This window comes from Vidua macroura, chromosome 1 (genome assembly GCF_024509145.1).
Source record: "Vidua macroura isolate BioBank_ID:100142 chromosome 1, ASM2450914v1, whole genome shotgun sequence".
Lineage (NCBI taxonomy): Eukaryota > Metazoa > Chordata > Aves > Passeriformes > Viduidae > Vidua > Vidua macroura.
Window position 1 is genome coordinate 38,275,176 of NC_071571.1, and position 129,738 is coordinate 38,404,913.

The window sequence follows — 129,738 nt, forward strand, 5'->3', positions numbered from 1 at the left end:
TTGATGATAGTCCATTTACTGCTTAGTCTAGTATAATCCCTCCACTATTCTGAGTTTCTTCAGAACCTGAGTACTGCTGCCAAGGAAAAGGGGTATGTAGAAATGGAAAGCTGATGATGATCAATAAAGTAACAGTTCCTGTAAACTGAAAAATAGGCCAAAACAGGAGGGAAAACATCTGAACTAGGGGAGCATGCACTGCCAGAACAGAAAAGTCAAAGAGTCTAGAATACGGCAATCCAGGGAACCCAGATGGGGCTTTGAGCAACCTGGTCTAGTGGAAGGTGTCCCTGCCCATATCAAGGGAGCTGAAACTAGGTGATCTTTAAGGTGCCTTCCAACTATACATTTTATGATTCCATGAAGAAAAGCAGAGCCAGATACTCCAAAGCCCAAAGGAAGCACAGAGACCACTGGAAGCACAGAGAGGCAGCATTCTGCAGAAAAGGAGATCAATTCATCAGGCACAAAAAAGGAAGTGACAAAAAAGTCTAATGAGTGGCTATGAGTGAAGTCTGAATGTGCACCTCTATTTATACTTTTAGTCTAATTCTAGATAAATATCATTCTCTTTTTTTTACAGGATGGAAAGTGAAGATCAGAAATATGGAGTCAATGCCAGAAACACAGACAAGGGAAGCACCACATATCTCAGTCTTGATTGCTAAGTAATAGCTATAGATTGGGCAAACTGAGAAAGCAGTGAATCATTGTATCTTCAAGGTAAAGCAATTCTAAGACTCAATCTTATCACCTGGAAGTGAGGCAGAATCCCCTGGAAATATATCTTGTGAAACTTCTTATGAGGCTGTGAAATTGAATTGATCTAAGCATCTCCAGTTTTTCAATTACCAAAACGAACCAGATCATATACCAGGAGATTCACAAAAGGAGCACAGTAGAGGCAGAAGATATGTGTAGTTATAGGCAGCTATACTTCTCTGCTTAAGGTTTTGGAATTAATTGCCAGCCAGTCTCTACATCTATAGGGATTCAGCCAGGACTTTAACACAGCAAAAACATGTTAACAGATCTCAGGTATTTCTGTTCACACTGAGAATTGCCCAGACAGGCCTTCAGGTCCCAGGACTAACCTCAAACAGAACCAAAACCAAGTAGTAAATAACAAGAGTCTGACAATGAGACCTAAACTTTTCTGTCACAACTAAGTCCTCTTTTGTACTGGAATAAAAGGAGAGGAAACAAGTCTTTTTCTGCTTGTGGACCCTCTCATTCTTCTGTAAGGAACTGCAAAAATATAATTCTAAGGACTAAGAGCTGTATTGTGTAAGAAAATTACAGCAAGGGAAGTTGGACAGCTTTATTAAGTTATGGCAAGATAGTTGTGAACAGGAAACCAATGGGTAAATTCACTATCTTATGTCACATACATAAGCCATTTGTATTTTCTCTGTTATGTTTTGTCTCATTTCAGTGAAGTTCCTTCCTCTTTTGGAAGAGTTTCTGTCTAGCTTTATTCAAATAGTTGTATCGTAAGTCCTGAGCTTATTGTAACTTTTCTTTGCCACCTCACTTTGTATCACAGGGTCACACAGAAAGGACAAAGTGTGTCATCACAGGACTGTGTGAGGTATCAGCATGTTTCTCACTTTGCCACTGTCACTTGCAAGCATGACATTACCACCAAGCTGATATTAGGAGAGCCAAAGAAATGATAATTTCTTTCTGCTCCCCACAAAAGGTCTGACGCAGAACTCACTGGAATTGCTGGAAATATAAGGTGCTTTGGCTCAGACCCAAACAGACCAGCCAGAAATAATGCTGAAAAGGTATTTGGAACTGAGATGGTACAAAAGGACTAATCTGAGTCACCTTCCCTTAGCAGAAGACTCAGAGCGATTTGAACTGGCTACCTTCTGTTGTGAATTAAGCTCAAAGCCCCAAAAGCAACTCGATTCCAGTCATCTATCTTTTCAGCCTCCTCCAAACTCAATCCAGAGGGAAAAGTGACTAATCCTATTCAGTTGCTGCACTGAACTAGTGCCATCGATTAAAAAAGCTTGGGGCATAGGGAAAATGAATAATCTGGGTCAGTTTTCCTCTGCAAATCCTTTGCACAACTTAGCCAAGAAAATAAAAACCAAAACAAAACAAAACTAAGGAAACAGGAAGAGGAAGCACTGATAAGAAGGAAAGCTCACCCAATAAAGTGCACACACTTTACAGGAAAGAAATAGAAGCAGATCAGTGGCATTTTGTCAAAATTCCCAAGGTGGAATGAGATTTATTGGAGGAGGTAGTTCTTCCATTTGGTGGGGAAAAAAAAACATGTCCTACACTCTCTTCCCTTTTTTCCGTGTCTGTGCAGAGCTGAGAGGCTAAGCATGGAAGAAGGGCAAGATGCAAAAACATTTCTGGGCATAGAAGTCGGCTTCTTGGCTCCCTCTTTCGCCAGTGCTCTGGGTATGGCATGGCTAACACAGGAGAACAGCCCATTGCTGATCCTAGCCATGACCTAGGAGGTGAGTCATAAAATGGGAGTTGCCACTGTAACAGCTGCTCAAGCGCTGACATTAGTAGGTGCTTTCAGCAAAAGCATTTTTTGTGTAGGCTTCAAAGTAAATAACCGCTGCTGCTGGTTATCATATTATTACTTTGAACAGGGTTACCAAGGATTGTGTGCTAAAGAAAAGGTTAAGCTACAGATAACCCCCCACCAAGATTTTTAACATAATATAGCAAAAGTGCCTGTGTGATTTTGTAGCAATATTTACATTTTCCTTGTCCCTTATTATAGAAATGGATGGCTTTCATTATTAATATCAGTTGTCTCACTTAACTTCACTGAAGGTTGCCTGTGACAACAGGAAAGGGCTGGAGTTTTTTGGAGGGGTTTTTGTTTGCTTTTTGTTTCTTGTTGTGGGTTGGGTTTGTTTTTTTTTTATTTTTGTGAAAATGAAGATATTCTGTTTTAAAAGAGCTATGCCATATAAGCAGTGAAATTTGTTAAGCCTGTTCACTTTGCTCTGTGTCCTCACATATTTTGCATTTGTCACCTGACACAGCACCATACTGCCAGCCCCATCCTCCACAGCCCCCTGGGTCTGTTAGGAAAATGCTGGCAGAGGAGCTCATCGCAGTTTTCTGACCCTGTTTGTTCAATGAGGAGCATGAAGTAGTCAGATTGTCCACCTTTATCTAAATGCCAGTTTTTATGACATTTGTTATATGTCTTCAGGGCCATGGTCAATGGTGGAGATGCCACAGCTCTACAGTTCCTAGAAGGTAGGATGACCACAGCTTCCCAGGCGTCATTCCCATAGGTCAAACTGGACAGGCTGTCTCTGCTAGCAAACTGGCTTTGGAAGAAAGTTCACTGAAGCTTAATACAAGGTACTACAGGTAATAAAGACTGAAGAGCATGGTTAGCAGAAAAAAAATCCCTAAAATTAAAACCCACACACAAAGACCATTTAAGCGTGATACTGCAGTGAAATTCCTTCTGTTGTCAGGGTGACACTCACAGTGTCACTGGGGTGTACATATCTAGCACACTCCATGGCTCAAACAGGAGACTAGGCAGCAAGTTTGAGGAGTGTAGGTAGATTAGGGATTGGCCCAGGGCAAATGAGGTGCTGATGAGATGTGTGCAGAAGAAAATGGGTGTGAGAGGAGAAAGAGAGAGGGTAAGGAGTGAAAAACAGCAGATGCAGAAGTCCAAGGAAGCAGAGGAGAGAGTGACAGAGGAACAGACTGTCCCTGCAAGAATGTTCTCTCTAGGGGTACCTCTGGATCAAAAATTACAGGATATAAATGGTGAAAGGTGAGTGCCATGAGCAGATCCTTGTGTTGAGTCACGAAGTGTGAAGCTGCTGTCCCATGGAGGAAGGGCTCAGCATGCCCAGGCCGCCTGGCTGACAGCTGATCCCAAAAGAAGCCACGGGCACCCGCTACCCGATCCCAGTCTGAAGGGTTTCATCCCCACTCAAGCCTCCGCCCTAGCTAAGGGGCAGGCTCTTTCCGGGGGGGAGCTTCTCACCACCGGTGCCACGGGCGGGCAGGCCGCCGGGTCCCACGGGAGGAGCAGCTGGGCACGGCCGCTCGCCGCGGGGAATGGAGCGCCGGACCCGCGCCCGCCGCTGGGGCCATGTTGGCAGCCCGGGAACGGGCAGCGCCTGGCAGCGTCAGACGGGAAGCCCGGGCTTCAGGAGGAGCCAGTTTCGGCTGCCCCCGCTCCCCCCCGCGGTCGCTGCGACGCGGAGATGCCCAGTCTTGGGATGTCCCCCCGCTCCCGTCCCCCGCCGCTTCTGCGGCTTCGGTTTTGTAATTGACCCCTCGGGACTCCCCAGGTGTCATGTTGTAACAGCGCCCTGTGGAGCCAGCAGTCCTGTGTGCCTGCGGATCACCTCGAGGTCCTCCCGTGGGAGAAAGGATGACATACAAACTCCGATCCATTATCGTGGTGCGTGGTGGAGACGGTCCAGTGTATTTTCGGCCACTGAAGACACCAAGTAACTCGATAGGCGATCCCTCGATAGGCTGTGGAAACTGGCGGCAGCGAGCCAAATGTGCCCCGGGTGAGGTCGGTGGGAATGCTGGTCCCCATTGTCCCTTCACGAGTGGGTCCGGCACCTCCAGAAAGAGCCGCAGCTGCCCATCGGGGCTGCTGCCCGCGCCTGGGCCGGGGGCAGTGGGTCGCTGCAGCCAAATCACTTTTCTCCGTTGGGTGGACAGGGAGCGAGAGATGGACAGCAGAGGTTTTGGAGAAATTAGTAAATCCCCTCGCAATTACAACACGCTAGCGAATACAACACGCCTTTTTCCGCAGACGGGCTCCCCATCAGGGGACTGGGGAAAAAAAAAATCCCTAATACTTTTACCTTTGGAAAATTGAAAGGTCTGTGTGTGTATCTGTGTGCGTCTGTGTGTTAGTGCTGTCGCTGCCAAGCCCAGAATTTTGTTTTCTCTCCCAGCATGCGTTGATGACATCACGAAGTGCCCCTTCTTTGTGTGTCAGTGATGTCACCAAATGCAGTGTGGGGGACAATGGAATCCTGAACTCCGGGCGAAGGCGAGTGGGAAGCGGCTGCTCCTGCTGCTGGTTCAGGGCTGAGCCGGGGGAGGGAAGGGAGGACACAGCTGCTGCTTTAGGGCTGAAACAGGTGAGAGATGGGAAAGCTGCCGGGGATTCCTTTTGCCTGGATTGGTGGGGGCGAGTGGGCTTTGGGCTAGGCTCTTTTTTTTTTTCTTTCTTTCTTTTTTTCCCCTTATTTCTTTCAAACTGAGACAGGTGAGAAGTTGCTGCTGCCGCCGGAGGGACAAAGCAGGTGAGGCAGGGGAGAAGCTTTGGGGTTGAAACAGTTGTGAGAATAGGAGGAAAGCAAGCAGCCCCCGCGCCGAGCCTAATACCCCCTCTGAGCCTTAAAAAAAGCAGCCCCGGGAACTGCCCCTCTCCCAGCCACCTGCTTCCACCGCGTCCCCGCGGGGCTCTCGCACGGAAGCAGCAGCGGAGCCGGGGGAGGTCGCCTGTCTCTCTGCCCCCCGGCACCCTGCAGGTTACTTTTTAGAGGGTCTCCATTAAAAACTCACGTCCCCCTCCGTGTGCCCCTTTCTTCCCTCCCCGGGGGAAAAGGAAAGGGAGGGGGCCGTGGCGGCCGGGATCCCCCTCCATCCCCGGAGCTGGGGCTCCGCCGCCCGCCCCCCGCTCCGCACCGGGTGGCGCCCCGGCTCCACCGCCCCCCAGCCCCGCTCGGCGGTGGGGGAGGCAGCCAGGGAAGCCATTGCCTGTTTAATAGTTGCTGTTGCAGCACTTCCGCTTCTCTCCCAGCGAGAGAGACACGAGTGGCCAGGCCCAGCCGCACCGAGGAGGAGCAGCCAGACACAAAGGGAGAGGTAGGGGGACGGGGCACCCCCCGCCGCCCTCCCCGGGGGCAGGGGCGAGGGGCAGGGCCGGCCGCAGCCCGGCGATGGGGCGGCAGCCGGCGGGGCAGGGGGGTCGCGCCCGGGGCTGTCAGGTACCGCTGTCCCCCGGCCCTGCGGGCCCGCGGCCGGGGCAGCTCGGCCGGGCCCCCTCCGGCTCTCGGCCGGCGGGGGCACGGGAGCTCCCCGGGGAGGGTGGCGGCTGTGTGTCGCCCCCCCCGCCCCCCACCCCCTCGGGGCCCGCGGCTGCACCCCGAGCCCTTCCCCCGAACTCTCCCGGGGTGCCCTGCCAGCCCCCCCCCATCCCTCCCGACGGCTTCTCGCCCCTCTTGGGTGCGGACCTGCCCTCGGTAGCCCGCCGTGCTCGCCCTCCTCCCCCGTGCCCCCGGGGTGCCCGCATAGACCCGGGCTGCCTCCCCCTGGCGCCCGCTGCCCCCCTCCCTGACACGGGCCTCCCCGAGCCCTCCACTCTCGCCCCTTGTAGGCCCTGGCTCTCCTTCCCCCCACGTCCCCCCCGGCGCAGACCCTCTGCTCCCTTCCCCCTCCGCTGGCATATGCCCATCGGTGCAGTGGGCCTCGGTGGGTGCCACCAGTGCACCCCACTCCCTGCTTAGCCCTTCCCTTTGGTTTGCTCTCTTCCTGCCCACCTTCCCTCACGGCTTCCAACACCCGATCCCACAGGCAGGGGTTTCCCCACCACAGGTCACACATCTGCCAGGGTCTTCCCTGTGTTGCCAGTGATGCCCCACTTCCATTTTAGAACTGGCGACGGGCACCCCCCTGGCCCATCCCTTCCTGCCTCCCCCACGTGCCTCCCGGGAACCCAAGGGACCGGAGCTGTTCCATTTTTATCTCCTACACCCCTAGGCTCGATAGTGGTGGGTGGTGATGGCTCCTCTTGTGTGTGCAGTTTGGGGGAGATTAGAAAGAATTGCTCTGAGCTTCCCTGATCCTCGCAGTTGTCCCCGTTTCAGTCTCCTCTCATTCCGCACTTGCTTTCTGAGAGGAAGCTTTTAAAGTCCCTTTCCCCCTGCTCCTCAGTGTTACTAATGCAGGGGAAGCTACTGCTCCTCCTGCTATGGTTGTAGGGCCTAGAGAGGAGAGGGAGACACGAGGATCCTTTAAAAGGAGCATGACCCGAACACAGAGCAAGATTGTTAGCAGCCTTTCTCTGTGTGTGTTTGTGTTCACTGTTTGTTCCCCACGCCCCATGGTGTCTCCTCTCCAGGTTGGGGTGTGTGGTGGGGGGGTCGCTATGTCGGATGACGATTCGAGGGCCAGCACCAGCTCCTCCTCATCTTCATCCTCCAACCAACAGACAGAGAAAGAGACAAGCACGCCTAAGAAGAAGGAAAGCAAAGTCAGCATGAGTAAAAACTCTAAACTGCTATCTACCAGTGCCAAGAGGTAAGGCTGCAGTCAGTTTTCTCACTGATTTGTTTCATCTTCTCTTCTTCCTCATTTTATTTTGCACTGTTCCCCACTCCTCCCATTCCTCATCTCTAGCCCTTGTGCTCAGCCTTTCTACGTGAAGCTGCTATTGTTTCACTTTTTTCAGTGTTGCTGCAGTGAGTGTCTGCCCAACTTCACTGCTTTCTGGTCCCTCTTCCTGCTTATTCCAAATATTTTCCTGGCTTTTCTTCTTCTGGGCTGTTATTCTGACCCTCAATTACTTCTGCTCTCTTTTCCTTTTTCCTTACTAGCATTTGTTATGGGAATGGTGTAGGATTGACATTTAGACCTTATTTTTTTCTCTGCTACTGGAAACTGTATGGTCCCAAGTAAGGCATTGCATTTCAACATCTGTTTCACTCTCTTGTGGGTTGGAGTCTAGAGTGTCTTTTTTTCTTTTTAGAACTGATTTGGAGATTAATTAATGTTTGTGAAGTTTTGAGTTTGCTTGCTTTGGCGGAGTGCACTGTTGTGCAAGGGGTGTAATATAGCCCCAGATCTTTACCAACAAATACATTACTGTTATTTTTGTCTGTTCATCACCTATATTGAATTTTCTGTGTATGGTTGGATGCTGACTGGAATAAATAATCCACAGCAGGCCCACTTGTGGACATTCTGCTCTAAAATAGTCTTTGCTCAAAGCACAGAGTGGGTTTGGGCTTTTTTTGAGAATAAAGTAATTTTTATTCCAGAATAATGTGTAGGGAGAGATACCTGCATAGAATAGGAATTCCAGAACAGCTATGTCAGTCAGTTTTCTTCACTTGGACAGACTTTTTGAGCTACTAATTAAAAAAAAAAGTTACCCTTTCTTATTTGTTCTGTGTGTCACCTGAATTCAGCACCATCCTGCTCCAGGGAGCTAAGCTGACAAATGGAGGTTTTCAAGCGAACTTGCAGTACTTCAGTAAGAGTAATAAACCATCTCACTGAACAGCTTTGCCAAGCAGCAGAGAGGTTGTATCAGTAGGTGTCTAAAGTGACTGGGGTTTTATGCAAATGATCTGTCGTAGCAACTAAGTTCTCTGTGGCTTTGTAGAATTTAGGCAGTTTGGTTATTCCAGATCTTCACTCAGCAGGTTTCCATGGCAAACTGACATAGATAGTGGCAAGCAGTGTTTACGTGTTGTGCCCTTCACTCTTTTAAGGAGAAGATTTTAAACTGCCTCCTGTGGAAAGGCTGTGGTTCTTGTGTGTGACAAGTGGCAGGAGATGCTGGCTGAGTTTAAAGGAGAAGGGAGGCAGGCTGAGTGCTGGGTGGGGAAATCTGGAAGGGAAGCCTGAGTGACAGTAATGGGACTCCAGGGAAGAGGATGATAGCTGGTTGGGCATTTTGTGGCAAAAGCAGCGTAAGCCCAGAATAGTCTGGGCTGAGAGGACAGGGTGTTGGCTGAACACAGTGGAGAGAGGGAGCGTCTGGAGTCCTAGGGAGGGGACCTGGGGGTGTTATGTGGCTCTTGAGGGTGAAGAGAAGGGAGAATTGAAGGTGGTAGGAAGTGCAGGAGTCTCGGAAATAGATATTCACCTTCCTTAAAGTGTCCTTGAGGATGGCGCAGTTATTGACTCCCTCAGGGCTGTGGATTTTTTTTCTCAGGATGGTGATGAGAAGCTGGGGGAGAGAAGAGGGAACCAATTTGGCAATGACTGCTTCTCTCAATCCCGTAAGACAAAATTCCTTTTCAGACTGCAGTTTCTTCTTGGTGCATCACATTTGCAGAGTTTTACCCTCATTTACAGGCTGTTTGGCAAAGAGGACAGTCTTTTCCACTATGTGATTGGCATCTTTGTGGGAGCACAGAGCGGTGCACCTGTCTGGGTTCAGTGCACGATGCCTGTCTGCCTTTCTGCCTGTCTCTTTAACAGGGCAAGGTGCCTGTCCTGCTTAGGGGGTTTGGACTGGTGGGAGGCCACAGCTGAGAGTGCCTCTCTTATGTACTGTGGCAAGCTCACAGTGACAGTATGTCTGCAAGGATAATGTGTTAACTGCTATCCCACACAGTGTCTTACCTTTGTTCCTTCTTGCTTTATTGCCACAGGATTCAGAAGGAATTGGCTGACATCACCTTAGATCCACCTCCCAACTGCAGGTTGGTGTCGATTCCTTACCTGAGGAGGGTGGGGGAAGGTGAGGGGCTGAAGAGGCTCTGGATGGAGCAGAGGAACAGCTGTTTCGGTGGTCAACAGTACTTTTGTGAATGCTTGCCTGACTTTAAATGGTTTCCAGGTGGGGATACCTCCAGAGATTGTATGTATTTTGACCAGTTTTCTGCTTGTTTTGGGGGTTGTTTTGTTTTTTTAACAATTGCATTTCAATATGTTATACTGTTTTGTGTGTGTATGTTTCAGAAACTGGTCTATAAAGAAGAGTGCGAAAACTTTCTCCTTGTTTGTTTTTGGTTTTGGTTTATAAATCTAATGCCTGACTGCACTAATCTTATATAAATAAGAGTCCTGCCAAGGAAGCAAAGAATGCTCTGAGGTTTTTAGCTCAGAGTTCTGTTGTGAACAGCAGCTGACAGTGGAAGTGCAAATTTGTCACTCAGTGGGTGCCCCACTGGAACATATATCTTACCTGATGAAACAGAAAGTAGGGATATTCTGTTGCCCTTTATAAAGCAGCTTGTTTTTAAGTATGTTTTAGAAACTTATATTTTTTTTTTTAAACATCTGGCAGGTTGATTTGTTTCATTGCATGATGTTGCTGAACATCTTTGCATTTGGAGAGGAGGCAGTAGTAGTGTAACATCTTTGGTTATACTTGCCTCATCCAAGAGGAAAGAGGCTTTCAGTCTGGTCTGTGTTTGCTATAGTTTCCAGTGCATAACTCTGTTCCCATCTTCTTGCTGTAGCTTAGGTTTGATGTCTTTTGATGTTGGTAATAGCACAAATCAGAGAAAATTATAAATAACTGTTTTAATTGGTCTTTTTTATATTGAGTTTCCACCCACAAATGTACATGAACCTTTTTATTGAAGATTTTTGCCACTGTTATTCTGTGGGGAGGCATTAGCACAAGAGTTAGCCTGCCAGGTCCAGAGCCACCCTTTCAGTACCAGTCCCTAGGATCATAATTAATTGAAGGAGAGATTGAATGTGATGTGTGACATCTAATCTGATACTAAGAAGATTTTTGTGCTGTTGGGATGATAACCAATAAGTTTTGAAATCTTTACTTGTGACAATATTGTTTTAGGGACAGTAATGACTTCCCTGAACATTACATTTCCAGTTCTTGAGCTGGAGATGTTCCGTGTGCATCCCAGCTCTGTGTCAGGATGAAGTCCACATGCTTTTCCCTCCTCCTCCCACTTTAACCTGATTTTCATGAGAAAGAAACACAGAAGCACATCTCAGGCACTATTGCTTGCTCTCTAGAAAACTGAGTGTGTTGGCTTTAGTTTGAAACTAGGCAGAAACACTAATTTCCTGGATGGTCAAGGTGCTGGGATTTCAGACTGAACTTTGCAAGTCTGTCCAAAAGCTGTGGTAGTATATGAGTACGTTAGATTGCGTGTTTCTTCTGAAGATTTGTGTAAATGATATTAGAACCCTGATTTGTCCTTGTTTCAATTGGATTCATTCACAGGTAAAGATGAACTAACAGACTGCTTCTCAAAATACAGTATAGTTTTGGTTTTTGTTTTTTAATTACATAGACCATATAAGATAATGTGCTTCAAGGCCCACATAGTAAGTTTGTGTTATTTCAACCTTTACAAATATTTCTAATGGTAAAAATTAGTTTGTAGTACAAATAGTGACGATTAATCTTCTTCCATAGTGGAGTTATAAGTATTCTGCATTCCTTTTGACTTTCAGATGAGTGACAGTGAAGGCTGGCAACTCTTGCAAGTAATGCATGAAACTGGTGTAGTTGATACTGCCTTTTAATATGTTGATAGGTAGGAAAACGTGAGTGGAGGGGTTTGTTGTATGTGTATGTGTGACCAAAGGAGTTTTGGTATTGCTCATCTTGGGGTGAAGTCATCCTACTTCTGTAGACACAATGCTGAGAGCCAAGAAGAGCATCTCTGCTTATGGCTAACAAGGCTCCAGTTGTGCAGTCAAGCACTGGGAGTTTGCCCCTGTAGTGGCTGGTTTGTAAAAAGGCAGGCAGGTGCCGATTGCCACAACAGTGAGATGAGTTTCAACTATTGCAGTTGTGGGGAAAGTTCAACTCTTGTGGGGAAAAAAAAAACAAAAAACCCAAAAACCCAGAAATAGTCAATTTATGACTGTGAGGAGATTAAGCAAATGAGAGACTCTGGTTGCTGCATGATATTTAAGGTTGCCAGAATTTGTTCTTGGGAAGCCTGCTAACAGTGTCACTGCTTTCCTTTATATTTTTCCTTTCATATGAATATTACTGCATGCTGTGAAGGAGGTATTAAATACATAGTTTGAGAACTTAGTTTCAATTTCCTGCCTTTATGACTTTGCTTATTCTGACCTTTCCACTGACCTCCTGCCCCTCATATCTCTGCTGCCTTTGTGCCTCTACAGACTTTCTTCAGGTGTCACTGGAGGAGAAGCCAGTCCTCTCCTTTTAGGCATCTTGCTCTTTCCTGCAAGTTTAATCTTAGAACTTATATATGCAGAGCATTATGCATGATGCAACATACTACCTGTTGTACTGTCAATTTTAGGGGTTGCCAAAGCCTCATTTGCCAAGTCACATTTGAAAATATTTGTCCAAAACTGTATCCTCTGTTATGTTGGAAACATCATAATCTTTTTTCTTTTTCTGGACATCTGTTCTTACATCCCCCACCACCGTGTTTGTATTTTCCCCTGTTCTATGTCTGGTGTTTGATTTAAGTTCATGGTTGGCTGTGTTTTAATTTTTGGCCTTACTGCAAAATACTTCTTTCAGTCTTATTGCAGTAATGGGAGTTAAAGATATTTAACACATCCCAGAGCAGCTCTGCATATTGAAAGATAAAGGTTCAGGTTGTGAATGATTTTTAGTAAGAACTGTTTTACCATATCTTACATGAGGTATTTTTCTTATAAAATATGACATACAAATGACAACCATTTGACATTTCAAACAAAATAGCTTAAAAATAAATGTTTCATTTTTATTTTTGTAGCTTTTAGTGTCTGTATTTTCATGTATGTAACCCACAGATCATCTGTTTGAAAAACAAAAACCAAAAAACCCAAACCCCAAGCACACTCAACACCCTGTGATTGAGCAGCTGTGTGGTTTTTACACATATGTGGGTAATATGAGGGAAAGCTTATTCCAAAACTTCCTCTTTCCTCAGCACTTTCCTTGCTTCTGGTTTTTCCATAGCTTGCCTTTGTCCCCCAGAAGTTTACCTGGGCTTGTGTGTCATTGGCTGGTTTATTTCTCATACTCCCTGTGCACTTGTGTCTCCTTCCTCAGGCTGTGATTTTGATTTTCACAGGCTAGTGTAGTTAGTTGTGCAGCGGTGCAGAATATGTGCATGGAGACAGTCTCTGTTTGACCTGCTTTCAAAATGTAGATTTTTGGACTTGAAAACATTTTCTAAAAAGATGCATTTAATACATGTTCCAAATTTGTGGGTTCCTGCTGGGAGCAATGCTGTCCTCATAAGTGTCCTACTGTAATGTATGTTTGGCAACTACATCTGAATGGATTTTAGTCCTCTTCATTATTTTCAGTAGGCCAGTGCTCTGGAGGTCTTTAATTTCTGCAAGGTGATTTGACTCCCAATATTAATACTGAGTTATGAAAGTTAAATATGACTTTCAAGTTCAAAAGGTGGTTAGTGGTTAATATGAATTGGTGAATGACTCTTTGGACCGAAAGTGTTTAAAATCTTTTGAGAGTGTATCTGATGATCTCCTACTTGGTTTTATAACAGAGAGTTTAACTCCTGTTCTAGAGCTCAAAGAAGGTAACTAGAAACTTCTTACTTTTGGTCTTTAGTATGTGCTGGTGACAGAGGAGGTGTCATGCCTTTGCTTTGAGTCTGCACATGTCAAAATATGCCTCCATCTTGCTATGTAGGCAGTCCTGACTTTTGTTTGCTGGTAACACTTACGAGTGTTGTGCAAAAGCTTTCCTTCTGTCTCTGTGATGAAATGTCCAAAGCTTTAAGAGAAATTAATTCAAACTTTAAGTACTCTTTATTCGCTTTGTGTAATTTATTCAACCTCTGTATCTAAGCATCTCCTGATGGTAGATCTGCTTATTGATGTGAGGTTATGGAACAAGTGGTTTTCCCCATTTTTTGGGGTGGGGAGTTACAGCACACAAAAAACAAATGACATGTCTAAGGTCATGCAGGAAGTCTCTGGCAAAGTGGAGAAATGAATGTAAATCTCTTTTGTTTCAAGCTAACTTGCAACTGAGTTGTTCTGCTGGAGCTGTGTGCATCAGTTGCATTATGAGCAGGGCTTTGAATTTATGCTTTATTGGGTGTCTGGTATTGACTGTATGTAAGCATGGTAATTTAATGTTATTTTTCCCATTTGTATAGAGGGACCAAAATGGATATTAACTAGAATTAATGTTTTTTAATCTATCTTAGCCAAACTGAAACAAGTTTGTCTCCACATGGCTCATTTAAGTCCATATAGGCAAGACCAGCTGTTATTTAAACAAAAATAATTTTCAAATCTTTGTTGAAGGAGGCATTTCCCTGCAGGGCTTTCCATTGCTTCAGAATAAAATGCTATCACAAATTCATTATTTAAATAATAATAAAATACAGTTGTGCTTTTTGGCACCTTCAGCCCAGTTTTTGTAAATTTGCAGAATAAGGACCAGATCTCCTTGAGAGTCTCATGAAAGTTAACTGTCAGCACTTAATAAATATATGTCTCAGTAAAGATGGTGGGGAGAAGTGCTCTCCGTTATAACATATGGAATATTAATAGTTTTCAAAACTTTGCAGTGTGGAATTAATATTTCTTGGCTTGAGAGAAGTCTGCATAAAATGTGTGGCTCAAAGGCAGTTTTGAACTCAACAGTTTCATATTATAATTAATATATTTTGTCTACATACCATGCAGGTCTGGCATTTGTCTTGCTTACTTTTGTTTTTTATGGTGCTTGTAATTTTTTGCAAATGTATTTTTTCAATACTTTCAACTCCAATAATGCTTTAAGTGCTTTTGCTTTTAAATCTAGCATATTATTTAAGGATGGATTGTCACTGTTAAACTCTAATATCAGTGTTGTTTTTGTTATTTTCATGTGTGAAATAGTACTTCCTGAGCACTCTCGTATTCTATAGCATAAACTTTCCGGTTTTCTAAGTAACAAGCTTAATTTCATTGACTTTTTTCCTTAGTATGCCCAGTCGAATTATTAGGTCAAGAATGACACAAATGCCAGCTTTTGCTTCCTTGTAGAAATAAAAAAATATTACCACCTTTAAGGAAGGTGAAATTATCAGCTTAGAAAAGTGGTTTTAGAAGTCTTTTTTTTTCTTTTTTCACCTCGTATTGTGTTGAAAATGTGTTTTCTGTGAGAAGTTTCCAGATGTAGGATAGGAAGGACCTACATAATTAGCGCTGTGTGTAGTTGAAAGATATCTTTTGTCTTATAAACTACCAGTGGTTCACCGTTCCCTCCTTGCTTTGTTTGGCACATGATCCCTGGAGAAATAACTCTTCCTTTTGAAATGGTGTATTAACTAATTTAGAGATCCTCTGCAGCTGTGTATGGTCTAGCTTGCAAACCATAAAAATAATACATTTCTACACTGGCTGAATTTAAGTATGTGGAGGTAGCAGCTCCTTCAGGCAAAGTCCTCTGCCCGATGTACTCAGACAAAGGCTGCACAGGAGCAGTTTCTTTGCTGAGGATTGATTAGTTAATATTACAGGAATTAACTTTTCTGAAGCCACTTCTGTTTTTATTTTAACTGTCAGAAATGTTTTGATGGCCAGGCTGTTCAGACACTGTGGCAGTAGCTGGCTGATGCTGTGGTAGATTTTGCTTTGCACGTCCTGGCTCGGTAATTCCCAAATGAACTGCATTCTGTGCTCTTGCATGCCAAACATGGAAACGATGAATCTTGAGAGCGGCTGTGAAATTGTATCATGGCTAAGAACAAAGAGGACTGAAATCCCTTCTGTGCACATTCCCTTGTATTCCACATAATTTTATTATTTGACTTTCAGTTTTGCTGCCCTTGGAGGGCACTGTGCAACTGTGTTTATGATGCTGCATGCATGTTTTATCTGACAAATTCTTATATTTCCTCTTGGTTACATAGTCTTGTTTGGCTTTTCAGTTGTATTCCAATGCTACTGGTCTAGATTTTTAGACTGGGTATGTGTATAGCACCAGTTTATATGTCTGGTTTTGTTTTACGAAACATACACTATATGTGTATGATATTTCATAGAGGTAAATGGGAAACAATATATGTGTGCTGTTTATACTTCAGGGCTTGAATCTATCTTGCCTTTTTATATGAGGACAAAATTACCCATGGGTAACTGGCTTGTCTAGGGGATCAAGGAGGATGGGTTTGTGTTTGAAGATTTCAACAAGAGCAGGTTGCCAGAGCCTTGTGGTTTCTGAAAAACGGGTTGGTTTTGAGAGCCGGTGTTATTGTGTCTGGCAGATGTTTGCTTTGGTCCTGCTGTTGGAGGGGGTTGTGTTGGGATGGAAACAGAGTTCACTGTGCCGGTACATGAGAGAATTAAGGTTATCAGTGAGTTTGTGCATAGTGAAACTTCTGCAGCCTCTGCCTGTGCACTTCTGTAATTGTATATGATAGACCAGCCTTCCATGCAGCACCTTTTCAGAAGCATTTATTGTACTAAAAAATAGGATACCATTTTATGTGAATGGGTTAAGAGATTGCACACCTGTGCAGACACACACCATTCTCAAAGTTAAGGGCTATGCTTTTTCCACAAAACAAAGTGCTTCAAACTAAGTTAAATGATGCAATTTAGTCATTACAAGTAAAATCTTGCCAATCTGTACATTTATTTGAATGAAATAAATTTATACTTATTTTTCCCTCTGAGGCTTAACAGTGGAGGTTTAAGTGCTCACTTCATTATATTACAAAACTGAGGAGAGAACATGTATTGTCAAGTACTATAAATAAACTACAACTGTCAAAATAAGCACTGTGCGCTCAAGAATTCAGAGGGGTTTTCTTATTTCTCTTGCTAATTTGCAAATTTCTGCAACATGCAATTAAAATTCCAAGGCATTTGGGGAAAGTGTAATGGTTGCAACCATGCATTTAATGCATATTTTCTGTGTGTAAGGGGCTAATTGACATTACAAGGAGATGTTGCAGAGCTGTATGCTTAACTTCAATATCCAATTTTCAGTGCTCTTTATTAACCTGGACTCTGGGGGAAGGAAGCTGGGGGAGAAAAGGAGAGTGGGGCATGCAGATTGTAGCTCAGGGCAGATGTGGTGTTTGAACCTCCTCACTCCCTCCAGTCTCTTCCATAGTTTCACAGCTGGAAATATGGGTCAGGTAAGATGAAATTGAGCTGTTTTGAGAACTGGGTCCAGGCCAAGTTTTGGCAGTTCATTTGTTTAAGAGAAAATACAAAGTAATTGGATTAAAGAGGCTGTACGATTAATGATATAGTGTCCTGTTAGATTTCTTTGCTTCTGTGTTTCTGTGAATCAGTGTAGAATTTAGGTCTCAATTCCTTCAGGAGCTTCAACTTTTAGAGTCAAAAGTGGACCTACTCAGATAAGCATGTTAGTAGATGTGTTTTGTACTTTGTATCAGTGTAAATGACTGTTTAAAAAGATTGCTCATCTCTCCCTCTGGAGCTGCTGGACTTGCTGGAAACACAGAGAATTTTGATCTGGTACTGAGAACTGTAAAGGCAAAATGGGGAGGAGCTTTCTGGAGCAGATGGCCTGCTAATATTTAATGTTTTTTCTGCTGTGGGTATCTGAGCAATATTTTAGTCAGCGTGCTAATCCCAGTGTTTTGCTGGGAGAAATCAGGAGAGGGGTCTTGGTGTGTTTTCTTTTGATGCCTAGGATCATACAGCAGTTGCACACAGGAGTGAAAAGGGCCCCAGACATTAAATTTAATTCTGAAATCAGAAGTGTCTTTTCACAATTGGTGAATTGATAAAAAAAAAAAACAAACTACTTCTGATACAGTCTAAGAACTTTGTCAGATTTGTTTAAGGCAGTGATTGTTCTACAAGCAAAACTGCCAGGGTAATTGTCTCAAAGGTTTTAGATGCAGCTTGAATATCTTCACTAACGTTTTAAGGTGCTAATTTAGGTTATGACTGTTACGGATTTCATATGTTTGCAGTTCTCAAGTGGACAACTTCTAGAAAGTTTCAGTGTTATATTTATATTATTTATATTTAATTCACTGTTATTTTATATTCTGAACAAGTGTAGCAGCTCTGAGAAGTGGCCTATAAATGGTGGAGAAAGTGCAATTTATTTCATTAAAGCAGTGTTTAGGTGCTGCAGAAGGTTTTGAAAGATGGCTAAAATGGACGCAGTTGTAATAATACCGGTATAAGGTAATTAGATCAATACTGTAGTATACCACAAAAGGTCATTTTATCAGAAGTTTCTGGTCAGTCAGATTGTTGTAATACTGTATTTGCACAGTGTTTTCTATATGTCTTTGTAACATTTTTAAAGGAAGTAAATTAGGTGATGCATACAATCCTTTGTAGTTAGTGTCCTCCTTGTCTTCCTTATAAGTTATTTATCAACGAGAATTGTCTTGCTTTCTTTCTGATGGGATAATTCTTAATTTGAGATTCCCATTGTATTTTGTAGTGCTTTGAGTTCTGGTAAAAGTATTTATGCCTCCTTACACTTGGGTGACTGTGGGAGAGAGAAAAGACTGAAGGCTTTAAATAGCTATGCTAAGTCTCAAAATATCATGAATCTCACTGAGTTCTCCATTGCATTAAAGTCGTGGCAATGCTTTCCTTCCTACTTTAAATTTAATTACAACAGCACCCTTGTAACCTAGGAAATCAGGCAGAAAGATGTACAGTAGTGACAAGAGTGACCTAGGAGATCTAAGTTTTGAATGTAACTAGTGCCAGGCTTTCAGCTGCCCTGCTGCTTGTCTTTCAGCTGCATCCCAGGGTTGAAATCTCTAGTGAAATCTTAATGTTTTCTTTTGAATAGCATCTTTCCAATTTTTCCATCTCCTCACTCCTCTTGTGAGGTTAATCAGATTGCAAGCATTGGTAAGACTGGGAGATGAATGAGTTGCAGATGAGGAACAGAAAAGAACATAAAACCATTCATGGCAACAAGATTGTTCAAGGCATTAATGGAGACTATAAGGGACAGCAGAGAGAGGTGGCCCATCAGGGTGACTGAGGTGATTTTGCACTGGTTGCTGGAATAGTTGCAGGAAAAAGGTGGAAGTAGAGACAAGACTGATACTTTTTCTGGTCCAGCAGTTTAGCTCCACTTTCTGCTCCTTGCACTGTAAGGAACAGAAGACACAGGGTGTCTTCCTCTTGGTGGATGGGGAGGACCATGCGTTGGCCACCCTCTTCTTGGGCATGAGTATTTTTGAAACAGTAAAGCATACAAGCTGCAACAATAGTTTTGCTATGGTGATTGTTTGGCACCCCCACTTGGGAGATAAAATATTAATTTAGTAATAAAGTGAATGCACTTATATGACCTTATCACGGGAACAACATACTATACTTTGAAGAATATATGTAATAGGTGCCCCAGTGTATCTTTGCAGACCTCCTTGAACTGCTGCTTGAGTCACTTGTGACTCTTCAGCCATGTCCTCCTACAAGCACATCAGTGAGGTGTGAGGAGTGGGGGGAAAAAAACTGGGGGAGTGATAGCAAGCAGAGGGAGTGAAAGGCAGGCAGAGAAATGGAGGAAGAGGGCAGAAAATGGAGAGAGAAACAAACGACTCAGTCAATCCCAATCAAATAGACTAGTATTAAAGACAGGAAGTTGCAAATTAATTTTGTTGAAGGCCCTGTGAATCTGAATCTCCCAAAGGAGCACACCTGGTTTTTTTAGCAACTGGAAGAGAAGTGTGGCAAAAGCTGTTATTCAGTAAATTCCATAATACAGGAAACACATATTCACAGAAACTGTTAAAAGGTCATTTTAGAACAGTTAAAGTCCTTCTACCCAGTAGGTAGTGAGGTTCTGGAAACGCTTCTGCAGGAGGTTGTGAAGCTAGATAGTATCAGCATGTTCAAATGTGGGTTGAACAAATTAATGAGCAACAAGTCCATAAACAGCAAAGAGAAAAGTCAGGCATGTACCCTTTAACACCCCTAATCCAGTGGCTGTGGATTCTGAGGGAGTACATAGGGAGTGGACTACAGAGAGTGTCCACTGTCACCTATTCTGAGGAGTAGGCTCTTACCACTGCCAGGAGTAGGGTGCCGAGTTAAATGATCCCAAATGGTCTTTTATGTTCTATGTGGAATACCCACAAAATTACCTCCTTCCCCCACCCCATTGTCCCTCATTCCAGTCCACTAACTTCAGGCTCTTTTCTATTTCCTTGTTCCAATTGACATAGTTTTTAGCCACAGAAAATGTTCAACTTCTGCCCTTCTTGCCTTTCTTCTTTTTATGTTTTGCCATTTAAAGCAAGCTCTTTTTTCCTCTCACTTAGCCACTTCTTCTTGCTTTTGTGAAGGATTAACCTTCATGCATTTGTGTTGCTGAATTTAGGCTGTAAACTTTTCAGAGTAAAGCACTTCCTTAATTTTTGTTGGTGTTGGCAACGTGGTATGTAAATTTCCATTTATGTTTAAATGTTCTTTATTAATGAAGTAGGTTTAGTCTTTGGGCTTGTAGGTGTCACCCTATCCTCTCTTCCCCAAAAAAGTTCTGCTTATATTGCAGAATTGCCTTTTTTTCCCTTATCTGATAGAGGTAAATAAGTGAGTTGTTTTATTCAACAGCTATTGTATTATCTTGAATATGTGATTTGATTATTTTCTGCTTTTATGCACACTAAGGTTATCACAGCTATTACTTCGTGATACTACTACTTTGTAATAGGATAGTGTATTTTGAGATATATTAGTGTTGGGGGCTTTTTTCTTCCTGGATAGTGGCAGAGAAATAATGAAGCTGTCCAACAGCTAATCTCTTTCTTTGGTGTCTTTGTGCTCCTACTTCACCTTCCACCTCGATATCTAGGAGGACTATAACTATTTGTTAGGGAAATATGAGTTAAAATGCATAGCTATTACATGTGTTGAGACATTCCAGTTTCAAGTACTTAGTATTCAGTGACTTAATGACTATAAATACTATGTTATGTACAAGGTTCTGTAATGCATTAGCTATGACTTATACATTGTTTTTCCCACAGAAAATGCAAATTTTCTAACCCCATAGACTGTGCAGTCTCTAGTTTCTGCATTGCATTTCAAGGATTTTGCCTTGTATTTCATAGAAGAGTCTTACTTATGAGGAAATGTAAAGTCCAGACAAATAATTTAGCATTGGGATTGTTCAGGTGCACATTTCACTGCATGCTGAGTAGCACAGAACTAGCCATTTAGGACGTGTTTATTAACTAGTACTGGATTTTGTCAGGAAAGACTGAAAAGTAGGGATTGGGTAGTAGAGACTTGTGTGGTAACACTTTGCAGTGGGGATACAAAAAGGTGGCAGGGTCCAGCTGTAAGTGGTAGCAGCAGAGTGAAGGTTTGTGGGTAAGTGGAGATGTGCCGTGACCTCTTTTGTGGCTGGCTGAATAGCTGTGTGAGATTTGTTAGTGATTCACTGCTTGATTTAGAGAGGTAAGGTTGGAGTGCTGATTTAGATTTGGATCTGGAAAGGAGAGCTATCTCTTGCCTACTGAAGTCTGTTCTGTTTGCAACAGTCTTCAATGATTCAGAGCAAATGAGAAAAAAAAGGATGGAGCTAGAGTTGATGGCTGAACTATAACATACTAGGAAAGAACGAAAATACAGGGTGAGATTAGATGTAACTTTTAAAATCAGGAAACCAGAGAAGAAAAGTGTATTACCAGATCCCTTTCCAGTAGTAAATCTTACCGTCTCTTGCAGAGACTCCGAGCAATCTCTATGCTTCTCTTCTAGGTTTTCCTTTCCTTCATCATAATCCAGTGTGTTACAAGTCACCAGTGTGGTGTAAGTTCTGGAAGACAGAGGCAGAGTGCCTGTTCTGGCCCCTGGAGTTGGGCCTCTTTCTGCAAGCCATCTCAGCCTTGTAAAGAACGATGCTAGTGTTTCCTGCCTCGTTATCCTTCTGAGCTGAGCATGTTCTGGTGCCTTCTCTTTCCTGATGGCTCACTGATCCTTCAGCACTAAGCCATTGCATCTGTCAGTCTGACGCCCATGCCTACAGAGAACTGAAGAGGCAAGGTTGTCCTGTTGACAGAAAGAAAATGTATATTAGGAATTAAAAAATAAGCAGACATAACCATTCCTGTTTTATTAATTTACTTGCAAGTGAAGTAGCAGTGATCAGCTAAACTACTGAATGTGTATATAGTTTGGTTGTTTTTTTAAAAATTGCTAAAGTATCTGGGTCATGAATCAGAGTAGCTTGATGGAAGGGAAAGTGTTTTCAAAGCACTTAAATGGGCAAATGGGATAATCCTGAGTGCAAGTTAACATAGAAATTGAAATTTGTTATCTTTCTTTATGTATTATTCCTTGGTCATTGGAGAAGTATTTTATTAGCTTGAAAGGTTTCTAGTCAAGAGGATACATCTAAACTTCACTTCGGAGCTATGAGGACATTTGACTGTGCAGTAGGTGAGCCTGCAACATAGACAACTATATGCCAGGCAAATGAAAGATTCTTTGCTCAGTATTTTTACTAACCCTCCTCTCATGTACACATTAAATGTTACACCTGGAAAGTCATTTTGTTGCTGTTTTAGCAAATTATTTATTTTCAGAGGGAGAATCTAATTTTTTTTTAGGTATTAAAGTAATGGAAATATAATATTTGCTTAGATTGGCTTTCCTGAAAGATAATGTGTCATATCCTAATGACACACAAGGTCCAGTGTTAAATTTCAGTACTTGCTGGAGATAGTGAATGAACTGTGTCCAGAAATAAGTGTGTTTGCATGTCCCTGCTTATGTTACTAGAATTCAAGGTCACTAAAACAGTTCTGTAAAGTTTAATGTACAATTTGTATTATTTACCCATTTTTTTCTTTAAAGTGCAAGACCGTTTACTGAACTGTGTGAGCACTTCACTGTTTTATATATAGGCAATGATTTTCTCAGCTGGTTATGCAAAGAGGGTAAGCATTTTTTGTCCTTATTTATTTATTAATTATGCTGAGACAACTGGATGGGAGAAAGCATTCTTGCTTTTGGCATTTGAAGGAAAGATCTCTATTTTTGTTTAGTGTGCTAAACAGGGTTGTTTTCTAGTAAGAGTTATATAATATGATTAAGAAGTTATCCTTTCTTCCAGAGGGTTCTAAGTGTGATCTCTGGTCAGTACAGAGAAACTCAAACTTTTGACCTTTCTGTCTCTTTGGACCCATTACTTGTTGGACATAATGGTCCTATTAAAATTGCTTAATTGTTCCAAAGAGATCATTTGTGCTTACTCCGTTATTGCTATTTGATGCTGCCTCTCTACACACTGCCAAAACTCCATGGTATATTACATTTTTATTGTTATGTAAAGCAGCTGTAAAACAAACTGTGGTTGTGTAAATGTATTTGAAATCTTTGCTATTGGCTACTTTATTTTTTCCCTTTATGTCTCTAACTCTAACATTTATAGTTTTGCCACCACAGAGAGCTAATGAAAAGCAAACATATAGATTATTAAAAAAAAAAAAAGGTGATGCTATGCACAGATTCACATTGCTTCCTTACTCATTTATTATTCTGTTTCTCAGTATAAGAAAAGATAGGAAGCACATGCGGTGCTAGGGTGTTTTTTGGTGGGAGGATTGGGGATTTTGTCTTTTCTTTGGATTGCTTTTAGTGTTAAAGTCCTCTGATTTTAGGAGACTTCAGGAGCTGTAGACCTAGTGGGCATACAGCAGACAAAGGAAGAAGATAAATTTATGTGCAGTTAGACATTGATCTGGATGAGGGAAGGTCTGTTTAACTCCTTTTCTTTAGTACTTGCATGCCTGTGGGCAGTCAGGCCCATGTGCATCCTTAGCACACTCACAGGGTTATGAAAGGTGATTTCTCTTATGTGTTCAGGTTTCTCTTTACAAGTAGTACTGAAGAAAACAAGGGGTTAAATTATCCTATATTTTTGATTCTTTCTGTATGTCTTTAAGTATGTAGTAGAACACTATGTCTCATAAAATTATGACATGGATACATTTAAGGGTCTGGCTTTGCACAAAAACTGTTTCCAGTAAGAGTATTCACTGGGATGGTGAGTCTGTTAATCATTCTTTGCCCTAGTGGGAAAAGTGTGTGAAACAGCACAACAGCCACTGGGCAACCTCTCTCACCATTTCTCATCCATGCTGGCCACAGCTGCTGAGACATTTTTAATAGGTAGACTTTTTCTTAGTTTAAGCTGGTTTTCTGCTTTAATTGGAGCTTGCACAGCTTAGATCTTGCTTTCTAGTCTTTTCAGAAATACACCTGAACTCAGTCGACACTGAACCAGAGCTGCCTTCCCTCTATAACCTGGCCTGGGGAGACATATCTACTTGGTGGGGGTCTGTTCTACATGGATTAAAGGAACAGAAACTATAAAGATTAGAAGATGCTCAGGAGGGGAACATGTACTTGGATTTTGCCAGCAGTTAAAAGTAAATCCCTTACAGTAAGGAAGACTCTAAATGCTGCCTCTCAATATGTGTTTTGCAGTAGTTGAATTGTTCAAGAAGACTGAACCACTACCAGACTTCAACTTTGAAATTATGAAGTAGATTTTAGCTTGATTTTTATTTTGCCTGCCATTTCATTTTGCAAATTATGAGGTAATTCATAGTAATTTGCACATTTTAAAACTGTTTGATGCTATCTGGGACAACAGCTCTAGGGAACATTGTTGAATCAGATCTGCTTTTTGTCAGCAGTGTATTTAAAGCATGTATGTGTGTGCGAACACATTTTTTCCGTTCACTTACCACAGTGCAGTGGAAGTTTTGAGAAAGTAAAGAGGTTTGGTTTTTTCTTTACTTTTTCCCTCCTAAATGTGCAGAAGTAGCTATGTGGAAAAGAATCACTATAAGATCAAGTTTCCTTTTCTTCAGCATTTAATTTGACTTGTAGAAGTTGACAGAGTATGTGTTCTCATAAAAACTGCAAACATTGCATCACCCAGGAGAAGAAGCACACATAGGAAAGTCTCTTAGGGGTGTGCAAAACAGACTCCAAGGGTAACACTGACTTGCCAGTTAATACCAGTGGTATAAAGGGTAAAGTCAAACTGTTTTTCATGACTGAGAGGGGATCAGTGCTGCCATAATGTATATTCTTGTTCTTATTTTGTAGCAAAAATGATAATATAATTCTAGATTCGCTGTAATGGCATACCCTGTGGGAGTGTGTGTGATCACGTCACTGAACAGTGTGAGTACAGCTATGGGGATGTAGAGGTTTTGTGTACTCCAATTTTATACATGAAATACTTGTCTGTATGATCAAAGCTAGATATAACAGGACTACTATCACACAAGTTTGTTAAAAGATGTATGACATTTTTAGAAAACTCAATCTGAATGTTGTTGCACTCAATCAGGGCACCTCATTTTGTGTATCACCCACTTGGGTTTCCTTTTTGTATCTGATCCTATCATCAAGTAACAACTAATTGTGCTCTTCTACCCTTGGCTAATCATAGCAGACTAGTGGCTTTCTTTTAGTATTTGCAGTGTTTTAACTTGGAACAATGAACTTCCTAACTGTATGGGAACACTTTATTTATTATCTGTTTCATTGTTGAAAATACACTTTTTTAAAAAAATCTGACCCGAATGATACATATTGTCAACAAGAGTTTCTCTGCTCCAGAAATTTGTTCTCAGGTCCTCAAAGCTGGGCAGTATAGGTGAGGCTTTTTCATGTGTATCAAATGTATGCTAATAAATCTAGTGTAAAGAACAAGGATCCCATCATCCTGAAGAAGGAAGCATCAAAGTGTGTATTTTTCCTTAATTGCCATGTTGTTTCCATTAAAATAAATGAGGAAAGTTGGAATTTGGTATAGTAAGACGCAGTGCAGGCTGGTAGTGGATCTAAGGGCAGGCAACCTTTGTATTTAGGGGTCAGTCCTATAGCTGAAGTAACATAAAAGCTCTGTCATTTCTCTGAATTGTCCTTTCCTGTCCTACAATAACTAAATGAGGCAAGGTTTCCACTGAAATTTTAACACCAACGTCATCAGTCTGCAATCTGGTATGTTCCCTCTGAAATCTACTTCCACTTGCTTTTACAAATTCCTTGCCTCTACATGGACATACCTATTTAATGAAGTGTTTTGGTTGAAGTCATGCTTTTGTTTGATGCAGCTTACACCCAGATAATGGTAGTTACATGCAAATACAGGTGTACACCTTTCCTGCAAGTGCCCAGAAATGTCATTGCAAAATGGTGGCATCGAACCCTTGTTAAGCTGCTCGTCCATGACCATGATGATGGCATCTGAGAACTTGTTTATGCTCACAGAGGAAGCTGCAACTGTTGACTAATTGCTTCTACAATGAGATTTAAAATAGCATGCTGAGTATGTGTGATACCAGAGGTTTGGGTGACATTACATATAAAGTTCTGCTCTTTTGCTTTTTTAATTGTCCTTCTCCCTCACTGGCATCGTCAGCCATACACACTGTATTTCATTTGGTTAGTCTGTGGTTCGTTGGGGTGGTTTGTTTGGTTTGTTTTTTTCCCAAATATAGACATACCAGCATTGAGTAGGGGAGCATTTTTAAAACTTTTGGTATTTGGTTTCTCATTTTCTGTCATAAACCTTAGGCCTAAAGTTCATAGGTTTGAATTTCTTTATTCCTTGCTCATCTTTCTCTGATTCTTCTAGCAGGTAGGTAAGTTTACTCTGGAAGAACAGACATTTACTCTGTCTGGAAGACCACAATCAGGATGAAATACTTCAGTCATTTAACTGCTAACTTCATGCTGCACTGAATTCTAGTGTAAGAAAAAATAAATTAGAAACATCTGTTTTCTTTTTCTCATAATAGAAGAACCAAGAGAGATGTTCTATTGAAATCAAAGATGGCAAATAGAAGAGCAATAAAAGGAAGGTATTATATGTGTATTTCACACATATAATTAGTCTCTGGAACGTACTGTCATAGGAGATTATTGAGGCCAAGAACATAACAGAATTTGAAATAGATTTGGGCAGGCATGTGGCAATCATCAATGTTCAAAGTCAGTGTTATTAATTATGGTGATTTGCGAGCAATATTAAACTCATGCTCCTAGGTTTAAGCAAGATACCTTGAGATATTGTACCAGAAGAGCATGGTGGAGGGGTTTTTGGGGCTGGAGGGGAGTTGGGGGGGAGTTGTTTGTTTCTTCCAATTAAACTTGCCTATAGACTAAAATCTGCTTTAATTCTGAGCATTACATTAAAATCTTTCTTCGTTCCCAGCTTGCACAAAGAGTGTTTTTCCCTCCTTCCACATACACATGTGCACACCTATCTTGTATCTCTTTGGGACCAGAAATCCTCCTCCCATACTGACTTTGTCCCTTTTCATATTAGGTCCTACTTTTCCACATCCCTTTCCATATCAGGTCATCCCGGAAATTGATTTTATGCATCATGTCTGATCAGGTTGCAAGGGAATGCCTACGGAAATGACCTACAAAGTGAGCAATAGAATCCAAAGACTTATAAATGATTAATACCTACACAGAGCAGATGCCAGAGTGTTGATTAAACTTGAGTGTGCTGTAATGAGTGAAATCACTATATTTCTGTAAAGGAAGTGATAATGGTAGCAAGCTCTTTACCATGGCTTGCCTTTTTAATAAGTGGCACTTCAGGTTACAGAATTAATTCCACAGAGTGTAAAAATATCAGGAGTGAAGGAGGAAATATGTTAAAAGGCTAGACTATTGTAGTTGACATTTATGCCTGCAAATCTCATTAGGACTTTAAACTACACAGTTACTACATACTACATGTTGGGGCTAGGGAGGAGAAATATCTTGATAGGCTAAAGACTTAAAAAAAAAAAACCTCAAAAAAAAAAAAAAAAAAACCAACCAAAAAAACAAACAAACCAAAACCAAAAAACAACACACCAAACCCACATAATAGAAAAACCCAACACAAACCCACATCTGTAGATTCAGAGAGAAAAGAAAAAGGTTGTTGAGCAAAAACTAATAGAAACAAAAATTAGAAATACCTAGGTTTTAGTCAAAATATTCCTGGCCTCCAAATTCTCATATTGGAAGTGTAGGAAAGGTAACTTGAATAAATCATGTGGCTTTAAACAAATGAACCTTAAAATTTCTCCTTTAGAGGAGTTCAGTTCTCTGTAAAGCTCTGTGCATTCCTTATAAGGTTCTGCTCTTCTGTAATTATCTATAAACTACTGTCAGTTTAATGACAGAAGCAAAGCTTGTTTCTTGTTTTGAAGATGCTCGGCAGCAGCATTGATTGATAACAAACTTTTAGACTTTACTCTTCCATAAAAAATACAGTATTTTGTCTTTTCATGGGATGCAGATGAAACAAGGATGCTTTCAAAAGTGTTCTTTGCTGACAGTAGGAATTAGGAATGCCATAATTACTGACTGGGCTAACTGTGATGAAGCAACCTCCCAGTCTAAGTGCTCTGCAGTGGTCTGCCTTTTGGAGTTGCTGCTGGTTTTGTTTGAGGGGTTTTGCTGGATTCCCAAGAGATTTCTGTGCCCTGCATTGCATATGAATTATTTCTGTTGAACTTGATGGAATTTTGTCATTGACTTCAACTAGTCCAGACTGATAGAGAAGTACTTGCTTTTAGAAGTATACAAATGTATGTTTACAGGATAGACCTTTAACAATGAGTGGTTTGCCACAAACTTTGAAGTAGGGAGAGAAACTTACTCTTTACTGCCCTTGTGCTCACTAGGGGCATTATCACCTATGGTGATAAGTTTTCCCATTTTAAAAGAAGGATCGTGTGAATAAGAAAAAGGCTTAATTCAAATACATACAAAGTAATGGCTCATCTATCAGCTTCTGTGGAATGCTGTCCACTTTATCTAAAAGAGTGTATTGGAGAAGTAAACAGATTTTGGAGAGGAGAGATGGAACTTATTTTAAAAAGGAGCTGGAGGACTTCTCATGTGAAGACACAGGGATTGTTTCCTTAAAAAAAAAAAAACCTGAAAAACCAAACCAGCAAATGTAGTATTTACAGAATCACAGAATATGCTGGTTTGGAGGGAACCTACAAGGATCATCAAGTCCAACTCCTGGCCCTCCAAAGCCCCATCCTCAGGGATTGACACCATGTGTCCAACAGTATTGTCCAAACACTTGAACTCTATCAGGCTTGGTGCTGTGACCCCTGCACTGGGGAGCCTGAGACTTTTCCTTAGTTTTTTAACTTCGAGAAAAAATAGAGAGGAAAGTTTTTTTCCTCTTCTAAGACAAGAACAAAGGCATATGGAATGAGATTAAAAGATACTGATATTTAATTTGTTCACTTTTTACAGAACAAAATGGGGTACAGGGGTTCCATGCTGTATTACATTAATGAAAGCAGGAATTAAGCAAGCCTCAAAAAGTCTTAGGCTTCTATGGAGGGCAAAATCAGACAGAATTACTGCAGCTGATTCATAATACTGATTTTAGAAGGAAAACATGGATGCCTGGTGTTGAGGCTCAAGCAGTTACCACTGAGGGTGTTGTTACGATAGAGGAAAACAGAAAACTTGGCAGAAACCTTCTGATGCCCATCTCTGACCCATCTGACACTGGAAGCCAGTGAGATACGAGGTGTTAAACTAGGTGGACTTCAGATCCAGCCTGGTAGATCTATATTTCATTTGATAAGCTAGTAGATAAAATTTGCACTTGACCTGTGATCAAAATCTTTGGAGTAATACTATCTCTAGTATACTAATGTGTGAACTGAACTTTATTTTAACATTGTTCTATAGGAGAAAAATACGTTTAGAAAAAAAATCTTTGTAAGTTATATTGTAAAAAGGTTTGTGCTGTGTGAAACACACTCATATATATATGTGTGTGTGTGTGTGTATGTGTATTTATACAACAAAATCACTATTAAGAGTGATTCCTAAAAGTATTTTCTGTTACATTTTTGTCAGATTAGTACGTCTCTTAGAGAATTGAGTCTTAAAGCACAAAACAAGGACTCACTTTGGTGTTTCTCTTCAGTACTTAAGGTTGACTTTACCTGATCAGATTTCAAGTTTGTAGTATCATTAACTCACGGCTTGAAAGTTGCATGTGTTTTGTGTATATTTATGTAGAGTGAATTAAAAAACCATATTAATATTGGTTAGTTTGCTAATCTGTTAATGATACTGTCATTGGGATGATTTTTTGCGAGTGATGTGTTCTACTCTTCTAACGCTTACAAACTCAGCAGAACAGTGTTAGTTTCAGCTATTTTACTTTAATTGGAAAAAAGTTGGCTCATCATAACCTGTAACTACCTTTGATTAAAAACCAAATATATATTTTTTTAATGATAGGTTAAGTCACTTTTAATGATGGGAATGTCAGCTGCCTTTGGAAATTGTCTATTCTTACTAAATTGTTAAGAAGGCTGTTTGTGTGTACTCTAAGAGTTTTATTTACTGGCCTTTCTGAACTGAGATCTTGACATAGAAACTTAAATAAAGAAATACTTGCTTATTATTTTATCTTGAAAGCTCAGGTGGGTTGTCTAGACTGGATGAGAAATTTTACAACATAGTGTAAATAGTGTAAATATATTTACATTGTAAAAATACTGCTGTTTGAAAATCTTTATTTCACTACAAGAAATACTTAAAATGCCTTTTAGTAAGAAAAATCAAAATGAATGAATCTGGAGTGACTGGAAACAAATCACTTTTCTTTGTGCTTAGAGAGATTTTTCCCTACATTCATATCTGAAAACCCTGTGATTTGTAGCTAGTGAGAGATTTATTTCTCTTATGTTGTTATGTATGGAAAATTGCATCAAGCATGGGTATTAAGGCTGGCAGTTCTTCCAGGTGTTTTGCCATACCACTGTGTGCTATTATGCTGTTTTCATATTTGTGGGTAATTAGAAGCAACATTTTCAATTTGTGTTCAGAAACTTAATAGTCTAATATTAGGTGCAAACTACTCATCTATCTCTATGTCAGTTCTGCAGTTTTCTCGGCATTTATGGAAATGGTTAGAGCATAACAAAAGCAAGGCTCAGCTCTCAAAACATACGCCTAATCCTGTCACTCTTGCTTCAAAGTATAACTTGTAGCAATGCTGAGGTTAAAAGGTTAGAAAATGTGTGCTGTTCTCTGTCTCTAAGACACGTATTTCTGTGAGGTGTGCTCTCCTCCTTCTACCTCTACAATAGAAAACCACTCACTAGAACTACTACCAATTCAAGTGTTACCACCGTCCAGTGAAGAAATGTGTATTTTAGACCCTTTTTTGTACATTTCTTAGATTGCACCAGAAGGTTGTGAGGAAAGTGTCTTTCTTTTTTAATGACTAGAAAAGCCTCCATGGCAACATACATGAGGTATTATTTAACGTGAGTGACTTCAGGTAATTAAAGTGTAAGTTTAGCATGATTTTTTTTTCTTCATGGCACCGAAAAGTTTAAATTTATTTTAAACTAAGGATATCAGTGATCAGCTGAAGAAGCAAATTCCTAAGACATGTGGGCCCAGGAGTGATATTGAGGAGGACGCCTGAATTTCTTGTGCTCCCTAGCAATTCCCTGTTCCCTGCCTGCCATTGTTCTTTGTCAGCAGAACTTAACTGCCGCACATGGGAAATGTCTTTCAGCTTATTAAATTGTTGCTAGGTCATCTCTCTTTGGTGGAAATCAGGGAGGAGAAGACACCAAGTGTTGGCTTGTGTCAATGTAAGATGTTTTTCATAAAAGGTGTAAGTGACATAATGCCCTTATTTGAAACTATAATTGCTTGTCACTTCATTACTTCATTGTCATTGATGTTTCCTTACATTTGGGACATTTGGACATTTCAAAATAATAGGGTCACAAAGTAAAGGTATTGGGAAGTTTGAAATTCATCTATGAGTTTTTCTGCATTGCACAGGGAAGTTGCTTAACATCAATTGCCAAGTAGGGTTCTGAGGAAAAAAAGATAATTTGTGAAGACTGTATGTGTTCTTCAAGTTAAGGCATGCAAGTTGGCCACAAAACTGTATACATTATTTAAGAGCACTGCTTAGTCCTCTTGTGGCTCCTGATGAGGATTAAATTTCATGTTCCTAATACTTTGAAAACAAAAAAATAAACAAAAGTTTGGAAAGTCACTGCAAGCACCTGCTTAGGCTATCCTTTATGCATATGAATCTGCTGTAGAAAAATCAAAGTTCTATTTTTCTTATTAAATCTCTTGATAGATTTTTGGGGTTGTTTTGAAGATTTTTCCCTCTAACCAGCTTAGAAATATTTGTATCTACTATAGTAAATGTTGTCTAGCTATTGTGACTGGCTCGTGTTATTAGTGGGAACAAGTTGCAGTGGTATATAAACAATTTTTAGTGACTGCTATGTAGTTGGCTGGCAGCCGTGCTGTATTACAGTGTAGGTAATCTTGTTTTACTTAAAGCAAACTTTTATCTTAGATTTCTGTTTCTAGTCTGTGCATGCCAGCGTTTCAAAACTCAAAGGCAGTGTTTTCAAATTACTTTACTTTTCTGCCAGGTAATTTTGATAATTTAGAACTGTGAAAATCAGAAAATATTTTCTCTCTGGGTAGTACAGCATAATTTAGAATATTTTGTTGTTGTTTTTAGAAGAGTAACCAAATTTTGAGCTGTTACTGGCTGGTTTGTGTAGTTTTGCTGTTAGCACCCACAGTGAAATAGGTTCATTCAAATGCAGTGATCTTCATTTATTTAGTGAGTGGCAAGGAAAGGAGGTTTAATGTAGGTAAAGGAGAAGGGGAAGACATCGAGATTAGACTCTTTTTCTTTCTATCTTTCATGTATCTTTAAGATATGTCCTTCAAGACATACTGTATTTTGTTCAGCAACATAATGTTATCAGTATCAGCATTGGCATGCTGATGGGAAGCAATATAAAGATGTGAAGCCAAGATAATGGAATGTTTCTCTGGTTAAGTGATGTTGACTCTACCTATCATACATCTAATGGGAAAGGGACTCTCTTTGTTGATTGGCTGATGGATTGTTCTAGTTTGTAACATATTTTTAAGGGCGAGTTGGTTGGTAGGTAGGTAGATGATGGGACAGGTAAATCAGTTTAGAAGCCTGTGGTACAGGAGCAGTTTTTTCCCCCTTGGGTTATGTTCTCTTGAAAATTTAGAAGTTGCATATAAACTAGTAATCTTAAAATACTATTTCATCTTTTCCTAGTACAGACTTTAAGCAGAATTCCTCCATTCAGTGCAAGAGAGATGGTAGTGTGGTTCTAGTCTGGAAATGTATTGACTCTTCTCTTTCAAATACCCCTTTTCCTCCCCATGGAAGTAAGAAAGTTAGCTCAAGGAGGTAGTTGGGTAAAGCCTCAAGAACCTTGTCCTCATTAGTGTGAGGAAGCTCGACAGTCTTGTTTGCTTTCAATTTTCAGCATAGCAGAGGTATCTTGGCAATTGTTACATAGCATTTTTAACTTTCTGGGTCTGTTTTTTTCAAGTTGGTTTGTAGCTGCTGGTGCCCTTTCGATTTAATTTATTTAGGGTATGTATTTCTTGATCTACAGAATTATAATGAAATCAATAGGATAAATGGATGATAAAGTCCAAAATAAACAGTCCACTATGTTACCTCAGTGCTGGATAGGTAGGCTTATGAAATAGGTGGGATTCTCTGGGTTTTTTTTGGGTTTGTTTTTTTTTTTGTTTTTTTTTTTTTTTTTTTTTGGTTGGTTTTTTTTTTTTTTTTTTTTTTTTTTTTTTTTGTTTGTTTGTTTTTTTGACAGGGCAAGCAACTTGTGAAGAGACAGAAGTGTCCAGATCATGTGGGTTCAAATTTATTACTTTTACAATTGATGTACTACAGGGTTCCTAAATATTTATGATGTACTGGGGAGTTTTATCTGCTTAGTAGGATCACCTTCCATATTCTCACACTGGTGAGAGCAGGACAGGAGATGGGCATGATAGACAGAAACACAGATGTAGGTTCCAGCTTGATTCTGGAATGGCAGGTAATTGTGGTAGATTTCTATTTTCCTTAATGGATAAAGCACAGTATTTAGGAAAGAGCCCTGTTATCATTCAGTGTAGCACCTCTAGAGCTTATGGAGGGGGAGGGGATATTATTGAACTGTTTAGTTAAGGGGTAGTTTCCTTTCATGTATGAAGAACCTACCATATCCCAGTAAGTTCCAGGAGGAAGTAGATTTGCTTTCTTTTCAGGAATACACCACATTTGAGATTAGTGAAACAAGAACTTTCATATTTATCGGTAGTATTGATTGTCTTTTATTTGTCTTTAATTATAAGTCTGTCAATTTGATTCTAGGCAACCAGTTTAGGGTATGCTTGCTTTATGCAACCATTAAAGTTACAGAAATAAATAGGTTCACTAGTTAAATTTCTACATCAATTTCCAAAAGCCTGTTGGAATATGAAGAGGCCCCCTAAAAATGGTGTAGTTGCAGAAATAGTGCATTTGTGAAACTGTCTGGTTTTGCTTACCAACTGTAAATTACACATCTGTGCTATAAATACATAAATAATTTGGACGTGAGGTCTGATGATGTGTAATAATTTCTGTCTCCATGTTGGTAGTTGATAGTCAGCAGACAAATGGCAGGAAGGAAACTGATATAAAAATAACATAAGGTTATGTTGGCAGACCTCAGACTCTACCATCACATCTTCTTGTCATTTAAAATGAGAAATTGCTTATTGTTAGGTGGGTCAGATTCTGTGCTACTCTTTCCCAATTTGTTTTATTGTTTCTTGTACAGAACATTATTTAATGGGACGTGTAAGGTCACATATAAGATGGGACATTTTAATTTATTTAATTTTTGTTTGCAGCCTCAAACTAAATATATGAGGAGAAAAGAAAAATATTTGCATACAATGAAAATAATTTCATTCATTAGTTAGTCTGGCATTTTCTGTATTTCTGTACTGTACATGCTAAAGTCTCAGACTCACAGAAACAGCCTTTCTGCAGTCATGTATGACACTGAAAATCTTCCTACATGTATGTAGCAGGACAAACTTCCGGTACTTTGCAGTAGAGAGGGCTACAAAGAAGCCACTGGAAAGAAAAACTGAAACCCTTGAGAACTGAGCAGGCTGGATTTATTTTCAATTTTGGAACCAATGCTAAATGGATTAATTTCTCTTGAACCTTTTTATAAGGACTTGGTCCTAAATTGGAGTGATTATTGTTAAACTAAATAGAGCTGCAGTACACTCCTGAGAATATCATAAGTCTCCTCCTGACCTCCCTGAGGTCAAAACTGAGATTTTATTTTGAATCTTTGAAGCCTGGTTTAAAAATCAGACTCTGCAATGGAATTGTGTAAGAGGGTTGGCCTTTTCACCAGGTAGCTTAGTAGTAACTTCACAGTTATATTTTATAGAGACTGAAGTATTTCATGTGAAAGTCCTAAATTTGCAAGCACCGCGTAGCATTTCTGTTCCTATTGTAATAGAAAAAAAAAAGAGACCTTGGCTGTGGTAACTCTTGGTTGTTGTGTGATCTTATTGCCAAGTATTCTTTATATAAATTGGAAAACATAGTCTTTTTTTTTCATTCCCACAAAGAAATCCCCCTAATCAGTTTTACTTGAAGTCCCATAAATCCCTGCATTACACCTTATCAGCTCCATTATCAGAGCTGTTTAGTTACTTAGTTCCTTTTTTAACCTAGTAAGAAAGTAATTCACTGCACCATTTATCCTCCAGTTTAAGCTTTGTGCAATTGTTCAAACCTTCCTAATTTTACATTAGGCTGATACTTAAGGGAAAAGCCTTCCCAGATGTTAAAACAGAAATTTTGTGCATGAAAATGCAGAGAAAAATGATATTATCTCTAACTCTGTTGGAAATGTGGTGGGATTTGTAAGGCACTTATGCTTGTGCAATAATATTGTGACTGCATTTTAAATTGAAGACAGAAAACACAACTTTCAATGACTTACAATAAAAATAATAATATTTATAGCTTTGTACTTCAGAATCGTATCCCTGAACATGAACTAAAGGGAGAATTAAGTTCTATTTTCAAAATTTTATGTTTGGGTTGCTGTTAGAGTATTAAGTTCCATCTTTGCTCACTTACCTCTCTACCTCCTTTGCTCCCTTCTTATGTTTTAAGTAAAGCTGGCTGCAACTTTTTCTCTTGCTGTCTTTTCCCTCTATCTCTCATTGAGCCTGCAGGAATGTCACCTGATATCAATCCATCATTTTTATGTTAACACAGAGGAGCAGTTTGGGTGTGTGTAATGACAGTGGGCAAAAATTGCCGCTGATTCACGTAGGCACGTGGTAATTCAGTATGTTACCTTTAATTTGCCACCGTTGCCCAGGAGTGGTTTTCTTGTGTTGTGATTATGTTTTTTTTTCCTTTATTTTCCTTTAATTTCCATTCTTTGACTTAAAAATGAGAGGCATCTCACTTTTAAACTACTTTGCCAAAAAAATGGCAATTAAATGGATGGCCCCGGGTGTCCTTTTAATTGCTTCTGTTTTGTCTATTTGGATTTCTTCCTAATAACTGTGTAATGTTTTAATGCTTATTTTATAATTGAAAAACCTTTGTAAATTGTGTACACAGGTCTTTGGATTGTATTGTAGCAGGCTTAGCATAGTGGGGTCCTGCCTGTGAATGAAGTGATAGCTGAAGCATTTGCAGAAGGTGACAATGTATTTCTAAAATTAGAACTGTGCATTAATATGAAAGTTTTGAAATAATGTTTGGGCCAAAGGACTAGCTGCATTTTGTTTTGTGGGTTTTCACTCTGTCGTTCAACAGTCCCATTTTAAGACAGCTTGCTTAAGGATCTGTAGAGCAAAATTTCTCTGAATGGGGGATTTGGTGTGTGTTTTCAGTGGCTAAGATGGACAAGCTGCCCTGCTTCTTTGTAAAGGTGGCACCTGCCTCCCTCAGTGATCCAGTATTTCTGGGATGCTTTGCCAATCTCTCCACCAGATTCAGCTTAACAACATAAGTGAGCAAGTTCAGGGGTGGACCCACCCGTTGGGCTATGAGAAAAGAAAGTGTAATTTACCCTGAGGTCAGGAGTGGCATGAGTTCGTCAGAAAAATGGAAGTGCAGCAGAACTTCATGTGAGAATGATACACTACCTACCTGCTTGGCAGCCAAAACTTCTAATGTGTTTTGAGCTTATATCTTTGGAGAAGAAAATAGGGAAAAAAAAAAAAAAAAAGAGGGGTGGGGAAAGAAAAGGGACCTTCTAACAGTCAGCTGTTTCCTAAAGCTGCCTAGTAAGTCCATAACTAAGATGCACTTCCATGTTCAGCGTTTAACTGTTTCTTACTAGAAAACAGAGCAACAGCAAAAAAAAAATTATGTTGCTGTCAGTTTTTAATGGTGAAGTTTTACTTTGGAGATCATTAGATTCTCTGCCACCTTGAAATTCCCATGTGGTGTTAGTATGTTGTTTGCTTTCTGATTTGAGCTATGTCTCTTGGAAAAGGTCATTTCTGCAGTGTTTTTAGAATTTATGTTTATTTTCCCCAAGTGTGCAACTTCAAAACAGCTTAGCTACTAGCATCAGACTCTTCATGTTTAGGGCAAAATAGCCTCAAAAATAGCACCTAGGGATATGGAGTAGCTGGTGTATGAGTTCATGGGTTTGTTACTTGCAATTTTAACTGAAATATATTGTAGGTTTTCATTAGGTGTTATTTCGTTCATCATATCATGGAATCACCCTTCTTCTCATCACGCTGAGAAGACAGCACAGATAGCAGTCTGTGGCACTTCTAAACTACTCTGCTAAATTAGTTAGCTTTTAAAAGGAATATGTGCTGCTTTGGTATATCAAGGTATTGACCTAATGTCTGTAGCATCAACTATTTTGATTTATCACTGCAGTGATCTGCTATTGTGTCTTCTGTATCTCAAAGAAGAGAAATTAAACTATTTGCTAGTCTGAATTTTCACAAAAGGGAGCACTTATATTATCATTTGGTCAACACCTAGAAAGGACCAGGTAGTTTCTAAATGAATAGCATGTTTACATAAACTATGGACTCTTACTGAGTCATTCTCCTGGAAAGTACCATCACTGTATTCCCAGGGATTTTCATGCACTAGTTATATGTGGTGAACACCAAAAAATCCTGCCTTCCCTTGTGGCATAGGCATATTTTGAGTGATTTGCCCAGGATGCCAGGGCAGAGGAAGAAGCTGAGTTTGTGTGTGCAAAATATCAGGGTGGTATCATGTATTGCAGACCTGTGGTGGAGGTTATATCTGGCAGGCTTAATAAAAAAAGCCACAGGCTGGGTGTTCTTGTAGATTGTCTGTCATTTCAGCTTTTTCCATTTGTGAAAGGGTGTGGTGGGAGGGGGGTGTGTGTGTGTGTCTTCTCCATGAGACAGAGTTTTGTGTTGACAGTTGCTCAGTACTGCAAGGCATCTGCAGCTAATTTGCCTAGGCATCGTTCTGCTCCCCAGCCTCTGCTCCAGGCATTTCTAATTTACCTGTTGGATTTTTAAGTTGGGAAAGAATATGGCTCCTGCCAGCAAAGAGAGGTAGAGCAAGATTAGGTTTTTCCAAAGCAGCACAACGCTGCTTAGGACTTGGCCTGTGCAGGACTTTGAGCTTGGTCTCACGTGTGCTGACACTTTCTCTCTGCCTTATGTTTACCAAGAGGTAATGCCTTGCATTTTCCTGCTTCTAGACCTGGAAAATTAGATACTTCTTGAACAATACCTTGGCTCTGGGAGATTTCCCAAGGAGTGTTTCTGTCATAACATCAGTCTGGGGGATAAGCTAGCATCATTGGGAACAATCAGGATCAGTTGTTACAGTGAGTGCAGTGCATCTTCACTAAATATATCACTGTTTTTCCAAGAGAGATCTCAGCTGCATTGCAGTGTAACACATGCTGCTTGATAGGATAATAATGGGTTGGGATCTTTTCCGTTTTCTTTTGGAGTCATTTTTCACTCTGAATTGCTGGTCTTTTATTCATTTCTTCCTTTGGAAGGGAAGAGGCTGTAGGCTGCTGAGTTAATACAGAAAGTTATTGCTCACATACTCTCTTCTTGGAGTAGGAGCAATTTCTATTTAATTGGTTAAAATTGTCTTTCTAGCGGTCATATGTTGGACAGCTTTGAAGTGTTGTATTAGTAGATCTAGACACTTAATTTGAGCAGTGGTGACACATATCAGGCAAGGTGACAGCTGTGCCAGTGAGCCTTGTGTCCATGCATCAGTGAATTTCTTTTCTAAGCAGATAATGGCAAGGGTTTTAAACAAACAATGTAGTCTTTAGCCTTTGACAGTTTCCATATCTCCACCAAAAGTTAATGCCACTGTTCTTACACTGTGGTCAAGTATTGTCACTTTTCTATTATGCACTAGGTCTTTGTGAGCTGTTTGGTATTACTAATCCTAAGTTGAATCTAAGCAGTATCGTACTTGAAGCTGACTTGCATCATCCCCATTCAGTCTTTCTTTTATAAGAAATCAATGTTAATGTGTAAAAGTTGGACGTGCACAGCTATTTTACTCTGTTAATTGAATTATGAAAAGCTTAAAAGGAAAGCTTAGCACGTCATTGTTAAAGCCTACTGATGTCTTACAAAGATGTTGCACTCTTAATATGGCAGTATATTACTGTGTGCAGTGATAGCTCTAATTGGAAACCTAATAGGATACAAGAGATTTCTAAGACTATTACTAATGATAATATATTTTTTTAGTCTGTGGGAGTTTTTTATTGACAGTTCCTTGGGCTGAAGCTGGAAATAAAATGCAAAATGTTGAAATATTTCTCACTGGCTCAGAGGGCTGTATTCAGTGCTAATCGCACATCACATTTCTTGAGTGCTGAAGTGCTCTCTGTTGGCAGTTCTGGTGATATAAATTCCAACAGTAAATCGGTGCTAACGAAGTTCAAGTACCTGTTCCCGTTCAGTAGCTCCACCTTTAGGGGAGGGAGGGAGGGGAGGATGATTGCCAGCACAACTTGCAGTAATGACAGTGTGTCAGTAGGTTGCTAATAGGTACGTAAAGAGGTGATTCCTTGGAGCGGTGGCTAAGGGTGCCCCAGAGAGTCCTTTTCAGTAAGTTTGCACAGTTAAGCTGGTGTCTTTCCAGAGCCAGAGCTTCCCTCAAAATACAACACTTTTCCAGTCTAAAGCACAAGTGGTAGCTGGAGAGTACTGAGTGCCCAAATAGATGGACCTGCATAGGACAGGGACAAGTCATTAAGGTGGAGTGGGATACCAGGAGTGTTTAGGATGGAATGGCTTTTACTTTAATTTAATACTGATCTTGAGCTGTGCAGGGTTTTGTGTTCTGGAGAGAAAAATCTTTCCCTTGTGGCTGGTGCATCATTTGCAGAGAATCTGTCTACTGATTTCTTAGATGCTTTCCTAGATGCTTTCCTTTCCCTAGAAGCATGCTTTTTGTCCTAACTTTACCATTGTTGAATTATCTAGCACCAACATATTGTGAAATTTGATTAGGTTAATCTGGAAAAAAATGGTAGCTTTGATAACAGAATTAATTCCCTTTGTCTCTCCTGATTCCCCCTGCTGTCAAGAACATGTTCACCAGTACTGAGAAGAGCAGGGGAAAAAAATGTCTCTGATCACTGTTTACAATTTATGTTCTTGCAATTGTATTTCTATTTGTAACATTGTTATTAACACTTAGTGATTACTCTGGTTCCCTGCATGTTAATCAAATGCACATTGTCATATGTATATTGAATTTATTGTATTGCCTTCCCTCTCAAGTGATACTACTCTGTGATTATTATAATATGAAAAGAGCCTGGTTTTTGCCTTCTGTCTTAGAGGAGCCTTGTTAAAAGAAGCAGGAAAGAATAGAAAGGCTAGTTTTCATTGTATTAGGAATGTTAAGATCCATCCACTTCAGAACAAGGGGAGAAGAGATTTCTGAAACATTTCTGAATCATGGTACATCCATTATTGAAAAAGCTGTGTCAGCACCTCCCATTATGCAAATATTTTTCCAGATCTGTCATCTTACAAGCAAAATGCTACCATAGCAGTACAGAAGGGAAGAGCCGGCAAAGGAGTCCTGCGCCATTAATGGCTTTATAGGTTGAGCTGTGCTTAGGAATACTCAGTGACATATGGCACACTACTGAGTACAAGTGTCTGAGGATATCAGTAGAACTAATTTTACCAAGCAGACATTTGATCTCTGCAACACCTTTAGTTTGTACTGCTTGTAGTGAGCTGCTGGCAGGTTAGGCAGAATCTCAAATAAGGAGAGCTAATTTGAGAAAGTGCTGTTTTAATTTGGCACAATGATTTTAATTCCCCCTAAAAAACACAGTTCCACAATGCAAGCAATATCAACAGGGTAAGATCATGTGGCCTCATCTTAGAAATCAGTGCAGTAGAATGATAAAAGTGTAGAAAATTTTGACATTTAAGAGCATCATCATTAATTTGGCTTCCTTCAATTATACTATGAGCCTTTGTTAAATAATAATACAGGATATATTTTAATTTTAAAGAACACGCAAGATTAATAAAATAAATTAATAAAATCCTTAATTTGTTTTGTATGGTCTTTAATGTGGTACAGTTTTATTAAGACTGAGATGGAAGAGCCATTTCTGAAATATAGTAGGAAATTGTTCTTTGAAACTTAGCTCTCGTATTGTATTCATAGTGTAGTATGTTTAGAAGTAGTTCTGGGCAATGCTGCTCTTGTAACTGTCAAGGGAGAGAAAATGGAAACCATACCCCACCTCTAGTTTCTCAGCTTTGCTAAACAATCTGGAGCACTGCTAAGTTCAGGTAAGATGTCTGAGTGTTTGAAAGCATTTAGTCTTCTTTTAATCCCTGTCTCTACTTCAGGTGATGTATGAATAGTAACACTGAAGTATTTCTTCCATATCATACTTGACGAATGTAAGAAGTCATATTTATTTGAGCTGTGGTAGTATTTCTAAATTATTTTGTTTTTTATCTCTTAGTGCTGGCCCCAAAGGTGATAATATCTATGAATGGAGATCAACCATTTTAGGACCTCCAGGTTCAGTCTATGAGGGAGGTGTTTTCTTCCTTGACATCACATTTACCCCAGAATATCCCTTCAAGCCTCCAAAGGTAAGAGACCTGTAGCTAACATCTTAAGTCATGAGTGCTAACCATGGATAGCATGCAGTGTTAATGGAGCACAGCCCATTTGAAGTCCACTCTTCTAAAGAAAAAACTTAAGCTCATTTTAGACATTACAGGACTTTCTAATAGCTAATGTTAACAGCTTTTCCAGTCCTCTTGATAATTATCCTAGAGCTTGTTTTCTTTCTTCCTGCTTCTGTTTATAAGAAGTCTTAAGCATTTAGTGCAAGCATTGGGACAGGACTGAGAAACTGAAACGTAAATAAACTTGAGAAGATGAGAAATGCTACAAATACTTATTTCTCAAGCAACTCGGGTACTGTAAGCATAAGTTACATGTGTTTTGGTCACGAAAGTAGTATTTAATTTTCCAGTTTTGTTGGACACTTGTGTTGTTCACCTATTTGTACAGTAATAAACTTTCTGTAGATGTGTTATATTTGTGAAGCTCTTACATTCCAGTGTTGTTGTGTTCCAGTGCTCTAAGGCAAATACCAGTGCAAGTGAACATTATCCAGTGGTTCCAATATGTGGCCACAGGAAAAGTGTTGGGTTACAAGAGGAGCTTGTGTATACACTTGGTGTTTGTCTTGTATCTGAAAGCATTTATGTGCATGTTTAACTTTCTACTTAAAAGTTGTTTGATTGTTGAGATAAATGCCAGTGACTGCGCCATCATTCAGACTTTGGTCTAGTCTGTAGCAGAAAGGACTTCTTCAGGCCACCAGTCCATCTCAACAGAGCAATGCTAATTGCTTACACAAGACAAACTAATACAAGCTTGCCAAATTAAGGAAACTGTTTGCCTGTTCTTGCTCACATAACTTCAGGGCTTCTGGTAGTACCAACAAGTCCTTAAATTCTACCTCTAAGATAGGGCTCCAATTCACAAACAGCATGATCTACCTTGGGACATCTCTAGTTCTTTTCTGCTGACATCTGTCCATCTCTTTTTGGATCTCTGGCAACACAGATGGTTCTTATGTCAGAATTTACTTCACTTTAGAGTAGTTTGTTTGTTTGTTGTTTTGTGGTTTTTTTTTTAATTTGCTGAATATTTTGTTGTCCAACCAACTGTATGCAATTTATTATGTTGTGAGCCAAGTAAGTATTTAAAGAGGGATCTTTTGCTTTTCCATGTGTGCTTTGTTACACCTTTGCTTTCTATGCTACAGGTCAGAAGCATTTATCAGCCCAGGCTTGTTCAGACTCATCATAGAATCCTGGAATGGTTTGGGTTGGAAGGGGCCTTAAAGATCATCTAGTTCCAACCTCCTTACTGTGGGAAGATATACCTTCCACTAGACTACGTTGCTGAAAGCTCTATCTAACATGGCCTTGAACATTTCCAGGGATCGAGCATTCACAACTCTTCTGAGCAACCTGTTCCACTGCCTCACCATTCTCACAATAAGGGATTTCCTTCTAATAGCTCATCTAAATTAACTCCTTTTTATTTTAAGGCCATGACTCCTTGTCCATTCCCTTGTAAAAAGTCCCTCTCTAGCTCTCCTGTGGGCCCCTTTAGGTATTGGAAGGCTGCTCTGAAGTCTCTCTAGAACCTTCTCTTCTCCAGGCTGAACAAGCCCAACTCTCTCAATCTCTCTTCATAGGAGAGGTGCTCCAGCCTTTTGATTATCTTGATGGCCCTCTTCTGACCTCACTCCAACAGGTCCATGTCTTTCTCATGTTGGGGGCCCCAGAGCTGGATTCTGTGCTTCAGGTGGGGTCTCACAAGTTCTTGTGATTGCCAGACACAGGTGCAAGGACCTTGCACATGGGCTCATTGAACTTCATGAGTTCACAGGCCCACCTCTCTCTATTCCTCCTAGGCTGCCTGTCCTTGATTCCACTTTCTGTACAGTTCCTTTGTGTTTGAGTTTGTCCAGGAGCTCCTTGTTCATCCATGCAAGCCTGTTCCCCTTCTCTGACAGATGGATCCTATCAGTGCCCAGCAGACCAGGTTTCCCAAAGCAAGTCCCATGGTCTAAGTAGCCAAACCCCTGTCTGTGGCACCAGTCCCATAACCATTTGTTGGTTTGCTAGGTTTGACTAGCCCTTTTGAACCCTTTCCCTTTGACCAGGAGGATTGATGAAAAAACTGCCCATGCTCCAGAGTTACTCCCAGAACTGCCTATTTGGCTTTAGCGTTTTTTCTGATAACAGTGGGTGTTTCCAGTCTCAGAGCAGCAAAGTGGTTCTGCGGGGACACCTCAGTCTTTGAGGGGAAATCTCTTCCTGCAGATCCTTGCCAATGGCAAGCTTCCATTCTTCTGCATTATTGGCCCCCTCCCTTCCATGTGTGCTGGTGGGAGTTTCTGGCTGTTTGGCCATAGGATGTGGGTCCAGTGCAGTTTAGAACCAGCTGTCTAACTCCTTCTCAGCAGCCCTGATGCCACACATGTTCTCACTGCCTCCTACAGCTCAGCCAGCTGCTGCAGGAGGTTTTCCATCTGGGCAACATCTTTTGAAGGCAGGCCTGCTGGCTGTCCTGCCCAGGAGAAAGATCTTTACACTGCCTGCAGTCTGAGATCCACTCTGCAGCCTCTCCCTTCAGCAGCTCCATCTGGGTAGAAGTATCTGCCACGGGCAGGGTAGATGGTGCAAATGCCCCAGCCAGAGTTGCAGCCTTTCCTCTTAGATGTGTTCCCACCATGCTGCTTCGAGGCTCAAGTAGGATGCCTTGCAAGACCATCCTGTAACTGCCAGAGCTACTGAGACAGCCCTGCATGCAGAAACAAATAAACAGTTATGTCATTCCAGCTCAGCCCTGCTTTCTGCTCGTTGCTTCTGACTGAGATCGCTTTGCCTGTATCTTTGCATCTAAACCCTTACCCAGATGAAAAGAAGGGTGGGATTAAAGCACCAAACAGATAAGCACCACTTACTGAGGCCTTAAACGATGAGTTTAGTGGCGATTCACTGTATTGGAGCAGTTTCATTTAAACGGAGTCTTTTATCTAGCAAAGTCCAAGTCGGTTTACAAACCACATGTAGGCATGGAAGTAAAATCCAGGTGACTTCAGTCTCATTGAGATGATATATAGGAGAAAGCATGGTGGTGCTATAATAGAACACACTTTTTCTACTTGGACACTTCAGGTTGAAATGAAGAACCACCCTTTGAGAACCAAAGCTGCTCCTGTATTAAAATCTAGTGTTAATCAGTGGTAATGTGGAAAATATGATTATAATATCGCTCCTGCTTTATTCCTGCTGTTTTGTTGATTTCAGACTGTCCAACTACTTGAAGTAGAGAGTAAATACTGTCTGTGGATCATGTTTAAGTGGTAGGCTAATGTAATTACAGTAGCCTTCCTGTAAGTGCCTTTTAGGGCAAGAAATAAAGAAACAGCTAGTTGAAACAAAATCCAACATATATCACTTTGATGATAAGCACTCAGAACAGTAGAGTCATTTTAAAATAGAGTAGAATGTAATTTTAAAAGCCTTGATTTCTGAAAAGATGAAGCTCTGTAAGGAAAAAGGACTAGCAATCCTTGAATAAGCCCAGTAAGACCAGTGGAAGAAAACCTCTGTGAGTCTTTGGTAACTCCTGTGAGGACAGTTCCTGCCGTGGTGGGCTGCCCAATATGAAGTGCCTGTAGCTGAACACATTTCATAACCTGAAACTGAAATTTCATTAAAGGATTTACTTTCTTAAATAAAATTAGGTGAAAATGGTCATCCTGGCAAGCTTCCAAGCCCTAAGAAATATGTGTGAGAGAAGGTGTTGAGGCATAAACACTGACAAATGCTGTGTGATTGATGAGCATCTTAGAGATGTGTGATGAAGGATATATAGGTGTAGCCTTTGAGGACTGGGTCTAGCTCCAGCTGAGGGCTTGATTCAGTATGTTGAAGCAGATGTTTTTGGAGAGGATGTTCCTGTAGGAGAGCCAAAAGATTGTGCTAGAAGTGATATTTAGCTTCCTGTGAGGGTAATAAGAGGGACTGTGCTTGGAGAAATGAAAGATCTTAAAATTTGACTTGGAAATGCATTGCATGGTACAAGGAACTTCAGTGGGAGAAATCTGATACAGGGACAGATACTCTCTTTCATGTCCTAAATATGTATAGTGGAGTTATTTTGCATTTAATTGAGCATTCTATACAACACCTTGAAAATGTTAGTGTTAATCTGTTCTACTTTTTATGTTTTCTCATTTTGTGTTGTATTCTGGTTTTGTCTGTGTTTCAGAGAGCAAATGAGTCAGGAACGTGCTGGGTGTGCCTGGATTTAGGAGAATCCAGTAAACAAGTATAATTAGAATTTAAGAGTTCAGTATTTGTACCATTACAATGCACATTTTCCCAAGAGTCACATTATAGTTGGGTTAGATTTCATTTACTGAGGTGAAAACAGTAACTTGTGTTGACCTGGTGTGTGTGCTTTGATCATTTGTATTAATAACCTCTAACCACTTCCTTCCACCCACTCCTATTCTGCTGCTTGTGTAAATTAACCTCTGCTATCACTTCAGGGTAAGGTTGAGATTAGATTCTTTTATGTCTTTTCAAAAGCTGTGCTTTACTCCATGTAGTTACTGCATTAATGTAATCTCAGGTGGGACATTTCCAAAGGATTGTTCAGTTGCACTATATTTTTCTGCTATTCCACATGCTGTTCTCTTCACTACCTTCCAAGTAACTCAGTTTCTTTTGATTTTGGTCTGAATGTACTAGGTTGATGTGAGATTTTTTTCCTCTTTAGGGTGTAATAGCATTTACTTTAAATATTTTTGTTTGTTTTCAAGTGGGCTTCCAGTTTCTCCCTCTTCCAGCTCCATTTGGTTTCCCTGCGCTGCTGGCTTTTGTACCATCAGTTAAAATCATAAATGGCAAACAGCTGGACTGTTAAGTGTCTGACACCATCCTAGTTCTGAGTTGCTGCTAAAGTGAAAACAAATTTAGATTTTTTTTCCAGAGTGCTTGGTAGAGTTCCTCTAACTGGAGAAAACTGCTCTTAGTGCCATGGATATATCCCTTAAGGATTGTATCTTAAGGTGTGTTAAGGAACCAGGCTGTTCTGCAAGTATTTGGGAGTCTTCTTTCATTTTCACTTTCCCTTCCTTCATGAAAAATAATTTAAAAATAAATCTTACTCTTAAAGGCAAACAGCATTCATGCTTTGTTATCAGTTATTAGTCAACTGGACTGAGAAACTGTCTATAGAGTATTTAGCTTTTGTGCTGAGAATCAGGATTAACTACTTTCTGTCTTTACAACTTAGCACTGTTGACCTATGTTAATTTGGTCCTTATTGTATCAACTTGGAAATACTCTATGCTTTCCCTTCTGGAAGTGTTTATACTGTCAAAATGGTTACCTCGCTTACAGTTAGAAACCTTCTTGGAAGGAGACCAAAGGTGCAGGTCAAACACAGAAATACTGAGCAGGGCTGGGCTGAGGGAGAGCCTGGAACCCGAGGCAGAGCCATTGCCAGCAACTGCAAATGCCACGAATGTGTTTTGCCCTGAACAGTGTGGGTTGGGGCAGGTACAGCAGAGGAAGATCCGCCTTCTGCTCAGGCTGCTGCACGTGGACTTCCACATGACTGCAGGGAGTAATTGCTGCCTTTCCTCTGAAGATTAGATGATCTGGGAAGCAAAGGTCATTTATGCTTCTTGTCTGCTGTACCTCTAAGGCTCCCTAGGTAGAAAGCATCAGGAGTTCTTGGTTTTGGAGTGGCAGCTTTTTGCAGAAGGCGTGGGAGGGTAACACATCTTTGCTCTCTTGCAGCCATTTTGCTATTTCCCCCATAATGTGCAGGAATTTGGGGTTTCCTTTGTTTGCTTCCTGTTTTAATCCAAAATCCAAGCAGCTCACAAGAAATAAAGCGTAAAATCTCCCTAAGCATGCAGTGTGGGTGTCTCCTGTGTGACAAGTAACCGCTTTTGGAAGTCCAGAAATAGCCTGTGTGCTCTGTGCATTGGGAGCATTCCTGGAAACACTGCATGGACTCAGTACATGGGGACATGCCAGTCACCAGAGTTTCGTAGCTGTCACCCCACCCCCGTGCCTGCTCCCCAAGCCTGTAAGAGCGAGGGTCACAGGCAATTTTTTTGCATCAGAAAGGCAGTAGAAAAGATGAGGATTGACTGGCAAGTTTTATGTGTGGGCTGGTCCCATCTCAAGAGAAAGCACTGATGTTTTCTTATCATACCACACACTTACCAAGTGTGTTTTGCAAATATTTCTGTGACCTATAAACAGACAATAAAATTTCTAGGTGTGGATAGCTGACAAATTTTGAGGATTTAGGACATGAACCCACCAGCCTTTATTCATGCTCGTAATCCTAATCCATGCAAATTGCACCAAATTAGTTGTTGCTGTTCACTCAGTGAGTCTGTGTGGGTCCCATGGTGTTCTGAGCACGGCTCCTGGTGCTTGTGTTTCCCTTTTGGTTAACTTCTGTGGCAAGCTGCCTAGCTCAGTCACATCATGAAAATAAGTAAATTTAACTTCCCCCATTGCTGAGCCTCTTAGAAGTGATGGAAGCTGTGATTCCAAGTGTCTTGCCCTGTCTGGAGGATTTTATAAATTGTTGGGAGTCTAGAAGGAGAAAAATGCTGGTGTTAAGGCCTTGGGCCCTTTTGTCACTGGGAACAAAAAGACAAAAATTAATTAAAAAAAAAAAAAAAAAAAAAGTGGGAAATAGAAATGAAACCCACCACGACCTGGGTTTTGCGTTGACCGTGGAAGTTGGCTCCTGAGGCTGTTGCTCATTTTTGTTCTAAATCCGGCTGTTTCTTGTTTCCGCCGCGAGAGGGCGGCAGCGGCCCGGGGAGCCCGGCGTGGGCCAGCCCGGGACCCGGCGCGCCCGGGCGCTGCTTCGCTCCCTCGCTTGGTACTGCTGTCCTGTCCCTCCCCACAGCCTGCGGCACCCCGGCACACCCGCTCACACCCTTCTCTTGCAGGTAACGTTCCGGACAAGGATCTACCACTGTAACATTAACAGCCAAGGCGTCATTTGCCTGGACATTTTAAAAGACAACTGGAGTCCAGCGTTAACCATTTCTAAAGTTCTCCTCTCCATCTGCTCCCTCCTCACAGACTGTAACCCCGGTAAGTCCACCTGCCGCCTTAAATTCCTCCCAGCAACTAAATAACGTGGCCCTCTTCATTCCATTGGTATGGCCAGCTCAGCTCAAGCCTCCGGTGGAGTACATTTCCCTCTCCAGGGCAGTCAGAGGTGGTGGAGGGAGATACATCTTCCCAGCCTGAAAACAGGGGGGTTGACCTTTTACTTTCCATCATCCATTTAAAAGAAGTGGCCAACTATGCCACAAGTGGTCATCACTACTGCTCTAACCCACCCTCTGTCCACACAAGTTCAGAGGAATATGTTTTCGTTTCCAAAATAATTTTGCAGGTTGCATTTTTATATGTCTAAAGAGGAGAGAAAGGCCAGATCTCACAGTGTACTAAACTTGTTGTACTAAACCCCTTCTTGAGATTTTATCTTTCCTAGAAGGCAGCTTTACATTGTTACAAGCACACTTAGCATGAGTATCTCAGGCACCCTTGGAAGGAATAAAATAAACCTGAAATGCATGAATTGGTGAAAACCCTCAGTAATGCAAAATATGATTGATTGTTGTGTCTTAAACTTCTTAAAACTTTATTGGCATTTCACACTATTAAATTATAGATTAGTACATCACCATAAATACACAAAATCAGAGAAGATACAGATCATTAATTCAGTATGTTTAGATTGTTACAGTGTACCTTAGCCATGTGTTTGCTTTGTATGAAATTCAGATTTCAGCTTTATTTAAAAGCTTTTATTGGGTAACTTGTCTGAAATAAGTGGTGTGTTTCCTTTTCAGCTGACCCCCTGGTTGGAAGCATTGCCACTCAGTATATGACTAACAGAGCAGAGCATGACAGAATGGCCAGACAATGGACCAAAAGATATGCTACATAAATTGGATTTTCGTCAAACTCTTACATTATTTGTCTGTGATGGAAAGAGCTGCTTATGATTTTGAAGGGGTGGGGGGTGGGAGGGAGCTGGTAAAGAGTAGGGTATTTCTATAACAGATTTTATTCAGTCTTTTATTTCCTAAGATTTTGTTGTTGTAACTTAAGGTATCTTGCTACAGTAGACAGCTAGGATTTGGAATAGCATACTTTAAGACTGTAATTAGTTCAGCAATATTAGCTCACATATAGTACCGAGAAGAATGTAAACTTCTTAGACTTCTTTGGTTTTCAGTTTGCTTGCAATATGTAAAAGATCAAAACAGCTTAATTTTGTACAGGTACATAGGTTGACATTTATGTAAAAGTCCTTTCAAGACTCTACACACTGTTTTTGCTTTTTGTTTGTTTGGGTTTGAGGGATTTATTTTGTTCTGGGTTGAGTTGTGGGTTTTTTTTTTTTTTGGGTTTTTTTTTGGTTTTTTTTTTTTTTCCTTTTTTTTTTTTTTTTTTTTGTAAAAAGATGTTGGGATTGTTTTTCCCGATGGAGGGCACATTGGTATTTAACAAATCCTTTTTAAAGACTGTCATCTCATGATCTGTGATATGGAGAGGTGGATATATGGCCTCATATATTAAATGAAAAGTAGTTAATGTATTATTTTATAAGCCAATCTATCTTTGTGAAAAGAATAAAGGGTTTAATCAGGACTTATGGTAACCTGTAGTGAAATACCTTAAGCTGTTAACTGTAAGGTGTGGAATAGGAGTCACTCAGTGGATTGGTTGTATGTTGTGGGCTACTTAAGTCTGCATTTGTTACTGTGCTAATAAAAAGATGTTTAAAAAAAAATGAAGAAGAAAATATTTCTGCTTAGTCCCTTCCTTTGTCATTTTCCCAGAATATTGTCTCTGTATGCTTTGAAGGATTTGTGCTGTGGTTAAGGACAAGGAAGATCTGCACTGGCTGCTGCTACTTTAGGAAGACAGTTCTAGACAAACATACAATGAATGACAGCATAAGACCTTCAGAACTATTCACTAAGTGTTGTGCAGGGACCTGGCCATGAGGAGGTAACTTGCCACAGCATCCATGATGGTTACTTTTTAACTTAAGTTTTCACAGCCTTGCCTCTGCAGGACTGGCATGTTGTTTTAAAGTACAACCAGAAAAGTGTAAGCCATCTGGAAGGGAAGGAGGCAGTAAGCAAAAGGAAGAAAAGAATGTCTTGATGCTTTTCTGGTGGAGTGCTCTATTCACACTTGGAAGAGAAGGAGTCGTGTCATGGTAAGGTAGCAGACAACACTGTAAAGGAGTATCTATACATCCTTTAACTACCTATAAAGATTATCTCCTAGAGACATAGTGTTTGCATTGAGGTGTGTAGCAACAGGGCAGTTAATTGTGGATGTGGCATTTCTGACCACTCCCTTAAGGTAAAGGCTGGAAGCACAGATTCATTTTTCATGGCGAGTGCTTCACCTTGCAACATTCTTGTGAGTGCTGGGTGGTCATCTGCGCTCTCAGACTTGGTTTGGTACTTTAAAATAAATTCTGGATGTATTTTATTTACATACTTCTCTTCCTATCTAGATACAGAGCAAATCTAACTTGGTTCAAAGTAATCTGTTAATTAGAGGTGTCCTTTCCTTCACTGGGTGGGTAGTAGCACTGTACCCTCATCGGCTGAACTGCCGTCATGTGACACAGTGCATGTTTGGTGTATGAGCTCCCTCAGCTGTTTACCTGTTTGGTGCATAGCTACATCACACTAGGAGCATCTCTGGTAATCTTTCCTTCTCCTCTACTGAGTAAAGAGGTAAATGGCTTAATCTCAGTAGTTTTTTTTGCCAGCTTCTTCCTTTATGCCACCAGGACATGTCAAATTAACTGTTGTAACTGGTGGGGGCGACTGATTTGTACAGTGTTTGTTCAGCAGGGTAGAGGCTTTAGAGGAAGAGAAAGGTTAATTTACTAATTTGTTTTTCTTCTTTATAATAATTTTTCTCCATTATCTTGTAAAGGGACTCTGGTTTTGCAGAAGGTAAGTGATCCCAGTGACCTAGAACAGGGTTTGAGTCAGTGGAACAGGAAGAACAAAGTAAATATTCTGCCCATTCACTACTGCATTATACTCTGTACTTTGCTTATTTGCCCTGTGTAAAACTCTACTACAGCAAGTTTCATTTTTACTCAGTACCAGCCACCGTGTGCATATCATTTGCAGAGGAGACACTAGATTTTGCATCACTTCTCAGTAAACACTATGATATTTAGAAAAACATCAGAATAAGTTTATGAAAGAAAACAGTGGGTGGTGATTTTTTAATCTGAATGCCTCAAATTATCTAAACTGTAAATTTAGCCAAATCAAAGAAAATGTGTTTGCCTTTATGGAGCCTATTTGGAAAAATGGTCTTAGTCATTTAGAAGATACTGTTTCTTTTGCCTGTCTTAAAACACTGTCAAGTCCTGGGAGTCCAGTGGAGCGCAAAGCTACACTTGCACTGCACAGCTCTGGCAGCCTACAGGTGACATCAGTCTTGGCAGAAGAATTGGCACCGAGTCTGCAGCATGCAGAGTTGGACAGGAACCAGTCATCCCCATTCTTCCCATCTCCAGGCATTTTAAGTTCATTTTGACTTGTCAACCTGCACTCCCTTGGCTCAAGGGTAAGCTTTAGTGCTGTGCTGTTAGTAGACATCTTCACTTATTTTGATTGATCCAAGGCTGATGCAAGTCCCTTCCAGAAGGGTTCTGCAGAGCTGAAGAAGAGGAACATAACCCATTCCTTGGTAAGAGGTTGCAGTGAGGAGGTGAACCACTGCTGCTCAGAAGTGAAGCAACGTGCAGGCAGGGAGAGTCTTCTGGGTAGGGAGAAGCCTGGAGTACACGTGTATTCAGTAGGAAATGAGTGAGGAGGGAGTGTCATCCTGCAGCATCGCTGGGGACAATGACTCTTACTGGCCAGGTGCGGGGAAGTCGTGCTATTGTGCTTACTCAGCTGCAGTGTGGAAACAATTGTATGTTCCTAGCAGGGCATTACAAGAGCTTGCTCATTCATAATTGCTCTCTTATCTTACTCCTTGGCCACAGCAATTCAAACTATATTGAGCAAAGCACATAAACAGTTTCGTCTACCTGCATTATAATGGTAGGGATTCCTGTTTAATTTTTAGTGAAGTGTACTGCTGCTCTGACATTAATAATGTTGACAGACTTTAGTAATGCTGACAGGCTTTATTCATCAGTATTCAAGAAGAGCAATACTATGAGCTTAATTGTGATCACTAAGCACACTCTTTAGCAGTTATGCTATGACAGTGCAAATATTGCTTGTGGTTTTGCTGATTCACAGTGAAATTCTCAGTATTTGTTAAAAAGAGGATTAATTTAGTGGAAAATGCAGAAACCGGGTACTTCACTCCCTCTCCCTGCTCTTGCCTTCAAATATAAAGAAAAGCTAGTATCAATTAGTACAGGAGGTTGTTAGATGCCAAATCTGGCCCCTGTCTCTGGGAAAATTGCTCATTCTGTCGCTCTATATATCCCCTTTTGTCCAGTTTACTGCCAGGCTGGCTTGGGACAGCAGATTCCTGCAGCACACAGGTTTGCCAGCATTGAGTCAAACACAGCACATGCAGCTGTGTTCCTGCAGCCAGACCATGTGCAGCATGTTAAGACCGGGGCCATTTGTACAGGTGTTTCTGGGTGTTTGCCCAGGGATGTCTCCAAAAAAACAGCCTCCTACCCTCCTTAGCCCCCACCTGCAGAGTCATACAGCACTATGTACCAGCTGCTACCTGGCCTAGGGAGGGTGGATTGCTGCAGCTTGCCTGAGCAGCCAGGTAAGTGTGCCCTAAGCAGAGCCCAACAATACCTCCTGCATACAAAATCGATCCATATAATTCTCAGTAAAATTACCACCTGTGGGAATGTGACTGATTTGTAGTGGACGTGCTGGAACAATCCCACAGCTATGTTATCCTTAGGTTGTTGTTCAATCAATGAGTGCTCTGAGAGCTGTTCTGGTTTCTACAAATGAATTCCTGACCTGAAAGCACTGCTTACTAGACTTTGTTGACAAGGTTCATGTTGGGGTATTTCCCAGAAGATGTGGGGGGTGTTTTTTTAATGATTTTGTTGGGTTTTTTTATTCTTCCAGACACTAGCGAAACATAGGTGGCTAAATCTGGTAATTGTTCCTCCTGCTCTATATCCTTCTCCTACAGCAAGACACTGATCTCACCCTCTTGCAGCATCAAAAAGCCCTGTGGCCCTGTTTAAGGTCAAGGTAAAAGAGCTGTTGCCATTTCAAATATATCACCTTTCCAAATTGAATGCTTTATTGCAGCTAATACTTTTTGTGACTACAGGCTATAGATCTGCAGGGGGATTATATACTGGTAAGCTTGTTGGTTTGTCCCTCAACATGGCTGTATCCAGGCAAAGTAAAAGCCCCTGCTAGAGAGGTATCCATCTATCCCTTCCTCCTCCATAACCCTGGCTATAGAATAACTGCTCTTATAAAGTGCTTTTGAGGCTTTTACCACCAGCAGCTTTTGCAAGCCAAGTCTATGAGAAAGAAGGATACCTCTTAGCTATAAGCTTGCTGATTTTATTGCTGAATGATATTATTGCTTTAAGTGAAACTGCAAGGAGCAAATGGCACAAAAAGGACTTAGACTGTGACCTGGCAGCAGGAGACAATGCTAAGCTAGTCTAGTTTTCACAGTTATTCCCTTTGCTCTTCCTTCCAGGTAAGGGAAATGTTGATTTGTTCTGGGACTGGGACAGTTTGCTAGCTAAGAAGGTAAAGGGTTCAAGCAGTGTTTTCCGATCTGTCACAGTCACTTCCCACAGTCTCACTTTCTCGGCCCTTGCCCATTGCTGTGCTGCTTCTGTTTCCACTTGCCTTTGGTCCAGGAGGTCAGTTTTGTTTCCCAAGACAATAACTGCAACCTACAAACCAAACAAGAGGGTGAGCTTTATACCAAAACTATCCACCAGTCACCATCCTTTTAAACAGTGGGCAAGGAGCAACACAGTTCAGTCTTATTCTGTAACTTAGCACTGGCACAGGGTAAGTTGCATGTAGATTGGAATATCAGGGTCTGGGATTTGAATTAGCCTCATCTACTTAAGGGTTGGAAGCTTGTTTTAATCATAGGATATGGAGGATTTCCCCTTCTCGCCACTCCACTCCCCGCCCTCAATGATTGCTTGAAGGGAAACAATAGCCAAGAGATCCAAAGTTAAACAGCCCTGTTCTCCACTTACTTGGCAATTGAGCTGCCCTAGACAAATGATAAGAGCATGGCATCTGAGTAGGTCACAGCAGCAGATGCTCGAAAGATGAAAAAATGTGCAGCAGCAGAGAAAGCCTGGATCCCACACTGGTGGATTTTGCCCTGTTTGTTTCTTTCCCAAGCCCCATCCCGCAATATAAATAAAGGCAACCGTGCCAGCAGTCCGGGCCGGCTGGGCTATGGGGCCCCTCTCCTAGCTCAGCCCTGCTGGCTGCCCAGCCCCAGGCACCAAGAGCCACCCGAAGGGCTGAAGGGGACAGTCTGCTGAGAGGGGCAGGTAAGCACCAGCAGCGTCCTCTGGGAAGCAGTTTCAAGAGCAGCACAGCTGTATCAACTCAGATCTGCAGTTGTAAGGATCCATCTTGTGACTTGTGTCACTATCACCCAGGCAGTCCAGCGTGGCTGAGCTCAGTAGGTACATGAAGGCTTCCCAGTGCTTCAGCTCTAGGAAGTGCCAAAGGCAGTGCTGGCTACGTGAAGCTACTGCTCCTCCTTGTTTTAAGTTAACTGTTCTCTAAAAATGTTTTACCAGCACCAGCTCTTAGCGGAAAACCATACCTACATTTTTAGTTCAAGGTCCTTAGTCAAACTGTTTTCATCTCTACACTAGTGTTTTGACAAAGATCAAGTGATAAAGTCCTCTCTTGATGATGATTTGTGGGGTTTGGTGTGGCCACACCTGCTTGCTCTTTCCTGTTCATCAGGCTAACTCCAGAATGCCTTCTGCTTCTTTCCAGCTAGAGATGTTTGTCCTGTTCCTATGAGGTCTGAGACTTCCTTTCTTTTCTACAGCAGTCCAGGGTGTTTGGAAAAATGCTGCTTAGAAGTTTTTTTCCCCCTCTGTGAGTGCTTTGAAAGAAGCTATAATCTTCATGTGTATTTATCGCATGCTCCAGCTGAATTTTAGCTATGTCAAAGCTCTGTCAGTATAACAGAACAAAACCTTTATTTATTATAAAATTTGGACAGGCTTTAAGGTGTGTGCTGGAGAACCCCCACAGCCAGCAGAGGCAAGGAACCAGCCATCAGTGCTTTCTGTCATCTGCCACGCAACAGGGGACTGTGCCACTCAACGAGTTCTGCCAGCTCAGAAGCACCATGTGTGTAGATACATCCCCAATTCAGTAAAGAATTTATTCTAGTAGAGTCTAGACTTTAAGTCACAGAATCATTTATCTGCTGATTAACAGTTTACCTTAAGGTAGGACTCCTGATCTCACCTTGTACACCTTAAAGCCTATTTTTTATGGAAATCATAGGAATGAAAACTATTCATCTTACTGTGGCCACCACTTTTTTAACCGTGTTATCCTGAGTCAGAATCACAATTTTGAGCTTTCCAAAAGGATAAGCAAATTGGCTGTTTTCTAAAATACCCGCATGCAATGAGAGAGAAGAGTTCTGACAAGTAACACAGATGAGCAGGACGCAGATCCTGTTGGGGCTGTGACTCCCTCTGCATTGCAACATGCTGTATAGTACCAAATCAGGGCCATCACAAAACACAGTGCCTGAGAAAAATTCCTGCTTGTCCACCTTTCCTTGCCCTGCAGGGGAGTTATACTTGACTCTCGTATTCCTGATATACGTGACAGTCTGCAGCTCACACCAGCCCTACCACCTAACATACCTCTCCTGTGACTGCACATTCGTTTGCCGTCAAATTTGAGCCTGCCTTCCTCTACCACCCTGTGTGCTGTCAGTACAAAACAAGTTACATTTTTGCAAAGTCTCTCCCTACCATTATCCAATTAATTCTTCATGCCTTTTTTTTTCTTTTAAACAGCATAAAACACACATTTGGAAAGCTGTAGGCTAAAGACATTTAACAGTGAAAACTACTCCAGAATACAGATACTGTAGGAAAAGCCGTAATGCTAATGCCACATGCAAGTTGTATTTGTTTAGCTAAGCTGGAATTCTGTCAGTTGAAAACACTAGCTGCTTTCTAAGGGAAAATAGAGCAGTCATTTCACACAATTGAATTGATTCAATATGGTTGTTAAGATACATTAAAGCTGCTTTGCCAATTGACTAATGTCTGGGAGACCCATTGTCAATTACACTAGTTTGTAAGCCATCAAGTACATGAATACAAAACAAAGATAATGCCCTTCGTTATGTTATTCTATGCACTTGACTTCCCCTGTACAATATCTAAAAAAACATGAGCTGCACTGCTGTAGACCATATGTTTTATTAGTCATAAGTGTCCTGGCTGGTGCATTTAGCTGACTGAATTTTAGCTGTAGTAGAGGAAATAAGGAGGAAAAAAAGCATTCTTTTGCATGACCTGCATGGCATGTGAATTAAGCTTCCCTGGCATGTGAAGGCCTCCTTTTTGCTGGGTTGCCCAAGGCTGTGGGTACATTCATTTTCCTTTGTAAAGACGTTGATAGAAACAAAAGTTAGGCTTTGCAACCTTAACTTCCTATCACTGATACAGCATTCAGCCAAGCATGCATTTACCTCCTTTTTGTCCCTGAAGACATCGATCTCCTTTTTGAGCAGTTCGACTCTTTGGAATGCTTCGAGGCTGGTCACGGCGTACACCAGGACGAAGCCGTCAGCCACGGAGAAATAGTGTTTGGGCAATTCCACACCCTCCTGCAGACCCCTGGTGTCATAAAGCCGCAACTGTTCCTTCACGCCTCGGTCTGTCTCCACCGATGCCAAATATACATCTTCCATTGTGGCACCCTCTTCTAAGCCTGTTTGAAAACAAGCAGGAATGTCCCACTGCTGTAAGTTCAGCCTCACTATAAGAATTCTTTGTAGTGTAGCAGAATTTTGCCCCACAGTAACTTTCAGTTTGTGTTTTACAGAGTGACTTGACCAGGCCTTGACCTTGCCTGGCATCTCCATGGAGGGCTGCATTCTTAGATGACTGCACTAGCTATTTCCAATAGTGACGCTGTAAATACATTAATATGTAAGCACATGATTATGCCTGTAAAAATAATCTATGCAACATGCACATTCAGAACAGGATAAGATATATGCTCTCCTCCCAAGTTTTCCAAACTCCAACCACCCAGTTGTACCAGTTCTGTGCCAAACATGCTGCAAAACGAGCCTGCCCAAACATACCCTTTTGGAACAAGAGCCAGGGAACACCAGATAGTCAAGTACTATCTTAAGCCTACTTCTTTGCCTCATAATGAGCTGGATCATACTGCAGAAGCCAAATTCTGGGAATGAATGTGTATTAGTGGTATAACTAACCAATACGTGAAATTAAGTCAGAAAGGGATGGGGATGTTTGCAGGCAAACAAAGTTGCATACTATATTTACTCAAATACACAGTGAGCTTTTTCCATCCCCTAGGGATTTAAAATTACTCAGATTTGCTAATAGGAACAAGTTCATTTACTGCAAGGCAAGAGCAAGGTTTCATAAATGTATCACCTGTTCCACCCTGACTATCATTATAATGGCCTTCTTTCCCTCCTCCTCTCCACACAGTAAATGTGAGGTAATTCAAGGCAGCTTGCTTTGAACTAATTAAAATTATTTTGTCCTAAGCCAGACCAAACACATCAATCACCTTAGCTTTGTGTTCCTCCTGGATGCAGGTGCATAAGGGTACAGGTCGAAACAATCTATGTATAGTGTAGCTGGGCCACATTCAGAGTTGGTTTTAAGTATTCATATAAGCTCTCTGCAGCCCACGTTTTTGCCTCCACTGCACTCCTATATACAATTGTTTGCTGCTGCAGGACTACAATAATGAATCCTGCTTTATTCTCTTTGTCTGCCAAAAAGGGACCATTTTAGTGTATTGTTTAAGAAAACACAAGGGATTATCTGGCCTATAAAAATAAGGATTTTGCTATATTCAATGACACTATTCAAAACACTTCACATTGACAAAGAAGCTAAAGCATTCCACCCACGCTGATGGTTTCCCGTGATGTATGCAGCATTCCTGTGCAGGAAAGTGGCACAAGCTGTTCTTTTTGCCCCTCTCTGTGCAGTCTTCATAGATCAAACTCTTATTAGGTTTCCAAAGATTTAATTTATCTTGCCTCCAAATATAGCCACGCTAATGTGTGGGAGGAAAACTAAGAACAGAAGGACAAAGCAAAGGTTAATGAGAAGAGGAAGCACAAATGCATCCTGTGTGATTGTAGAATGTGTTAAAGGGTCACTTTTAAAGACTGAGGTAGTAACAAAGCCCTTTCTGGATATAGCACTGTTGTTTAGACACAGCACTATATTCTTGCTCTGCCTTGCTGCATTGTACAGACAGGTCAAGGAAATATCTAGCATCAGTAAACATGGCTTTGGCAAGAAGGAAGGAGCCGTAAGTACCTAAGTTTTCTTTTTAAAAAGCAACAAATAATATTGTACAGTTTTTCATCCTCTAAATGCTACACTGTAATCCAACAGCCTCTAATATATCCTTGTTATCCTGTGACAATCTCTTTCTAATGGCATTAAAAGCACGAGTGAAAAGTATGTCTTTTAACATCCTATTTAAAAATGAAGAGGAAAATTTAAGACCCAGGACTTTACTCAGCAGAATAGAGCAACAAATTTTGATGTGAAATAGGGGGGGCACTTAGGAGGGAGTTGAAATTTATGCACAAGTATCAGATTCCAGAGATGAAATTTCACCTACATGCACTGGGGGGAGGGAGTATATGCAAGTAGTTTCCTAAGTAAACATAGATAATTTTTAGAAATACCTGTGTCACCTTATTCTAGGCCCTGCTCCAGACCATGTACCAGCCACATCTTGCTGACAATGACGTTTACACTTCTTCTTAGTAGCATCCCATTCAAACACTTCCTAGGTCTGCAATCAAAATGGGTCAGGCAAGTTGTTGTAAGAGAAGCAACACTCTAGTCAGTGTCCTAGAAAGGTGCTGGCACCATCCCATCCTCCCTGCCACAAAGATCCTGATTCTCTTTCCCTTCACTGGCATCCTCAGGCATCTTTCTTCCACCTTTACCTGGGTGGGCAAGGGCAGCTTGTGCTGGGAAGTTACTATCCTGCAGACTGCTGCCAGCTTGACTGGTTTTTCCATGGAGCAGAGCACTACAATGAGCCAGCTTTCAGGTTCAGAAGTTGGAGGGATGAAGGGGAACTAAGAACACAGTGCACAATGTCACGCTTCCTTTGAAAACTAAAGATATAAAAATTTTGGAGAGGGAAAGGAGGAATAGACAGAAGTGATGCCACTCTCTAGAACCTACTTAGCTGGTGTAAATCTTAGGAGAGGCAGAAAGGTATTTGTTTTTTACCGACTGCTGCCACAGAGGAACTGCAACGGGAAGCCTCAGTCATAAATTGGGTGTTGTTCCAACCCTTTGTGGCTTCCCAATGAGGAAAAGAAAAGGCTCAATATACTAGTGAATACTGCGCACTCAGGGTAGGCTCAGCAGATAGACTGCAAATACCTAAGTAAATCAAAATTTCAAGAAGGATGGAATTTCAAAAGTTCCCAGCTGGATCTTGAACATTAATGCAGTACAAATTTAGTGTCTTCTTGGGTACTTTTGAAGATCTCTTGTGTAATCTCTTTTTCTCTTTTTCCAGAGGAATTCAGCAAAGAGCTTCTAAAACCTGCTATTCCTTATGTTTATAAGCTGCAGAATAACAGGCTTTTCTTATTTAGATCTCAAAAGACTGTGTATCAGAGGATCCCTGACTTGGGAAAGTGCTGGACAAACCTCAGGAGGAGCTGATCTGTTTAGATTTAGCTGCTAGGGAAGTACTAGTCCCACCAACAAATAGCCAGGTTGTGACCCTCAGTTACACACATTCAGTTCCATTTTCATCTATTTCTAAAATGCAAAGCTGACTGCAACTCTATCACCAGGAAGTTTTAATTTAAGAAATGAAGATGTAAAAAGGTGTCTCTGCCCATGGCAAGAGGCTTGGAAGGAGATGATCTTTAAGGTCCCTTCCAACACAAACCATTCTATGATTCTATGAATGCATAATTAGGTTAATTGGCCTCCACATCCAAAGTGTGTAAGCAAAAACCCCAAATCCCTCCAGCTGGAACAAGTGAGGCAATTTCTCTCATTATGGCTTCTATGACAGTAATATATGGTGTTTTCATTCCTAGCTAGTAAGAGGATCTGAAGTAGCTGCTTATGAATAACGTGACCATACCAGCTATTTACACAGCCAGGAGGCAGAGATATGTTTTCTACAAGGGAGAGTTCTCATCTCCTTCTTTTGAGCTGATAAGCTTTAGTATAGGCTGAGAGGCCAGAAATATTTTAAAGGCAGAAGAAAAACTCCTTTCTGCACCATCACTGAACAGGAACACTGTTTAAGAAAAGTATCCATCTTCTTTTCAGACATGTCCTGTGCCAAAGCTAAGCCAGAAAGTCTCCTGCTAGCCTGGTCAAGAGAGGTCAGGCCAAGCAGCACCAGGTACCACAGGTACTTAGTGGGACAATCTCCTGCTGCCAGTCAAGGGCCCTTTTCATTACTCAGGAAATAAAATTGGCTTCTCTTTCTTCAGAACAGCAAGGTGCAGGATTTGGATAAACACAACACTTAAGTCACAAAACGAGAGATCATCCCAGGTATCAGGCAATCACTGAATCATAGAATAGTTAAGGCTGAAAAAGATTTCCAAGATCATCGAGTCAAACTGCTCAATCAGCACTGCCAAGTCCACCACTCAACCACATCCCTAAGTGCCATATCTACGTGGTTTTGGAACACTTCCAGGAATGGTGCTTCCACCACTTCCCTGGGCAGCCTGCTGCAATGCCTGAACACTCTTTCCCTAGTTTTTCCTAATATCCAATCTAAACATTCTCTGGCACAACTTGAGGCCATTTCCTCTTTTCTTGTTGTTTGTTACTTGAGAGAAGAGACCAACCCCCATCTGGCTACACTCTCCTGTCAGGTATCTGCAGAGAGCAGTAAGGTCCCCCTTTGGAGCCTCATTTCCTCTGGGCTGAACACCCCTAGCTCCCTCAGCTGCTCCTCATCACAGCAGTGCACCACACCCTTCCCTTCACCAGCTTTATTGCCACTCTCTGGACCCACTCCAGCCCCACAATGTCTTTCTTGTAGAGAGGAGCCCAAAACTGAACAGAGGATTCAAGGTGCTGCCTCATCAGTGGTGAGCACAGGGGGATGATCACTGCCCTGGCCCTGCTGGTCACACCATTTCTGATACAGGCCAGGCTGCCATCAGCCTTCTTGGCCACCTGGGCACACTGCTGTACCTGTAAATGTACCACATACACATGTGCAATCCTTAGCAACTATTTGCCCTGGCCTATGGTGATACAGTCCCTACATGACTCAATGCTAAATCTGCACCCATTTCAAACATTTCCTTTTGTTTTTTTTTCTAATTCCTTGTATTAGTTTGGTGAGAGTGTCTGCCTTGCAATAGCTACATTATTTTACGTGGCTCTGAGAGCATGTCTCATCTATTTGTCCTCTCCTTTCCCATCTTGGGACACAAGGCAAACTCCCTTGCAGTTTAAAGCCTAGCACAAAATCCAATACCAGACATCATTTCTCACATGCTACACAGAAACAGATAGTCCCTTTTTGGGGTATTCCTCCTTCCTGAGTACTTTTTCCTCTTTGACATCAAGCAATCTTAGTGCCTTTGCAAGAGTGTTAGCTGCTGACCATGTAAGTAACAGTGGCACTTAGGGACTTTATCCATGACAAACCAGGGAGACTTGAAGGTGCATATTTTTCTAGGAAAAGAAACAGTGCAACTGGGTTTACAGCACCATCACCAAGCACACAGTCAGGAGCATGAGCCAAGGGCTTTACATAGCAGCATGAAACCTCCAAGACTCTAATCACTTCCCTGACACCAGCTGTGCCACCACTCCTTTTTACAGGAAACAGGAGGCACGTGAGCATTGACAGACTCATGGCTGATTTACAGCCAGGAGGAGACCCTCGTGACAGTGGCTGCGACACCTCGGAGAATGGCAGCAGACCTTGCGCTCTGAGCCTCCAACCAAGTTCTAGCGTGCCTCTTGTCACTGAGATGAGGATGTGCCTGCCATCGGAATGGAAAGACTCCCTTTGTTGGCTCGGCCATCCTCCCCACCTTGGAGTGGCCACAGAGCTGCTCCTGACGTCAGTCAGGAAGCACAGGTTTTGAAACAGCTTGTGTCCATGTTGCCATGCCTGGTGAGCTGCCTTGCTAGATGGCTCTGAACAGACAGGCTTTCAGCAAACACAGTACTCCTTTCTTGCTTCCGGCCAAAAAGGCCAGCAGCCAAGATGTACATGTCTGCTTTCTGGAGCTCACAAGCTTTAGGAAACGAGGATCAGGAGTCTGTAATCATGTTTCAGGTGTGGAAGGACCACCCCTGCAGTGGTAGCACCATTGTGCAGTTTAAAGCAGCTCAGCTAAGGAGCAGTCAAAGACTCACAATTCCTCAAACTCTGTCCTTGTGTAGTGAGACCCTCACAATGTCATCCTGCCTCTGCAATTCAGCAGTTAAATCAATACAGAGTGGAACAGTAGCTGAAGGTCTTCTGGGAACCATTTCTAGCAGCCCATACTCCAGGCAGCCCCTGCCACAACTGCCTATGTCCTGAGGAAGAGGCAGGGAGGATGGTGACCACTCAGCAGGACTGCCAAAAGCACCAGCTTATTGGTCCATGCCCTCAAATGTGCCCGATGGCCTGTGTAAGGGATATCAAAATTGCTGGGCCATGGCCACTCTTCTCTTGGGGGTGCAGCAACTCCGTAATGACCCTCTCCATATCTTCATCTTGTCTCTGCTATTTGCCCTATTTCTCTGAAAGTCTCAGGAATATGATTTGACCAAAATCACAGAAAACAGAAAACTACCTTCTTCCTTCTCCCCTTGCTCTTCCCATCTGCTATCAGCTATTCCTTCCCTTACCAGTAACTCCAAAAAATAAGAGTAGAGCTGCAGGCGAGGAAAAATGATCTTTTTAAGTGCAGGGGGGGCGGGGGGGGAGGTCTATGTTGCTCAATGGCCAAGCTGCAGCAGGACATTTGGGAGTGACAGAGGGACACCCACGGCTAAACCCCAGGCACGAGGCCTCGCTCTGGTTATGTCAGCCAGTGTCCATGACGTTGTATAATCATGTACATGGCTGGCTCCATAAATAGCTCCTCTGATCAGCAACACCCAAATATCCTTCCTGCCGGGGTTGCTAATAGGAGGCAGGAATTAATGCAAGGCAATACGATTTAAGTAACGTGGCCTTGCTCATGCTGCTCGGGTGTCTCTGACAGTCACCCAGCCCAGCACAGAGGAGGGGCAGGTCGGTAGAAAAGGGAAAAACCTTCAGCCTGCAAAGCTTTGCAGCCTTCACGTTGAAAGCTACACAGGGCTACGTGCCTTGCGCTCAGTAGGATGCTGGAAACAGATGTTGCTGCAACATTAGAGGAAATCCTCCTTTTAAACACGGGTATTAGCACACAGTTCTGCATCACGCTTTGCCAGCAAATTCCTCCCATCCACATATTTTAGAGGTGCAATGCTGCAGAGCACCATGCTAGAAATCCTTCTGTTTATCCAACAGCTTATCCCAATGTCTAATTTACCAGCTCAAGAAAAAAAAATGCCAAGTGACTAAACATCTTCTGTCAAAGCCCTGGTGCCACCCCTTGTTTCCAGGTGAGGCAGGAACAATTTGTCAGCCTGATGATCATTGCCCTTCCTTTCAAAGCCAAATGTGGAAACAGAGGGAAACGTGCAGGCTCTGCCTTTGTTCCCTTTCTTTTGTGCACAGCAAATATCAGGCACCCCCTGTTCCTCTGTCAAGTCTGTTTTCCTCGTGGGGATTTCTTAAAGAGCGGAGACACTTGGCCTTCGAAATTCAGCATAGAACGTGGAACCTAAAGCTGAGCAGTTTTTCTTTCCAGAGCTTTGATTAAATGTTAGCCAAAACCAAGCAAAATAAAGCTTTAAGAAGATGAAACAAAAGTCTAAACAGTGTCTACACTCATCATGTGACAGCTATTTATTTTTCAGGCGTCTATGGCATCTTTCAGGGAACGAGATATTTCTTTTGTAAATACGCAGCAGGCACATCACCCACTTTCAGTGTTTGTTTCTTTTTAAACATTCTTGTGTTTCATTACTGGGAACATCATGGAACGGGTTCTTCTCCAAGACTCTTTTAAAAATCTGTAAGCAAGGGACTATGAATTTTAAGAACAGCCCAGAGATGCCACAAAATCATAGTAATTTCCTCCTTCACCTCAGCGCAGTTCGCAGTCCTCCATTACTGGTGTTTTGGGGCCCACACTGAACAAGATGCTAGAAAAGGAAACAACCTCCCCCCAAAAGTAAAAATGTCTCACCGACAGTATGCTTTCCATAGAGAAGCTGCTCCAAAATTGCAGTCTTGCCCACTGAGGCCATTCCACAAACCACCACCTTGTAGCCCTTTCCCATGCTTCCCGAGGGCCGGTTCCACGGCGGAGCCCTGTGCAGACACGGGAGGCTGTGAGCCCGGCACGGCGCGGGGATGGGCTCGGGCAGGAGCCGAGCCCACGGAAGGCGCAAGGCAAAGCGCGAAGCAGCGGGGGCACAGCTCCCTCCCAGCACTTGCCAGTGACTGATATTTTTAGGACTAGAGTTTCCTCCCACACCATTTTTTCAGGTTTTAGGCTGCTGCCAGTGGTGCTGGTGCTTGCCTGCAGCCTCGACACTTGTCCTGTCAGGTCTGGGGAGACTGGGAGCGCTGGAGCGTGCACACCCCCGGGGCAGGGGCTGTGTTTGTTGGCGTGTGTGTGCACGGCGCTATCGGGCTTCCTGGGTTTGCAGTGGGCTTGATGGTATCTCATGGTACCAGGATGGCTTCTGGAAATGCAAGAAAATGGTGGTTCCTTCCCTTTTATTCTGCTCACAAGAAAGTTTCTAGCTTTTATGGACCAGGAGCTACAAAACAGGAGCTTTAAAGGCAGAAGCACAGGAAAGCAAATGCAGAAAGCAAGTTTTTTTGGTCTGCTTTAAAAAAGTTTGATGGATGGGGGTTGGTTCTAGCAGGAGGCATCCAGCAGCTAGGGGCACTTCCAGTGAGAACTTCCATGGGCATGCTAGTGAGCCATGGCAGGGAAGCAGGCCCTGACTCAGTTTGCTGTTTGGAGCCATTTCCCACAAAGAGAGCTGAAGAGTACCTTTTCTGGACCAGGAGGGGCTGGCGTTGTCCTGCTTCAATTCCAGTTTAACCAGGTAATGCTTCACAAGCCAGGGTGCTCTGAAAAGCATACGCTGAAAAACAGAAAAGGTCATCCTGCAGCCGCAGGTAGGGAGGCAGAAAGGACTTGCAGGCTGGGAAAGCCTAACTCATAGAATCATAGAATGGCTTGTCTTGGAAAGCAGCTTAAAGATCCTCTCCTTCCAGCCCCCTGCCAGGGGTAGGGATGCCACCAATGAGACCACGTCGCTCAACGTCCCATCCAAACTGTGCCGTGCCATATGCAGGAGGGAGGGGAGCAGGGATAGGAGCAGATCAGTGGGTAAAGCCAGGGCCTGCAGAACCAGGGACTCCATGGTGCCCTCTCCCTACCCTCCACTGAAAATGTTTTAGGATTGGTTTTAGGGTTTGTGGTTTTTTTTGTTTTTTTTTTTTTTTTCCTTAGCGTTTATTATTTAGAATAGAATAGAATCATTAGGTTGGAAGAGACCTTTTAGATCATCCAGTCCAAACATCGACCCAGAACTACCACTATAACCACTAAACCACTAAACCACATCATCCAGCACCAGATCCAGATGCCTCTAAAACCCCTCCAGGGATGGTGACTCCACAACCTCCCTGGGCAACCTATTCCAATGCCTGACTGTCCTAACAGTGAAAATTTTTCTTCTAATATCTAATCTGAGTCTCCCTTCTCTCAGCTGAAGGCCGTTTCCCCTGTTCTCTCACTGCAGTCACAGTAGAGACCGGCCCCCAGCTCACTACATTCTCCTTTCAGGGAGTTGTAGACAGGGATGAGGCTCTCCCCGAGCCTCCTCTTCTCGAAATTAAACAAACCCAGTTCCCTCAGCCGTTCCTCATAATCTTACGATTTTAAAAATAATTATTATTTTAGAGATATTTTTTAAGGCTTCTTTTCAGGGTTTTAAGCAAAGTCCCACCCCAATCCCTGACCTGGGGCTCTTATGGGGGTTGGGGAGAGGGGGTGTCTCGGGGGATGCCGCATCTCGCCAAGCCCCTGCCCCAGTGTGCAGCCCCCGGGCCGGCCGTGCCCCAACGCCCTGGCCCCAGAGCGCGCCCCCGGCCCCGAGCGCGCCCCCGGGGCTCCCCCCCGCCGCGAGCGCGCACCTGCACAGAGGGTCCCGGCCGGCCCCGCGGACGCGCGCGGGCCCCGCCCCCGCCGCCCATTGGCGGGCGCGGGGGGCCGGGCCGGGCGGGGCGGGACGCGCGGTCCGCACCCCGCAGGACTACATTACCCATGAGGCACCGCTGCCGCCGGCGGAAGTGTGTGGTGGCCCGAGGGTTTGTGGGAAGTAGGGCCTTTCCTTTCCGTCTCTGGGCGCCATCAGGTGAGGGCCGGTCCGCGCGCGGCCTTTCCCTCAATCCGCGCCCATCCCGGGATCCGGGCGCCCATCCGCCCGTCCCGCCGCCGCGCCCGCCCGCCTCCGGGCGCGATGGGGCCGCTCCTGCGGCGCGGAGCCTCTGGGAGGCCCGTGGAGGAGGGCCCGCGGGCTGCGCCTCGGTGGGGCGGGGAGGGGAGCGGGGCACCCGGGTGCTCCTGGAGCGCCAGAGCGGGTGCGGGTCGGTGACAGACGGCGCGCATCAGGATATCACTGGTTTGCTTCGGGTTTGCGGTTTGATCGTGGGGTTTTTTTGTGCAATTAGGCCGTGAAAAGGTGGGGTGGCTGGGGATGGGAATGGATGAGCTCTAGCTGGGCAGGTTCAAACGAGGGGTATCCAAAATCACACACGAACTGTTTGTGGCGTGTCTTTCCATGTAAATAAAGTGAGCTGCGTGTATCTGATGGTGAGTTGGGTGGGGGCTTGATGGAATTTAGGTACACGTGCTGATTGCTGCAGAGGCCTCAGAGGTTTTTAGGAAAACAGAGTAAACATGATGACAAAATAAAGTAATATGTGATTTTTGAAACTCCTTCAGCTAGTCAGACATATTCATTTAAGACATACTCGTATTCATACTATTAAGACATACTCAGCTCAAAAGAGGGAGTTTGTAATAATCATTGTTTTCTTACAAAATTTGACCTGTAGGAACTTTGTCTTGAGCCTTTCCTCTGCTGAAATCAATACAAACCATCCCCGGTGGTGCTCAGCACAAGAGATTTTTAAAAACAACTGTAAGAAAGCCCACAAGGCATCTGTGGAGCAAAACACAAATGTCAGCAACAGTAGGACACTGAGCTATGACGCTTCTTTTTTAGTATGACACGGTCAGCACGCCTCCTTTTACTTAAAGTCCGGTTCCAGCGGATATGGGGGAAGGCCTTGTCTCTCCTGAGATGTGGGAGACACCATGTGAATAGCTCCAAGGAAGCAAAAGTCCCAATCCAGTTCATTTCTTAAGCAACTGTTAAACTTCCACTTACTAATAAAACTGTTAAGCTTTCATTTAGAAGTAAAACCTTTATAGTGAATTTCTTAGTTAACAATAAAGTTAGTTAACAATAAAGTTAGTTAAAATAAACTTAGTTAACAATAAAGGCCATACTCCTCACAGCCCTGTAGTTCTTGATAGATTTGTATGTAAAACTTGATTCAGGTGTTAATTGTTGGGTTCGGTAGTATCAGACATGGTGCATCTGAAAATTTCTCAGTTGAGGAGTTTAACACTTCAGAGTAAATAAAAAAGGAAGAAAATTGCTGGGAATGGTGACTGCAGGGTGTCATGCTGAAGGCTCCCAGGTGTTATCCATGTTCCTGGGTGTGTCAATGGTACGAAGAAGCGTGAGAGCTCCCTGTCTTTCACTGCTGTTCCATGTGTGATCTGGTGCAGTGCCCCTGTTGGAAGAGGTTCCAGCTGGGAGTTGTTTTTGGTGCAGTGTTTTCACCCAGCTCTCTATCCAGCAGGTAGACAGACATGGGTGCCTACAAGTACATCCAGGAGCTCTGGAGGAAGAAGCAGTCGGACGTGATGCGGTTCCTGCTGCGCGTGCGCTGCTGGCAGTACCGCCAGCTGTCAGCCTTGCACCGCGCCCCGCGGCCCACGCGGCCGGACAAAGCCCGCAGGCTGGGATACAAGGCCAAGCAAGGTAATGGCACGGACAGGTGAGGTCGGTGTGCCTCACGATGGGGTGACATCGGCTTCCTCTGGTGACAGCAGAGTAACAAAGTCTGAAACTGGAGTATCCCCCAATAAATGGAAGTGTCCTGCATGAAGTGAGCAGAGTATCGTAAATGTCCTCAGTTGGTAGCAGTGCCCATGGCCTAAAACCTTAACTTCACTTAGTTTCACATCTGTGCCTTCTGTTGCCATTCTGGCAGGTGAAGATCAAGTGGGCTTTGGCCTCAATTTTTGTTCCTGTGCTATGTTAGTGCCACACAGTTGAGCAGGGTTTTTAGTATTCTAGGTTTGGGGGATGTCCTTTCTATGCCTAAGTTTTGTCATATGTTACTTTGACTTTTTTCAGGTGACTGAGCTGTGACCTTCTAGCACCTTGAAAAAAGCTTCAAGAGAACTGGATAGAGATTTGCACAAGAGCATGTAGTGACAGGACAAGGGGAATGGTTCCGAACTGAAAGCAGGTTTAGATTAAATACTAGGAAGAAACTGTGAGGGTGGTGAGGCACTGGAACATATTGCCCAGAGGAGTTGTGAATACCCCATCCCTGGCAGTGTCCAAGCCCAGGCTGGATGGAGCTCTGAGCCAACTAGTCTGGTGGAAGGTATCCCTGTCCATGGCAGGGGGGTTGGAACTGGATGATCTTTAAGGTTCCTTCCAACCCAAGCCATATTATGACTGTGTTACAGCTGCATGCTCTTGAGCTAGATGATGGAATTTGTACTGTCATTGAAAAACAGTTACTGGTCAGGGAAAGAAATGGGAAAAGTAGCTATCCATGTGTAACTTGTGGAAATCCATTTATTTATTCACAAAGAAAATAAGAAGCTAAGATGTGACACTTCTGTTACTGTTTATCTAGTTTTGTCATTTCTCAGTGACCAGATTTCAGCAGGGTTTGTGGATGGCTTGTGCTTTTTGAGTGCTGCCATCTGAATTGTGCAGTTTGGTTAATGGTTTTGCTGATCGTAGTTGGTTTGAGACTGGATAGTGGAAAGGTGCCATAAGCTTTGGTTTGGAACCAAAACCAGTTGCATCAGGATATCATTTTCCTTACTCAGTTGTAATGACAATAACAAAAACACCTTGCACTATCCACCTCAAATTGTAAATTTTGGTAAAAATTGGTAAAATGACTTTGTGTTGCAGCATTTTATGTAAATTTTGGGGGATTGGAAATGCAGTACAATTGCTACCTAGAATTGTTCTGGTTCCTGAGTCACTGTTTGTTTTAGGTTATGTTATTTACCGTGTCCGCGTTCGCCGTGGTGGCCGCAAACGCCCAGTCCCCAAAGGTGCAACCTATGGTAAACCTGTGCATCATGGTGTTAACCAGCTCAAGTTTGCCCGGAGTCTTCAGTCTGTAGCAGAGGTGAGTATTTTGGTTATTGCTCACAAATTTGGGTTGGACAGTTTTAGTCTGTAAAAGCTGAAAATACTCAAAGACAAAAAATACAACACCAAACCAGCTGTTTTGTTAATAAGTTGTTAGTAAGATTCTGAATAATGGTGGCAGGAAAGCAGCAGAATGTCTTTAAAAGCTCTATTGACACAATAAAAAAACTACTCAGACTTGTAAAATGGGGTCTATGGGAACCACTTGAGTGGTTTAGTGAAGTTCATACTTCTCAAGTATGCCACAATATTTGTTACGAAAAACACATAACTAGTCCAAGCCACAGTAAAATAGCTAGGCATGAGAAATAAGAACTTGCATGTGCTAAGGTCTAACATGTCAATAAATCCCACTCCTGTGTTCCCTGCGGTGTGGTGTGGATCACCAGCTGCTAGTGATGGTCCTTTCACAAAGTACACGTGAGTTCCTGTCTTAAAGCCTGTAGCACCTGTTTGTGTAGTAGTGCTGCACAGCACGCTTAGCTGTATTGCAGGAGCTGAAGGCAGTGTGCCAGAGACCTTCTGCTTTGGAAAAAACTGGTACCTCACAAGCACACAGCTTGGTGGTTAACTTATTTTTAGGTGAGATCTTGTTACTGAAATACTCAAAATGTAAACTTCAATTTAATGAGATCTTGTAAGCTTCATTGCTATCACAGTTAATCTGGAAGGGATAGACTTCTCACATTTACAAAAAAAAAAAACAACCTTTCTCAGTGGGTTAGAGTTAATACTAGGCTGCATTCTCAAACTAGACATTGTGGAGCAAGGGTGAGTGTCATTGCCTTTCCATCTTGAAGCAGAAGACTTTTCTGTTCTCAGGACTTTGAAAATATTCCTGAGTGACTTCTGCAAGTTGAATATGGTGGGATTTTTTTTTTTCAGGGAAAAGATATAAATGGGACATGTTTATTTAAAAGAAACACAGGTGATGAGTTTGAATTAAAAATGCTATTCTGTTTTTAGTGCTCATGGCATTCTCTTCATATGTGTTATTCCCAGATACCTGATGGCTAATCACATGCTCACTTAGGACAGCTACGGAAGAGGTTATTTGCCCTCAGTTTTAGCTTCAAATTTTCTGAATCTGACACAGTCTTTCCAGAAGATTTACATTTTTCAGATTACAGAAATGCAAAGCCTCAGTTGGAGCTCCCATCCTCGAATAGAAGCTGGTTGATGGTGATTGGTGTTCTAATATTTCATACAGGTGTTGCTCTCACACTACAATAAAAGGACTTGAAAAAATGTTATTTCATGTGCGGAAAATAGTCAAGCTGTTTAGGACAGCCTGTAACAATAGGTTAAGATCACACTGGGCAAGAAGATGAACGGGGTCCATTGGTTCATGCTTCCCCATGATGATGATAAAGTCTTACAATTAAACACACATAGTGTGTTTTAAATAAGGAGCATTCTTGACGTAAGAAGCAGATTGAGTTGTATAATTGCTATTTTCTGCTTTGTTTTGTTTTCTGAACTAAGATTGTGTCTTCCTAACCACAAGTGAGGACAGGAAAAGCACACACTAGTACACCAGCAGTGGTACAAAGATTTGTTGCATCAGCTATTCCTTTACTCCCACCAGTACAGGCTTACACTCTGCAGAAATCTATTTCTTGCCTGTAGCTTTGGATGTGGAAATTAATCAGTCTTTCATAACTTCCCATAAAAGATTGTTCCATGACCCCAAGTGCAGCTCATGCTCCTCATCTTCATGTTGAAGTTATTTTTAACATTGTGTTTTTACTGACTGGGTGCTTCTGTGTACACAGAGTTCTTTCTTCTGTCAACCAAGCGCCTTCCTGCTCATGGTCTTTAAAACCTGTTTCATGCAGGAATCCAAACAGCCTTTTTTTTGTTGTTGTTTTTTTTTTTTTCTTTTTCGTAACACAGAGTTCTTTTCAGCTGTTACTTTCCTTGCACCTTTGCAGCTGGAAGGGGATGAGTTTTTCTAGGAAAAGAGGTTGTCCTAGGGAAAATGGAAATTTTATGTTTGAGTTAATAATCTTCCTGCATAAAGAGTGTCCTCCATCCATGGTTTTACAGCCTGTTGCATTTATTTTTTCCTCTAGGAACGTGCTGGCCGTCACTGTGGGGCTCTGAGAGTCTTGAACTCGTATTGGGTGGGCGAAGATTCCACTTACAAGTTCTTTGAAGTGATCCTGATCGATCCCTTCCATAAGACCATCAGGCGGAACCCCGATACCCAATGGATCACCAAGCCCGTCCACAAGCACAGAGAGATGCGTGGGCTGACGTCAGCCGGGCGCAAGAGCCGCGGGCTTGGCAAGGGCCACAAATTCCACCACACCATCGGTGGCTCGCGCCGTGCAGCTTGGAGAAGGCGCAACACCCTGCAGCTGCACCGCTACCGCTAATTCTTGTACACGTGGCCATCTAATAAAGATCATGCAGGTTGTTCAATTTAACAGTGCTTCTGCTGCTTCTTGGGTTATGTGGATAAGTGTAGAATTCTCCAGGAGTTCAGGTGTTCCCATATCTTGACAGTCTTTTGAAAATGTAATTGGATACTTGTGGAGATTGTAGGCCCCGAGTTCTGTGATGGGTTTCACTTTGGATAACATGGAAGGACGTGTGCAATGTGTATTGAAAGGCCAGGGGCTGGTCCATGTTCTTTTTTCTCTTGGTCTGAGTTTATTTAGTCACTATTTGTAGGCTGGGGTCTCTGTTTGTCCTGTGCTTGGACTGAAGGCCAGCTTTGATCTTGTGCAATGAGATGTAAACTGAAAGTACTCATTTATTTTTTATGGGTAATTAAATACTAACGGCTATTTTATTTTTCAAGTTCTGTTTTTTTGTACTTCTTCAGTGTCAAACCAGCTCTTGGGCCTCTCAAACATTGTCTAAATCAGCTAAGCACAGAATGGAAAGGTAAAGCTTGCTCTGTTCATTGCAGTGCACAGTATTAAAAATGTGGGCACATTGCAAAGACCTATAAGGTTTTAGGCTGAGCAATAAAATACTGGCTGTAGAGTAGTAGGTATTTCATTTGTCAAGACTGAGGGGAGACAGTTTCTTAAACCTTTGTTTGGATACCAGAACAGAAAACCTGTGTCTGTTAAAATCTGCATTCTGATTTACGCTGCATGGTTAGGTGGTAGAAATAAACGCATTTGAATAACAGTTATAGATAAATGTATTTAGACTACTTTTTGTGAAATCACAGTGTGATCTTTTCAGCATGAAGTCAGTTTGCACATAAAGGCTGGAAGATTAAACACAGTTCCTGGTAAATAAGGTGGATGGCTGTCGTACCTTACACAGATTCGGTATCATATCCATTAGATAGTGATAGAAGAAGAAGTTGACACAAGGCCCACGAAGTAGCTGTGTCTTCCTGGAACTTCATCTTGGGATGTGGAATGTTTTTGGTTTTTTTTCCTGAGACTTAAAACATGTCAAGATTTTCCCTTCAACTGAGAAATTGACTTAATACCCCAGTTTAAGTCCTTACAGGAGGGTAGTAGTCTAAAGAAGAGACATTTTGGCAGTGTGTTCTCAAAGCCAGGAATTACAACTCAAGGTGACAATTCTTTGATGACATGTTTTGTTTGGTTCAAACAAGAAAAATGCAAAATAATCTGTTAAGAAGTATTAAAGCTATCTGCTCTAAACATGGGAGCTTTTTTTAGCCTCTCCTTTAAAGTATCACTGGTGTTGAAAGATAGTCCTGTGATGTTGTAGGACAGGAAGTGGAAGTTCCTCAGAGCAAATTTCATGACTGAGGTCTCCCCTGAGCATGGAGATGGTTACTGTAGAGAGGGGCTGATCTGTCTGGTTTGTAGATTTAACAGCTTCAGGTAGTGCCAGTGTGGCCACTGTGTTCATTCCTTTGGAATTATTTTAGATAATAGAGTAGGAATCAGATTCTATTTTTAGAGCCCAGCTTTTTAATTCATTAGCTGTACAGAGCATGTTTGAGCAACACAGCCTAGAAAAAGATGTCCCTGCCCATGGCAGGGGATTTGGAATTAGATGATCTTCAAGGTTCCTTCAGCCCAAATCTATGATTTTTTTTTTTTTTTTTAGGCAACAACTTCAAGACTGATGATACTGTACTGGGGGTTGTTAAGCTGTTTGGGACCCTTGGCACCGATGGGGGAGGGTGACAGCAGTTGACGGGGCAGTCAGCACTAATGCTGTGTCATTTGCCAGCACTCAAACCTTGCAGCACGTGGCAGGTGTCTTCAGTGAGATCTACCTTAGGTTGGCCCTTGTGGTCCTGTAATTCTTTGAACTTTAAAAGAAAATACTGTGCCCTCTGAAGTTTATTGAAAACTGCTGATGACAGTGTATCCAAAAGGGCGTGGTATCTAGCAAACCAGTGAAGTAATTTGAAACAGATGGTGGTGCCTTCTGAGGATGCTCTGGGTATGTACAGCTCATTCCAAGTCTTTGAGAAGTCAGACTGCCTTCATGTCTTTCCACGCTGGAAGTGTCTCATGCTCTTAGATGAGATTTTGGGTTTGAAGGGACATCACTGTGCAGAATTTATGTGAAGCAGAAAGATATATTTTATTAAAATCTTTATTTTAAAAAGGCAAAACATTGGAGGAAGAACTTTTTCGTTTGCGTTTGTGGGCTTGGGAAGCCAGGGGTAGAGAGAGGTTATGTGATCTCTGCCTTTCCTACTTGATTCTTGAACCTGCTGTGCAAGTTCAAGAAATTGCAAGTAGTTTGTGTTCCTTAAGATTGTGGTAGAAACCAGTCATCTGAGACAGTCCTAGTGAGAGGCTGTAACATGAGTTCAACCCTCCCCAGACACCAAGGGTCTGCCTGAAACAGGGACACTAAGCTGTAGCTGAAGGAGGGCAGGGGGAGGGAAGAGGAAGCTTCAGGAATTTCACTAGGCAAATCTATTAAGACATAGAGGAATCTAGTAATCTGTTTCCAAGCCATCTACTTGGCTCTGTTTGCAGGACTGATCATTTCTCAGTCTGAGCAGGCATGTTTTGGAGGTAATTAAAAGAGCTGTCTGGTTTCTAGGCAAGACAAAATGAATACCACAGTTAAACTGCAGAGAAGTGGGGCTGTACAGTACCAGGCTGATTCAGCCTGGTTTTAGGTGCTGTTGAAAATAGTTGACTGTAAGCTTTTATTGGGCTGGATTTCACTTTTGTGTTAGCTGCCTAGATTAGCTAATCACTCAGCTTTTGGTACAAGGTGAGTCCCTGGCAAGGGCACTATTTCTGTCCCAAAGGGTGGGATGTGTGAAAACAGATTGTGTGATTTAGGCTGTTCTTTAAATAAGCAAGTAGGAAACTCCCTTCCACATAGCTAATAGAAGTGCTCATTACTTGGCAACACTAGCTAGGTTGAAAAGTAGGGACTCACTAATCAACAGCGAGTGTAATTGTTTCCTTGCTTTGTCTCCGAATCGCTGCGAGGCAGCTGTGTGCTGCTAGGAGAGGCACACTGGCATGATGCCTGCGAAAGGCACAGATGCTGGTAGAGGAGGCAGTTGGCTCCTTCCTTGCAGCAGAAGGTCATGGAATTTCACTGGTGATTTTTGTGGGGGCCTTAGAATGAAGTAATTAGTGATGGAGGAGAGTTATAACTTGACTTTCTCACTTATCTCTGTCCTTGTAATGCAGCAGTTGTTCCCTAGCCTTGACCCAGTAGAGAAAAGTGACTGCCTGTGAAGAGTTCTGTACAGCTAATGAATTAAAAAGTTAGGCTCTAAAAATAGAGCCTGATTCCTACTCTATTATCTACTCACTCTCCAAGCTGGGAAAAAACACCATATTTTTGTACATCCCTTTTCTTTTCCAGCAGACACAAGTCTAGTTTGGAGAGTATCAAGCCAAAATAGTGATGGAAACATTGCTGCAGCCACAAAAAAAAAAAAAAAAAAAAAAAAAAAAAAAAAAAAAAAAAAAAAAAAAAAAAAAAAAAATCCAATTTGGATTTGAATTGGATGCTGTTTTCTGGGGCTTTGAGCAACCACCAAGTTTTTGATCCAACCCTTTTAAAGTAATTGTTTGAAATGTAAAGCTGTATGAAAGGATGGAGAGCCTGTAGGTTGTTCTCTTTATGTGTCAAGTTTCTGAATCAGCTTCAATTTAATAATTACACACAGAGTGTTTAGGTTGCAGAGCCTTGCTCCCTACAGTTAGGAAGTGTCTGAGCTACACTGCTTACACAACCTTTAATTCAGTGGCTATCCTGCTCTTACCTAATGGGCCAGAAGAGGCCTCTTGCAAAGCCAGGACTGGAACCCAGTTCTTCTGGACCCCTTGTCACTGCCTGAAATTTAAGAGAGCATGCTTTTCTTTGGTATCAAATGATGTTCAATGATATAATTAAAGGCTCTTATTGTAATGAAGATGACACTCAATCTCATTAAATCCTGTCATCTCTCCATCATTCAGGGAAATGGAGAGCAGGGGTATCCTGGAGATCAGAGAGCAGATGAATGATTAAATTAAGCCTGCCTCTGATAAGACCAGTGCTGGCTGACGCTGCTCTCTCAAAAGGCAGGTACCCCTCTTCCAAGCCTTCTCAGGTCTCCCTGCACTTCTAGTGCCAGGCTTTGGGAAAACCTCACTAGTTAGATTGTTGGACCCTAGCTGACTCCATAGGGGTTTTGCAGTCTGTATCTCCTTGCACAAGAGCAGCTGAGGTGGCTGTCCATGTGCAAGTTGAGGAGTTCTCTTGGAAATACAGGAATGGAGAGGCACATGAAAGTGAGGATTGAAAAAAAAACCCAAAAACTGAGGAGAAGTAAAAAAAAAAAAAAAAAAAGAAGAGAACAAGTAAGCTGGCTTTCAGTGAGGCTTGTTAGTACCCTGGTGCTGCTCAGGGTCAGGAACACCTAGTAGACAAGGCTACAGCTAGGTCCCTCAGGGCTCATCAGCCAGGTCTGTGTGGGGCAGTGCCCACAGTATAAACCTGGCTGAACAAACCTACAGCTCCTCAGAATAGCTCCACCGTGTCTCTGGTATCAATCTGCTTTCCTGAAACACCAGGCAGCGGCTGCACTTCACCAAACCCAGAGCAGGAGGACAGTTCTCATTTGGTGCTGTGAAATAAATGCCCTGTGTCCAGTGCTCAAGCACTCAATGTCCCAGGCCTTGTCACCAGGCTGTGTGTCAATAGAGCAGCAGACAGAAACCAAGACCCTGTTAACTCTGCACCGTGTTCATGAGTGTAACGAAAATGAGTCGTCATCCCCTGAGAGCTCATCCACCAAGCAGAGGAAGTAGCTCATTAGTCTAGTGTTCACTCATTCATTTATTCATATAGTTTTCTTGCAGCATTGTTTTTCTGTGACTAACAAGCAATTATTTGAACCCTTTCCTTGTGTGAGAATCGCAGCCCTTCAACTCATCTGCTGTTACAATCCACCTGCCTCTCTCACAGGTTTCATGATTACTCAGATAAGTTTAGATAGCAAGTTACACAACCTTTATAAATTATGTGTTTTGAGCTTTGTGTTTTCAGTTCTTTCAGAGCCATATATAAAAACAATGTTTTATAAGTTGCTTTGTTTGCAACTATTTGGAGAGTGGTTTTGCCAAGGCACAGTTTAAAAAAGTCATAGTGAACCTTTTAAGCAAAACAGAAAGTTTTGTATTATTTTCACTTTGCAAGTTACTGCTATGGGTGTTGGTGGAGAACATCGGCTTAAGATCTTTTTTACAGAAAAAGGCACAAAATAAGATTCAGCTACACAGGAAAGTCAGCATGCAAGTAAAAGGACTTCTCTTGAGTTTTTTTTTTTTTTTTTTTAATAGAATTATAGAAAACACTTGATTCAATTGGTTCTGTTGAATCTGTAGAATCTAATCCCCAATCTTAATCTAAGTAGTTTTATTTCTGATAGATGCCTGGTAGTCTTTTCTTAAGAGGCAGAGACTAAAAACCCATATGAGCTAATAGTAAGACACTAAGTTTTTAATTTTAGACCAATGAGTTGTGCTGGGAAGGTGATTGCTGTCCATTGTAAACAGCAATTTTAAAGCAATAGTTATACCATATCAGTGGGAAAAACAAAATAAGCTGATTACTGTTAGTTACACTAAAAACCCAACTCTTAAATTTGTGATTTATGTTGCCGAGAAGGAAAACAGAAATGAAAACACCATGAAAAACTGAATCACTGTTCTGACTCCTGGGGCTAAATTAAAATCTCCAGTATAGTTATTACTTTCATTGGCTAGTTTAATAAAAAATATGAGAATCATAAAACTATGTAAAGCATATGGCATATATTAGTTCTATTTTCTCCAGTGATGGCCCCATCTGTTTAGAACTAAAAACTTCAAAATGCTTCTCTAGCAAACAATCTCACCTTCTAGTAGGTGCTATTCTGACAACATTCTGAAATTTTAACCTGTTTTAAGAAAAAAAAAAAGAGAGAAGTTTTGAGCATGAATAATTCTGTTAGCCAAATTATGACTGTTGAAATGAACCACAGATATGAAACTTGATGGTTTTTGCAGATTCTGCAAATTGTCCTAAAATCACATTAACTGCATTACAGCTTGAGCATTGAACTGTATGGTACTTTCATAGGAAGTCTGTAATAGCAGTAAAGGAAGAAGCAATTTTGTCCTGTGCAGGGAGTCAGACAGAGAACCAGGGAAGTAACTGCCTTCCATCTTCCCCCACTTTGGCCCACACTGAAGTGGTAACCCTGGACCAGCTCTTTCAGCACCCACCAGCCAACCCAAGCTGACCCATCTTGTTTCTCCTGCGTTTATTTACAGCTCTGTGCAACAGGCTGCTGCTTGCTGCTGACTCGGTTCTTTTTGTTGTTGTTAGTCAATAGGAGTGAGATTGCCAAAGTTGTAGTTGTTTGGTTTGTAAAAGATGAGCTGCTCAGCTTCTTGTGCCAATGCTGTTGTCACAAGAGCTGATTCTGGCTGTCAGGCATGGTGGGGAGGAGCAGAGGTGGGAGAGCAGTGGGTCTGAGCTGGCCAGCTCTGAGGCGGGAGACCTCCTGATTCCAAGATAGACACAGTGCAATGTGTCCTGCTGGGATCTGTGACCCAGCACTGAATTAAGACTTGGCATTGCCTCAAAGAGAAATAAAACAAGAAAAAAAAGTGAATGGCCATGCAGGGCCAGCCCAGAGGTCCAAGGGGCACAGTGCCTACTTTTGACAGGGATCAGCGATGGGCATTTGGAAAAAGGCTGGTGAATGTGGAGCAAGTCCAGTCCCACATGTAGCATCTCCAGTTCTCTGAAGAGCAGGGTAAGGATTTCCTCACATTGTGGTTGCCCTCGTGCCAGCAGCCACCCAGGACAGCTGCAAGCTGTGACATCCAGCAATGGCTGGGAACTCCCACAGAGCTTCTGGCTCAGCATGTGCACGGGCTGGATCCGTATGCGGGATGGCATCTGAAGGTAGATAAAGAGAAAATTATTGCCTTGACTCATAAGTGCCTCCTGTAATTTGAAATGGGAAGTGGAAATACAACCTGTTTTGATCGTCTGCTCCTGGAAGCTCACTGAACCAGAGACTTTCCAGATGACTCAGAGCAAGATGGTTGTTTGCTGAGAAACTGCTGTATCAAGGATCTGGCAGGATTATATAACAAGCAGTTGTCCTTCACCCTGATAATGTGTCTTCTCTGTGAGACTGATGCTTACAATTCACCAGTGTTGAAGAACAGCAATAAAACAAAATGGCAAGTGCCTGAAGGCATCTTCAGGATCCAGCTGAGCTCCTGCTTGAAACAGATCTATTATTTGCTTCTAGACATTGCGTTCCAGTTCAGGAAAACATGATAAAATTTCACTGCTAGCCTCATGATGCCACCCATTCCTTTGCAGTGGTCCTGTTTCAGTTGTGTTTGCCATAGTGTACCTCTCTGTATTTAGCAGGAGCACTAAAACTAGTTGTGGAGAAGGTACCTCTTTATTTGCTAAGGCTCAGAGAGTGAACTCTTTGGGAACTGGAGCAAGGCTGGCTTGTGTGCTTGAATTTTGCTATGTCTCTTTAAGTGCCCCTCCTGGAAAAGATTGCACTGGATTGAGCTTTGGTGAAAATTTTCAGTGTTTGTAGATGAAGGTTAAGATGATCCTTTCAAGGATGCATTCTCCCAATTCAGGGGAAAAAAACAACAAACACCCCCACACAAGAATACTCTGTCAAACAAACAAACAAACAAACCAAACAAAAAAATGAAAACCCAGAAGAAACAGGAATGGTCCTTTTTGTCAGTGTCTGATATCAACTTTTTAAGAAGATAATTGATTGTGTCATGGAATTCCAAGAGTATTTCCAGTCCTTGGAACTGTGTTTGAAACTAATTAACTCTGTTTCAGCCAAAACCAGCACAAGCCCCAAGCTGGGAATGTCGTTTATTTGCTGATGTTCATGTAACAAGAGATGAAGTGACCATGATGATTTTATTAAAACTGCAAGCGCCTCGCCAGGAGGTTTTGTTGGTTTTCCTGTGATCACTAGAAGGAATGAGAGAATTGGCTTCCTTCCCTCTTATTTGTAATGGTTTAGAGCAGAAAGTTCTTACTCTGACTTAATGCAGAGAGCCAGTTTTGCTGCATGTGAAGCTGGTAGCTGAATCTGGCTAAATGCACGTCCGCCTTTATTCACAAGGCTGATAATATCCAGCTCTGTTTCCATCCCATCAAATACGAATGGTCCCTTAGCAGGAACATTGTTGTGTCAGGAGTAATCTGGGCAAGTTGCTGAGGCATAACACAGCCAGACCTAAGATTCAGGACAGACAGAGAGGTCAGCATTTCCACCGCTTGTACAAGTGCCAAAACTGCAAGTGCAGATTAGTTTGGACACACAGCAATATTTCTACCCAGAGATATCCCACCAACATATTTCTAAGGCCCTACAAATATAATTTGCATCTCACGCTGGTGTTTTGGGGTTACACCCTTCTGCTTTCAATAGAGTTATTCCAGATTTTTCTGGAATTTGAGTTATTTTAAGAAGTTATTTTATTTATATTTTGTGTACTTGCAGATGCCTCAGATTTGTTTCTAGTAAGCTTTTGCTCTTGCTACCAATGTCTTGCAAAGGGTTTTATGAGAGAAACTCCATTTGTCTTAACAGTTAAGTTTTTATAGCTCGAAGCAATTTTCTTTAGTGTAACATTTCAGGAACCCTTTATGGCTAGCGATATTTCATTGAATGCCTGAAGATTGAGACCTACTGCATGACTTTATCATGTATAAAGCTTATTATCTGACATAATTTGGTGCATAGCAGGCTTATTTATTTAAAAGGTCACACAATCATATTTCACCTCTGGTAATGGCATTTTTATCCATTTAATAGGTTTATCCTAAAGCATATTTATTCCTAATGCATTTTATTCAGAAGCCAGTTAATAACTTTAACTCTTTAGGCTCTTAGCAGAATACAGAAGCCAGCTCTTCAGAACAAGAGTTTGACCAGCTGGGCCTAATCCAGCAGCACACGAGGTCCAATAGAGAGTCCCATGCATCATTTCTTGATTTAACTCAGCATCTTGAAGCTGTAAGTCATCTTTTGGCCTCCGAGTTCGCCAGGGTGAGACAACGATCAGGGGAAAAAACATTGTGCTGTGTAGAGCCTGGAGCTGTCTTGGCCCTTGAGCTGCCAGCTATCTTTTGGGTAGTTACAGGTAATAAGTCTTAGGGCCAAAATAAACCATTTTGGTTTATTTCTTCTATAGTTGCTTTTGTTTTGCCTGGATGTAAAAGGAAGTTCTCACTCTCTGGGCCAATGCACTGTGACCAATGGCACCTGTAATGAAAGCTACTCATTTTCTACAAACTTGTGCTATTTAAGGCCCAGATGCAAGTCATATTTGCCTCTGTTGGTGACTGGGCTGAGTTTTCGCTAGAATTTTCCTTGTAAAATACACCAGTAATCACAGTAAGTTTGTGCTGCTGCAAAGGAGAGAAGAAAGGCTGATACATAAAACTTTGCAGGAGCTGGGGTTATAATTTCTGTCTGTGTGTCCCCTTCATACAACCTGCAGAATTTCCCCAAAACAGGGAGAAGGCATCATTTGCATCTCTGCTCTGCCCAGGATGAGCTTTATGTTTGTGTTACACTATATCTCTCCAAGAATGAACATAGCTTACAAAGAAAAAAATCAAACTGGGCTTATGTTCTGGTGGCCTGGAGGGTTCAGAAGGGAAATGGTGGAGCTGAGCTACGAGAAGACTTCTGAAGCAATGGTTTTGATCTGGTGACAGCAGTGACACCACACCAGGGATGTCCTAGCCAGCACCATGTCACACAATGCCAATGTGATTGCTGCCAGCCTCCAGCTTAGCTAGCTTCCTAGAGAGCATCGGTGCTTTGAAATAAGGTGCTCTTCAGGACACTGTGATATAAAAGAGTTGGGAAAAGCCAGAGGAAAATACAAAAATCCAGACTCAGAAGTTTATTTAGTACAAAAGACACCAGAGTGGAAAATGCAGTTGCCCCTGGAGAGGTTTGGGTGGTAGGGAGAAGGGACTAGCAGCTGACAGAGCATAAGGCAGCAGTTGTATTCTGACTATACCTTCAATACAATACTGCTGATGCCTTCTCCAAGACAGCACAATGTGTCAGAAACCACCTGTAGCTAAGTTGTGTGAGTCTTTTTCAGTGAAGGCAAAGGGTAGCTCCTTGTACATCCTTTGCACTATCCATTCTGCTTCTCTCCCAAAAATCACATTTGGCCCAATCAAGCAGTATATATCCTCATCTTTTTCTCATTAGGCAATGATTTGATTTCTGGATAAATAGATGATATACTGACAGATTAAGGAACTTATAGCACAAAAAGAAAAAGGTGGGCAGTGATATTACTGCCATATAAGATAGGCTTAATTAACGTAGAATTAATGCTTTATCCTTCTAGACTAAAAGTCCAAGTCATCACCTTCCATTAAAATCTACAGGGGCAGATGAGGCTAGTGGTAATACATCACTATTGCATGAGGTTATTTCCCATCAATCTGACCAGCCCAGGCAACCAGTTGTACTACCAAAGTCTGTGAAGAAAAAGCACGTTTGCAATAATGCTGGGTAAGAGAAAAAAGTGGCAGGGTTATGTGCTTGAGGCTATAAACTAACTGCTGAGGAGCTTAATCAGGAAGAGAGTTACCCTATGGACAAGTTAGTATATGACTGTCTATTATGAGCTTTTATATCTTCCTCTAAGGCTCTGATACCGAGAGACAGGATGTGAGTGCAAGGGGATGGTTTGTGAGCCACATCCTCTGCTTGGTTATACTTAGCTCTGTGACTGCACCACTCCCAGTACCTAAGCTAGCTGCATTTGTGTCATGTAGGCATGCCCTTAATGGGCAGCTTTAAATTATTCTATATTTAGCTTTTGCTTCTTCCTAAAGCATTCTGCAGACATTCAGCCTATGAAGGGATGTGATGACAAGCTAAAGACCTCTGGGACCTCCTTATCAGGATTTCTGTTTGACAGAGAGAAAAAAGTGCACCAACTGAAAGAGTTAGAGATATATATGTTAAATTGGAATGGAGAAAAAGTAGGGCAGAGGGTCAGAAAACACTGTGTAGGGCTTGACCCAAGCTGACTCTAATCGATAGAAAAGTTTCCACTGGCTTCCAGAGGCTAAGATTAGTTAGATGAGTTATGGCTATTTATATCATTTAATGTACGAAAGAAAGTCACAGTTACAGCTATCTTTATAAAGACTTTTAGAGGGCAGTATTTAAGGTAGTAGCTGTAGATAGCAAGTGAATCTTTGCTTTAAAGAAACTGGAAATGCAAGCATGGGTTTGGTATCAGTTGCCTCACCTAAGTGTACTTGTATGAACTAGTTCCATCTGCAGTTGTGGAGCACAAATTATTCAGGACAGACATATTACTGAGGGTTTCAGGAGGATCTTATCACACAGACTGACCGGAGTGAAAAAGAATGACAAAAAATTTTATATGGGGGAAAATATCTTTTATTCTATTTAAACCATTGGATGCTGTAAACAACCATGGAAGGGAACTTGGACTTACTGTAGATCTGTGCAAATATCAGCACTGTTCTGAGTGCTCAGTCAAAAAGACAAATAAGAGGTTAGGAATTTTTCCTGATGTAATAAGGAAAAAAAGAAACCTAAAACTTCAGGAGCTGTTGTGGCATGAAAAAATGCTGCTCCTTGGCACTCTTCAAGTAAACAATTTTTTTATCTTAGCAAAGTTTATGTTTTGGGATCAAACTAATATTATTGTAAATGTACCAGGTACTGAAGAAAACCAACTCATCCAAAAGTACAAATGCCTGCTGATGGAAACTCATGCGTCCCTGGCTGATGTGTGGATGTTTACTAGGATTAGAAGGGCCTCTCCACGGGGACAGAAAGGTGCAGGCATTCAGTTCCAACCTGAGGAACCACCAGCATTTCAGGCCTGAGGAAAAAGAGTCATTGGCCCCTACATACCTCTGCTGAGGTGGCCAAAGTGCATCCTGTACCACTGTCCAGCTATCAGCTGCACTTAACATTTAAGTCAGCATTAGTTGGTGCAACAACATTGTGCCATCTCCCATCCAGAGGCAGTACAGATGGGACTCACTCTGCAGCCTCTGGAATTTAAACATGCTGCTTGGGCTGCTCCATGTGTGTGGGCTGGGAGGAAAGAGGGATAAATGTTTGTGTTCCTTCCCAGGGCTGAGAAGGGGTTTGAAGAAACTTTCTGTCCCACCTTCTGTGCTTTTTCCCTTCTTCTGCCCCTTCATGTTTCAATGCCTCACTTCAGTCTGTTCCCAGAACCACAAGTCTTCTGCAGACAGCAGCAGTAAACAGAGGCTGAAGGATTCTAAGGACTGACCAAACACACAAATTCCCAATCACTCCCCCACTGATCATTCAAGTGCCTGGCCAGCCTTCAGGTTGGAGATGTGCCATGCCACTGCGAATGCCAGCAGTACACTGCCTCTCCACAATGCTAGGATTTGTTCTGCCCTTCATGGAAAGCTGAATCACAGACCCCTGTGGGGACCAGGGAACATCCACTGAGCATCGCATCTTTAAAGGAATGTTATTTGCAGCTCAGCAAGTAACACGAGAGCTTTAGCAGCCAACCTGGAGTCAAAGAGAAGCCCCTCAAGAAGCAGCCCAGGCACCCTGACTTGGCCAGCACCCAGAGCCACAGGTTATTAGCCAGGTGTTTGCTTGTGTGGGTTTGGAAGAGGTAGGCAGAAAGAGGCTCTATGAAAAATTTGACCCTCTTATTTCACTGGCAGAGTGGAGTCTTCTTCCAGGTTAGAGGGCAGAATAAAAATCTTGATGCTCTCTAAGACAGTTTTCTTCTCCAGACATTGAAGTGCCTCTCATGGTCTGCTGTGGCAGTCCACAGCTTTGTGCTGAACAGCAGAACTGAGCATAGGAGTATATGGGCCATTTTTGAGACCTCCTTTGGGAACTCCAGGACAGAAGTCACACTGTTTGCATCCCGTGGCCACCCACAGCCAGCTCTACCTGCTGGATCTTCTCAGGAAACACACCTTTTGGTGCCCTTGATGTGGACAAGGATCCCATGTGAGGTTGGGTGATGGGCCCATTATTTGCTTTTTGCCATACTACATCCCTAAGAGAAGTGCTTGGCTCTTGCAAACCATATGTGTGTGTGTAGCCACCTCAGGGAAGGAACCAGAAAGGATGGAGTATGGGATCATAGAGAGTGCTCCTACGTCTGGATGGGTTGTTCTGAGATAGGAGAAGGAAGCAAAATAAATACATTCTTGAAGATAGATGGGGATTGGCTTCAGGACTGCCAAGTGCAGCACCAGAGGCAAGAGCAGGCTGAAACTGCTATAATGATCCCCGAGAGTCTCAAAAGTAGATGGTAAAAGATATTAGAGGCTGGAATCTCTCTGGGAGTGACAAAATCATGTTTTGGCAGTAAATAGGATAGACTGAGATTGGGAGCAATAATGTGATGGCCTCTCCCTATGGCATCCTACGAACCTGCGTACATTGCCTTTCCCATTTGTCCCGCCAGGCAGGAGAAGCAGCATTTATCCTTGCCCACAAAGGAAGTGAACAAGCAGTCCTTCCCTTTACTGACCACTCTCAGGAATGGAGTCCATGCACCTGAAAAACCTGGAGCCTCCCTTGAGCACCACAAAAGGCCTGCAGGCCAGGTGGACCTTTGGTCTGAATGACAGCGCCTCCATACTCATCTTTGGGTACTTCCACCACCGCCTGCAAATTGAAGCCTTATCCAAAAGCAAGAGTTCTCTAGGGTTTTTTTAGCTGACCTAGTGAATACCTGGGGTTGATGACCCACCAGTTAATAAACATTACTCAAACATCTGTTTTGTTAAAATTCAAATACAGCATTAGAAACCCCAGAGACAGAATGTACAGACAGAGAGGACTTGCTCTACTGTTGTTCCTGATGTCCAAGCTAGTTTTCTAATAGCATTTGGTGTATTCACTACCTTCTCCTTTGAGTCTGTAGGCCAATTTAATCTGTTGAGAGGTTTGAGATGCCATGATAGGCTGCTATCAAATACATTTTATTTGTCTGTCCACAAAGACCAGCAGCCAGGCAGGCAGAGGAGCGAGACAGAGCCCTGAGTCCGAGAAGGGAGGGTGGGCCATTGTGCCCTGTACCTGACTGTGCCCAGGGCAGGCAGCACTGCTTGGCTGCCAGTCATGCAGGCAGGGACTAAACAAGAGCCCAGAGGGCAGCATGGCAGGGCTTAGGAAATGTAGTTTAAAATTGGTATGAGGAGGAGAACTGGGAATATGAGGAGCTTTTTCTGTAGGAAATTGGGGCTGGGGGATGAAGGGCCTGGAGATAGTGATGGATATTGAGTGTGGACCAAGAGGAAAGCTGTATGCCTCCCAACTGCTGACCATGCACAGAAAAATGGGAAAACTCACCCTCTGACCTTATTTGAGAAGCGATGAAGCTCACACAAACTGACCTCTTTACCTAATTTGAGAGGAAACTCACCCAAATTAGGAGGCAGTAAACTACATTTAGCTGCGTTTAACCACTTGTTAACCTCATTTAACTCCACTGCCTCGTTCTCAGTCTAGAGGTCAATATAGTCCATGAAGCCACGCATCTGCCTCTGAACCCCGGGGTCAGGGTGGGAGAGAGCTTAATTTTGGGCTCTGCATTCGCTTAATGGAGAGTCTCACCCAAGTGTCTCCTCCCTTTTTTGTTGTGGTGCATTTTCTTCGTGGGTTTCCTTCTGGGAGCGGGAGTATGGGGACCCCGGCTGGGACACCCCTGCTTTAGGTTCTCTGGGGGCGCATCCCTCCCCCCGTTGCGGGAAGTCAATTCCCAGAGACATCACTGCATGGCATAAGGTATTAGAGGCTGGAATCGCTCTGGGAGTGACAAAATCACGTCGTGGCAGAAAACAGGAGACGGAGATTGGGATCAACTGTGTGATGGCCTCTCCCTATGGCTGCAGAGGGAGAGACTATGGCTGCAGCGGTGTGTGTGCGCTGCCGAGAGGGGTCTCTCCCGGATATTCCCTTTTCCCGGCAGTGAGAAAACACGCGGCTAAGAGGGCACGGAGCGCTGACAGTTGGAATTGGGAGCTGTCAGATACTTGTGTCGGGATAGGAGAGCGCTCGTCAGCTGCGGCAGTCACAGCGGTGGCATTTCCTGCCGGTGCTCGGCGCCGGAGCAGCTGACACACACCGCCGCCCCTCACCTTGCCCCGCGGCCGCGGTGGGCGAGCGCCACTCCGGTTGCGGCAGCGGCGGTGACCTCGGCGGGGCTCCCCCGCCGCACCGCCCGGCGAGGGGCGGGGGACCCCGCTCCGTGCGCTGCCCCCGCCGCCGCCGCAGTGCCCCCGCGCTCCCGCACGCTCCCGCCGCACGTGAGCGGCGCCGCCGGCGCGGAAAGTGTGTCACTGGGTGAGGGGGGCGGCCGGGGGCGGGGCGGGGCGGCCGCCGGGGCGGGGCGGGTAGGGGCGGGGCGGGCGGCGGTGCCGCACTCGCTCTGCGCGGCTCCCCGAGAGCGCTTTTGTTGTAAAGGGGAGGGCGCCGCGGCGGGGACGCGCACCCGCTGCTCTGACAGAAGACAGCGCGGTCACCTCCCTCCCTCCCTCCCTCCCTGCCTGCCTGCCAGCCAGCCAGCCTCCCGCCGGCTGCATGTAGGGCTGCGGCGGGGACACGGAGCTGGGAAGACAACAACCGAGCGGAGCCGCGCCGCGCCGACCGGAGCCGAGCCGGGCCCGGCGGAACCCAGCGCGGCGCCGCCCGTGCCCCTGCCCCTGCGGGAGGAGGTCGCCATGGAAGTCAGTGCGGGTAAGCGAGGTCGGCCGCTGCGGGGGGCAGCTGCGCGGAACGGTCCCGCGGGGCCGGGCGGGCGCGGGGGTGCGGGCGGGGGTCGGCCGGGGCGCGGCGGGGCGGGGGGAGCGCGGCGGGCGGCGGCGCTGCCCAGCCCCGGCCCCGCTGGTGGCCGGGACGGCCCCGCGCCGCCTCACATGGACCCGCCGGGCGAGCCATGTGCGCGCTGTGTTTACGTTCCGCGCGGCGCGCCCGCTCATTGGCCGCGCGGGGCGGTGACGCGCGCATTGCATAATAGCGGCGGGGCGGCGGCGCGGGGCGGCGAGCGGCGCGGACACGTGAGGCGCGCGGGCGGCCGCTGTTTTGGTGACCTACATTCGGGGCGGCGGCGGCGGCGGGGGCGCGCCGGGGACACGTGGGGCCGCGCCGCAGCTGCGGCGCCGGGCGGCCCCGCCCCCGCGGCTCCCGCGGCTCCGCCCCCGCCGCGGCGGAGCGCGGGGTGGGGGGCCAGGCGGGCCGCCGGCGGCGCGGCGCGGTGCGGGGGAGTGCGCGGGGTCGCGGGGGGACACGCGGTGCGGCCGTGTGCGGCGGCGGCGGCACGCGGCCCGTCCCGATGCGCGGGGGCGGCGTTGTGTAACGGGGAGGGGGCGGCCCGGGGGCAGCGCAGGGCGGGCCCTGCTCTTCCAGCCCCGGCGCCGCGTGACCGCGGCAGGGAAAAGCCGCAGCCCCGGTGCGGTGGAATGGGGTGAGGCGGGAGGGCGGCTGCGGGCACGGCGACCGCGCTCCCCGCTCCCTTCCCGGTTTGTCAGCCAGGGAGATCGGCGGTGTCGGGGGTGCCGGCCGGGGAGCCCCTGCTGCCGCAGCGTCCCGGGGGCCGGTTGGAGCGCCCGGCCAGTTCGCCGCCTGCTTTGTGCCCCTGCGGCGTTATCGCTTCCCAAATCTGTGTTAATGGAATACCAGCACGTTGCGGTGCCCCCCGCCCCATCCCTAAAGTGAATCCCGTCAGGTAAAGCCCAAAGGGTCCTTGTCGCTCAGCCGGCGGTGCCGCCGCAGTAGCGCGGCTCCGCGTAGCCCAGAGGACTCATTTCACCACCCTCTGGCAGGTGGGTTCCCTATGAAAATCCCTGGCAGTTCGCAGAACCGGGGCTGCCTCCTCCACCGAGCACCCCGGTATCCCCTTTCTGCGGAGTGCCAGCACCCGTGTGCACGCGTACGTGCTCCGTGTCTGTGCTCTTTGTTCTGAGATGTCACCCTGTGCTCTGTGTGAGAGTCAAAAGTTGACTGCTGACCAAACAAAAACAGGGTTCACAGGGAAGTGTAATTTCTAAAATAACAAAAAGTACGAGGAATTGCGACTGACGCTGGCAAGACTGCCAAGCTCTCTAGGGTGCCAGAGCAGCCCAGCTATCTGGAGCTGCTCCAGCTCTAAGGAGAAGAAGGGTGAAACTCCCCCACAGGCACACACTTTCTGTGCTCCTCTGTGACATTGGACTTACCCTTGAGGGAAAAGAGCATCTCTTTTACGAGCAGGGTTTAAAGATAATGGGGCGCGGTGGCTGCGTGGAGAAACGTGGAGTTCCCTGCAGGGGCTGTGCTTGCGTGTCCCGATCTGCCCCTTGCCGATAAGGATGGCGCCTGCTGAGAAGCCCGGTGCCTCCCTTGGACCAGGTGAACAGTGAGCTTTGACCTGGCACCTGGCAGAGGCGCGTGCAGCGCTGGGGGGTGGCACAGACCTTTGTCAAACAGGTGGTGGCTTAGCCCAGCACGGGTGGCTGATGATGCCTTGTTTCTCATGCCGTGGCTGAACTCATGACCCCCTTGCCAATCCTCCTTTCTCCGAAAACCTGATCCGGAATGCGTGCTATGCTGTGTGGAGGATTTCTAAAAAAAAAAAAATCTGTGCAGGACCAACCCCTGTGGCAGGGTGCAGGGACACTGGGAACGTGAGCAGCAGTCTGTGTGTCCTGCACGTGTCACATGGCCCCTTAGTCTGACTTCTGCTCCCAGGCAGCTCTGTCAGGAGCTCCTGGGCTGTGTGCTGTTTAGGGTACCCTCCTGCCAAGGGTTCCCTTGGTAGAAAAATTGACATGTTGAAGAGGAAGTGGGCCAGTTTTGTTACTGCAGAGAAGCTAAGAGGACTGTTACGTCTAATAAAAGTATTGAAAATTTTTAAGTCAGAATTGTTCCCTGCAAGCAGTGGTGTTTCCAGGGTTGTATAATACCACTGCTTTTATCTGCGAGTAGAGTATGGCTGATGTAAGATGCTACAGCTTCTGCCTGCCATGCCAGTTCAGTTGATCAAGGACTCTGTACAGACACCAGTGTTTTTTTCCTCCAGAGGAAGGCAGTTGCATGGCCCTTTTAAAGTTTTGAATTCTTACTGGTGTGTGGAGTTCCTTGCTGCAATGCCCTGAGTCATCAGTGAAGAGAGTCTACTGAGCAATAGAGGCATAAAATGTAGAACATACTGAGTGTAATTTATTTAAACAGTTTCACAGCTATGGCTTTTGAAATTCTTGAGTGAAATATCAAATGTTTTTATATTGACTTTTGAAATGCTGAGTCTTGGAGACAAACTCATATGAAGTGCAAACAATTTCTCTTGCTTACGAGCAAGAAGAAGGAGCCTGTGAGAAGCCAGAACTGCTCCCAGGTCTGCCTGAGGACAAAAAGCTGTTTCATATGAGGGATTCTCAAGTGTGTCAGATTGCAAGACGCGGCAGGACAGAGGCTGTTTGCAAATAGCAGACTGGCAGTTGGAGTTTAGCTGCTGCTAGAAAGGCTACAAAGGCTTGCAGTCGGACAAATGGCGTTCAGTAGGCTAACCAGACTGCAGTGCTATTGCCTTCCCTTGCCCCCTTCCCTTCTGCATTGTGAGCACCTCCCAGCCCTTCCTTTCTGTGCCTCTGGCGTGTAGCCTGCATGAAGTCTTTCTCTCTGCCCTATTTCTGTCCCTAACCTAGCTTGTTTGCATTCTGGCTCCACAGTGCTGTAAGATCCTGTCTTTGCTCTGGCTCCAGATGAGCTCTGCTCAGAGGGTGGCCAGGGAAACCCTCTCTAGGTCATTCCATGCCCTGTCTCTGCTGCCCCATCCTTCCAGAACCGTGGCTTGTTGCTCCGTCTTTTGGTTATGCCATTTCATCTTGGCCTGGACCAGAGGAGTCTGATAAGATGGGAGAAGGGGATGAGGCAGACTGGGAGGTCAGCCGAAAAAAACAAATGGAGACAAACAAGCTTGAGGGAGAGAGGGAGGGAAAGGAGTGCTCCCAGGAGCATGTAATGGCTGATCTGGTGGTGCTGGGTCACGGCGTGGCTCACATGGCAGCGGTGCATGTCTGCTGGTTATGTCACTACGTGCTGCCTTTTTTTTCTTGCCTTAGGGGGTGTGATAGCTTACATCAGCTCTTCGAGCTCGGCATCTAGCCCAGCCTCATGTCACAGCGAGAGCTCAGACAGCGGTTTCCAGTCGTCCTCTTCGCCTGTACCATCTCCTCCAAACAGCTCCTCCTCGGAAAGCGGATGCAATGGCCGGAGCAGTGAAAGCTCTGACGGGGCGCCGAAGAGCGATCGGCTGGAGGAGACTATTAAAACAAACCAGTCGAGTGTTGCTGGCTTGACAAAAGGCCATAATGGAGTCACAAGTATGTTTGGTGCCAGTCCCTGACAACACCATTTCCTCTTATGTATTACAACCTCGTGTCTTACAATTGGGTCTCCCTTTGGGTTGTGGTGTAGGCACATAGCAAAGCCTCCATTTTTATCTTTTGGCATTACGTGTCTGGTAATACATACGGTATTGCCATACAAATGCTAATACAATGGGGGTCCCGTTGCTGCCAACTTAAAACAGTCCATAAATACAGTCCAGCTTTACTTCAAATTTTCATTAGTGAAAACTGATCTTAGCAAAAGCAAACAGTTGGTTAAAAAGAAGTGATGAAGTAAAGGTGATATAATCAGAAATTGCCTTCAAGAGTATTTATGGAGCTGTCTTGGAAATCTAGTTTCTCTGTTCTCTCATATTCTGTCCCCTGCCCCTTCACCTTCCCTCCCCCCACCAGGTGTGAGGAACAAAATAAATTACCCAAGCGTAATACTTTTACAGCTGTGGGTGGAACAATTATCTTTTTGATTCCAAGTCATAATTCTGTGGATGTGAAAAATAAAGTACTTGTAAACTGGAACTAAAGAATTACCTTTTAAAGTACATATAACAATATATCTCCATGTATTTACTTCACACTTCTTTTGGTAATCAGGAAAGATCAGTGATAGAGAAGTATATTTGAACAGTTTTGGAAGGGCAGGATTCAAAATAAGTACTGGAATGAATGATTCAGCAAACAGCTGAAATTTAGTCTTTTGAAGGCTGAATTCTTTTATTGGTAGAATTGTTTTATCATTTTGGATTGTTCTGAAGCTAGAATAAGTGTCTAATAATTCTACCTCAAATAGGGTTTTTTGTTGGTTTGTTATTTGTTTTTCTTTTTTTTTAATGTTCCTACCTTAAGTTCTTAGTAAGAACCTTTACTTAAAAATCATTTAGTAAGTAGGTTTTTGGTATCGGGGCAGAGGTTCTTGAAATGAAACCCGTTGTAAATTGTTCAGATAGATAGGTAACTTTTTTAGTTCAGTGCTAACTGTGTTAAAAAAAAAAAGAAAAAGTTGTGGTTTGGTTCTTTTTCTTTTTGAAAACCTTAAAAAATGTTTTAGTTCCTCTTTACAAATGAAACCCAAATGTCAAATAAGTTACTTTTCTGGTAGAATATGTTTCTGTGGGAGTATTTCCAGCTGTCTTGGTTGGATTAAGGTAACTTTGTGGTTACTGAACTCACTGGTAAAATTCCCGTTGGCTTCAGTGAAACCAATGTTAGACCAGCACTTAGGGCTTGCAAAAAAAATTTTTATTGATAAGCTGAAATAAAATAGGTGGGGAAAACCTCAAAAAACCTAACCCATGAGCATTTTTACAGGATTGAGATGGTATTTTCAAGTTCAAGTGTGCAAGCCATTCTGGATATGCACTCAAATGAGTGGTCTCTACATATGTAGATATGGCTGAGTTACCAGTCCTAAATTGTTATCAGATAGATACAGTGTCTGGCCAGTGTTGACTATATTATAAAGTGTCCTTTAGTATTTCTGGTTTTTAAGAAAAAGTGTTTATTCTCTTCTTGGAGAAACTGTAGCCTTTCATAGGCTGTCTTGTCTTGATGGAAAAAACAGATTGAGCCTGAACTTTGGTGGCCTAGTTAACTGAATAGTCCTTTTAAAAGTGCTTAAATGTAAGCAGACTTTCTTTTTCTGCTGCTGAGTGCAGTGCTACTCTGACAGCCCAGTGAATGTGTGCTTTCTCCCTATTCGTGTGAGTGCTTCGTGTTTGTCCTTTTTCCCCCCCCCCCACCCTTGCACTGGTACCTTCTGAACTGTTCAGGGGGTTTGTACATTCATGTTGTTTGTTTTTCTGCTGTATTTTTTCATGTGTTGAACTGACCTAACATATTTCGATTTAAGTCCAGGTTTTAAAAGCTGGAAACATGTTCTTGCAGTTGTCACTGGTTTCTATATCCTTGACTTTTTTCTTTGATTCTAGAATTTAATGGCATGGTTCTTCTTTGCAAAGTGTGTGGAGATGTCGCTTCAGGATTTCATTACGGTGTTCATGCCTGTGAGGGCTGCAAGGTGAGCTATATTTCTGCTCACCTTTCTGCTGGTGAAATGCTCAAGTTCTCCCCACAGGGGAAAAAGGGGTGATACTGCCAAAACAAATTTTGGTATAGTTCTCTGTTAAATACGAGAAATTTCAGAAGTTGTAGGGAACAGGCAAACCACTTAGGAATACACGGCGTTTTCCAAACTCCGCAGTACTTCCTGTTCCCACCCCTTGTCCAATCCTGCCTGACTTGGAGCGCACTGCAGAGAACAGGAGCTGGAAGCAGAGGTGGTAAGGACCATGTCACGCAAGACATGTGCATTTTAATTGCATTAAGAGATAGTGGGTGTGAGTTGTCACCTGGGCTGGGACACAGAACAAAACAGCTTTGGAAAAGCAATTCTTTATACCACAGGGAAAGCCAGAACTAGATATGTATTTTCTTAATTTGTAACATTGCAAATGTTATGTTCTGTGAAGGAGCTTATTAGCACAAAGGGTTGTTTGAAAAAACTACCTTTGAAGGTCATGTGGTGCAGCAGGATGGTTTCATTGCCAAACTGCAGAGATGGAAGTCAAAATACATTCTATTGACTCCCATCTTTGCAGTTGATGTCATAGATGCTTGAGAGCATGTCTTAGGAACTGTTGGTACAGTGACAGAGGTAATATTGGAGATAGTCAGCACCTAAGAGCAGAGTATGCAGGGAACAACTTAGCATCTTCTGTAATTAGAAATCATAACTAGTTCACATTACATACAGATCACACATAAATGGGAAGTAAGTCATGAGGAGTACCAAATTCTTTAAAATCTCTTGGGGCTGATGGCTCTGAAGCTGCTGATGTGATGCAGTGAGGTTTACCGTGCTTGCAGAGAGATGAATCTTGGAGGAAGGATTTGACATATGTGCTGTAATGATAGTTGTGGGGTTTTTTTTTACTTGTTTACAGGGTTTTTTCAGAAGAAGCATTCAGCAAAACATCCAGTATAAGAAATGCTTGAAGAATAACAACTGTTCTATAATGCGAATGAATAGGAACAGATGCCAGCAGTGTCGTTTCAAAAAATGCCTGTCTGTTGGGATGTCAAGAGATGGTACGTTCCTGTACTGAGAAGGGATCCTCTGAGAGGGAATCTGCTGTCCACCTCAAAACCAATTGCTGAGGGTCTTAATGGCAGACAATGCAGCCAAGCCCTATTGTCAAAGAGAGGTTCCCTGTCTGAGAGCATTTAGTTCAGCTTGCCTTCTTGCTCCATGAGTGTCCTGGGCTGGTGAAGTGATACTGCGGGCAGCTGCAGAGCTGTCCTCCTGCCTGTGGAGCTGATACAGTGGGATGTGCTGCAGTGGCCTGCTAGGGGGATGGTTGTAAAAAGTGTCTTGATTTTGGTTTAATGTTAAGACTTACAGTTGTATCCTACCTGAATCTGAACAAGACTCATATTTTCTTTTTTTTTTTTGTCTTTGTTTTTTCTATTTTCTTTTGTTACTATTACTTTTTCAATGAAAGGGAATTCTGCCAAACCTGATAGCTTTAGACTAGTCACCATAGAGCCTAAAGAGTTAGCTTTGGGTGCTTAGGATGAGCATGTATCTGCTCCTTTTTTTTTCTTTCTTTTCTTAGAGGGATATGAAAGGCAAGGAGGAAATGTTGATATTGGTCTGTGTCTCTGACTACCTTGCTTGCTGTCCACTCCTTGAGCCATTTTAATAAATAATGCTGAAAGTGTAGTTCATTTTTCTGCTACAACTTACTGCCACAACCAGAACTCTTCCTTCTGTTTCACTTTTAAATTTTCTCTGGGTGTTTATTTCACAAGAACTAGGAATCTTGGGCTGTTAATAATTTAGTGGGTGGAGTGTTAGAGCTTATTTTAAATAATTGTTCCGAGTTCTTGTCGTGCATAGGAGTTATTTCATCCCCTAGGCGCTTGTTTGCGCACAAGGTTGCACCTGCTTTAATGAAAGAGACTTAGTTACATTAATGATGGACTACTGCATAATTACATCAGTCGAAACTGGTTATAAGCCCTTGTGCGGCTGCGGTTGGACAGGGTGGTAGAGGCAGTTGTAGATTCCCTAGGACAGGGTCAAAAGTGCTGCAGCCACAATGATGCCCATCCCCTTGCCAGCAGAAAATGTCCTTGTCAAGGCAAAGTTACCAAGAAAATTTGCCAAGGTAAGCTTTGTTCAGCATTGATTCTCTTGTTTTGGTAAGTTACGTAATTGGTCCGTGAGGACCTGTCTTGTAGGACTTTTATGCAAAGATGATATGAACTCTGTTTACATTCAGCTAATTGTCAGCTCATGAAGTTGTGCTGATTTAATAGATCCAATCTTAAAGCCTGACAATTCTTCAGTTAACACAGCTGTGTGTATAATGCATAGCCAGGTTTGAGACAAAAGGGGAAAAGGCATTACAGACTGTGTGCCTTAGAGCTGCCTTCTCCCTAAACAATGGCATACGTTTGTATTCATGCCAGTCCTATGCCCCAGAAGCTCTTTGACTTCACTGGTAATACCCCTGCTGTAGTGCTGGTGAGAGCAGTTAAAATCTTGTCTTAAATGGCAGGATTTTTTGTTGGGGTGTTTATTTTGTGTGTGCCTGCTAACACTTTCAGGACTGACTTTTTTTTTTCTTTTTTTTTCCCTCTTTCCACCACTATCCATTTCTCCACCTTGGTAGCTGTTCGATTTGGCCGTATTCCCAAACGTGAAAAACAGAGGATGTTGATTGAAATGCAGAGTGCCATGAAAACCATGATGAACAGTCAGTTCAGCGGTCACTTGCCCAACGAAGCATTGACAGAACATCAAGACCAAGCACCTCAAGAAGATCTTTCCTCCAAGCCCAAACAAGAGCGAGAAACCATCAAAAGCCCTTCTCCCCCTCCTAGTGTTGACATGGCTAAGGAGGAGGTGATCGGTATGGTCACTAGGGCCCACAAAGACACTTTCATGTACAACCAAGAGCAGTCCCAAAACCCAGCAGAGATGATGCAGCCCCAGAGTGGGGAGAGAGTGTCAAAGAACACTGAGCAGTACATCTTGAGCAGTGAGCACTGTGTTGGTGGCCTTGGTGGCCCTCAGTACCCTGAAAGGGAGCAGCACCTTGGTGGACAGTACAAAGGGAGAAGCACAATGCATTATCCAAGTGGGCACCCTGTGTGCTTCACAAACAGCCACTGCATGAACTTCACCAGTGGTTACACTCAGCGAATGTGTGAGAGGATCCCAGAAGGTGGCTTTTCTCCAAACAAGAACACCACTTACTCTTGCAGCACTGGAGGAAGGATGCATCTGGTATATTGATATCAATTGTTTGATTTGACTTAGTTATTGGTGGGTGTGATCCAACTGTGCCTCAGTAGTCAGTGAAGCTGCACACAACTGGCACAACTGCTGAAACTTTAAAGGGTGACACAAGTTTGATAGTGCAAATTGTGATGAAGAACAAAAGTGGCTCTAGATGTGAAGGATTTGGAATCATACAAGTAATGGGGTTTCTTGGCTTGGTTTTTAGCTAACTGAAAGTAAAATAACATTGAAGAATATTGGCTGAAAAAAAGTCATGGGTTTATGTGACTTGACTTTAAAATCAATATAGGAGTTTATAAATTCCTGTTTTCACTCAGTCCTTTTGCAGACTTTACTTTCAAATAATTTATACAGTCAGATGTACTGTATTTTCTTTAAGGGTTTTAAGAGCAAATTTCTGGGGTCAAACTCCAGGGCTAGGATTTTAAGCCAGTCTACAGGCCTTACTATGGGCTCTAAAATCTCTGTTGCAGGGTAGGCTGCTCTTTTTGTGATGGGGATTTTTAAATTTGTTTTGTTTTAATGTGGCCCACAGGCTGCGCATCCTTTTCACCGTAGAACATGTTCAAATCTGAACAGAGGCAGGAGGAAGATGCACAGTTAAACAGTTAGAAAGAAGTTCAAGGTCTTCTCTGTAGTAGTTATGCAAGTGAGGCTCCAGACACACTTCTGGGTACCTTAGATGACTTTGCTAGAGCATTTTCTCACTGAATTCCTAACAAGGATGCTTCCTGTTTTTTTGCATATGGTTGTTGGTTTGGTTTAGTTGGGGGTTTTTTTGCCTTTGCTTAACAGGTCCCTCTCATTTGCCTTGCACCTGCTGTTTCTCTGCCATTCAGTTCTGTAAGCCCCTTAAAATAGATTGTCCTTCTCTTTATCACTGGAGCCTGGGATGAGAGAACATAACATCCTCGTTCTCATCCTGTGCTCCTGGTGTGAAGTGCGAGCCCCTGACCTTTCTGAAGTACTTGAGCTGCTGGTGTTTTTCTGCCTCCTACTTTGTGAAGATCCTTCACATGTTCTTGAAGACCCCCAAAGGTCTCCACATGGGGCTTTTTTGTTTTTTTTCTTTGCTTTTTCTTTAAAAAAAAAAAAGTTCTTTTTGTCTACTGCATATATAGACCATGCCATCCCTAGCAGGGTCTGACCTTAATTGCAAACTCCAGGCACTACAACATGGCAAATAATAATTCCTAGCCTTTTCTTCCTTGCAGGGAAAGTATGTGGTGTCACTGCAGCGGCATTCTTGGCACCCCTGAGAAGCAGAGGTTAAAACCTGTCCGTATGGGCAGGCAGGGAGTGGTGCTGCTTTGCAGAGACTCAACCAGTCAGTTTGAACTGTGCATGGCAGCTGCAGGCAGGAGTTAATCAGTGATGAGGAGAAAAAACCAAATCCAGCAGAGCACTGCAGCTCCCCCTCCCCGCCCCACATCCGTGATATGAATAAGGGTTTTGCCCAAGAACTGACAGAGTTCAGAATCTGACCAAAATGAGTCAGCAGCAATAAGGGCAAGTAATTAGGCTTTGAAGTAGAATGGAGGCAGATGTTCAGGGGTTTGGTCATTTTTACTCAATACCCCTGTAACCAGAAAAGCAGAACAGGTCATTCCTGAAGAGGTTCCTCTGAAGAGAACTGGTGACTGTACAAGCTGACAACTGCTTCCATAGGAGGTCTGTCAGAGTTCAGGGAGTGCCTGCATGGCACTCTTAGGCATATGATTTCGTTTTAGGTGGTTCTGCAAGGAAGGAGCACGAAGCTGGATTCAATCCTTTCGGATCTCTTCTAATTTGGGATACTCTGGTTCTTGGGCAGAGGTCTATCAAGAGACCACAGACACAATGCACTGGGTGTGGAAGTGGTAGTTTCCCCTTGGGACTGAGTGCCTGTGGGTAAGGGTATGCAGTCGTAGAATGAGAAGTTAAGGTGATTTTTGTGTCCATTGCAGAGCAGGGTACTGAACCGGAGATTCCTTATTTTCGGAAAGTGCTGTATTTATAACAATACCTATGTGAGCCATTGCAATATCGCACGCAGAGCAGTGGTTGGCATCTGCTGTCCTTCTGGTTGTATGCCTAGACCTTTTCTTTTGCCAAAATATTATAGTCTTGTAGTCTTAGGACCTCCCACACAAAGAATTGCTAGGCAATTACCATATTCAAGATGCCCTGCAAAAACAGCACAGCTCTGAGGAATTGCTAATCTATTTCACTGTTTTCTCTTTGTTTTGCTGACATTATGTAGGATTACATACACCATTTAGTATACTTATGAGGAATACTTAAAAGGAATCTTTGTCCTTGATGATGACAGGTGAAATTAATATTAAAAGATTTAAGCTTCATTAAAAGATGGAAATTTTAGAAGCTAGAACTGAAAATATGGCAGAGCTTTTGGTTGGCTCTTGCAGAGGGAATTTATTGGCAGTCAGCCCTGACTGATACGTCTGATCTCAGTGTAATGGATTCAGACTTTTCCTACAAAAAAGTGCTGTATGTTTGTATGAAAGAAAGAGCATTTTGTCATCTTGTGACTGAGAAATACTGGAATACCAGTTCCTTGGTGTTCTCCTTCAGTGATACAAGTAAAAGCAAACTTGCGGAAGAGGGTTATCCTTGTAATGAGGGTGTAAACCTGTGACTCAGGAAACCAAGGGTTGCTTTCTTGCTCTGGTGTTGACATATTTGTCACCTTGACTGAAGCACTTCAGTTGCCTGCAAAACAAGAAAGATAGGAGAATGAATGTCATAGTGACTGTGAGATTGCAACTGATTGATTGTGAAATTGCAATTTACTGTGAAATTACAGGGATAATACAAGTAAAGACAAATTCAGATGTCAGACCCAGATCAGTTGAGATCAGGGAAGAGTAGCATTACCTTGGTTCTGTCAGGTCTTTTTCACTACACAGTATTATAGGTTCCAAATTTATAAACAGATTGCTAACAATCCCATGGATTTTCTTCTTGTTTGTTTTAAAGCAAGGGGAAGAAATCCAGTTTCTTTGGGAATTGATTGAGGAATACTGGTCTCTTTTTTTTCTCTGTGTCATTATTGCAAAGATTTGTTGAATAATAAACATGTTTCTCTTAGGTATTTATCAGTATTTTGAAAGATACGTTTAAAAGTCGTTTTCTGTGTTTTGCAAACATCAGGTGTGCCCAATGAGTAAGACTCCCCATGTGGACCCCAGCAAGTCTGGCCATGAAATCTGGGAAGAGTTTTCCCTGAGTTTTACTCCTGCAGTGAAGGAAGTGGTGGAGTTTGCCAAGCGCATCCCAGGTTTCCGAGATCTCTCCCAGCATGACCAGGTCAATCTTCTGAAGGCTGGGACCTTTGAGGTGAGACCAGTGTGTGTATATTGCAAACCTGACAAGCTGTGCATCGGTCTGACCCTGTACAAACAGAAGCAAATGGAACTGGGGTACATCAGGCAAAACCAGCTTGTTCATGGATGCTCTTGAGTGTTCTCTGAGGTGATGGTGTCCAAGGGATCTGTTTGGTCAGACCTTGGTGACCTGTCCCTCTTCCAATGAGCTCAAAATTCTCAGCCCTTCTACCCTTCCCTCTTCCCTGGGCATTAATAAACACATAATTAGGGGTTTCTAGCTACCTTTGCTTACTCTGGGGAACTGTACTGCATCTTGAAGGGTGGATAGGTTAGAAAGCTGTCTACTGACTTACAGGTTTTGTCGAGGAATGTGTTCACTGCTCTGCATGTCCTTCCTTGTGCCACTCTGCTTCCTGCAAAAGCCAGAGTATCCAATCCTGACCAGTCACCACTTAGGTGGCAACTTGGAAGTGTCTGACGCTTTCATGTCCAGTGCAGTAACAATGGTAAATACTTACACTGCTGCAGCTCTGTAGATACTGTGTGCCAGCTGCAGCCTGACTTATTCTAGACTAATCCCACTAGGTCCTCGTGGTTAATTGCATCCACTTGTGGTCATGATGTATATGTGAATTAATGGTATTAATTTGGAAATGATACCACAGAGCTTGGTGCTGTTTTATAATTAGTGACCTTCACTAGATGACCTTTACATCGTGTTTTAGTTGCCCTTCCAGACCCTTGTGTCTCTTGGAGACCGTACACATTTCATAAATATTTAAATGTGAAATTTGAGTAGAGAGGACACATTTCATAAATATTCAAATGTGAAATTTGAATAGAGAGGGTCAGAGGAGCTGAAGTCCCAAGTATTTGATGTTACGATGCTTTTCTGGGGAGTGTAGCATTGGTGATGCCTTTGCTCTTGTTTACATGATTTATTCTTTCAAAGAAAGATGCTGGATTTTATATTTACCTGAAATGAAGACATTTCTTGTGTGATGTGTTGGGTCTTCTGTCTGCATTTATGCAGCCCAACATTCCTATTTATGCTTCTGTCTGCATTTATACAGCCCAATGGATAATTGTTGGGTTGGAAGGTACAACTTATACAGGAAGACTTGTTCCCTGGAGTCTATTAGTTTTCTTGTTTCCTTCATTATGCTGTCATGTATTTTTTTCTGTTATACTTATTCTTGAGCTTTTAATACTCATCTCCAACTCCTGTAGTAAAAGGGCTGTATTTTTACTTCTTCACTACTTTCACCTTTCACAAAAATGTTGGTTCCTTCCTCTGCAAAGGAGGAGGAGGGTGAAATATGTGGCTTGAACTGTCCCTATAATGTAAAGGCAAACCTTCATGTTTTGCAAGTAAAACATTTTGTCTTGGCCTTGCTTCACCTGAAGCTTTTCTCAGGCCTCAATCATTTGCTTTTTTGCTGGTTACAAGCACTGCTGATAAGGAGGTTTCTATATCCAGGGGAATTAGTAATAATGTATGGCTGCATGCTTGTCACTATTCACTTATTTATAAGAAACATTAATGATTCCTGTTAGTGAGCTACAACTTGTTGTTAAAGGCCTATGTGGCATCTTAGGAACAAGAAAAAAAAAAAGGTAGGGTTGCAGAACAGTGGAAAAAAATCCACAACAGGATTAATGAAACCATTGTGATAGAGGCAAAAGCATCTTGAAAGCCTGGTGCATCCAAGGTCATTTCTGTCTTCTGGGTAACTGAACCAAGATATTCCAATGTCTGCATGTTAATAGAAGAACCTGAGTGAAAGTGCTGCCTCCAAGTCTGGTGTGGCTGGCTTGGCACTGTGCTTCTTAGCAATTCATATTTGAGGAGTGCCTGTTCCTGTGAGGGTAAGAGGACACATGGAGACACTGTTGGTGCAGAAGCTGCACAGCTATATATATATTCACACACACGCAAGCTAAAAAGGTCTCTTAGAACTGGGAGTCCTGGGGAGCTCAGTGTATCGTGGTGGCATTTGCGTGGCTTCTTATGAGAGCCAGCTCAGAAACAGCAGTGAGCCTAAAATAAGGAACTCGACTGGTTTTGAGTGGGCCCTCCTCCACCTCCCCTCCAAATGTAGTTGATGGCAGAGCTAATAAGGCCCTTGGATCCCTTTGAGTAGTGACTCAGTTTGACTACAGTTGGTAGGGACATGATCAAGCAGCCTCCCAGAGTGGAGGTTTTTATGTGCCTGTGTTGCTATGGTCAGGTGATAGGATTGATCAGGTGTGTCCTCAGCATGCGCAAGTATGAGCCTGGTTTGAAGTGAAATGGGATGAATCAATCCTGTGCTATGCCGTAGTCCAAACTGTTCTTCCTTGTTTAGGATGGTGGCATTGAAATAGGTGAGGTCTTTGCCTTAGAATAAGTCAGCATAACTTTTATGGGCTTCAGTTTTGAATACCAGCACTAATCCTGGTTGCTCATTATTTAAAGATGTTTCTAAAGTCCAGTTCTATAGGGAGAATACCGTTTTGAACTGAAAGGTTGCTGGATACCTGGTGGGTCTGTGCTAATGCACAAGTTCAGCTTTGTCTGCCTGCCCTTTGCCTGTTTTTGTTGTATTCTGATGGCTTCTGCATCTGGGTTTCTGCACTCTGTAGTTAATGTCATCAAAGGACAGATAGCTTAGCTGACAAAAGTGAATAGTATATAGTGCTCCTGTGTCCATCAAGGTTGCTGCATGTTGTTTGGCTCCTTAAATTTAGGAGCGGGTCATGTAATGTGCATGAACAATGTTTGAATTCTCAAACATTTTCATTTGTTTTGAACACTCCTTTCTTTAAGCCTGTCAAAGGCACTAGTCTTTGAAAACCTGGTTCTCCTCTTACCTGTAGTAAACATTTGAATTAATGCAGTTAATAGGGTACATGAGAAGAGACAGCTGTCACACCAAGAGATTACAGTGAGTCTGAAGTTTTAACCAATGCCAGTTAGTTCATTTTCTTCAAATAAAAAACCTGTTCTGTGCAACTTAAACCTTGAAAATGTAAATAAGGTTGTTGAACATGAGCAAATGAAACTTTACAAGCCATTCCAGAGGGAAACATTTCACAGTACAACTGAGAAACCACAAGAGAAATTTCAGCCCAAAGGGGTAAGTTTAGCACACCTCAACTGCTCCAGCCCAGGTGCTAGTACCAAAGGGGTATTCCCAGCTGCTGCAGACCAGGTGCCATCTCAAGCTGTGCTTCCCCAGCCTCTTAAAAGCTCTACATGTGGCTCCTTTCTAGCAGAGCTCATTAACATTCCTGTGGGTACAGTGATGTGGCATGGTACTTTTCCAAAGAATGCCTAGGGGGCCCCGATCATCAGGTGGTGTAAATCAGCATTGTTTCCATAGAGCTGCTCCACTTTATGCCAAATGAGAATCTGGTTCAGTACCTTCATTTTGCTCCTCATGAGTGTGGCCAAGAAAACATTTCTTTTAATGCTTTGTATGCCTTTGGCTGTTGTGTGGCTTAAGCAAGTTGTCCTACTGGCATATTTATGAATGACATGGTCTGTGTGGCTCAGGCTGTCTGAGGCTTAAATTTTAATTTTCCTGCCTTTCATATGCTGTAGCCCCTCCCCCTGCATCCACTCCCTAATTTTGTCACTTGTTTGTTTCTCTCAGATTACGGGGACAGAGCTTGCACTGTGTTTTGCAGCTCAAGAGCATGCTGACAGTTTCTGTATAGAATGCTTCTAGAATTTTTAATGAGACACTTTGAATGATGTTAAAAAGTTTAATTTTTTCTTTGGCTTTTCTAGAAATGCATCTACATTTATCTGGTTTTGTTGTTCTTTTTTTCTCCATTTTCCTTTCTCCAGGTTTTAATGGTACGATTTGCATCTTTGTTTGATGCAAAGGAACGTACTGTCACCTTCCTGAGTGGCAAGAAGTACAGTGTGGATGACTTGCATTCAATGGGAGCTGGTGATCTGCTCAACTCAATGTTTGAATTTAGTGAGAAACTAAATGCCCTGCAACTTAGCGATGAGGAAATGAGTTTGTTTACAGCGGTTGTCCTGGTATCTGCTGGTAAGGAGAGCAAGTTAACTTGCACCTTTGTCAAAAATTGAATGTGACTCTCTATTTTCTGTGAAATGTATACCCTCTTATTTTATGCCTAAGTGCAGTTGAGTAGGTTTTAAGGTACTAGCAGCCCGTAATGTACTTTTTAACATGCCTAGTCTTTCTAATATTGCCTTTAAAAAAAAAAAAGGTGACAATGAGCCATAGCTGCTCTATGGCCATTTAGATGCTATTTGTTTGGCTCCTCTAAGTTTCACAGGGCAGCATGACTGAAATTACTCCTGACTTGCACAGCATAAGTCTTTGGATAAGGTGGTATTTTTGCTTCCAAGCATTGTAATTTAAGTCTATTGCGTATTTTACTTAAGTCTAAATCCAACAGTTTGATCTCTACCTATGTCAGCAAGAAAGCCCTATCATCTGCATCGTGACTTCTTACCACTAAAGGCTGCCAATCCACTGACATCTTCACCAGCCTCCTATCTTGTTTCAGTCCCTGGATAGACAGAACACCCTGGCCCAGATTCAAAGAAGGATTAAGCACCTACTTCTGTAGTATTATCTCAAGCCTCAAATTAGGCACATTAGCTCTGCATATAATGCCTGGAATGCAAGATGCAGAATCCCTGCTTGCTGGGTGAGAAGCTCTCCTAGGGGTAGGTAGCAGGAATGCTTGCAGCACCCACTTAGACAACGAGCCAGCAGCTGGGGAGCACTGAACTCCTTGAATAAGGGCACCCCTTTCACATGAGCAATTTAGACCCATCTGTTATCAAGGAGGGGCATCCAGGCATGGTGCTGTAGGCATGTGAGGCCTCTGTAACAAGGTAGGACAGTTCAGTCTAATAGCTTTGTGCGTGGCTGAACTGAAACGTCACAGCACAGGACAGGGCAGCTGTTGCCTCTTCAGGTTGTAAGCCATGATAATAAGCAGAGGGTGGCACAGAGTTAGCAAGCTTCAAGAACAAGAACAAATGGCAGTGTGAAGGAAGCATGCCGCTATGATCTGAGGGAAGTATGGAATCTGTTAATGAAAATGTTCAGGTAGCAGAGAGAAACCTGAGATCTTAGTTGTCTTTCCAGACTCTGGAAATTCTTGACAAGAACTGCAGGCAGCCTTTAACGTAAGGACTGACAGCCAGGTCTCTTTTCTTCTTGTGCACTCTAACTAGGCTTACAGCCATTCTTTTTGCTTGCTCAGCTCCTGGTTCCTAGACTATCTCAATCTCTGTGCCACCTGTTTTTAGTCTTAAGTGGCTGTATCTGTTCTGTTAAATGTGCTTCTAGCACAGTGCCATCTCCCCAGCCTTTAATGCACTGTGCTGATGGCCAGCTCCCAGCAGGGATTAGCTTAGGGATGGCATGTAACACATACAGCATGTAGTTTCAGCCATGCAGCAGGACAAAAAGAGAAAGTGTTTGGTATTCAGGCTTCTTGCAGTTGCTGAGGATCTTTCAGATCATATTTTGGATATTATTTCTGCCTATCTTAGCTACCTCATGATCTGATCTGCAGTCTGATCACAGCCTTCCTGGACAACTTCACAAAATTGTATAGGGTTTTAAAAAGTACAGCTTTATTAGGCAATGTTGGGGCTGTATTCCAGACACAAGACTAACTCTGATGATCACTGTGAGTTCAGAAATTTTCAGAGCAACTTCACTCTGTTACATGAGACTGGATTGAAATGCTGCAGTTGTTACTTTGCACAAGTGAGTAAATGAGCAGGCTTCATAAGCTTGGGCAGATACTGAAGAACAGAAGTGGCCTCAGCAGAGTTCCTGGGGAAGATGCTTACCATGAGAGGGGTTGCCAGGAGGAGAAGGTGCCTGTAGAACCAAAGGATTGTGGGCATGTGTTGATTAAACAGATCTTGAAAGACAGATCCCTGCATGCCACTCTTCGAGGAGTAGTGTAATCAAAAAAGTAATTTGCTATTGGGGGGGTGGCGTTTCATTAGAGATGAAGGGTTGAAGAACAGGATCAGAGAGAATGACATGGGGATGGAGGCAAAGGAAAAAAATGCCATAAATGTAAGAAGAACTGAAGGTGGAAGGAAAAAGGCCATTATGACTTCTTCATCTCAGACTGAAGGTTATTCAAGAGAAGACTGAAAGGGAGATAGTAGGATTTACATCAGTTCCAATAGCAGAAAGGAGTGTGACTGTTGATTGTTGATTAGATGATCCACAATATAAAGTACCATGCTGCAGTAATTAAAGATCCTTCTAAAGACTTTTAGTTGATGAAAACTAAGGAAAAGACAAAACTCACCAATGGAAAAACAAAATACTGCTAGATGGGAGAACACTTGTCACAAACATCTCCACTTAACACTGGATGAATAATTAGGAGTAGTATTTACAATGTACAGAAGAAGCAGGGGTAGTAGCAAGGACTGTGTGTAACTCTGTACATCATCTTCTTCCCATGTCATATGGCAAAGAAAGAAAAAGCGGGATGACACTTGGGGGGTGCTGAGGAATTACCTTGCTACCATTCCAGAATTAAAAGAATGCTTCACCTCTGGCTTCAGTTAGCTGGATGTGTTGAAGATGGAGGAGGGGTAGCAAGGTGGATCATGGCCACTGGAGGAGGAAAAAGCAAGGTGGAAGCAAAGCTGAAAGAATGTGGTTTGTGCAGGTCTAGCGACCAGATAATCCCTTAACTAAGGGTCTTGCTTTGTGGTAGAAGAATATGAAGTACACACCCTCTATTATTCTCCCTTACTGGCTTAATACTAACAAATCTTTTGCTGGCCACTGGGAGCAACTGGAATAGACTGAGAGGGGGTAGAAAGACTTGGACTAATTAAAGCAAGGAGGATACAGTAACTCACCTAAGGCAGCTGGGAAAGGCTGGACTGCATTCTTCCACCTTCAGAGGCAAGTTCTCACTGTACAGTGCTCTTGTGAAACTCCGTTGGGCATGTTCTGTGCAAATGTCATTGTACCTGCTCGGAATAAAGCAAAGCTTTTGCAGAGCAGGGGGCAAGCAGGAGAAATCATTTAATAAATAAAGGCAGAGAGATACCTCCTCACTCACGTTCTCTTGGACAGCAGCTGCCAAACCTGTTGGACAGTCTTTACAGAAAAGTGGAATGTATGCTAATAAAAATTGTTTAGTAGTAATCAGAGCTCCTAATTGTAGAAGATTTTGGAACAATCTTCCTAAAGGAACAAAACACATCCTTAATTGGATTACATACTAATTTTTCCTATAGCAGTAGGGAACTGCACGGAGTAGTCCAGGAGTATTTCCTAGACTGTTCACCTGAGCAATCTGATGGGAGTGACACTGACAGCATAAGGAAGGGATTCCCACTCTATGATCTGACTCAGTGTTACTCCAGAAAGCTGTTGTCATTCTATGTCCCAGTTCTGCAAAGTGCCTAAGTACATGTACACATCAAAGCACATTTCTGTTTGTGCCAGTCACTCAGCTATATATGTGCCCTGCTGAATTTACATAGTGTTTAAGAAAAGAAGCTACAGCTTGGAAAAAACCAGCTACTGTGCATGGTTATGAGGTGAGATGTTTTACTTAAAAATTCATCCTTTCAAGCTGCTTACTTAGGTTCCACCTAATGATACCAGGTGTGCTCAACTTAAATACACCTCTCTTGAAAGCAGTGCTTCAGGTGTGGTGGGAGTGCAGTATGTGAGAACATAATATTTGTCTTGATGTTGACATCTTCTTTTCCTCAGCTGGGAATTTCTGGGTGCATCGTGTTTCATTTTTTAAGTGCTTCAGAACACTCTCAGAAATAGTGCCCAGTCATATGAATGGTTGTACTCCCTTTGCCCCTGAGAATCCCATTGTGCAGATAACAACTGTGGGTTGTCCAGAGTGGGATTTCCTCTTCAAACCTTTAGTTGAAGTTTAGGGTTCTATATCTAGCCTTAAGAAATGTTGGAAATTTTTACTTTTATGCTCCCTGTCTTCCTCCTTGGGTTGAGAGTTGTGATTCAGCAACATATTTAAACATTTGCTTCAATCTGTCCTTCTCTGGAAACATGGGTTAGAGATCACAGAAATAGTGATTCAATGCTGCCAGTTTGGCATGAACTTAGTACTTTGAAAAGTTAATGCTAAATAACCTTTGAAAGACTTTTGGTGTGTGATTTAAAACTTCTGGCATAAGTATCTGATTTTTCTTGTGCTTGTTAATTTAGTATGCCTGGTTTTATGTTGCAGGCTACATCTGTTCAGTCAATATTTTTTTTCCCCCCTACCATCCTGTTTTTTAATTTCTCTCTCTCCCTCTCACCCTGCCCTTTTGTTTAGATCGCTCTGGAATAGAAAATGTCAATTCTGTGGAGGCACTTCAGGAAACGCTAATCCGTGCATTAAGGACCTTAATTATGAAAAATCACCCAAACGAAGCCTCTATTTTCACAAAACTTCTTTTGAAATTACCCGACTTGCGTTCCTTAAACAACATGCACTCTGAAGAACTGCTGGCCTTTAAAGTTCACCCATAGGCCTTTAGGTCTCATTTGTACTTGGACTTGCCTCGTGTTAAACTGTTTTGTGCTAAAATATGTATTTATACAGTTGTACCACTTGTTGGAGAGAGTTCACAGACTGTGAACAGTTGATAGTTGTCCCATAACCATGCAATAAAGCTTTGCCAGGTGCTTTCAGCTGACAGCGGCGCAGCCTTCGGAATCCTCCATGGCATCCAGGCCCAGCTGTGCCCACTCCTGCAGAAGAGGCTGTGATGAGCCCAAGTAAATATGGACTCTTCTTTCATTTAGGAAAAAGAACCACCACTGCCCTCTCATGTAAACTGAATGCAAAGTAGCTGTGTATGTGCTTATGGAGCATGGAATGGGGTGGGAACAATCCTGTGCTAATAGGAAAATGGAAAAGCTGATTTAATTGGTCTTTCACTTATCTAATAGATGTATGTCTGTGTCTCTTGATAACTCACTCATGGTTTCACTGTTGTTATTCCATTAAACCCAATGGAATGGTTTCAGCCTGCACCAACTCTTCACTGAGCGTGTGTTCATGCCATGTGTATATAATATAAATAGTTACGTAGTGAGTGTTTATGGCTATATAAAGTACAGAGTTGTGTGTATATATGTGTATGTATATAAATAGTTCTATACATAAAGTATACATATAATTTCTTCACAATATTTTAAACTGTGAAGGAATTTAAAATTAAAACAGAAGGTGATCTATGGAAAGAACCAAATAGATGCACTTTGCATATTGCTGAACTAATTATCTGAGCATTTTTTAGAAAACATCAAATTTGCATTAATATGCTGTGTTTGTTAATTTAAAAAAAAAAACAAAAAACCCAACAACCAAGAGTGGCACTAAAGAGGCAGAGTAAAATTCAACTTCCAAAAGGGTTTTGTAGAGAATCTCAAGCAGAGATGGTTGGTTATGGCACTAATGAGATGGATTGTCCATTGCCACTGAGGTTCTTGTGTTCTGATAAAGGTTAAATAAGCACCAGATGCTCTTCAAAAACTTCAGCACAGCCAGAAAGAAACTGTCAGATTAATAGCAACGTCTGTCAGAAAAAGAATGGGAAAAATGTATCCATGGTTGCATTTGGGTGTATGTGTGTTCTGTGACTGTTTATTTCTTGCAATACATCATTTTGCTGCTTCATTGCTAAATGAGAATTGAAAACAGAAATGTAAGATTCCCCACATCTTTTCTCTGTTTGGGCTTTGTGGTTCCCATGCCTGTTCTTCTGGAGCTCTCCATCAGTGTGTGTGCATGTGAGTGTGTGTGATGTGCAGAGAAGGTGCATTAGATGGTCTGGATTTTTTTTTTTCTTAAAAAAAACACCACAAAAACCAACCAAACAAATGGGACTTTTTTTTGTTGTTTATGCCAGTAGCAAATTACAGAGCAGATCCACAAGGCGTAAGATTCTGCTGCTTTTCCATCTAGGAAAGCAGCTCTCTGGGGTTTTTTCCATTTGTAGCAGGACCTGGCACCAGAAAAGAGAGATTAAAAGAAGTCAAAGCAGTTGTGTTAATTAGTTACGTTTATGTTTTGCTAATGTGGGAAGATGATGCCCCATCACCCCTGTTCAGTTAACTTGCCTTAGAGGTAACCCTCAGGGTCTCTAGTGTTTGGTGAAGCTACTCTTCCAAGGGAGTCTGCTCCTGGTAGTCAGGGCCAGGACCCAGGAAGCCTCCAGCCTGCAGAGCTCCTGCCCACACCACGGTGGGTTGAGAGGAGCCCTCCTGCCTGTGCCTGCTGCTCAGCATCAGGATCTGGGATGGGAAGAGGGAGTGCTTGCACCCTGCCATGCTCCCCTTGTCTTTGGGCTGGGGATTCCACCTCACACAGGAGGAAGGGGCTGAGAGCAGGCGGGGCAAGTGCTTGATAAGAGGTGGGGAAAATTCAGCTGTAGCCTTGGCTAAGGAGCAGAAGAGTCCACCCTTTCCCCCGGCAGGGCTGTCCTGCTTCAAGCTACTTTAACCACTGGGTAATGGCCCTTTCGTACATACAGTTTTGCTACCCAAATGTTCTATCAGGGCATATTGTCCTAATTTCTCTTCAACAGTCTGCATCCTACCAGTATTATTAGTTTGAGAGCTTCACTGAATTATGCATCGAACCATTCAGACTTTAGAAAGGACACAGTCACGCGGTTTTTATTGTTTAGTTGCTGAAATGACTTCTTTGTAGACCCCATTTCAAACATGGAAAGTACAGTTAGCCCTTGGTTGTTTCAGGAGGGAAGAAGGCTTCTTAAAGAGATTGCCACCCTACAGCTTTGTTTTGTTGTGTTTTGTTTTATTTTTTTTTCTTCTTAAAACTGTATTATTAAGCCTTTAGGAATGTATAACCAGGACTGAGTAATTACTGCTTATTAAATTTTTTTAGTTAGATTGACCATGTATGCCTATAGATAGATATTCTAACTTGTGCAATTTCTTTTGAAATAATCTTCCTGTACATAATGGAAAAACTCACATAACAAAAAAAAAAGCCCCAAACAGATTGACTGAACAAAAAGCTGATTAAAGTGTGGTTCAAAAATGACCCATGTATGACAAACCCTAGCTGGACTCTTAGAAGAAAATCTAAACTCATTGTGTTACCTGTGTATTGTGAGCTCTTCTTTTACTGTGTCACTGGTTATACACTTGTTAAATGCTGAGATAATAGACTTCATGCCAGGCATTTGAGTACTGTAGATTGGGTCATTGCTGAAAGATTAATGTACTGTACGAGTTAAATGAAATTTTTATTCTTGATTTTATTCTTGATTTTGTTCTTGTTTTAAAAGATTAAATATGGGCATTATGTCAGCAAGCTAAACTTGTGTGTCTGTGTTCTTTGTATTTCTCTGTACGAAATCTGGCGGGGAGGACAGCACGCTGGGATGAACAAAGCAGAAGAGATTCTCTTCTGGATGAGAACATCAGCTGCTGTAAGGTCATGGGGCTGTGCTGGGGCACAGCAGCGGGGAGAGCCAGCATCTCCCTCTGTCTGTGCTACTGCTCTGTCTACCCAGGTATCTGGATGGGGTTTTCTGGTGCACTCCATTTGCTAGTTCCGGGGCTTTTTTGGGTGTGTCATTAAAATAGTTATTTTAAACAATGGGTTAATGTGGAGAATATAACTTTGTAACTGAGAAAAGGATAAAACACTAAAGAATAAAGCTGAAAATAAAAATACTGTTCAGTTAAGACAAGTCTTTGGGTTATAAGAAAGGTACAGAAAAAACAGAATAGGAGGGCAAAGATCTGTTATTTTTCCAGCTTCATTTCCCATTTTAGAGTGTGCACTCTTCTAAGAGATAAGAGAAGCTTCTCCAGAAAATGTTGTATCTACTGGTATTTAAAAAAAAAGGCACACACCAAAAAAAAGTTGAACAAAATTATTACTGCCAGCATTGGAAAAAATAACAGCACAAAAATGTTTTGTTTTGTTTTGTTTTGTTTTGTTTTGTTTTGTTTTGTTTTGTTTTGTGACATGTTTTCTCTGGTGCCATGTTTGTACATGGCTTTTCTTGTTGCCACAAAGTCTGAGTCCCTGTGAATAGTGCAACCAGGCACAGAGGTTCCAGAGCCTGGGAGGTCCTTGGGAAGAGCTCTTCTCAACTCTTGCTACATTGCTCTGAATGGGCCACAAGTAATGCTTCTCTGTTTGGCTGCAAGAGCCTTACCACAGCAAATGGTGGGGGCAGGAAAGACATTTCCCAGCACAAACATGATTCAGTTCCCCTCGCTCTCCCAACCTCCCAGTCTGGCAAGATGCTCTGGGGATGAGAGCAGGAACTATCTGTGCTTGTTCATGGGAAATTTGGTGGGCTCTGAGTCTGCAGTGCCGGCCCGAATGTGAATGTGCCCACAGCAGCAGCCTGGCCTGTCCTCACTCCACCAGGAAATGGTGAATGTCACAAGGAAAACAGAGGTATGAGTGTTCCTGTGTGAAAGTGTAAACTGATGAGGGTGTGGGCAGCCAGCTGCCTCCTGTTCTGGCTCATGACCCAGGGGCTGCACTGGGCAAGAGGGAATCGGCATTTGCAGCTCAACCGCAGAGCTCTTTGATTACAGAAACAATTCCTACAAGGAAGTAATTGGCACTTCCTCTTCTTTGATGAGTACAGCGAGCAGCTGCAAGAGCCTTCATCAGTGAATGCCGCCTTTTTTTTTCCCCTTTTAATTTACAATTTTTTATTTAAAGTTTGGAGTGGGGAGGGAGGAACATCCAGGTATGAGGAGAGCCTGGAGGCAGCTGCCCCCAGCAGCTGACTGAGCTGCAATGGGCAGCTTGTTGAAAGCACTGTAGAGCCTGTGCTTTCTGGGCAGGAAAGTTGGTCAAGGACACAGATGCATCACCAGCAAGAGAGGAGCTGAAGGAACTGAGCAGGTGTATGTGGAGGCTGACAGGCTGCACACTTTTGGTTATTTGGAAAAAAACTTGCCCATTCACACAAAAAAAACTTTCCTCTGTGCAGACACTGCTCTGCCACACTAAGTTCCTTCACATACATTCCTGAATTGTTTGTGAATGCACAGCTTGCACTGATACGGGGCTGAGCCGTTCTGTCTCCTGCCTGGCCTGAATTCCCACAGCAGGGTTTGCTCCCCTGTGTTGCACCCCAGGACTGCCTTTGCCTCTGGCTGGAGAGGGATCCTCAGGGGATTACTTGTAAAATTACATGCTTAAAACTTGATGGGGGAGTTATCTTCTCAAAGGGCCCTTCTATCTGCTTCTCCACCCACTCAGTTTAAGACGACTGTAACTCAAATTATTCCATGCAGCAGCATCGAGCGCTACTTGTAAGATGGTACAAGGCAGAGGAAAGCAGCCATGTGCCAAAAGCCCATCTGGCTCAGAAACTGCAGCTCAAAATGAAGCATGGCTAGAGAGGCCTGCTGCTGGATTGTACAACAGCTCTTCTCCATCATGGATGATGCTCCATAGGCCTCATGCAGGCAGCCCTGGATTAGCTGCAGTGGTAGTGCTGTATAAAATGGGGCTGCCACTAATGCCCTCTTGTGCGCCACTTTGGCAGGTTCAGTTGCCAGCACACAGCTGATGATTGTCTCTGACCTAGGCTGGAGACTGACTTGGTTCTTGCATAGTCCCAGAATATGGGAGGATCTCAAGGAGAACCTCAAGTATCCTTTGGTCCCTTTCCGTCTGCTCCTGCAGAAGCCCGAGGAACCAATCCAGACCTGTGCACATCCTGATAGCTGACTACACAACACTTTGGGACAGAGAAAACACATGGGTAAATGGTCAACCTAACATGCACCTAGTTTCCCAGAGGTAGATAGCAAAAATGATTTAACCATTTAACAATGTTGCATTTCCACAGTGTCTAAACTAGCACCCCTCAGGCCGGCTTGTGGTGCAGAGCTCAGCCAATGCTGCATGAAGGATTTTTTCCTTTCACCTTCTTATCCTTGCCCAATAGGAACCTCTCCCACCTTGTCTCATGCTGCTTAACATGTGTGTGGCTTGGCAGCCCTATTTCCTACTGTGCAGTGTGCCTTTGCCTTCTGTGTGCCCATGCACAGGCTCCCCCTTGTTGGGAGTTTGACACGGGGCCAAACTGACCCCCTGCACACACACCTGCAGGGAAACATCTGTCCTGTTAGTGCCTTTATGAGAGTGTGAGCAAAACTGCCAGGTTAATGCATCACAAAATGAATGCTGGTTCTTACACTTCACAAGGAGAATTCAGTCATGTTTTCCATAATTTGTGGAATTCATGGAAAGCTGCCAGCTGGAAAATGTCTGGTGGGGGGGGTGGGGAGGTGGGGTGGGGGTTGGTTGACAGCTATCTGAACATGAACCAGCAGTGTGCCCAAGTGGCCAAGAAGACCTCTGCAATAGTGTAGCCAGCAGGACCAAGGCAGTGATCGTGCCCCTGTGCTCAGCACTGTTGAGGCAATACCTCAAATCCTGTGTTCAGTTTTGGGCTCCTCACTGCAAGAAAGACATTGAGGGGCTGGAGTGGATCCAGAGAATGGCAATAAAGCTGGTGAAGGGTGTGGAGCACAAATCTGATGAGGAGCAGCTGAGGGAGATGGGTTTGTTCAGCCCAGAGAAAAGGAGGCTCCAAAGAGGGACCTTACTGCTCTCTGCAGATATGTGACAGGAGGGTGTAGCCAGATGGGGGTCAGTCTTTTCTTCCAAGTAACAAACAACAGGACAAGAGGAAATGGCCTCAAGTTGTGCCAGGGCAGGTTTAGATTGGATATTAGGAAAAATGTCTTCACTGAAAGGGTGTTCAGGCTGCTCAGGGAAGTGGTGGAATCACCATTCCTGGAAGTATTCGAAAAACATGTAGATGTGGCACCTGGGGACATGGTTTAGTGGTGGACTTGGCAGTGTTTGACTTGATGATCTTAGAAATCTTTTCCACCACAAATGATTCTTTGATTCCATGATTCTATAATTATTTACAATCATCTGCCATGTGCCTCACAGAAGCTCTGTGCTACAATGCCAACATACCGGGAAGCTGAGTACTATCACTCAATGGCTGCTTGCTTTTAATAAATACATCTGTATGCAGCAAATTCTGTGATAATCATGGGTACAAAAGTACCATTTTTCATGCAGGTGCTTCACCAATGGAGACATCTTTCCATTGTTTTCTGGGGCAAAATGTGGTGTCACTTTTTAACTTCACACATCACTTTTTAGCTTTACCATAAAAGAAGCCTTTCTTAGTATCTAAATTCATGTAAGCTCTGCACAGGGTTGTTCTTGCACAGGATCCTCTCTTGAGCATAGGTGGGCTGAATTAAAGCACTGCTGTGAATAACTCGGGGGATCTCCTGCCAGCAATACCAGGAATTAACTTACACCTGCAGCCAAAATTCCTTGGCATGAATGAGCAGGCTGTGGGCTCAGCCTTAGCTGCTTTGTAGGTGTCAGCCTCCCCTCGCTGCTCCAGGCTCCACAGCTTCTGATCCATGCTCGGACTGAAAATCTGGCTCTGAAAAACCTCCTAATGCACTGCAGACAAGACAGGAGTGTGTCACGTTTGGGGGGTTGGAGGAGATGAAGAGATGACAAACATGGGATGGGCCAGGATAATAAGTCTTGGTGACTACATTCACAAGTAATAATTATTTTCAAATCATGGAGAAGGTCCCTGTGTTTGCTCCTTCCCAGGTCAGGATCTTTAAAAATAGTTATGGGCCTGAAGGGTGAAGTGATTGCAGGCTCCGATGTCCACACTGTGCTTGTCTGTGGTGAGGATTTCCAGTTGTGGCTTGGCCTTCAAACACACTCAGCACAAACCCTGGATGGCTGCTTTGCCTCTTCACCCATCTTAGCCCCTAAAATGGCCAGAAATAGTTAGGACAGAGCTAAGTTAGCCTTAGTGACACAAGTTTCCTTGTTTAGTCCTACCGTTTCATTAGAACTAAGAGAAATAAAACTGTAAGACCCTCAGAACCAGGACACAGCTACGTGTGCCTATTCACATATGTCTGCAGACATGCATGTGTACCCTCGCTGTGGTGTAGTTACTGATCACAGAGTCATAGAATGGTTTGGGTTGGAAGGGACCTTAAAGGTCAGATCAATGCATGGGTAGAGCACTAGAACAGGCTACTCAAAGCCCCATCTGACTTGGCCTTGAGCACTTCTAGAGATGGAGCATTCACCACTTCCAGGGGCGGAGCATCCTGTTCCAGTGCCTCACCACCCTCACAGTGAAGAATTTCTTCCTGACATCCAAGCCAAACCAGCCTTCTTTCAGTTCAAGGCCATTAACCCTTGTCCTATCACAACATACCCTTGTAAAAAATCCCTCTCCAGCTCTCTTGTAGGCCCACTTTAGGCAGTGGAAGGCTCCTATACAGTCTCCCCAGAGTCTTCTCCATCCCCAACCAGCTCAGCCTTCACAGGAGAGGGGCTTCAGCTGTTTTAGCATGTTTGTGGCTCTCCTCTGGACTCATTTCAAGAGGTCCATGTCCTTCTTACGTTGGGGGACCCAGACCTGGATGCAGTACTCCAGATGGGGTCTCATGAGTGCAGAGTAGAGGGAAAGAACCTCCCCCCTTGACCTGTTGGCCACGCTGCTTTTGATGCAGCTCTGATGCAGTGACTGCCTCTTGGCTTACAAACTGGCACAGTTTAGGCTCAGTAGCTGGTTTAGCCCAGTGACCCAACCACAGTACTTTGCACTGTACAAATCCCCTCATGCCTAGGGGGTTTCCACAGAGGAGAGATCAGCTTCAGCCTCATTCTGCTGGGGTGCAGCTGCATTTCTGTGCTGCTGCTCTCCCAGCACAGCACGTGTGCATTCCTGTGTGCTCAGCTGGGCGCTCCTGAGGCTGGCTCAGGGACGGGAAGGTGCCCTCAGCCAGGAGTGTGCATCCCTCAGGACTGTGCATCCCCACCTGAGAGAGCAGTGTCAGTGCCTCAGAGCCTGTGGCGCTGCTCTGTCTGGCAAGCCTGGCAGTGGAAGAACCTGAATGAGCGCGACTGCAGGGCAGCGGGTCACATTCCTGGTGCTGCTGCAGCTATGGCTTAGAATGATAAAGTGGTGAAGGCAAGGCCTAGAGAGAAGCAGCTGAGCTTTAGTCCCTGGTCTGTCCTTACTCACCATGTGCCTCTTGGACACGTCGTGTCCCCTCGCTCTGCCCGAGCTTCCCTGGCTGCATAGCACAGTGCTTACCATGTGAGAATAGCACGGCCTCCCATTCCATGATGTTAGCTGACTGCTGGGACAGCCCTGACAGGAGCCTGTGTCTTTCCCAAAGTGCTGAGGAGCTGCCATGTATTAGCAAGGGACCTTCCTGCCCTGGAACTTAAACACACAGCTACCAGGGTAGGTTTTGTCTTTGGAGTGTCTTAAAAGATACAAGAAAAAGCAAGACTCCAGTGGCTTGTTAATACAAGAGGACTTTATTGAAGTCTAAAAGGAGTGCCTTGAAGCACTTATATTCTTATATTAATAAAGTTTAATAGCAATAAGGAGAGCATTTGAAGAGGATTGCATAATGTCATTACATTTACCTTAAACCTTGTGTTACAGTTTCAAACAAACCATATGTGTTCATACCTCTCTGGAATGAGGTGTGGACACTGTGTTTCCTTCACATTTCCTCTTGATGCAGGTATGACCGCAGCCTCCTCTGTGCTAAGAACAGTTTTAATGTGAAGGTCTGTCTCAGTCTCTGTGTTACCGCTTCAAATGGACAAATGTTTTTAACACAAGCACTTTAGAGAGCCCTGTATACACAGAGCTGCTGGGGTGAACTCACAGTCCAAACCACAGTTCAAGGTCTTAGTAATTTTGTTGCTACAGAAAACAAATCATTTGGGAGGACCTTTCTTCAGAGAGTTGTGACAAGGTAAGCACTATTCAGCCCTCAAAAAGGCGGGTTAATAAAGTATCATATTCCTCTGTTCCACTCACCTCTCCACCCAGCAGTATCCACCCCAGCAGTATTCTGTGTCTCCCACAGAAACACTGGGATGCAATGACTGGCTGTGCCACCCCACTCCTGCACAGAGGCCAACAGCTCCCTCAAAACCCATCTTCATCAATCTCTTTAAACTGAGCTGCCAGATTTTGCTCCATGGCAGCCAAAGACTGTTGCATCCCAGAGTTTAGGTTTAGATTAGGGTTTTTGATTTATGTTAAAATAAGTCAAGTTCTGTAATGCCACGTTTCCCCCGTGTTGTTCCCCCCCGCGGTTTCTGACCCCATGCTGCCGGATCTTACCCCTGTGCCGCTCCTGTAACCACCCTGCCGTCCGGCCTCGGGAAACCCCGTGCTGGCCACCCCGAGCCACACGATCCCGCTCAGCCCGTGGCTCGGCGCCCGCCCCTGCGGGGTTCTCTGGTTGGTCGCTGTAGCTGGCGTCACCGCCACGGCAGCCGCCCCTATTGGGCGGCAGGCCGTGGATCCTCTCGCCCCGCCCCTCCATAAAGCCCTATCCTGCCGGCAGTCAGACGCCATTTTCTCCCATGCGAGTGCCGGGAGCGGTCGCATCTTTCCATCGAACTGCGCCATGTGACCAATAAACCGTTCCTGCCAAGCACGGAGTAAATGGACAAATTCCTTACCTCTTTGCTGGACCCCTAGCGCACAGTAACAGAGGCTGGCCAGCCCACGCGCCCGAGACACGGAGCCGTGTCCGGGAACCCGCGGCAGCAAACCCCGGCAGCACGTGGAAGCTACGCCACAGCCGGGCTCCCAAGAGCCGCGTGCAGCCGGGGAGAGCGAAAACCCACGCTGCAAAATACCAGAGACAAAGCCCTTGAACCCTTCCATTCATGCTACCCTGCTGGTCAAAAAAGTGTAAGAATCACTGAATCATAGAATCATTAAGGTTGGAAACAACTTTTAAAGTTATCAAGTTCAACCATTGACCTAACTCTGCCAGGTCCACCATTAAACCATGTCCCCAAGGGCCATATCTACAGTTTTGTGAACACATCTAGGATGCTGATTCCATCACTTCCCTCAGCTTCCTGATACAATGCCAGATCACACTTTCAGTAAAGGAATTTTTTCTTAATAGCCAATCTAAAGTTTCTCCTCTGGTGAAACTTGAGCTACTCCCTATTGTTCTTGGGAGAAGAGACTAATTTCCACCTGTCTACAACTTCCTTTCAGGTGATAAGTTCCCCGCTGAGCCTCTTTTTCTCCAATGATGTTGCAAGAGGAGCTGTTCCCTCCATAAGTGACAGGACTGGCCAGCTGAGAGCAGTCTTTAACCACAGAGTGAAATTTGTCAGTGTCTGCCAAAGCCCAAGGCCTTGACCAAACAGAAACTGCCTGCTTGGGCTGGAATCAGCCACTGCAAATGGAAGAGGTGCTGTCCTGCAGGAGGGCCACCTCCTCATGCACAACCTGAGCATGCAGGAGAAGAACTCTGTCCCCAGCCCCATCACCCTTGTAGACCCTTCCTCTCAGCTCTTAGCTGGAAGGATCAAAATGCAGGTTTAAAAGAGACAAAAAGAAGTACCTGAAGGAGAGAGGGAAGTGAAAAATCCAGTATAAAGGGCATTCCTTCAATCTCGGAATGTACTCAAAAAAGCTTCACTTCCTTACACATCATTTGCAGCGTCATCCTTTTAGTTAGTCTAATCGAAGTACCTGGATATTAACCTGTGGCTAGATCCTGAGCTGCAGAGTCCTGCCTGGCTGTGCTTCTTCCCCTAAAGGGAACTGTGTTATTCCTTAGAATTTCTGGAAGGGGGCACTCTGGCTCCAGGATTGCAGCCCAACACGCTGCTCTCTGCTGCTGGTTGCTGCTCAGCCCAAAAGGGAAACTTAGGAAAAAATAAACAGTTCATATCCAGCTTTGAGACAGAGACATTAGAAAGAGAGGGATAAACTGCTGCTCTAGGGACAAAGATAATGTAGAAGTGAATTTATTGAAATGTCAGGGCAAATGGGAATGACATAACCAAATAATCAAAAGGGGGAAAGAAAAGAAAGTATCTGAGATGATAAAAAATTAAAATGGCAAACACAGCACGACAAGGAGCAATTACCCTGGGCTGAAAGCAAAGAAAATGTACAGCACAGAGCTATACAGAGAGTAGTGGTAGAGCACAGCGCAAAATGAAAACAATAAAGCAAAATATAATTAAGAACAATTCAAGCCACCCAGATGCATTTGTAGTTCAGCTAGGATGCCAAATTCAGTTAATAACTGCTTCCAGCTGCTCAGCAATGCAGAGTCATTTCTCACTGCAGCCTCTGCATTGGAGCTGCGCAGATCATCAGCCCCACAAACAGGCACAGGCCCTGGAACACAGCAAGGCAGCAGGAGGGAATTACAGGATGGGAAGAGCCCCAAATCACTGCTGAGCATAATTGGGATGCAATGTGGTCTACTGAGCTCCTCTTGGTAGTGGGCATTTGGTGAGGGGAGGGGGGAGGTGCTGTAGCATTAGAGCTGGAGCATCAAAATGATCTCTCTGTAGGGTCTCTGCCTTTGCCCACGGTTCCTGCCACTCATCTCCCCTCTCGGCTGCTGTTTCTTCTGGTGAAAGAAAGATGAAAGAATGAACCTTAAGATCAAGCAGCCCTTTACAGAATAGGACTTAACACCAGCCTCTGTGATTCCCCTGGGGCCTGGAAATAATAATACCAGATACCTTTAACTTTCCTCCTTTTTAGGTTTTTTGTTTGTTTTGGGGTTTTTGTTTGTTTTTGGTTTTGTTTTGTTTTGAATCTGTACGAGGATTCACCTTTTCCTGATTTTCTTTTTTTTTTCTTCCTAAACCCAGGAGGGCTCAGAAGTTAGCTTTCTTCTGTTTAAACACAGAGATTCCACCTGGCCAGCCACTGAGTGCTCGTGCACACACAAACACGTGTGTGCACACACACAGAGACACACACACAAATACAAACACTCACATGTGCACATGCACACACAAACACAGTTCCAGCACCTGGGGCTTGAAGGGGACCATCAACTGCAGGCATGCAGGCATGGACTTGCAGCATGAGCATCTCCTAAGTTTCTCAGGGGATGATGTTTTATCCTGTAAACAAAACAGTCCTCATATAATCAAATAACCTTTGAATCACTTCTGGGAGGCAGGACATGGAGACTGCCAGCAAAACTGAGAACAAAACAAAGACAGAGAAGAGGCACAAGGGGGAGCTGAGAAACATTTTTTCCCCTCTCCATCCCCTTTTTTAATTACCATCAAGCCTACCATCAAGCTGTAAATGGCCTGTGTTTGTTAATCACAGCTCATTTGGTTGTGTAGGAAGGTATAAATAGAGTTTCATGTGTGACTGATGGGAGCTGTGAGCCAGCCCCCTAGGTTGTTTGCACTGCTCCTATGAATAGCAGCTCTTAATGTGTTTATATGCCAGGCCCTAACTCCAGAGGATTCTTCTGGAGTCTGCTGTGGTTGCACTTCAGTTGAGAGAAAGGAATCCAGCTCTGCTGTGCCTCTTCTCAAGTCCCATCTCCAGCAATACCTCCTGTCCTTGCCAGATGAGGTAACATCAAGGTTTACATCATGTCTTCTACAGCTGCCTTTGTTCTGGCTCTGCCCACTTGCTGGTCAAAGAGCAGAGACCCCTGCTCTGACTTTCCAGTACCTCCAGCCATACATATCCTCTCCTTTCCTGAGACCCCTTCTCACCTCTGGCAGGTGTGCAGTCAGCTTCAGACTCTCTCCTGCATCCTGCTGTGTCCTGCCTGTCTTTTCTGGCTGTCTTCTTCAGCTCAGGTTGCCTGACCCAGGGCTGTTGGAGCTTCATTGTTCCCACTGACACTTGCCTGCTTGTCGTTGATTCTCTCCCCCTTCCCCTCCCTAATGAAGATGTTCCCTTGCAGCCTCTCCCATCCTACCACATCATGACACCATCAAGAATTGGCTACAAGGACAACTTGATTTTGCCCTGAGAGCCTGATTTGTGCCTGGGAAGCCCAGTGGCAATGAATAGCATTTTATCAAGGACAGAGTGATCAAGGAGAGGAAAAGAATCTAGGGGTGATGTGCCATAAGACCAGAAGAATGGTTACCAAGCACTGAGCAGCATGCAACTGACAGCTCAGTAATGCCATAGACACAGCTGTGTCAGCCACAGCTTTCAAGCTGTTTAAGCTATCAACCATTTGAGGTATTTTGGTTTCTCTGCCTATTGACTCAACACCAGGATACTGTACCAGAGATCTCAAAGATTATCTGTTCAAGTGGGAGGGCAAGAACCCAGTTCTGCTCCATTTAACTTCTGCCAAGACAGCAGCTCTGAATGATGGCAGGCTTTTAGAGAAAGGTTGTAAGTGCATTGTCAGGACCAGTCTTGCATTTAAAATCTTCAGACTACATTGATCTTTAGCTGTGGGGAAACCCAGTTAATTTTCTTCCTTGTTTACATATAAGCCTGATTCAGCTTTGAGATGAACAGTAAGTTCATAGGAAAGTCTGTCCTTCAGACACTCTGTGTGTCCCTGCTAAAACACCTGCATCACTTTGCTGCTGGTGATGAGTGGGCCATGGCAATGACATTTTCATTTCTTATCTAAAGATGGGGAAGGAGCTGAATAAACCCTGGTTGTAAATTTCTGTTTCTCGTTCACTGTCATGTCTGAGCCCACAAGAAAAAAGTTTGGCTGCTGTGGGAAAGTTGGGGAGCAACCACTGAAAAACGGATAGATTATGAATTTAATGGCACACAAGGCAGCCTTTGCTGAGAACTTTACTAGTTGCACCCTTCCCTTCTGGCACGGGATCTACAGGCTACACAGTCCTTGTGACTGAAGAAGCCTCTGTGGTCTCTTGGAACCTGGCTGCTGCTGTGTGGCCAGGGGGACAGAATCCCCCAGTATGAGCCGTGCGAGCTGTTATCCAAGGTAAAAAAGGGTGTTACTTAAATTCAGCCTCACTGCATGATTGTAGATGAGTACAAGAAAGCCACCAAGGGTTTGGAGCTTACAAGTTCTCAATCTGCACTGTGCTGATTCACAATATCATACCCCAACCCCGTGCCTGACAGAGATTTTACATCAACAGGAAGGATTTTTTCTCCATCATGCCAAAACTATTGTGGGCTACCTCAGACATTTCAACACTCTCAGTGATAAATGTCCAAGTCAAGGAGATGCTCAGCTATTTAGCAATATGTGTATGTGGCAATAAAATTGTACAAGGCTAAGAATTCCTGCCATGTGCTTTTCATCAGTGTAATAGAAAGAATTATGTAGTCAATCAAGCCTAATAGTGATTATGCATCTAATTTTTGTTCAGCCAAAACAACATCAAGGACAAGTTTTTCAAGAGCTCTTGACTATGGCAAAGAAGTGCTAGCTCTTCTTTTTTTTTTTTTTTTTTGGCTGCTACTCTCATTAATTAACACAATTTGTGCTTCCATTGTGATGAGAAGCACTTCAGAAAGATGCCAAATATAAATATAAAAATTAACAGCAAAGTGAGATCAAACTAGAAGACACTGGTTGAGGGAGACACAGCTAAGTTTTCCCACACCATCACTTTCTTGTATTTATCTTGTATTCCTTTATTTAGTTGATCCTTCTCTAGGAAATCATAAATCCCTCAGAGAAGAATAAGCCTTACTGCTGAGGCTGCTATTGTGCATGAAGACTGCTGAATTATCCCTCAGCCTCCTTCCTTATCTGCAGAATATGTAGAACATTTTGAGGGCTGGGGTAAATTATGAAAAAAAGAGAATACACCTGACAGTTTGGTTTTAAGCCTCTTCAAAGGTAATCTGTTTCTCTGAAGTTTCTAAAACAACAGAATTGTGGAGGAATAATACAAAGACATGGTTCAAAAGCATCCAAATCCCTCTTCAGACTCCAAAGACCTCTTTGGACTACCACTTGCATGCCACACATCCCTGAAAACCACTACACAGCTGCACAAGATCACATGCCCATTGGCAAACCCTGCAGCTCATAGTTTGAACTTTTGGAGCTGTAGTTCATCCACAAAATTTTTTCTAAGCCTTCCTGGCAGCCCTTCTGTGTGGCACCCCTGAGTAAAGTAAACAACCCTCATTATCCTTATAAAGAAAGAACAAATATTAAAAAAAATTAATATGTGGCCTAAAGTATTAAAATAACTTGTTAATCTCCCTCTCCTATTCTCATTCTCTTCCCCCTCAGAAGCTCATATCTCCATCTTTCCAGTCCAGCAGCCTTAGAATAGCTGTGTACATTTTTTCAGACCTTATTCATTGCTGCTAAAGAGCAAATTTCATATTTGATAATAAGAATATAACACGGGGTGCAAAAAGCGTTGAGCATGTTGATAATAATTAGCTGTGACTCCATGTAATCTTGAAATGATGCATTTCCACAATGTGGGCCTTCATCCACTTTCTTCCTTTTTTCTCTCCGTCCCACATGGAACCCTTTGTGTTGAATACGCACTGAGCTTGTCTTTTGCCATAGTACGGGGAACAGAACCTCTCCTTTAACCTGAGACCTCTTAACCAGCACTCTTGAGATTTCGGTTCCTCTAGAAAACACCAAGAGTACTGATGAGAGGGAAGGGTAAAATCAGTGGGAGTATATAAAAACGGAGAGAGAGAGAGAATGAAAGCATAATTACAGGCATCTTAAGAAACTGGCATTTTAAAAAAGAGTTGCTATACCTTTTCTTGTTCTTCTTCATTTCTTCATGATGCTCTTTCATATTTCTAGTGTTTTCAGAGAATTAATTTTGCTGTCCTTTTCTGGACACTAGTAGAAATCAAAGAATGGTTCTGGGCTGACACACACTCAACTCCCATCAACTCTCAACCTGTCATATTTTTGCCTTCCCCCAACTCCATGTGTTATGTCTCACATCAGGCACGAAGATGCCAGTCCCTTAAGGAGGCTAATATTTTCCTGAGGTAAAACCTGTGGCCACAATTTATCCAGGCTCCTGAATGGTTGAATAATAAACTCATTCTTGGACTGAACTGCAGAGTTTATCCAGCCAGCACTCTCAGACATCAATTACAGCAATGAGAAGTACATCCTGAACCTACAACTCATAAGCATTTCTTCCTCGGTGTTAATTCATATCCATTAATGCAACAGCCAAAGAAATCACAGAGAAAATATCAGTGGAATTTATGTTACTTGACCTGTGGAAGAAAACGCCAAGTGTAGCAGAGCAGGAGCGAGATTTCTGTTCCACATGGCTCAATTCCATGTCCTACATGCCAGGAGGATACTGAGAAGGCAGAACTGGGGGGGCTCAAGACACTTCTGTCTGCTGCAGACTTAAAAAGGTGAATGGAGAAGGAGGACCAGGCTGTTCTTTGTCTGGAAACCAGCAGGTTTTTTACTCCATTGCTTCTGTTCCTCTGTCAGAACAGCACGTCCACTTGCAAAATACCTGTGCTTGCCAGAAGGAAAGGTCTTGCCCTCCCTGGGATTCTTTTCACTCTCTTCAATTAATTTTATTAACACCCTGTAGACTCAGTCCTCAAGACTTCAGGTGAAAATATTTCATCATTACAAGTGTTTCACAATAAGAGCCACGCAAAACCTACCAATGCTCTGTGTGTGTTACTATTAATTACCCTGTCAGAAAGCCTAGGAAGGCTTCATAAAATAAACTGCATTAAATCCACCATCCAGAGGAATTCATTCAAACAAGCAAAGTTGACTCAGGCAATTGCCAACAGTGTGGTATACAAAGGGTGGCATTCAATGTGACATGTATGGAAGAGATCAGGCTGTCCTACACTGCTCTAAAAGGTGTAAATATGACTCTTATTATTGTGCTATTTCTATATCATCAGTGCTCTAGGAAGGCAGAGTTATGTTATTTCCTTTTTGCAGACAGATCCATGGCTGAGATCACACAGAGGATCCTGGGCTAAGGTGGGAATGTACTTTGGACCTCCTGAGTTTCAGTTCCATCTTCATCAACCCCTTTCTTGTCTCATTATCAATGGTGAACAGGGTCTATACCCAAATGGCAACCACAGAGCACCGCATAACCCAAGCCAGAAGTCAAAACAAGATGAGGGACAAGTGGGTAAGAGGTGACACAGGCTTTAGCCCTGAGTGTGCCTCCAGAACTGCAGGCAGAGAAGCTGGAGCTCTGGGAACAGAACTCACTTGGGCTCTTGAGTCCCAGGAACTGAATGAGAAGCACATGAAGAAACCCCTATTCAAGGAACCTCCTATTGAACTACACTCCTGGATTCCCATTTACAAACCATATATTTGAGACAGAACAAATATCACCACCCTCCCCCTTCAGTGCTTATTTTGTGATGAGCAGGTAAGCAGGGCAATGAGCAAGATCAGTTCTGGAAATGCAGTGCTGTGAGGAGAATACCTGATACAGGATGCAGGAATGAACATGTACTAAGCACACAATGTGTTGTAAGACCCAAGTGCTCAGCTGATGTTCAAAATCTTTGTGGTGTAGGACCCTCCCTGAATTTTCACAACTCTCTACTACTAAAAAGTATTAGAGAGACACAAAAAATGGCATGGGAAAAAATTTCTCTACTTAATGTAGCAAATCTTGTGAAATCAGAGGAATGAATATGAAGAAATTTGTTCATCATATAGTCTGGCAAGTTCCTTAGCCTGGAATTTGGAGTAATTTAGATAGCCCTGAAGATCCAAAGAAAAAAACATAAAAACTATATGAGCTTCTCAGAGCACTTCTGGAGTCCTCAAAGGGACAACTGCAGGCTTCATCCTACAGCCCCAGCCTGGAGACTGTAATTTTTCTCCCTATTGCATCTTGGCTGAGTAACAAGAAATTTTCCAAGATGAGTCAGTAAAATACACACAGTATTTTGAAGCAGGGCAATCAATCTGTTAAGAAGAACGTAAGCAACATTTGTGTCACAAATACTGATGTTAGGCTGACGGGGAGATGTTGATACCATCAGTCCTGGAACAGATACCAACATGGTGATGATGGGGTGCTCAGTTTGTCCATCCTGGGTGTTCTCTTGCTGGCAACTGAATGCATACTGGGCCTCCTGGCTCTGGGAACAAGTTAGACATGCGTGGTATGATCCCAACAACAAGCTTGGCTAATTGTCCTGCTTCAGGCTGTGGTGATAAAGGGCAGGTACCCACGGACAGCTGTGCTTACGTCATTATCATCTATTAGGCCTTTTCCCATGTTTCAATCCTCCTATCTCCACCCTAGTCTCCTCACAAATAAATAAGAAAACCCTAATTACGTTTTTCCTTTTCAATCATAATCTGACTGGACTCATATCCAAATTATGTACTTCTGATAATGATACATTAACCTTGTATGTTTCACCTTGAGTTGTGTGTGCATTTTGGGCACTACAACATAAAAAAGATATTAAGCTATTAGAGAATGTACAAAGTAGGGACACAAAGATGGTGAAGGGCCTGGGGAGGAGGTTTTAGGAATTGCTGAGGCCACTTGGTTTGTTCAGTCTGGGAAAAAGGAGACTGAGGGAAGACCTCATTGTGATTTTCAGCATCGTCAGGAGGGGAAGCGGGGTGGGGAGGTACAGATCTCTTCACTCCCTCGTAGCCTGTCATGTCTGGCCATTGCTCATGACATGCCCTGTGGTTTCTGATGACCTGCTCAGTCACTTCAAAGGCAGGTAAGGCCACAGTCATCTGCCTGCAGATTAAAAAAATACTACATGATTTTCAGGCAGGCCACGATGTCCACACCAGCTGTGTGCTGCAAGAAATATGGACCAGAGTACGAAAAAATCTGGACAGAATTGGACTGATATCACCCTGGACCTACAGAAGTTCTGAAAGGAGACCAGATATGTTAGGGCTCATAGCCAGGCTGTATTTCAAAGCAGAGGGACTTTAGATGATAAATGGTCCCCCACATCAAGGTACTGGTATGTCTGTCACAAAAGCTATTGTTTGTGCTGCATAGGTGCACAAAAACACTCACAGAACAAAGAACCGACCATTTAATGGAGAAGAATATTCTGAATAATGGAGGTGCAAACGTTCTGCCCCACAGCTGCCATGGTCTGATCAAGCAGCAGCCTTCCAGTCACAAATCACAGCTTTATGTCAAGGGCAAAGTCGGTCTTCCTGAACATCCGCACTTCCACTTCTTTTCCCTTTTTAAAAAAAGCAACAGACAAACTTTACCTGAAAAAGAACACATATTTTTGCAAGTGCAGTACTTTTATAATGAGGATGGATCCACGAAAGACATCAACCTGTTGAAGCAAGTGCAGAAGAGGTCCACGAAGATGATTATAGGGGTGGAGTACCTCTGCTGTGAGCATCATTGGTCTCTTTTGAAGTTCACAAAAAGAAAAAAAAGAAGTCTTTTTTACTTTATCAGTAAAATCAGGGGAATTGCAAAACTAGTCCAGTAATAGCCCTTTAGAAGTGCAGCACCGCAGTTGCTGGCTCATGAAAACAATTCTGAAACCAGCCTCTACTCCTGGCCTAAACACATATCTTGTCTTGACATTTCCTGTTTAAGATCCTTATTACCGACTTCTTTCCCACAAAAAATGAAAACATGGGGAATATTGTTAGTATGTTGTAAAGCTGAAAACACTGTCATCATGACCAGTTCAAGAAGAGGCACACTTATGGGAATAATGGAGTGTAGGTGCATTTCACCTGAAGCCAAGGCTAGAGGCAAATCTGATCAGATCAGCACAGCTAGAAATGTGACGAGCTATCATTAACATTAGGTGAGTGCCCAGTTTCACT

General features: G+C 43.2%; 4 protein-coding genes and 2 long non-coding RNA genes across 17 annotated transcripts; 5 read left to right on the forward strand and 1 right to left on the reverse strand.

The window, feature by feature from the left end:
* The first annotated feature begins 1,544 nt into the window (after positions 1-1,544).
* On the forward strand, positions 1,545-4,211 carry LOC128813318 (uncharacterized). The gene is made up of 4 exons (XR_008438992.1): positions 1,545-1,591; positions 1,703-1,790; positions 2,330-2,483; positions 3,200-4,211. It is a non-coding gene; the product is annotated as an uncharacterized LOC128813318 (long non-coding RNA).
* Positions 4,212-4,859: 648 nt separating this feature from the next.
* LOC128806314 (ubiquitin-conjugating enzyme E2 E1) lies at positions 4,860-49,647 on the forward strand. 9 transcript variants are annotated; one of them, XM_053975761.1, is made up of 8 exons: positions 4,929-5,123; positions 5,248-5,288; positions 5,757-5,853; positions 7,109-7,287; positions 9,372-9,422; positions 41,547-41,679; positions 48,618-48,765; positions 49,533-49,647. In XM_053975761.1, exons 1-8 carry the CDS (start codon positions 4,944-4,946, stop codon positions 49,628-49,630), a joined length of 927 nt encoding a protein of 308 aa, XP_053831736.1. In that variant the 5' UTR covers positions 4,929-4,943; the 3' UTR covers positions 49,631-49,647. The 9 variants fall into 9 exon arrangements, with proteins under 9 accessions (XP_053831776.1, XP_053831736.1, XP_053831757.1 ...); XM_053975782.1 differs by having other exon boundaries at positions 7,199-7,287; XM_053975769.1 differs by having other exon boundaries at positions 5,769-5,853.
* NKIRAS1 (NFKB inhibitor interacting Ras like 1) lies at positions 49,305-67,243 on the reverse strand. Of its 4 annotated transcripts, XM_053975859.1 has the most exons (5): positions 66,055-66,144; positions 65,236-65,360; positions 57,406-57,647; positions 57,230-57,315; positions 54,410-54,589 (listed from the first exon to the last, which is right to left on the reverse strand). In XM_053975859.1, exons 2-5 carry the CDS (start codon positions 65,327-65,329, stop codon positions 54,493-54,495), a joined length of 519 nt encoding a protein of 172 aa, XP_053831834.1. In that variant the 5' UTR covers positions 65,330-65,360; positions 66,055-66,144; the 3' UTR covers positions 54,410-54,492. The 4 variants fall into 4 exon arrangements, with proteins under 4 accessions (XP_053831824.1, XP_053831815.1, XP_053831834.1 ...); XM_053975849.1 differs by lacking the exons at positions 57,230-57,315; positions 65,236-65,360 and adding an exon at positions 67,206-67,243 and having other exon boundaries at positions 49,305-54,589; positions 66,055-66,148; XM_053975840.1 differs by lacking the exon at positions 57,230-57,315 and having other exon boundaries at positions 49,305-54,589.
* LOC128806366 (uncharacterized) lies at positions 57,558-61,669 on the forward strand. Its single transcript, XR_008436792.1, has 4 exons — positions 57,558-57,680; positions 57,762-57,868; positions 61,256-61,340; positions 61,423-61,669. It is a non-coding gene; the product is annotated as an uncharacterized LOC128806366 (long non-coding RNA).
* Positions 67,244-67,346: 103 nt separating the features above from the next.
* RPL15 (ribosomal protein L15) lies at positions 67,347-72,984 on the forward strand. The gene is made up of 4 exons (XM_053985668.1): positions 67,347-67,426; positions 68,943-69,127; positions 70,393-70,529; positions 72,628-72,984. Exons 2-4 carry the CDS (start codon positions 68,956-68,958, stop codon positions 72,931-72,933), a joined length of 615 nt encoding a protein of 204 aa, XP_053841643.1. The 5' UTR covers positions 67,347-67,426; positions 68,943-68,955; the 3' UTR covers positions 72,934-72,984.
* A 15,512-nt stretch (positions 72,985-88,496) lies between these two features.
* On the forward strand, positions 88,497-112,423 carry NR1D2 (nuclear receptor subfamily 1 group D member 2). Its single transcript, XM_053976238.1, has 8 exons — positions 88,497-88,790; positions 92,153-92,413; positions 94,366-94,454; positions 95,380-95,524; positions 97,114-97,730; positions 100,899-101,084; positions 104,910-105,120; positions 109,403-112,423. The coding sequence occupies exons 1-8, from the start codon at positions 88,775-88,777 to the stop codon at positions 109,597-109,599; spliced, it is 1,722 nt and encodes a 573-aa protein (XP_053832213.1). The 5' UTR covers positions 88,497-88,774; the 3' UTR covers positions 109,600-112,423.
* The last annotated feature ends 17,315 nt before the right edge of the window (positions 112,424-129,738 follow it).

Bases quoted from the DNA above. Each gene is read 5' to 3' on its own strand.
- NR1D2 (XM_053976238.1), top strand. The intron at 92,414-94,365 runs GTATGTTTGGTG...CTTTGATTCTAG, and splicing joins AGGCCATAATGGAGTCACAA to AATTTAATGGCATGGTTCTT. The intron at 97,731-100,898 runs GTATATTGATAT...TGCAAACATCAG, and splicing joins CTGGAGGAAGGATGCATCTG to GTGTGCCCAATGAGTAAGAC.
- LOC128806314 (XM_053975761.1), top strand. From the start codon at position 4,944: ATGACATCACGAAGTGCCCCTTCTTTGTGTGTCAGTGATGTCACCAAA. The intron at 5,124-5,247 runs GTGAGAGATGGG...TTTCAAACTGAG, and splicing joins CTGCTTTAGGGCTGAAACAG to ACAGGTGAGAAGTTGCTGCT. The intron at 5,289-5,756 runs GTGAGGCAGGGG...CCTGTTTAATAG, and splicing joins CCGCCGGAGGGACAAAGCAG to TTGCTGTTGCAGCACTTCCG.
- NKIRAS1 (XM_053975840.1), bottom strand. From the start codon at position 65,329: ATGGGAAAGGGCTACAAGGTGGTGGTTTGTGGAATGGCCTCAGTGGGC. The intron at 57,648-65,235 runs GTGAGACATTTT...GTTTTCAAACAG, and splicing joins CTATGGAAAGCATACTGTCG to GCTTAGAAGAGGGTGCCACA. The intron at 54,590-57,405 runs GTAAATGCATGC...TTTGGTTTGTAG, and splicing joins TCTTCAGGGACAAAAAGGAG to GTTGCAGTTATTGTCTTGGG.
- RPL15 (XM_053985668.1), top strand. From the start codon at position 68,956: ATGGGTGCCTACAAGTACATCCAGGAGCTCTGGAGGAAGAAGCAGTCG. The intron at 69,128-70,392 runs GTAATGGCACGG...TGTTTGTTTTAG, and splicing joins GGGATACAAGGCCAAGCAAG to GTTATGTTATTTACCGTGTC. The intron at 70,530-72,627 runs GTGAGTATTTTG...TTTTTCCTCTAG, and splicing joins GTCTTCAGTCTGTAGCAGAG to GAACGTGCTGGCCGTCACTG.